This window comes from Cibotium barometz, chromosome 42, assembly GCF_041138505.1.
Source record: "Cibotium barometz isolate CiBa-2024 chromosome 42, ASM4113850v1, whole genome shotgun sequence".
Taxonomy (NCBI): Eukaryota; Viridiplantae; Streptophyta; class Polypodiopsida; order Cyatheales; family Cibotiaceae; genus Cibotium; species Cibotium barometz.
Window position 1 is genome coordinate 43,508,549 of NC_141087.1, and position 144,179 is coordinate 43,652,727.

Sequence of the window (144,179 nt, forward strand, 5' to 3'; positions counted from 1 at the left end):
TGAATTTTCTCCAACCTTGTCCTTGTTTCCTTGACTAGTTTAAATCATCATCATCCTTGCTACATGCTTCTTTAGTCAATACCCATTGAATCTTCTTTGGTGCAAGGTTCCAATAAAATCCTCTACCTCTGATGAGCTATTGTAGAATCTTTTTTGTACTTTGAAAATTGAAAGGACCTTCCCATCTTGTTTGGAGCTTAGTTTGGAAAGGATTATCAAGACCTAGCACTAACAATAGAATCATGATGCAATCACAGCACACAAGGGACCAAATAGGGGATGGTAATTACACAAAGATCTCTTTGAACGACATAATTCAATAGCTTGGAATTCCTTCTTCTAGGAAATGGTTCTGCATTGATTACATAGCCACCTTCAAAATATGTAAGAATCCCTTAATGGGGTGTGAGAGAGATTCTCCCAGTAATAACTTTAGTCTTTGAGTCTGCCCTGCACACCTAGCACCTCTCTTATAAAAGAAATCCGAACTTCAATGGTAAAAAAAAGAGCATCAATAGCTTGTACGTCTCAACACATATGAGAGGATCCTAGCAGCCCTCTTATTCATCTCTTCAATGTACGTGAGAACCTCTCTAAGATGAGAAATAGATTCTCTCAACCACAACCTCAATGTCCTCTATCTCTTTGTCAACGATTCACTACAAAGCATGAAGCAGCCTCACAAACACACGAAACAAGAATTCTATGCCCTACTTACTTTGGCCTTCAAGGTGAGTGAGATTCTCTCAGAGATGCGAGAGAGATTGTCTCAACGATAGTGTGAATTTACCCAGCACACATGATGCCTCATTCAAAAACACACATGAAGAACTTCCTTGTAGCCTTGTGGTTCGTCTCTTGAAGATGTGTGTGAAACTCTTGAATCTGAGACAGATTTACTCAACAACAATGAAAGCTGTGAGGCCGCTAACCTCCCTCGATAGCCGCCGCTATGAATTTTGAGGTGATCTCAACACACACACAACTAGAATCACAATGCATACGGTGCCTCTCAAAAAAACCAGAAAAGAAGATTTATGTAGCACGCCTCTCCTACACAACACGTGTGAGCTCTTCTTATAGCTTTAACGGGCCTGTAATTATTGATCTCCATCTCTTCTTTTTTTAGCAAAGCACGTCCCTTCACGGCCTCACATACTCCAACTTTTACTGCACACCAATGGTTCCCTTTCCTTCATGTGGCTATGGTAAGCATGCCATGCTAATGCCTCTCCTTCACTGCTTTAGTTAACTACAGTCTGTTAAGTGTTCACAAAACCTAATGATCTCCTCCACCCGATGATGCGTGATTTCCTAAGATCTTACATGCGTCAGCTACACCGCCTATCACCCTCTCTTTTTATTAGTTGTTTTTTAAAACTTGGAGCCAAATGATTTTAGCTTTAAAACCTTTTAGGAGATAATACTCACATGGCCCATATACTAGGTGCCTTAGTCCATGTCCTCAATATACGTAGTGAAAAAGTATCAAAATTTTGGCTCCTTGTCTCAATGGTGTAAATGCCTTTATAATAGAGATTCTCAACATATTAGCGACCAGTAGTGTCTAAGCCTTTTACTAATCCTTGGATCTTAATGATGAAGAAAACTTGTGCGAGTGCCAAATTCTCCCCAGAGATGCTAGTCCAAATTCCAACATGTGCTTTGCTTCATATCCCTAATAATGCAATCACACCATGCTATATGTACGAAAATGATGGTAACAGAGTGGGAAAAAAATGCATCCCAACTAAGACCTCACAGCAATTGGCACCTATATTTAAAAATATAACATTAACTATACTGTAAGACTATCCAAATTAAGTCCTAGTATTATTTTATCCATTTTCGGGTTCTCAAAGCCTCTCGAAAAAACCACAAAAGAAGATTTATGTAGCATGCCTCTCCTACACAACACGTGTGATCTCTTCTTATAGCTTTAACGGGCCTATAATTATTGATCTCCATCTCTTCTTTTTTTAGCAAAGCACGTCCCTTCACGGCCTCACATACTCCAACTTTTACTGCACACCAGTGGTTTCCTTTCCTTCATGTGGCTATGGTAACCATGCCATGCTAATGCCTCTCCTTCACTACTTTAGTTAACTGCAGTCTGTTAAGTGTTCACAAAACCTAACGATCTCCTCCACCCGATGATGCGTGATTTCCTAAGATCTTACATGCGTCAGCTACATCGCCTATCACCCTCTCTTTTTATCAGTTGTTTTTTAAAACTTGAAGCCAAATGATTTTAGCTTTTAAAGCTTTTGAATAGTAAATACTCACATGGCCCATATACTAGGTGCCTTAGTCCATGTCCTCAATATACGAAAAAGTATCAAAATTTTGGCTCCTTGTCTCAATGGTGTAAGTGCCTTTATAATAGAGATTCTCAACACATTAGCAACCACTTGTGTCTAAGTCTTTTACTAATCCTTGGATCTTAATGATGAAGAGAACTTGTGCGAGTGCCAAATTCTCCCTAGAGATGCTAGTCCAAATTCCAACATGTGCTTTGCGTCATATCCCTAATAATGCAGTCACACCATGCTATATGTATAAAAATGATGGCAACAGAGTGGGAAAAAAAATGCATCGCAACTAAGACCTCACAGTAATTGGCACCTATATTAAAAAGTATAACATTAACTATACTGTAAGACTATCCAAATGAAGTCCTAGTATTATTTTATCCATTTTTCGGGTTCCCAAAATCCACTTAACATATTTTTGGCCCACCCCTTAGCCTACAGAACTTCATGTCGTGTAGCCTTCTAATAGCTAATGCATTGAATACATGGAATCATCCTCCTCTTGGGTACCTTCACATGAATTTTCTCCACCCTTGTCCTTGTTTCCTTGACTAGTTGTGATCATCATCATCCTTGCTACATGCTTCTTTAGTCAATACCCATTGAATCTTCTCTAGTGCGAGGTTCCATCCGAATCCTCCACCTAGTATGAGCTATTGTAGAATCATTTTTGTACTTTGAAAATTGAAAGGACCCTCCCATCTTGTTTGGAGCTTAGTTTGGAAAGGATTATCCAGCTTGCTATTATATGGAAGCACAGGATCACCCTTCCCTTACCAATGCCTTTGTCTTTGATCTTCTCCTTGGCCCTCCATTGATATTGTTCTTGAGTCTTTCATAGTGTTCCAAAGGATGCATCCTATCCAATTTTGCTACTTGTAGTGCAAGGAGCCTGTTCATGAAATAGTATTGTGACTCCTCACTTTCTTATGATAAGAACTTTAAAACTGGTACTTCCACCTCAATAGGCAACAGTGCCTCAGCTCCATAAAGAAGATGGAAAGGAGAGAAATGAGTACCGTCGCTTTATTGCAATTCTGTAAGCCCAAAGTGCACAAAGGAGCTCCAAGTCCCAAGTCCTTTCATGAGATTGTGTCATTTTTCTTAACATGCGTATCAATTCCTCATTAAATCTTTCATTCATCCTGTTGCATTGAGGATAGTATGGTGTAGCATACCTATGTTGGATTTTTAGCATCTCACAAAAATGGTCTGTCAGTTCACTTCTGAAACCAGTCCCCTATCAGAGAAGATCTCTAGTGGTATTTTGTAATGGCAAAAAATCCCTTCATACCTAAATTTGGATACCCCTTTTGAATTGCTTGCATTTGCAGCTTTGGCTTCTGCCCACCTTGAGAGGTCATCTATGGCTATGAGTATATAACATTTCTCACATGCAGTCATGGGTAATGGTCCAATTCAATCAATCCCCTACTTCTCAAAGATGTTAAAAGCAAGCATGACATTTCTAGGTTCAAACTTTAATACTCTTCTTCCCATCCTTTGGCATTGAAAACATGACTTGCACGAGTGATGTACATTCCTATGAATAGAGGGCCATACATCACCTTCTATTAGTATCTTCTGCAATGTGATCTTGAACATGAAATGTCCTCCACAGCCTCCTTCATGATTCATTTCCAAGTATGATAGATTTCTTCTCTCCATGGAATTCTTCTCAGCACTAAATATGGCCCTTTCATAAACAAAGCATCCATTAGGGGAGAACGGAGCTCATTTTGGGGCCTTTTCCAAAAACAAAAAATTCATCTCCACCAATCGGAGAAAGGCCAACATAACATTGGAGAAAATGCAAAAACATATCTTATTCACGAAAAAAAGAAATAAGAATCATATTTTATTGAATATACAACTATTTACATTCAATGAAGAGATCCTTTTTTATTTTGACAAGATTATTCTATTGTGAGTGCAGTTATATCATCAAAGATACAAAAAGAGATTCCCTCCTAAATCAGTTTTTCCGCTTAAACAATGTCTTTCTCTACCCTCTTTAATTTTCTAGACTCTACCATCTCTTATTGTCTTGTGCTCTCAAGAATGGCAACAAAAAACTATCACCAAGCTTGTGCAAATGTAGACGATCAAAGAAGGGAGGTGAGTTCTTTTCCCCATCGACCCACTTTTTCTATTAACTCTATTGAGATTGCCGACATAATCCTTGCAACTAGGTGTTGGAGAAAGCTTATTTTATGGAAAGGGAGCTGGGTTTTGATGCAACCAAATAGGAGAAAGAAGTAAAGATCAAAGAATCAATTTTTGGCAACATAGAAAGGTACCGTGAGACAGATTTTAGAACTATGGAAGGGAAGAAAAGTGATAGGGAGATCTTAATCCAGCATGTGTACATGCACAAAGAACTTGTGTTGCATGTTTATCCCGACTATCTCCAACAACATAGACCTTAATGCTTTTTTGTAAACCTTAATGCTTTTTTGTAAACCTTAATGTTTTCTGTAAACTTTAAGTGCATTTTGACCATAACATTTTATTGTTGCAGATATTTATCCATCATCCAATCCAAAATGGTAGCTGGTAGAGTTACAATACCAAATAGATCTGCCACCCAGTTAGCCCAATCAGGTATTTTCTTTTATGATCAATTCTACCAATTGTTGGACAAAGAAAACACCTACGGTGCCTTGAGGAGGCTAGATTTTCTAGAATGGCATAGTAGAGCTAATATATGCTTGGAAATGTAGCGCTCTCTATGGCCAGGCAACTTAAGCTTGCTTAATATCAGAGTTTGTCATACATACAATTGAAACAACATCATAATAGGTACTGCATGGAAGGGAGAACAATATACAATGCACAGATAGATCCCAATCCAGGAGAGTGAAAGGCTCAACTCTTGGCACCATATAATTGTTAATACTCTCAAAATTGGAGGTCAAAGGCTCAACTCTTGGCACCATGGGATCCTCTTCTGCAGTAGGCTCCTTCTCTCTTGTCTCCTACTCAAAAATTTCATGTACCATGGGATCTTCTTCTCTAGTAGTGCCAGCAGCACAGCAGGCACTTGTTCTAGTGTGCCCTCTTCTTGGAGTAGCCTGATTTTCTTTGGTCTCATCCGCAAAAAGTTCCTCCATTTTTGTATAACAGATGCCATGTTTTCCTCCTCTTTGATCTACTTGCCTAAGGTCTCCCTTTTTTTGGCACAGGAACCTTTTCTCTTGGCGCTGTGTGAGCATGGTCTAGGAGAAAACTTACTATTTCAACCTTAAAACTATCTACAAACACTCTAGTGTAATTGTGTTCATCAAGCTATAATCAAGATTGATGAAATTTATTTACCTTTTAATCCCATATTGATCATGTACAATGTCATTATTAATGAATGGGTGCCTAAACTTACAATGTCTGGTCATTTAATCCCATATTGATCATGTACAATGTCATTATTAATGAATGGGTGTCTAAACTTACAATGTCTGGTCTTTCAAATTCATAATAAGTGGACAATATGTATTTGGCATGTTTTAAGGTCCTCCATCCATAGGAGTACCCATCTTTCTTCTTTGGAGTCTCGACATGCATTAAAAATCATAAGAAATATGTTACATCATATTGAAAACCAACATGTGTAGAGGGAGGACAGCACTTACAGGCATGGAAAGAGGTTTATCAGAGTCTAGAAAATTGACATTGGGGGGAATGTGATCAAGGGAATTGAACAATCCCTTCAAGCATCTACAAAAAGAGAGATTTACTTATAAACAATTCCGAAATAACCTTACTAGAAAATAATAAAACTTGTAGAAGGGACACATACAGACTAAGCTCTTGATGGGTCCCATATAAGGAGTTGAAGAGAAAGCATTATGATTCTGGACATCAATGCATACAAATCTCTAATGTTGACTATAAGAAAGACAAAAATCAGTCAATCTTCAAGTAGACATGGTGAAAAGATCAAGATGATAAGCAGTAGTCTCACTTGCTTTGAGTGATAAGGAAAAATGATGGTATTGACCCTATGAAAGTTGCCGTGTGTAAACCATTTGTCTAAACTTGTTACCAGCTCTCTCAAATTCCTAACAGCAGTTTTTTTTCTCTCTTTTTTTCCCCTCTCCCCTCCTCTCTTTTTCTCTCCTTTCTCCTCTCTTTTTCTACTCTCCTTTCTCCTCTCTTTTCCTCTCCTTTCTCCTCTCTTTTATTCCCACTTTTTCTCTCTTTTTCTCCTCTCTTCTCCTCTCCTTTCATGGAAATAAGTGATTGCATGAATGAAGAAAGGGATTGCATGAATGATGGAAAGGGATTGCATGATTGAAGAAGGGGATTGCATTAGTGATGGTAAGGAAAAGTATGATTGAAAAAATAGATTGCACTCTATATTTTCCTCTCTTTTTCTCTCTTTTATCCCCCTCTTTTTTTCTCTATTCTCCTCTCTTTGATATAACACCTAACAAAAATCCATCTTCGTAAACCTTATCAACCAATTCATTATCATCACTAAATGAGTTTAGGTCTTCATCCATTGGGATCAATTGATTTTGAATAAGCCTACTACGTTTGTAGTAAAAAGAGAATATGAAATTATGAGTCGCAATCATATATTTGATTGCAATGAGTTTGGTAACACTTCATAATAGACTTTATTGTAGGTTTTTTTGTTTGAGCCATCATCTAGAAAGTCAAAATTATTTGCAATAGCATTGGTTTTATAGCAGAGCATTTTCTATAGACCTCCACAAAAATTGTAATGGGCATGCAAATATTTATTTTGACAATTCTAGTTGCAATGTCTGGCCATAGAGAATGCTGCACTTCCAAGCATAGATTAGCTCTATAAGTCTCTATAATAGTGGCATGAGGCATAGGCCAATCCATACTATGCCATTCTAGAAAATCTAGCCTCCTCAAGGCACGCACCGTAGGTGTTTTCTTTGTCCAACAATTGGTAGAATTGATCATAAAAGAAAATACGTGATTGGGCTAACTAGGTGGCATATCTATTTTGGTATTATAACTCTACTAGCTACCATTTTAGATTAGATGACGGAAAAATATCTGCAACAATAAAATGTTATGGTCAAAAAACTCTTAACATTTACAGAAAACATTAAGGTTTACAAAAAAGCATTAAGGTCTATGTTGTTGGAGATAGTCGACATAAACATGCAACACAAGTTCTTTGTGCATGTACACATGCTGGATTAAAATCTCCCTATCATTTTTCTTCCCTTCCACAGTTCTAAAATCCTTCACCGTACCTTTCTATGTTGCCAAAAATTGATTCTTTGATCTTTGCTTCTTTCTCCTATTTGGTTGCATCAAAACCTAGCTCCCTTTCAATAAAATAAGCTTTTTCCAACACCCAATTGCAGAGATTATGTTGGCAATCTCAATAGAGTTAATAGAAGAAGTGGGTCGATGGGGAAAAGGACTCACCTCCCTTCTTTGATCCTCTACATTTGGCTCTACACAGCATTTTGCACAAGCTTGGTGATAGTTTTCTGTTGCCATTCTTGAGAGCATGAGACAATAAGAGATGGTAGAGTCTAGAAAATTGAAGAGGGTAGAGGAAGACATTATTTAAGCGGGAAAAATGATTTAGGAGGGAATCTTTTTTTGTATCTTTGATGATATAACTACACTCACAATAGAATAATCTTATCAAAATCGAAAAGGATCTCTTCATTGAGTGTAAATAGTTGTATATTCAATAAAATATGATTCTGATTTCTTTTTTTATTGTGAATAAGATATGTTTTTGCAATTTCTCCAACGTTATGTTGGCCTTTCTCCGATTGGTGGAGACGAATTTTTCGTTTTTGGAAAAAGGCCCCAAAATGAGCTCCGTTCTCCCCTAATGGATGCTCTGTTTATGAAAGGGCCATATTTAGTGCTGAGAAGAATTCCATGGATAAAGGAAATCTATTATACTTGGAAATGAATCACGAAGGAGGCTGTGGAGGACATTTCATGTTCAAGATCACATTGCAGAAGATACTGGTAAAAGGTTATGTATGGCCCTCTATTCAGAGGGATGTACATCACTCGTGCAAGTCATGTTTTCGATGCCAAAGGATGGGAAGAAGAGTATTAAAGTTTGAACCTAGAAATGTCATGCTTGCTTTTAATATCTTTGAGAAGTAGGAGAATGATTAAATTGGACCATTACCCATGAGTGCATGTGTGAAATGTTATATACTCATAGCCATAGATGACCTCTCAAGGTGGGCAAAAGACAAAGCTACAAATGCAGACAATTCAAAAGGGGTATCCGAATTTAGGTATGAAGGGATTTTTCGCCGTTACGAAATACCACTAGAGATCTTCTCTGATAGGGGACTAGTTTTCAGAAGTGAACTGATAGACCATTTTTGTGAGAAGCTAAAAATCCAACATAGGTATGCTACACCATACTATCCTCAATGCAACGGGATGAATGAAAGATTTAATGAGGAATTGATACGCATGTTAAGAAAAATGACAGAATCTCATGAAAGGACTTGGGGCTTGGAGCTGCTTTGTGCACTTTGGGCTTACAGAATTGCAATAAAGGATGGTACTCATTTCTCTCCTTTCCATCTTCTTTATGGAGCTGAGGCATTGTTGCCTATTGAGGTGGAAGTTCTAGCTTTAAAGTTCTTATTATAAGAAAGTGAGGAACCACAATATTATTTCATGAACAGGCTCCTTGCACTACAAGTAGCAAAATTGGATAGGATGCATCCTTTGGAACACTATGAAAGATTCAAGAACAATATCAATGGAGGGCCAAGGACAAGATCAAAGACAAAGGCATTGGTAAGGGAAGGGTGATCCTATTCTTCCATATAATAGCAAGCTGGATAATCCTTTCCAAACTAAGCTCCAAACAAGATGGGAAGGTCCTTTTAGTTTTCAAAGTACAAAAAAGATTCTACAATAGCTCATATACTAGGTAGAGGATTTGGATGGAACCTTGCACCAGAGAAGATTCAATGGGTATTGACTAAAGAAGCATGTAGCAAGGATGATGATGATCATAACTAGTCAAGGAAACAAGGACAAGGGTGGAGAAAATTCATGTGAAGGTACCCAAGAGGAGGATGATTCCGTGTATTCAATGCATCAGCTATTAGAAGGCTACACGACATGAAGTTCTGTAGGCTAAGGGGTGGGTAAAAAATATGTTAAGTGGATTTTGAGAACCCCAAAATCGATAAAATAATACTAGGACTTAATTTGGATAGTCTTACACTATAGTTAATGTCATATTTTTTAATATAGGTGGCCAATTGCTGTGAGGTCTTAGTTGTTGGGATGCATTTTTTTCCCACTCTATTACCATCATTTTTGTACATATAGCATGGTGTGACTGCATTATTAGGGATATGAAGCAAAGCACATGTTGGAATTTGGACTAACATCTCTTGGGAGAATTTTGCACTCGCATAAGTTTTCTTCATCATTAAGATCCAAGGATTAATAAAAGGCTTAGACACTACTGGTTGCTAATGTGTTGAGAATCTCTATTATAAAGGCACTTACACCATTGAGACAAGGAACCAAAACTTTGATACTTTTTCACTACATATATTGAGGACATGGACTAAGGCACCTAGTATATGGGCCATGTGAGTATTTACTGTTCAAAAGCTTCAAAAGCTAAAATCATTTGGCTTCAAGTTTTAAAAGACAACTGATAAAAAGAGGGGGTGATAGGCGGTGTAGCCGAAGCATGTAAGATCTTAGGAAATCACGCATCATCGGGGTGGAGGAGATCGTTAGGTTTTGTGATCACTTAACAGACTCCAATTAACCAAAGTAGTGAAGGAGAGGCATTAGCATGGCATGCTTACCATAGCCACACGAAGGAAAGGAAACCACTGGTGTGCATTAAAAGCTAGAGTATGTGAGGCCGTGAAGGGACGTGCTTTGCTGAAAAAAGAAGAGATGGAGATCAATAATTACAGGCCCACTAAAGCTATAAGAAGAGCTCACATGTGTTGTGTAGGAGGCGTGCTACATAAATCTTCTTTTGTGGTTTTTTCGAGAGGCACCGTATGCATTGTGATTCTAGTTGTGTGTGTGTTGAGACCACCTCAAAATTCATAGCAGCAGCTATTGAGGAAGGTTGGCTGCCTCACAGCTTTCATTGTTGTTGAGTGAATATGTCTCATATTCAAAAGTTTCACACACATCTTGAACAGACGAACCACAGTGCTACGAGGAAGTTCTTCATGTGTGTTTGTGAATGAGGCATCATGTGTGCTAGGTAAATTCACACTGTCGCATCATTGAGACAATCTCTCTCGCATCTCTGAGAGAATCTCACTCATCTTGAAGGTCAAAGTAAGAAGGGTGCATAATTCTTGTTTCGTGTGTTTGTGAGGCTACTTCATGCTTTGTAGTGAATCGTTGACAAAGAGATAGAGGAGATTGAGGTTGTGGTTGAGAGAATCTATCTCTCATCTCAGAGAGATTCTCACGTATATTGAAGAGATGAATCAGAGGGCTGCTTAGGATCCTCTATTTGTGTTGTGAAGTACAAGCTATTGATGCTCGTTTTTTTTACCATTTAAATTTTGATTTCTTTTATAAGAAAGGTGCTAGGTGTGCTAGGCCGACTCAAAGACTGCAGTTATTACTGGGAGAATCTCTCTCACACACCATTGAGGGATTCTTACATATTTTGAAGGTGGCTATGTAATCAATGCAGAACCATTTATGAGAAGAAGGAATTCCAAGCTATTGAATTGTGTCATTCAAAGAGATCTTTGTGTAGTTACCATCCCCTATTTGGTCCCTTATGTGCTGTGATTGTATCATGATTCTATTGTTAGTGCTAGGTCTTGAAATCAAACAAATCATATGTCTTGGTTTCCCATTCTTAGTGTGGTGTTGTCATATCACTATGATTATGAGTGGTTTATCTTATTGCCTGTACGTGATATGGTGCAAATCACTCAAATTGATTCCAACTTGCCCGAGGTCATTTACCACATAGAAATCTGTGATGAGGAGGATAATATCTAAATCCATTCCTATTGTATAAATCTAGTCCTATAATCCATCTATGAAACAAAATCGTCCCTCTTAAATCACTCAGTATTGTAGTGTTTTGTGCATGTGTTGTGTCTTCAATACAATTGGGGTCTGGTTGAATCAAGTGATTGGTGTTTTAAATCTTATGAATGCACGATCGAGAGACGAGAGGCGTGCTATAGAGGATATTAGTTTTGTCCCAATTTTTATAACAACGTACATGAGTGTAAATGCATAAATGTGTGAATGGGGGCCCGATGTGCACAGGTAACTATGGGTACATGTGCAAGTGTGTGGGTGTGCATAGATGGTGCAAACACATGAATGAATGTGGGTGGGGTGTACATGAAGTAAATGTTTAAATGTTTGCACATATCTATAAATATGTGTGCACCATGTGCAAATGTGCACGTGTAAATGTGTGCAAATAGAAGTGCGAGTGTTTGTGCAAAAGTGGGTGCTGGTGCAAGTGTAAATGTGTGCTATAATCTTAGCCCATAAAGAGTAATGAAGGAGTATGCACACAGACACGTGTGAGTCACTACCATCCTGCACATGTAGATAAAGATAAGTTCACAAGAAGAATTAACAGTAAGATAATCAATGAAGTCAAAGGAAGGTCTAGCCATGTATACTCCATGTAAAGGTCAAAGGAAGGTCTAGTCAACATATCTAGAGATCCTATCCGTTCAGGAGAAAAAGGCTCCAATTTGATGATCATAAAATTGTCGAATTACACAGAATTAGGACCAACTTATTTGGCTGATTACGCATCAGGACGATTAGGCGTTGTTATATATATATATATATATATATATATATATATATACCGTCGGTCCCCTCGGGCCAACACGATCGTATACTGTTCTGCCCCTATTTATTAACCTCAGTACTATTCGGAGCGTCACGACTAGAAACTGGATCAATATTGTAGCTCGAGCAGCGACATGGTGGAGGAGCCAGCGAAGTCCAGTCAAAGCAGCCTCCAACTTGCTCACTGCAGTTCATCTTCTTCTCATCAACAGTCGAGAGACTTGCTCCATGCAACCACGTGTACGGGTGTGTCAACTCTGACTGGCCATCAGGGCCCCGTGTCGTCCATCCTCGCTGCCGAGCGCTGCATCGACATCCTCTCGTGGGAACAGCGGGAGCTGTTCCCATGCGGGCGATTTGGGTGCGGTCGTGGGCAAGGACGTTCGACCGTGAAAGCCCTGGTGGTAGCGGGAGACAGGATTTTCAGCGCCCATGGTGACCACAAGATCCGCGTGTGGAGACGGTCATCCACGAGTGCCGGCCCCGGCCACAAGCTCGTAGCTACACTACCCACTTTCATGGATCGCTTTATCAGTAGCTTCTATGAGGAGAACTATGTGGAGGTGCGCCGGAACCACAAGCAGCTCTGGATCCAACATGCTGACACAGTGTGCGCTCTGGCGATCGGAAAGCGTCACCAACTGTTGTACTCTGGGTCGTGGGACACGACGGTAAAGGTGTGGAGGCTATCCGACCTCAAGTGCGTGGAGTCCATTGACGCCCACCACGACGCCGTGAGTGCCCTCGTTGTGAGCGAGGAGGGATTCCTGTACACAGGCTGCGCTGATGGCACAATAAAGGTGTGGCGGAAACAGTTGAATGTCAAGAGGCACGATCGAATGGCTACTTTGAAAGCCCACGAGCCGTCTCTGAATGCTCTTGCGTTGACTGCGGACGGAGAGCGACTGTTCAGACTGTGCAATCGCAGTGTGGAGAAAGCGCACAGGAGAACAACACATAAGTGTGCTGTGCTCTAAGGCCCAGTTCACAGTGAAGCGGCGGAAAACACACTCAAAAATGAGCAATTCCAGGTGGAAAAGTTAAAAAATGCACACTTCCGCCACCCGAGTGTTCACACAGAGGGCGGAAGGAAGACTGCACTAATTTTCTTCCGCCGCCCAGTGTGAACCTTTCGGGCGGCGGAAGAAAGAATAAAACAAAAACATGGAAAGTAGAGCCAAGAGTTGATTGGTGCCAACATGGCACTTTTTGCCAAGTTGGAGGGTGGAAGAAGTTTGTTCCAAGGGGGGGTTTGGAACAAAACTCCCTTTTTTCTTCCACGATGTGGCACCTCTCAACCTTCTCTTCCGCCGCTCTATGTGAACACTAATGTCCATATGGCAACTTTTTGTTGGCTTCTACACTTTTTAAATTCCTTCCGCCGCCTTATGTGAACTGGGCAAGGGTGTCATCCGCTACCCATTCTGTGCCTCTGCACGACACGTGGCTTGCTGTTCAGCGGCTCTGGGGACAAGACCGTGCGGGCTTGGCGAATCAGTTACCAACAACAACGAGACGGTGTGATCCCAATGAGCTGTCAGCTGTCGTGCGTGGCCATCCTCAAAGGCCACAATGGACCCGTCCAGGCCATCTCGGTTGCAGCCAGCGTCGTGGATCGTCAGCTCGTGGACTACCTTGTTCACAGTGGAAGCGCCGACAAGAGTGTGAAGACGTGGAGACTATCCTGCCAGGTATAGATCATGATCATCACCAACCTGAGGGTGGCCGGGTTCATGATGCGATAGCCAACGACCGATCATCCTTTTGGGCTTTAGTGGTGGCTGCCAGTATGTGACAGCATACCGTAAGAGCATGCGCCCATGAATGTTTATGTTTGCCACCTTCACTCCTTCCTCGACGTAGTGGCTAAATGGAGCTACCCTAATACACCTACATTACAGAGTAGGGTTCGGGAAAACATAGGCTCCGCTTCACCTAGAACTTGTTCAATTTCTTAAAAATAACTTCTCAAATTGGGGGAAGATCCTTAAAATTTTCAAGATTTTTGAGGCATATACCGAACGAAAGAGTGAGCCTTATACTTTGTGTACGTCGCACATAGTGCTTCTCAACTTGATCACATGATTTTCACAACGATCAACTGTTAGCCATGATAATGATTTGGTACAATTCAACAAGCATGTAAAGTAGTTCTCCCGTTAAATATAGAAGAATTAAAGAAGCACCCAAAATTGAAAGCATGTAAAGTACTTCTTACGTTAAATATAGAAGAATTAAAAAAGCACCCAAAATTGAAACCAGCTTCGGCCCACTTTGGATTTCCAAATAATTACTTTACTATAATTTAAAAAGCATTCAGTAAATGGACTTGTGTGTTACACTTTCTTGATGAAAAACATGCTACCAAGATAGCCATGTCAAAAAAATATGTGGAGAAGGACTTGGCAACAATTGTTTTCTTCGGTTGAGTGATGAGTAGCTAGCATGCCATGTCATGATTTCTACAATCCCCTAACATTTAAACATGTGGTGGATGCAAGAAATGATAGGGACGTGTCTCACACCTTTTGGGGAATTTTGTCTCCTTGCAAATTATCCCTATAGCGACTCTCTTCACATTGTAGACATCGTGTTGCATCTTTATTAGTCCCTCTTGATAGCATGCAATCATTAGAACATGCGTGTACTTTTGTTTAGTCCATACCTAGCATAGAGAGAATTTTATGACACCCATCTTGTGAGTCTAGTAATAGATTTTGAGAGGGAAGAATATTCTTGAGAAGCCTACAACATAACATAAGAAATCATATGTCAAAATATCTACAAGCAGAATATATAAAACATGATAAGGGTTTTTAAAATTTAAAGTTTTAAGGTAAATTGACATAAATAAATTTACAAAAGGGTTTATTTTAATCCTATTTGAAAAAAACTCCTAAGTCTAAAGAAAAGTAGGTCATCTTATTCATGAAAAAATCACAAGGAAGGGGTTTTTTTAATATCCCTTGAACGCACGTGGTACATAGAGTTTCTAAGTAGTACACCCGGCCCCAAGGGAGTGTGACGGACCAAATATGTTCATATTAAGACTTGGGTAGGACAAGTGAACGTTTTGAAGCATAAAGCATCCAACATATAGATAGGAAAGAAAACCATGAAGCACATGAAGCTGCTCAAAATGCAATTGTGTCTATGGTATATGCAACTAAGGTGGATGGACCTTTATATCAAGGAAGAGAATATCTTCAACAAGAGGAAGAATTCCTCATGATGACAAGGAAGGTGCCTTAGAATGTGCCAAAAACAAAGAGGTATCATTTTGTTAAAAGATGTCAAAATTTTTGTGTTATTAATCATTAGAAGATTTCGAAACTCATTTTGGAGCCATATAAGAAATTCTCAATTTCTTTTTTTTTCTCATCACCAAAATGCATAAAATTTAAAAGTCCATTCAACAAAAACAATAAAATATGTGCATTGACTACAAAAGGTGAATTTCTAGAGGAATAAATAAATTGACGTGCATTTAACACAAGGGAGTAACTCACGTCGCATTTCAAACTCTACGTGCTCATTACTACCTTCGGATATGTCATAAAAAATCTTCGTTCTTTAGAACATTTTATATCTTTATCGCCATTGCAAAGCTTTGATTCATGAAGAGGTGCTGCATTGTGGGAGTATACAAAAAAACAATGGCAAACTGCAATCATGTAACCGAAGAATCTAATAAGAAGAGGCTATACCCACTTCACATAGACTTACAAGAAGAGTATGCTCCTATTCAAAAATGAAGAAAATTTCCAAGAATAGATACCATGCATAGGAAAAAAATGAGGAGAGAAGGCTTGCAACATGTCAATTTATGGTGTGATGGAACAATCTACCCCAAATGCCCAATCGTAAACTCCACTCCTCCCTTTTCAATCCAACACAAGCACTGAAGTTTGGAGGTGACGGCGGCCACAAAGGCTTACTTGGATACATATATAGCCAATCTGCTATTGCTGATATGGATAGGTGTCTATACCAAACAAGAGATAGAAAGCAGAGCTCAGAAGGTTACTGAGTGACAACTTAAAAAAGAGATTGATGAACTGGGTGAAAGCAAGGGTTGGTGGTACAAGAAAAGGGCCAATTTTTTTCCACCTTTTTGGTACTTTGGGGGGGGAATTTGAGGGTAAAAGGTTTGTATTTAGGAACTATTTTTAAGATCTTTGAGAATCTTTTGTGCAGTACCACCCCGTGAGAGTAGTGGTGTCATCAGTGGTGGTAGTGGTTTCAATTTTTTATGGTTTCAATTTTTTATTGTTTTTGCTCATTTCTGTTTGAACTAAGCGGGCATCGTCTGGTCGCGCCATCTCTCTCTCTCTCTCTCTCTCTCTCTCTCTCTCTCTCCCCCCCCCCGCATTCGATTGTAGCAGAGCTGCTCTGCTCTAGAGCAGTCGTCTAACCATGAGGACCCCAAAGGCCAAGGGAGATGCTGCCAGCAGAGCGTCACCTTCAACATGCAAACCGAAAGCGAAGGCAAAGGAGGGCATGGTGCCTCTTGGCAGCAGCAACAAGAAGGGTGCTTCCACCACACCCCCTAACAAACAAAGCCGGAGCACATAGCCAGTCCTAACACAAGGGCAAGTGCAAAACAGTGCAAGGTCGACTCCGAACGGACCTCACTCCTCTTCGACGATGATGAATCAAAATCTACCAGCAAGTCAAGACGTGGTACGCTATTCATTGGCATATGCATGTGCTAAGTAAATGGTGCATGTTAACTCCCTGCACTGACATTTGAAGTTAAATGAACAGTACTATATTTGGGAGCGTCACCTTCAACATGCAAACCAAAAGCGAAGGCAAAGGAGGGCATGGTGCCTCCTGGCAGCAGCAACAAGAAGGGTGCTTCCACCACACCCCCCAACAAACAAAGCCGGAGCACATAGCCAGTCCCAACACAAGGGCAAGTGCAAAACAGTGCAAGGTCGACTCCGAACGGACCTCACTCCTCTTCGACGACAACGAATCAAAATCTACCAGCAAGTCAAGACGTGGTACACTATTCATTGGCATATGCATGTGCTAAGTAAATGGTGCATGTTCACTCCCTGCACTGACATTTGAAGTTAAATGAACAGTACTATATTTGGTACTTTGCAGTAGCAAATTTGGTACTTTTTGAGTACCACAAATTGGTTCTGTAGGGCATCACCTCACATTAGACACAATGTTGGGCACCACATTTAATCTATAGGAGTCAGCAATTCTCTGATTTGTTTTGAACACATTTTAGGTAAGAACAAAATGGAGGAGTACCCTCAACAAACCAGGTTCTGTTACACAGCACAGGACCTGCATGAAGAGTACGGTCTCAGTCTTGAGGGCAAACTCTTCAAGGACTTGACTGATGAGGACATGCCACCCGACCAATGGTTAACTGTATTCAAGTTCAAGTACCAAAAGAACAGCAAGATCTATTTAAACCATTTGCACGCTCCACAAACTGGGGTGGAAGACTGCAGACTTCTATTCTCCAAAGTTTATCAGGGGCCCCCTTCATGTGGTGAATTGACCAACAAATTTGCTACGTGCTACGCTTTTGAGAAATGCCATGCAGCGAAAAAAGACCCAGCAGGGCATAAAGTAGCATGGGCCTGGTTTGGGGAAGGAGTGTTGCAGATGATATCATCTAGGAGTGGCGGGCTTGAGCGTAAAATTGAGGCATGGAGGAGGCAAAATGCTTCCTCTCCTGGCAGTGTCCTGCATTCAGATAAGAAGGCCCGGATGACTCAAAGTGGTAGTAATATCTGCACAGAACCAGAGAATGCTGGCAGAGGGGTAATTGCTAACTACCTACCTGATTTAGAGGCATTGCTGCAGAGACTGGCAGACCCAGTGTCACGTCCAAGATGGTCAAACCTCAGAAGCCTGAAGGCCTCTATTCAAGCAAACAAGGACCAGCTACTGGTATATGAAGGTAGAAAGGATGTGGCGAAGAGTTTGATGGAAGACATCGATACCCTGGAAGCACGCATTGTTCAGCTTCAGCAACAAATCCCTGTTCCGGATGAAGAGATCAGAGAGGTGGAGGCTGAGCTGGGAGCAAGTCGGCGCTTTTTGCGATGACACGGGGTTTTCGAAAATATCCAAAAGCTCCAAGCGGAGGTTGAACAACAGGAGGTATTGTATTTCTGGCCTATTGCATTGTGTTTGACTGTTGATAGTGTTTAATTTGCACATGGTTTGGCAATTTGGCATGTTTCACTTCTTGATTGGTTTATCTGCTGACATTTTTGGTGGTTTTGAAACTTCTTGAACTGTTTTGGTACTTTCTTTACTTGTTTTGGTATTTTTTATAACACTCGGTGTTATGCTGCTGCCTTTCTTGGTACTTAATGGTGCTTCTTTATTTCATTTGGTACTCTATTGAACTATTTTTGTGCTGTTTTGGTACTTTCAGGTTACTAAGTTTAGTCTAATAGGGCACCTTTGGTTGTCTTAGATAATTGATTGCACCCATGACTGGTACTTTTCGTGCTTTGCTGTTCATTTGAAACTCTTCTGACCTATTATGATACTTCTTTGGTACTTTCTAGCTACAAGTTTTAGAGTCTTTAAGGTATTGCAGTTACATCTTGGGTTCAATGTTGGCACTAACTTTGGTACTTTTTGTGCTTCTTTGCTTCATGTGGTACTCTTTTGAAGTGTTTTGGTACTGAAGTTGAGCTTTTATTTGGTCTTATATGGTAGTGCTAAATATGTCTTGGGTGCTATCTAGGTATTATCTTTGGTATTTTTTGTTTTCTTTGATTCGTTTGGTACTTTTTGCACTATTTTGGTACTAGTTTGGAATTTCACTGTGACAAGTTTTTGGGTCTTTTGGGTATTTTTGGGAGTCGTGTGTTTTTGGTACTTAATTGTACCAAATTATTGCTGTTTGCAACTGTTTTGGCATAATTTACATGTTTTGGTACTGTTTAGTTACCTTTTGGTACTTTTTTGATACTGATTTGTTAACCTTTTGGTACTGTTTGGGTTTGTCATTGGTTTGTCTTGGTACTATTTTGTTACCTATTTTGGTACTATTTTGCTACTTTTTGGTTTTGTTTTAGTACTGTTTTGTTTCCTATTTGGTGCTATTTTGCTACTGTTCGCTACTATTTTGGTACTGATTTGCTACCTTTTTAGCACTGTCTGTAACCTATTTGGTACTATTTTAGTACTATTTGGTACTATTTTGCTACTATTTGATATTATTTTGGTACTGCTTTGCTACATTTTTGGTATTGTTTTGGTAGTTTTTGGTACTTCATGTACCAATTTTGTGTTGTTTAAAACTATTTTGGTACAATCCATTGAACCTTTTTTAGTACTGTTCTGGTAGTTTTTGGTACTTCATGTACCAATTTAGTGTTGTTTAAAACTATTTTGGTACAATCCGACCCTTTTTAGTACTGTTTTTATTCTGCTTGGGTTTGGCTTGGGAGTTGTTGAAACTTCATTGTACCCATTTAGTGCTGTTTAGAACTGTTATGGTACAATTTACCTGTTTTGGTACCTATTCTGGTTCAGTTTTTGTACTGCTTGTGTACTTCCTTGCTAATTGTTTGTTTTGGTGGATAAGTAGATAGAGTATGTCTGTGCAGATGGAGTATGTGAAGCTCCACAATGAATGCTTGGAGACCCAAGACCATCAAGAATTTGTACATAAGTTGTGTGCTGATGTGAAGAGGGGGATGAAATATACATTGACTCCAAGGCCTCATGTTGTGGACCCTGCCAACACAATTCATGTGTTTGGTACTTGTGTTGCCTGTGGGGAGGCTTTGGAGGCTTCTTACCTGGTTGGTACCTTCATGCTTCCCTGCAGGCATCAGTACCATCCATTGTGTTTTGCAGCTGTGTTGAGAACAAGAGATATGTGCGTGAAGGCACGTTGCAACACCGCAATCCCTTTGGAGGCAAAGGCCTGGGTGTCAGGGAGGTCATTATTGAAGAGTAAGTGGGGTGTTTGTGTTGGACACTGTATGTTTATATTGTTTGAACTGATGATCTAATCTTGTCTTTCATCTTTGTGCATATGTAGGTAGAGAATCTTTCGGTGCGAACACCCATGACACCACCCCAAAGGATAGGAAGGATCTCCCTGGTCACAGTAAGTCAGATGCCACTTACATGTTTAAAGAAGATCCTTACAAGTCAGTGCAGAAAATACTGCAAGACCTTGATGCCAACACAAGGGAAGGGAAAGGGGCTGAGCCTGTAGACTCAAGCATGGGGGAAGATCGACTAAAAGCGGAAGTGCAGGAGAGAGACAAAGACGAAAAGGGACCGGAGGAGAAAGAACAGGGGGGAAGTGATCTGATTGAGGAGGCTGCTGAGCAAGAGACTGACCAAGGCGAGAAGAACAATGAAGAGATGCCGGCTGTTGAGGAGGTGACAGTTGAAGTTCTCTCAGAGGCAGAGGTTTTGGCTACAGCATCAACATCTGCAAAGGACAAGGCAGGTAGAAAGAGGAGGAAGAACGGAAATAGGGCAGCGGAAGCTACTCAAAGTGCACAGGAGGCTGCAGGTGCAGAGGAGCCCAAAGACACTGAGGAGGCTAAAAGCAATGAGGAGGCCAGAGCGGCGGGGGAAGCTACTGAAAGTGCTGAGGAGGCTAAAGGTGCAGAGGGGGCTGAAGGTGTAGAGGAGGCTAAAAGCACGAAGGAGGCCAAAGAGGCGGGGGAAGCTACTCAAAGTGCAGAGCAGGTTAAAGGTGCAGAGGAGGGTGAAGGTGTAGAGTTGCCTAAAGGCACGGAGGATACAAAAGGTGTGGGGAAGGACAGAGCTGCGGAGGAGACACCCGATGCAACGCCCTTAGAAACAGGTGATAGCAATGATTCAGCCACCCTCTTCGAGCTCTTCGCTATGAAATGTAGAAAGCGCCCCGTTGGTGGTGGTCTCAAGCCGCAAGGCTGCAAAAATTAGCTGATGTTACAACATTTTGTACTTGCTTCTGGACTAATTTGAAATACCAGCCCATTTTTCTTTTGTCGATGCGTTTTGTGTCATGCCGCTCTACTCTTGAAAGGTGTCAATGTGTTTGTAAACTGTCATGTCCTACTGTCACTGTTTTGTAACCTTTTATTGGTGCCCAATGTCTAACTTTGCTTTTGCGAAAAGGCTGTGTTCTTCTACTCATATAGTTTAGTGGTACTACAACAGGGGACCATTGGTGGCTACATGAACAACCACCGGATACATCAATGCCGATACATGTAATGGCAAGCAATAGGCGCCTTGTTGTTTTGGATGTCAATGGACTGCTACTGAAGGATTATGTTGAAGCACCCAAGGATTTGTGGCAACTCCCATTCCCAGATGGAGTTAGGCCCCGAGGTGTGCAAGTGTCTCAATACAAATATTGTGTCGTCAGACCTGATGCAGAGGACTTCATCATCAACTTGAGGAAGCGATGCGACGTGATGCTTTGGTCATGTAGCCAAAGGAAGAACTTGATGGCCATAATGAATGCTTGCTTTCCTCGGTTGATGAAGATGAAAGGCCTCTTTTTAGGTATTTATCCCTAAACTTTCACAACTGGTTTTATTGATTTTGATACTATTTGGCTAGCTTTACTACTGTTCTGTACACAATCTGGTACTATTTGGTAGTTTGGTACTTTTGGCACTGCTAACATAATTTGGTACTTTTTGGAACTTTGGTACTCTGGTGCTATGCTGCTTTGGACTATGTTTGTTCATGTGTACACAATTTGGCACTGTTTTGTACATAATTTGATACTCTTTGGTTATCTTTGGTACTTTGGTACTCTGATGCTATGGTAGTTTGAAACTGTGTTTTTTATTTTGTACACAATTTGGTACTGTTTGGTGCTTTGATACTATGGTACTTGGTTCTGTGCTTGGTAACATTTGTGTACACAATTTTATAATGTTTGGTACTTTGGGTATTTGGTACTTTGGTACTGTGTTGTACCAAGTGTGGTACCTTTTCACTGTTATGTACTGTTTGTTAGCTTTGGTACTCTTATTTGTGCTGCATCCGGTCATATGAGCCTAAGAATTATGACCCCGACAAGCCGAAGTATCTTATGGATGTCATTTTCCCGTGGATCTCCGGGTGGCTAGCTGATAAGTTCCCCACTGCTTACAGCCATCGGAATCCCTTGTTTGATGTTGAGGATGACATTTCCTCGTTCGTTGTCAACTACTTTGTATCTATGGAGGGGTATTCGTACCGCTTTGATCCCCCTGATGTGTAAAAGATTCTGTATGCTTGTACATTGCCTTTGGCATTTAATGATAATTATCTTTTTGTACATGTACTTTTTTTGGCTACTGCTTTTGTACTTTTCTGTTACTGCTTGGTGAAAACAAAAAGGAACAGTACCAAAATTTGGTACTGCAAAAACACAGCAAAGCTAAAAACAATAAAGCACAGTACCAGTAACCAAATTGATAACACAGCAATAGCATTAGACAGTACTGATCACAAGTAAGATTCTAATCAAGAGAATTAGACAGTACTGATCACAAGCAAGATTCTATTCAAGAGAATTACAACTGTTGCCAGTGGTTAGAATTGTAGTTGGGGTAAACACTGTATGGCTCCCGTCCTGGTCACTTTCGTCTTCATATGGCATACTGTTGTAGATATTTTCATATATCTCTGAGGATAGTTTAAAGTGGTGATGGAGGCCAGGGATAGCCTCCATGTATGGCTCTAACAAGATGCGAGTAGATCATCACCGGGGTGGTGTCTGATCTAATAGGGTATAGGTATCAACTTTGCCCTCAACCTGGGCATAGTACAAGCCCTCAACTAGCAATCCACCTCTTACGATCTTGTTATGCCAAAGGTCCTTCAGTACTCTTGGTGCTACATAAACGGTTTTTGTGCACTTAAGAAGGTAGAAGTCCTCCTTCTCCTCGGCTGCGTTCACTGCAAAGTTATCCCCAATGGACAATAATTGGCTCAACACCTCAGGGTCTCCTTCATACATAGGCATGCTTAAATCCTCACTCACATGGGAGGAAAACAAATCATTGTAGTTCTCCTCATCATCGTCGTCCTCATCACTATTTGTAGGTTGTACTGACTCTGTCAATGGCTCGATGGAGACATATTTCCATTCTTCAATGTGCTGTTTATTATTGCATCTCCTCCACTGCCCATTCACACATGGATCACAGAAGCATGACAGCGTACGAAAACGCACATCACATGGATTGTGCATTGAGTAGCCGTCAACACAATGGAATGAGCGAGAGCCTGCAATTGGTTTACAGTCCCACAACGGAAAACGTAGCACATCATTCGGTGAAACCAACCAGAACACCCTCCTTGTGCTGGCACTTCCACCTTCCATTGTCGGCTGAAACCTCGCGTTCAAAAAATTGACCACATCAGCCGCACACTTCATGGGCCAGCCACCCATCGAGTTTTAGTTCTTCGTGCGTCAGGGTTCTCTTGATAATAGCACCTGCACCATCATGCTCTCCTTTTCCATGCCCTGAAGCAAAGAAGTTATGCATCATAAGCAATCCTGTCAACTGATAATACCTGGCTACGAAATAGTGTGGTCTTCGTGCCTTGAACTGTGAAGCGGCACCATCTGACCATACCCAATGATAACGCAAACAGTGTCCTTGCTGTTTCATCCAGTTGTCATGCAGCATAACACAATGCTGAACAAAGAGCGTGTCGTGGAGCTTATCATTTGATATGTAAAAATGCACAGTCTTCTCAATAGCTCCTACTGAATTTCTGATATAAGAGATGTGTACCAGTATTGTTACCTGTGTTGACCACCAATGCATGGACTGGATCTCATTTTGCACTTTAAAGCTGTAATTCTCTACAAAATCAACAATAGATACCACAACATCTCTGGGAAACTTAAGCAAGCAGTCTTTGAATTGTTGGGCCTGCCACCTAAACATAAAGTTGTGCTTAACGAAGCTTTTCAGATGATCTGAAAAGAGATGAATGAAAGTTGCACTTTTCATCCTTTCCACGACCAAGTCCTTTCGCTTCTTCTCTTTTCCATCACCATTAACCTGTCCAGTGCCCACATCCTGGAATATCTTAACAGTCACCTCCTTGCTATCTGTTGCAATCTCGGCTGGGCAGAATGACAACTTTCGTACACCGCATTTGGGGCACTCTCCAAGCAAGCATCTCTTTGCATGATATTCACCCTCCTTTGGGCGAGGGCACAATATAAAATCCAGCAAGTTATGTGTTGAAAAACAGCCTGGTTTGCAGAACATTGGCCTGCCTCACTACGTGTACCACAAATGGAGCATGTACATGGATGTTCTTTGCCGTGGTGCCCAAACTTGTTCTGGCACATTTGATTGAAAGCATCCTTGAAGTATACCATCTAGATATGGTAAATACAGCAGCAAGTATAGCGCTCTTTCAATCTTCGGACAAAAAAAGTCTTGAGTGTCTCAAAGGACCTAAGTGACAACTTCACCGCAGGATACATGCTCTTGAATCTTTTGTAGAGCTTCACCTTTAAGTGAAAAATGAACCACGTTAGAGCTCAGAATACTATCAAACAAGAGTAAAGCACCAAAGCTATTTACAGTACAAAATTTGGTACTGTAAACCACCAACTCATTCTAAAGTACCAAATTTGGAACTGTAGTGCCAGATAACAGACTATAGTGCCAAATTTGATGCAGAAAAGCACCATATTAGGCTCTATTTATTACCAAGCGGACCATAGTACCCAATTGGATACTTTTCTACATTAAGCATGGTACCAAATTGGATCATAGTAACAAATTGGGTGCTTTTGTGAATACAAAAAAGCACCAAATTTAGTTCTATGTACCAAGCTGGAACCATAGTACCCAATTTGGTACTGTTTTACATACTGCATATTACCAAAATGGATCCATAGTGGCAAATTGGGTACTTTTTTGGATACAGAAAAGCTTTAAAATTGGTACTATGCATCCAGTTTGGTACTTTTCTGTATTCACTAAAAGCACCCAATCTGTTTCCAAAACACAATTTGGTATAATACTACCAAGTGTGAGTGGTGCCCAAAAACACCAAATTGGATTTGTGGAACCCCTTAGGTACTATGCAGGCACACTTAAAGCACCCTACATAGTACCAAAATTGATCCATAGTACCAAATTGGCTATTTCTCTGTATACTTCACAGTACCATAATTGGAAGCTTAGTACAAAATTGGATACTTTTTTGGATACAAAGAGCGCCATAATTGGTACTATGCATCTAGTTTGGTACTTTTCAGTATCCTCTAAAAGCACCAAATCTGTTTCGAAAACCCATTTTGGTATTATACTACCAAGTGTAAGTGGTGCCCAAAAAAACCAAATTGGAGCTGTGAAACCTTAGGTACTAACCAGGCACACTTAAAGCACCCTGCATACTACCGAACTTGATCCATAGTACCAAATTGGCTATTTCTCTGTATACTTTACAGTACCATAATTGGATGCTTAGTACAAAATTGGATACTTTTCTGAATATAAAACGCTCCAAAATTGGTACTATGCATCCATTTGGTACTTTGCAAGATACATTGAAAGCACCAAATCTGTCTCCAAAACCTAATTTGGTATTACACTACCAAGTGTGAGTGCTTCTCAAAAGTGCCAAATTGAGACTGTGCTTCCTTACTCTTGGACATTGCAACCAAAAGTTGTACCGTGAATCCTGTTGGGTACAATGCAAAATTTAGAGAAGTGCCAAATTTAATCCTATGGAGGTGGAATTGGTACCTACAATGATACTATTATGGAGCTGGGAATTCAAACAATGGTAAGTACTTGGATATGGGAATTGGTACCTACAATGATTGCAGTACCAAATTGGTACTTATGGCCTAGAGTGATTGCTGGTAAAAAACTACCAGTTTGGTACTAAACAGCCAAGCTTTTAGTGTTGCCCAAAGACTACAAATTTTGAACCATTCCAACAGAAATCAAGGCCATCATGGATTGCATTGTAGCAAAAACATATTACCTGAGAGTCATCTAGAAGATGAATTGGATGTTTGATGACACATTTTGCCTCGATCCTCTACTTACAAATATCCTTTTTGTTTGGTGAAACTCTCATCTCAGATTTCCAAAAAGCGGTCACCAAATCTCTAGTTTCACTTGTGATACTTGTATACAAAGGCAATTGTCTGTGACAAGCACTAAGTGGCAACACTTCATTCTCATCTTTCATTTCTAGTCGACTGCTTGCTGCCGCTATATTCCATCGATGAACACCCAAGACAGTAGCAATTTTGGACTGGTTCACTGACATTGTTCTCTGATCACCATTGTTCAGTATCATCATCAAAGAGGCTCTCTTTACAAACAGCTCATTTGCAGAGTGAGGTACTTTCAATTGAGTCAATGTGTTGCGAACGTTGGAAAGAAGACTCGATTGCACATCCGAACTCCTCAACTTGGAAAACGGCTGATGATGCATGAGCTGCTCTAGAATTTCCTGTTGTTCTACTGTTGTTAGTCCTTGGGTCTCGATGCCAATATCTAGCCATGGCTTTGCATATATTGTTCCTTGACCTGGTTCTTGAAAGGCAGGCTACCTTCCCTAGCAGGGTTGCGCTCCTTGCATCGTTGCTCACGCTTCTTTTGCGCCCAATAGCCCCGGAGAAATTCTTGGTTGCCGACAGGTTCGTGAGCAGCTTGGGTTTCATTGATAGTATCCTCTGTAAATGCAGGTATCCCTGACTCAAGGTTAGTGAAGGAATCACACTCAACCTCCAGCATCGTCTCTGTAAATATGGTGATGGCCTGAGCTGCCATGTTTATACAGAGAGAGAGAGGGCTATGGTGTTCCGCAGGGGATAGAGGATGTGCAGGAGAGAGGTCTGAGAGAGAGAGAGAGAGAGAGACAGAGAGGGGAGGTCTGAGAGAGAGAGAGAGGGAGAGAGAGAAATCTGCTTCCTTGCATTCCACCCGCGTCTGCACCCACGTCTCCACCCACGTCTATCTGTTATGGGACGTTTCAAAAAAAAGACTAAAGTATAACACCTCAGGGAATTTTCATAGCTTAATATTTCTCCTTTATTTCCTTTTTGCCCTCTTTTTCTTTACTCTTGTTCTACCAAGCCTAGGTGGTGTCAAGGACAACCAATTTTGTACCACCATCCCTTGCTTTCATCCAACTCAGGATTACCTAGAAGAAGCTGAAGAAAGCAAGAAAAAAAGCTACCCCATTGGGAGACAAACAGAGAATTAAAAAAGTTTACAATATTGCTAAGCTGAAACCTGGTAGTGGAGGGTGCAAGCGCAAGGTCAAGCAAGCAAGGTAAGATTTCTTATGCCTTTACTACTTTGAATGCAATGATAATAAAGATTTAAACTAGAAATTAAGAAAACCACTCTTATTTCAGAAACATTTTAGAGCCTGACAAAGAGAATGTTAATCCTAATATCCTTCCAATCAAACAAATGAAAGGTTTTCTATCAAGCAGCATTGCAAAAAACATGATTGAAGAGAAGAAGTGAAAGATAGTCAAAAGGAATGTCGTGTTGGGTTTTCAAGTCTAGCGAGCCTCGTATGGCTGTCGGCCAGTTTTGGTGTGGCTGCTTTTTCTTAAAAGAGGAGTTACATAGAGTTATTGAATTAATGAAAAGCATGAGTCTTAATATCGTTAGTGGTGCAGGTAGAGAACAAGGAAGGGGACCATTTGGTGCCAAAGGAGTTGTAGCTCCATCCAATCAAAATGGGAAATCTCCATGGTAAGGATGAAGGGGTCATGGAATATATCCAATGACTGTAAAGTAATTTAATTGTGGTGAATAGGGCCATTATAGTATATACTGCGGCAATCCTCACCGCCTGGGTGGAGACATGTTTCCCTTACCTCAGTATATGAACAACAGAGCAAATGATTTTGGTCTAGAGATTAAAGATCCTCTAAACCCAACAGTAGTGGTGGTGCTATTGATGAGAAGAAGAAGGGTAAAGTAGTGAGCCTTATCGGTTTTTGGAAGAAGAACTAGAAGTGATGCCGATGGCAAAGAGAAGGAGAGGTTCTGGCAAAGGAGAGCGTGGACCTAGCCCAAATAAAGGAAAGCGAGAACTGGCAGAACTTTCAAAGAAGAAAGCAAGAAAACCAAGGAGACGCTTCAAGGTGATAGTCCTGCATTTAGGGAAGAAAGAGGAGGAATATAACTTGGTGAAAGATCTAGCTCAATGAAAAGCTGATATCAATTTTGATCAGGTGATGGGTGCGTGCCGAAAATTGAAGAGGGAGTGGATTCTCCCAACAAAAAAGCTACTTCATAACCACTCAAGGGAGTAATGTGGGTGCTATTCAAAATTGGGGAAGGGGGGGTAATAACTGTGCATATTGGTACTAGAAAAAGGACGAGCTTCGACATGGTAAGTCACATGGAGCTGAACAAAGACGAGGAAGGGAGTGCTGAAGGGGGAAGAGACAAAAAGTTAAAGTGAAGAAGAGGCGAGTCATGCTTCTGAGGTAGAAAATGGATAGGTATTCTTCATACTAGGAGAGGAAGGTCCACAAGGACATTCAACTCACGGAGAGGTATGAAGTTGAAGAGAAAGGAAGATTTTGAACCATGGAGAAACTAATGCAGCCAAAAACTTCTATACCTCAACTACTGCAAGAGCTAGTAGAGAGGATATTGAGTGCCAGTCTTACACGTAAAAGGAGAGACAAGGGTATTTTGCTATGTTTGCCAAATTTCCTAAATTTTTTATCATTTTTGATGAAGATATAAGGGGATTTGTAGGTGATCCGTTCAATATTGAAATAAAGGAAGGTGTAAAACTAGTGTTGCAAACTTGTTGAGAAGCTTGGGACAAGAACATGTTCAAGTACTTAAGGACAAGGGAGTAATCTCTGTAGAGGAATTACCTGATATATGTCCATCTATTGAAGCTTGGCAGCATCAAGGTGTGGGCTGAGCTACATAAACTTTTGAAAGCTGGTTTTATCTATCAAGTTAAAAACTCAAATTGGGGTAACCCGGTTCTGATAAGACCAAAAAAGGCTAGAAGGTGGTGAGTGTATGTGGATTACAAACCATTGAATACAACTACAAAAAGGAATCATTACTCTTTGCCTTTTCTTAATAATATTTTGGATAAAGTTGTAGTGTATGAAAAACATAACATTTGTGATGGGAGTGTGATGGATATTCTAGATACTTCCTAATAGTCATTGCACCTGAAGATCAAGAGAAGACAACCTTCATCACACCCTCGGGTTGTTTTTGTTACATGGTTATGCCAATTATATTGACAAATGCTCCTTCCCAATACAAAAAAAGATCAGATGAAGTACTTGCACCATTTTTAGATCACTTTGTTCAAGTTCTCTTAGATGAAATTTGTATTTTGAGTTCAAGGTATATACATTGCAGTTAATTGGAGCAAGTATTGTATAGTTTGGATTCAAGGGTGGGTAGTTGAATCTCAAAAAGTGCTTTATTGGATAGGCAAGGATCAAACTACTCAAACATGTGGTGTCCCAAAACGGGATAGAACCAGATCTAGATAAGGTCAAGTCTCTCATTCTGTTATCTTCTCTTACTTCTACAAAGGAATTACACACTTTCATTCAAAAAGTAAAATATATGTCAAGGTACATTCTTTTTTTATCTCAACTACTATATCCACTTTAACAAGCGGTAAAAAAGGATCCTCTTAAGTGGGATGAGGAATGTGAAAGAAGTATTGGGGGAAATTTCAAATGTCAAAGCTCCCGAGTTCGATAAGCCATTTTATGTGAATCTTTCTATTAGGCCAGATCCACTGGGGACTATTCTTTTTTAAGAAGGGAATGAGACCGGGTATAGGAGACCGGCTTATTTGCAAGTAGAGTAAAGAACGAAGTGGAGAGGAGGTATAAAGAGCCAGATCTTGTGTTGTCAAGCTTAGTTTAAGCTTGAAGGAGGTTCTGAACATACTTGCTACCCAAACCCTTTATATCAACAATACTAATTTGTTATCAAGTATGATGAAGTGAATAGTTGTGTTGGAAGAATTTTAGTTCACATTCTTGGTCAAGGTGTCTAGACAAGCCTCTTTAGCCAATCTACTCACATACAAAGAGTTGCCAATCTTGTTAAAAGACCTGGTAGAGAAGCAAAGCAAAAGAAAGGAAGACCAACAGCTTAATTATGCACATGTATTTTTCTTTTTTGGCTCTGTCAAGAAGAGTTCAAATCAAGCTACTATTAAACAAAAAATTCTTAAGTCTATAAAGAAAGGGAGGTCATTTTATTCATGAAGAAATCACAAGGTTTTTTTTTAATACCCCTTGAACACACATGGTACATAAGGTTCCTTAATAGTGCACCCCCTGAGGGAGTGTGGAGGACCAAACATGTTCATATGAAGACTTGGGTAGGACAAGTGAAGAGATTACTTGGACATTTTGAAGCATAGAGCATCCAACATATAGATAGGGAACAAAATCATGAAGCACATGAAGTTGCTCAAAATGCAATTGTGTCTATGGTATTTGCAACTAAGGTGGATGGACCTTTATATCAAGAAAGAGAACATCTTCAACAACAAGAGGAAGGATTCCTCATGACACGGAAGGTGCCTCAGGATGTGCCAAAAACAAAGAGGTATCATTTTGTTAAAAGATGTCAAAATTTTTGTGTTATTAATCATTAGAATATTTCAAAACTCATTTTGGAGCGGTGTAAAAAATTATCAATTTCTTTAGTTTTCTCATCACCAAAATGCACAAAATTGAAAAGTGCATCCGACAAAAACAAAAAAAGATGTGCATTGACTGCAAAAGGTGAATCTGTAAGAGGAATAAAGAACTGACATGCATTTAACACAAGGGAGTAACTCATGTCGCATTTAAGACTCTATGTGTTCATAACTATCTTCAGATAAATCTTTGTTCTTTTGAACATTTTATACCTTTACTGCCATCGCAAAGTTTTGATTCATGAAGAGGTGCTGCATTGTGAGAACATAAAAAAACAATGATAAATTGCAATCAAGCAATTGAAGAATCTAATAAGAAGAGGCTATACCATCTTCACATAGACTTACAAGAAGAGTATGCTCCTCTTCAAAAATGAAGAAAAAGGTCCAAGAATAGATCCCATGCACAGGGAAAAAATGAGGAGAGAAGTCTTGCCAAGATATCGACTTATGGTGTGATGGAACAATCTACCCCAAATCCCCAATCATGAACTCCACTCCTCCTTTTTGCAGTCCAACACAAGCACTGAAGTTTGGAGGTGACGGTGGCCACAAAGGCTTGCTTGGATACAGATATAGCCAATCTACTATTGCTGATATGTATAGGTGTCTATACCAACAAGAGGGAGAAGACAAAGCTCAGAGGGTTGTTGAGTGCTCACAACTAAAAGAACAACTTAAAAAAGAGATTAACGAACTCAATATTACCCAGTAGAAGCTGAAGAAAGCAAGGAAGAAAGCTACCCCATTGGGAGATGGACATAGAAGTTAGAAAAATTGCAATATTGCTGAACTGAAACCTGGTAGTGGAGGGTGCAAGTGCAGGGTCAAGCAAGAAAGGTAAGACTATGCTGCGCTTTCAGGTCTAGCCAACTTGTTGTTAGCTTCTGGCCAATTTTGGTGGCTGCTTTTTCTTGTACAAAGGCAAGGCGACCAGTTTACTTGGCTGCATTTTCTTCTACAGAGGCAAAGGGTGGAGTTGTGGTTGTGTTTTCTGCAATAGCATCTGTTTTTAGTGAGTTCTTTGCATTTGGTGCTTCTAGACAAGTGGCCCTACATTGTCTTCTTCCTCCACGAGTCATTGCCCTTCTAGTAGGAGGTTCCCGGTGGATCTTGGAATGTTTTGCTACTGTCCCGCCTCCTTCTCTCTATGGTTTGAGAGGGGGCTAATTGTTCCTGGTGCCTCGTTTCATTGGAAAACACTTGAGAGAAGTGTTTAAGAGCTGAGTTTGTTCTTTGCTGCTGTGGATATGGCTCCCCTTGTATGAACAAGGATGACAAGTTGAAGGGACCCAACTATGCTCATTGGAAGCTTCAGATGTGGATCTGGTTCATCCACAAGGGTTTGTGGGACATTGTTTAGGGCACTAAAAGGAAGTCCGAGGGTCCTCAAAACTCTACGCGGTGGACTCAAGATCAGGAGGATGAATTTGCTATGGAATCATAAGAGTGGGAGAATTGGGACTCGAAGGTGCATTTTGTGTTTGTGTGGACCATCATAGAGGAGGTCTCACCGATAGTGCAAACTCTCACCAGTGCTCATCAGGTGTGGTCAAAATTGGAGGATCTCTTTGCACGAGATTCATCGATGAAGGCAGTTACCTTGCAAGGGTAGCTCTATGGCTTGTTATTTCATGAAAACAATTCCATGTAGTCTTTTCTCATGAAGGCCAAGGTTATCCATGACCAGTTACTAGCTATGGGTGCTGCTTTGTCCTCTTCTCAACTGGTTGCTCTTATCCTCACCAAGCTTCCTTCAGACTATGATGTTATTTCTCAATCTTTGTGGTGCTAGGTCACATCCATTCAATTGGATTTTGTTGATCTTAGCTCCCTACTTTTGGAGGAGGAGTCCATTCTCATCTCATAAGGTAAATTGAAGGTGTCAGTCTCAACAATTTTGACCAACAAGCACTTTCCTCAGTTCAGAAGAAAGGTTAGAATCGATGTTTCTCTTGCGGAAAAAGAGGCCATTTGTCTAAAGATTGCTTGTCCAAGAAGAAGGACAAGACCAATGGCAAGGCTTCATCTCTAAGAAAAGGCAAATACACAACACAAGATAGTGATACAGATTCTAGTACCACTTCTAGGTCTCCCAGGGCGCTTATGTCTCTCAGGAGACCCCAGATGGTGGGCTTTGCTAGTACACATGTAGTTTCCCCCCATGTGCTTCCAACAAGTAGAGGCTTGTGGCGGGGGAGGTGGCTAATTACAGCTCCACCTATTGGTGCATGGGGACCGTGATTCAGAGTTCCAAGCATTAGACATTTGGCAGGACATGGTTATCTTTGGTACAACAGAGATTATGGGCTAGACCTCTTCCAAGTTCATTGTTCCAGGCTTTTGGAATGTGATGTGTTCCTTCCACTATTGGGGATTCTGGGTGCAGTATGTTCAACATCTCATCATCTATTCTTGGAGTTCACTCCACAATTGTGTAGGAATTCGTGGCCAAGAAAAGTCCCTTGCTGTTTGTGATGGCATCTTGTTTTGAGGAAATAGGTTGGTGGATGTTCTCTCTGAGGTGATTACAGTATTTGCAATGTTGGAGGGTCCATGGTTGCATCTTCATCGACTTATCTTCTTCCGACTCTTGCACACTATGAGTTGCAGAGGGGGTGTTAGAATTGTGCATCTCAGTGTTTTGGGGATTTACTATTTACCTAGAATTTTACTGGATTTCCTCCTAATTATTTGTCCAAGCCAATCGGGCAACCCTAGAGGCAATCGGCCAAGTCTCTACTCCACTATATAAGGAGTTCCCCATTATTCACTCCTTCATCCACTTCCCTTGCACATAGTTCAACATTCAGTTTGCTAACCATTTCGATTGTAAAGCTTTACTGCTATTATAAAAGGTGATCTTGTCCAAGTCTCTCGATTTCCTTTGCACTCTCTCATATGTTTACTATGTATGCTTCTGCATGTGATTTCTCCTTTATACACCTCTATCTTCAAGGTTGTGTCACCGACTTTGAAAGATCAAAGCATCAAACATGTGCTTTTGCCTACACCTACAGAAGTATGGAAGCTGAGACATCTACTAAATCAGTAAGTGGATGACTACATTGGCCAGACCCCAATTGTATTAAAGATAGCACATGCACAAAACACTACAATAATAAAGTGATTAAAGAGGGAAATTTTTATTACATAGGTGGATTATGAGACTAGATTATTACATATGGGAAGGGATTCACATAGTATCCTCCTCATCACATATTTCTATGTGGTAAATGACCTCGGGCAAGTTGGAATCAATTTGGGCGATTTGCATCATATCAAGTACATGCAATAAGATAAACCACTCATAATCAGTGTGATATGATACCACCACCAAGAACAAGAAACCAAGATATATGATTTGTGTGATTTTAAGACCCAGCACTAAGGATAGAATCATGATGTAATCACAACACACAAGGGAGCAAAGAGGGGATGGAGCTATTAAACTTGTAAACAACTTATAGATGGAGTAATGCAAGTGTCACAAGTCTTCTTAGGTAAGATCGTCTTATTCTATTCTCTTAAATAGAAAAGGTCTCATGTTTTATATCCTCTGCTTGTAGATATTTTGACATATGATTTCTTATGTTATGTTGTAGGCTTCTCAAGAATATTCTTCCCCCTAAAAATCTATTACCGGACTCACGAGATGGGTGTCATAAATTTCTCTCTATGCTAGGTATGGATTACACAAAAATACATGCATGTTCTAATGATTTCATGCTAACAAGAGGGGTTAATACAGATGCAACACAATGTCTACAATGTGAAGAGAGTCGCTATATCTAAATCAAGTGATTGGTGTCTTAAATCTTGTGAATGCATGGTTCACAGAGAAGAGGCATTATAGAGGATATTAGTGTTATCCCAATTTTGATAACATCTGTTTTGGGGACCCCACTAAGGATCCTTCTTGGGAATTGAGGTGACTAGTAAAAGGACTCAAGTCAAGTGTGTGTTGTAAGTTTTCCAAAGAAATGGCTCAATATTTTTCAAAATTTCTTGGGTTTCCAAATGAAGTTGTGTCCCGATTTGTTGAGGAGTTCAAGTTTACTGCTCTAATGAAGGAGAGAGACACTCCAGAAGTTTTTGCGAATTTTGGCCTATTGTCTCAAAGGAGAGGCTAAGACATGGATGCAGGTTCAAAATTCTTGAAGTACTCATATTCATCCTTGTGAGTCTGGATACAAGGTGTTGAAGACTGACTTTATCTCACTATGCAGGAAAAGAGACCCCAATGGAATTAGAAGCAAGCTTTGTAACTATCAGCACAAGTACCTAATAAAGACGTAGATCAGTATATGATTCATTTTGCTAAATTGTGGAACAACTCGAGAGGTTCTTTACATCCTGAAGTTCCACCAAAGATGATAAAGGAGTGATTTGTGGAACAACTCGAGAGGTTCTTTACATCCGGAAGTTCCACCAAAGATGATAAAGGAGTGATTTGTGGCCGACCCAAAGTGGAGCTGAAGAATCCTCTCCCCTTTGATAAAGCTATTCGGTTATCTCAAGAAAAAGAGTGGAAAATGAAGAGACTAGGGCAGCTGGGGTTCCAAGAGGATCCAAAAAAGAAGCCTATCATTAATGAAGTTAATCCTATTCCCAAACAACTCCTCCTTAGTAAAAGGGAAAGGATGATTTCTTGAAAGAGGAGTTACATGGAGTTGTTGAATTAATGAAAAGAATGAGTCTTAATATGGTTGGTGGTGCAGGTAGAGGAGAAGGAAGGGGACCATTTGGTGGCAAAGGAGTTGTAGCTCCATCCAATCAAAATGGGAAATCTCCATGGTAAGGATGAAGGGGTCATGAAGTATATCCAATGACTCTAAAGTACTTTAATTGTGGTGAATGGGACCATTAGAGTACATAATGAGGAAAGGATCATCGCATGGGTGGAGACATGAAGGGTGAAGGGGTCATGAAGTATATCCAATGACTCTAAAGTACTTTAATTGTGGTGAATGGGGCCATTAGAGTACATAATGAGGAAAGCCTCACCGCATGGGTGGAGACATGTTTCCCTTACCAATATTCTAGATACTTCTAGATAGTCATTGCACCTGAAGATCAAGAGAAGACAACCTTCATCACATCGTGGGGTTGTTTTTGTTATAAGGTTATGCCATTTATATTAACAAATGTTCCTTCTTGGTACCAACAAAGATAACACATTGAAGTACTTGGACCATTCTTAGCTCACTTTGTTCAAGTTATCTTAGATGAAATTTGTATTTTCAGTTCAAGGCATAAACATTGCAGTCAGTTGGAGCAAGTATTCTATAGGTTGGATTCAAGGGGTGGGTAGTTGAACCCCAAAAAGTGCTATATTGGACAACCAAGAATCAAATTACTCAGGCATGTGGGATAGAACTAGATCCAAAAAAGGTCAAGTCTCTCATTCTGTTATCTTCTCCTACTTCTACAAAGGAATTGCACACTTTCATTCAAAAAGTAAAATATATGTCAAACTACATTTCTTTGTTATCTCAACTGCTATATCCACTTTAACAAGAGGTAAAAAAAGGATCCTGTTAAGTGGGATGAGGAATGTGAAGAAATTTTTGGCAAGGTCAAAGAAGTATTGGGGGAAATTTCAAATGTAAAAGCTCCTGAGTTTGATAAGCTATTTTATGTGAATCTATCTATTAGACGAGATGCACTAGGGACTATTCTTTTTCAACAAGGGAATGAGTTCGCGTATATGAGATCGGTTTATTATGCAAGTAGAGTAAAGAATGAAGTGGAGAGGAGGTTTAAAGAGCCAAATCTTGTGTTGTTAAGCTTAGTTTAAGCTTACAAGAGGTTGAGAAAATACTTGCTACCCAAACCCTTTATATCAACAATACTAACTTGCAGGAGGTTGAGAATATACTTGCTACTACCCAAACCCTTTATATCAACAATACTAACTTGTTAAAAAGTATGATGAAGTGAATAGTTGCATCCTTATTTTAGAAACATTTTAGAGCCTGGCAAAGAGAATGTGAATCCTAATATTCTTCCAATCAAACAAATGAAAGGTTTTCTATCAAGCAGCATTGCAAAAAATATGATTGATGAAGAGAAGAAGTGCAAGACAGTCAAATGGAATGTTGTGTAACAATTTGTGGACACCAACAAAATTGATGTAAATGCTATTTAAGAGGCACTAGATGAAAGTGGCGTTAGCAGAAAAGGCTACGTGCTGTAATAATTGTGCATCTTAGTGTTTTGGCGATTTACTATTTATATGGGATTTTACAAGCTTTTCTCCGAATTATTTTTCCAGGGCCAGACGACTAGCCCTAGAGTTAGTCGGCTTAGAGGTCTGTACTACGAAAACCACTGTTATTTTTGAAACATTTTAGAGCCTAACAAAGAGAATGTCAGTCTCTAAAACGAAAGGTTTTCTATCAAGAAACATTGCAAAAAACATGATTGAAGAGAAGTAAAAGATAGTGAAACGAAATGTTGTGCAATAATTTATGGACACCAACAAAATTGATGTAAATGCTATTTAAGAGGCACTAGACGAAAGTGGAGTTAGCAAAAAAGGCTACGCTGTGAGATTTGTGCATCTCAGTGTTTTGGGGATTTACTATTTATCTAGGATTTTATTGGATTTTCTCCTAATTATTTATCTAGGGCCAGTCGACTAGCCCTAGAGGCAGTCGGCTAGGTCTCTACTCCACTATATAAGGAGTTGCCCATTATTCATTCCTTCATCCACTTCCCTTGCACATAGTCCAACATTCAAGTGCTGGCCATTGCCTTTGTAAAGCTTTACTACTGTTATGAAAGGTGATCTTGTCCAACTCTCTCAATCTCCTTTGCACTCTCTCATATGTTTAGTATTTATGCTTCTGCCTGTGCTTTATCCTTCATGGTATCCATTAGGAAGTGAATGGGGTCTTCTTGGGCCCTTTAATTTGCCCAAGCCTAATCAAGGTGATTAAGGAATAGCCAAATGGGGGGTTGCCATGTGGACTGAAATGTTGGGTTTGTAAGAGAGGTGTAAGAGTGGTCAAAGGGTGCACTTTTTCCCCAAAAAAGGAGGGGAGGCAATTTTACAATTTTCGGACCTCCATAACTTCTACATACAAGCTCCGATTTGAGCGGAGATTATAGATCCGTGATCTACGCATCAAGAGCTTTCCATAGATATGTTACATGATATGGTTTTGTTGGCTAGATTTTAAATTCTATTTTCCCCCCAAAATTCAAATTCGAATAAAGTAGCCGTTTTGAAGCTTCTAATTAGAAAACGTTTCTTCTTAAGAGAAAAGGTTTGACTCCTTAAACTGCCAAATAAAAGGGCCCAAGAAGCCTTCCATTGAGGTCCTAATGATACGCTTAGGTCCACGCTCCTCCACACTCTGTAAATTTTCCCACGTTTCCCTCCTTTTATTGTGCGTTTTTCTCCATATCTCTCCTAAGTGCTGATCTGTGAGACAACAAGTGGTTGCCTTTTTCAATTATGCTGCGTTTTAAGGTCTAGCAAGGCTACTGTTTGCTGCCAGCCAGTTTTAATATCTTTAATACGATAATGGTCCATTAGACCGAAAAATTTCCTTCTGAACATTCCTCCACGGGAATTTTAGTTAAGCAAGTTCTCAATTCGTCATCCCTTAACTTGATCTACCGTCTCAAGTATTAACAGTAGCAATTTGACAGCACAATCCACTAATCTCATAGTGATTTACTGAATCATTTTCATCATTTATCATTACAGGGACTCATCCCAATCATCCACATTGTGGTTTCGCTCAGCTTATTACATTTCAACCCATTTTCAGGGATCATCATTTTTCAATCAGAATCGAAATCAATTCATCAGTTCCCAAACAGAATTAAAAATCATATCAACCACATTCGAAATCATCATCTGGATAGCATTAACGCTTATAATTTCAAGTCTTAGATTTACTCGTATATACTGTCAGTAAAGAGCTGCAATTATACTCTTGGTATATACGGGTAGTCATGATACTTGGAACTATAAGATAGATACCATCATGTCTAGGCCTCAAGCAAGTCAGGGTTCCATACAATTGCGGTACTTACATCTGAAAACCCAATTACTAAATTACGAATTTTTCAGTTTGAATATCAAATTGTATGAATTATATCACACAATTACAACCTTTTTGTGTTTCTTGATAAATTTTTGACATATTTGGCTTCTCAGTTGATCTTTATTAGCCAATTGCTTTGATGATTGTATCCTGTGACGTCAAAATACTCTTCTAAGGCTTCCACCCATTTCTCCACAGCCTCGCCCAGGTTCTCCCCTTCTCCTTTGAAGGGTCTTGATTGAGTCTGCGAACATCAAGGTCAAGCTCGTCATCTTGAGAGACAGGGTCTGGCTGACGACCACGGTTTCCTCGTTTCATGATTCTGCCAAAATTTATATATTATTAAATTTTTATTTTGATATTATTCATGAGATCCTAAGACTTAAGAGTTTGGAAAACAATTTCTTATACAAGACAAGATCTTAATGGAGATCTATGACATATGTCCGATAACAAAAAAAAAATTTCAGCAGAGCAGATCGTCCGCCATAAACAATCATTTATCCAACAGGAATTTTGTCACCGGAAAATGTTTCTTTATTTATATAAAAGTTGCAATATGTACATAGAGCAACTCGGCTCTGAGTTCAAAATCTCCTCGGAAGACATATAAGAGGACCGTACTAGGCCATAGTCATGCCCTGTTATATAAGTTCTCTAACTGCGAAGGGGGCTATTATTTTCTCCTTAGGGATAAATCGACTAAGGAATCTATAAATTCGACATGAAAGTCTGAAATTTCGAGGCGTCGAATGATATAGAATGACACCACGCACCATTTTCAGCTTTAACAGGATCATAGTCAATGAGAGATTCTGCCACAGCATTGTACGGCGGTCGCAAGGGGCATGGACATATTGCCCTGCAAACCACTTATGTTGTATTCTCTCCGCTGGGATAGAAAAATATAAATCCGCGAAATGGCGTGCGAGTCTTGCTCGGCTTGTTTGAGTTGAAGCGGAAGAGATGAGATGCTCGAAGGCAAATGCAATCATATCTTGAGACTGGGTGAGGTCGGGAATACCAGATAAATGGGAAACTTCCATCTATAAAAACAATTTCTTTGATTAAAATTTCTTCATTAAAGAAGCTTACGGAATGAAAATACATTATGAAAATGCTGTTTCTGAATTCTTATTACCAATTTCAGATAAGAATTAAATTATCTTTATTAGCTTTCAATTTCGCTCTGATACCAACTGTAAGATCCCAGTCTCCACCGCGCAACGGATTCGGGGTACTAGCAACGGAAGTAGCACATCGTGCGCGGGTAGGGGTCTCACACTCGGGGCCTCGCCCACGGATATCCGGACAAGAGACTAATCTGTCGGTTTGTCCAAAATCGAAACCAGAAAAACTTTCTTTACCCGGAAAGCACAGGCAATTCCACCAAGATAACTCTTTACTCTAACGTAGTCAAGATCATTACTGATCAAACTGATCTGACTGCACCTTTAACGGTACTTGATCAAATCAAGGAAGAAACTTGCACTTGGATCATTGGGATCAACACTTTTTTCCCCATCAAGAGGCACAACCGTTGATTCTTATCCATAGAACAATTTCTATCCGGGATTTACTTCATCTATCAACACCATATTGGGGAATATGGGAATTTTTCACAAGTTTGGGACACGTGGTCAAAAGTTTGGATTAACCATAACTTGAACACCACTAATCCAAAATGAGCGCTTTATAGCGCTTTAGATTCCAATCCCATGGGTTAGCCAACCGCCCAATCACTGTAGTGATGGGATCCAATTAAGAATTTGGTTAGGTTTTGTCCCGGGTACCAAGGAAAAGAGTTCCAAGGCCCCCTAGCCGGAAGTTCATGCAAACATAAAACTAGTCACACCACTTACACACCCAATATGAAATTGCCTTTTTCTTAGCATCAACTAGCTTTAAAACAATCCTTTAATAAAACCATTATGTCACTGATGACAATCCTCAAAGTCTCTGGTTGAATCCTTATTTTTAGTCATTCTTTCATCGGTATACTTATGGCATCATTGGCAACCAGAACGCTCACCACCTGTTCTCTCAAGGGCCTTTTCCATAGTTCCTAGCTCATAGTAATCGGTAATATATTCATATAATAGAATGGAATCTCCATGGAAGATCAGCAAGATCAACCCACAAATCCATATAAAAGAGCCATGGACTCATCCGTTGAGGACCAGCAAGGTCAATCAACCAGATCCATGCCCGGTTTCAGAAAATAACTCTTACTCCTTGTTCCAATATCTTCCACGACGCACGTGTGGGTATCTTCGGCGACCCAGAGCCCGAGCACCGTATGGTCAGCACCCTCGAGGATCCTTCGCAGGTGACCTTCACTCATAGGCGGCTTCCTTGGTCCCTCATCCACCGTACCAGAAGCTCACCATTTAAATCGAACCGAGGCTGGTCAAGACCTCGATCGACCTTGCTACGCGAGACGTCCTCCATTGACTCTCCGTCAGCAGTTGCAACTTTAACAGTTCGGTCTTCATGATCTTAATCCTCAAGACGGTCAAAATGCTTCTCCAGCATTCTTGACATAAAACAGTCATTTACAAACAGTCACAAAATACAGTTTCTATAACGAACTCTTGTCTTTCCATATTATCCACTCTCGGACCACATTACTTATTCCACATTCCATTCAATGTGTACTCGTTCTCATCCATTCACTCATATAGACTACACATTATCTTACATACACCTTCATATTCATTATTCTACATACATATCCATGTTCGTACGTCCACATCATACATCCAATTTCACATTCATACATACGCATCTACATGCATACATCCACATCCACATTCATACATCCATACCTCCATTTCCACATCCACACATCCACATTCATATTCATACATCCACATTCACATGCATACATCCATTTTCACATCCTCATTCATACATCCACATTCACATACATACATCCACATCCGTATCTACATCCATACATCCACATCCACCTCTTCATTCACATTCACATTCACTTCCATACATCCACATCTACTTACATACATCCATTTTCACATCCTCATTCATACATACATATCCACATACATACATACACATCCGTATCTACATCCATACATCCACATCCACATCCACATTCACATTCATACATATACATCTACATGTATACATCCACATCACATTCATACAACCATATTACATCCATTCTCGTCCTAACACATCTCATATACATCTTAACACATCCTAACTCATCTTAACACATTCTATCACATCTCATACACATCTTATCACATCTTTTCACATCTCATACACCTCTTATCACGTCCTATCACTTCCCATACGCATCTTATCAAATCTTATTACATCTCATATACCTCTTATCACATCTTATCACATTTCATATCTTTTTTAAGAGAATTCTTATATTTGATATAAGATTTCTTTACACATTTATTTATGCATACATTTTATTTAAGGAGACTAACACTTTCAAAATAAAAATCAATCTTTTATGCATCTTCTTATGCATAAATTCAATTTGGTAGGAATTACACTTTTAGAATAAAAGAATTTCTCTTATGCATCTAAGTTATGCATAAAATCCATTTATGATGAAAATCACACTTTTAGTATAAAAAAGAATATCTTTTATGCATACCTCTATGCATGAAATCCAAATATAATAAAAGTAACACTTTTATAATAAAATAATCAACTTTTATGCATGCCTCTATGCATGAAATCCAAATATGATAAAAGTAACACTTTTATAATAAAATAATCAACTTTTATGCATGCCTCTATGCATGAAATCCAAATATGATAAAAGTAACACTTTTATAATAAAATAATCAACTTTTATGCATGCCTCTATGCATGAAATCCAAATATGATAAAAGTAACACTTTTATAATAAAATAATCAACTTTTATGCATGCCTCTATGCATGAAATCCAAATATGATAAAAGTAACACTTTTATAATAAAATAATCATCTTTTATGCATACATCTATGCATGAAATTCAATTATGCTAAAAGTAACACTTTTGTAATAAAATAATCATCTTTTATGCATACCTCTATGCATGAAATTCAAATATGATAAAAGTAACACTTTTACATTAAAATAATAATCTTTTATGCATACCTCTATGCATGAAATTCAAATATGATAAAAGTAACACTTTTATATTAAAATAATAATCTTTTATGCATACCTCTATGCATGAAATCTAATTATGATAAAAGTAACACTTTTATGTTAAAATAATAATCTTTTATGCATACCTCTATGCATGAAAATCAATTATGCATAATATAAAAATCAATTTCTCTATGATTACAATGAATATCTTCAATTAATCTAGGATGATAATTCCTAGAATATGGTAGGAAGTCCTCTTTTCATGCTTTGAATGAAATTATTTTATGCGTAATTTTTATTAAAATTTTGCCATAGCTCCGCTACTATGACTGATAAATCTCAATTTTTCTAAGGGATAAAGCTTAACATTAAGAAATAATTAGAATGATCCCTAATTGGATCAATATTCCATAATGGATTGAATCATCAATATTTATGAAATACATAAACTAAAAGCATAGAAAAAAACCATTAATTTGGTCTCAAGCATAGATTAATCTTGGATTAAGGAAAAGCTTTATGAAAAGCTTCATTTGGATTGAGAATGGGTCATGAGTATGACCATTTCTTGAGTGAGAGAGAAATTACATAAAAACCATTAGAATTTAAACATAAATAAAAATTTATGTAATTCTTTACTATCATTAATCAATTAACTTCAATAGCATTCATCAAATTATGTAACTCTTCACTACTATTCCTCAATTAACTTCAATAGCATTTAAAAACCATACCAATTAAGCTTCTCAAGCTTGAGAGGGGTTGAGAAGAGAGAAACATTGTGAAATTATAGAAAAGATCAATATTCACTATTTACCTTACAAATAAATTGCTTGATTCTTTGTTCACGGTAGAGGCCCCCAACCAATCAATTGGTTAAGTATATTGATGGAGCCACCAATGGGGATTGAAGAAAGAGAGAAGCTCCAAAAACTAGTGAATTATTAATGAATTCATAGTTCTTGGCTTAGGTGGAGTAGAGTAACGATGCATAAACACTATATATTTTTCAACAAGGGGGAGGCTTCTATTTATAGGAAAAATTGAGCTCCTAACCAAACAAACTGATTCTAAAATTTTCTAAATCAGTTTGGTCAATATTTGACCATTTTTAGGTCAGTTAAGCTAACTTTTTGGAACTAGACTTGAATGAGGAGAGAGGAGAGATGAAATATCTCAATTTTTATGAGTTTAAAACTCATTCAAGCATGTGAAATATGCACCTCCTTTAAAGAACTTCCCTTCCTTACATATGTGTCAAAATGGAATCATTATACCCAAAATATCTCATATTTTTAATATTGCTCATAGTTTTTACTAATAAACCTTGTACATTTTCAACTCTTCATCTTATGTGAGATATGCACCTCCTTTAAAGGACTCCCCTTCCTTACATATGTGTCAAAATGGAATCATTATACCCAAAATGTCTCATATTTTTAATATTGCCCATAGTTTTTTACTAATAAGCCTTGTACATTTTCAACTCTTCATCTTATGTGAGCATTTACTCATTTTTGGGTATCTTCTTTTACAAATTGGATTTATCTCCTCCCTACACATGGATTGATGCTATTGGCCCATAGGAACCTTAATTGGACCATAATCCAAAAATTTCTGAAAATCTAGACCCTTAGGCTAAGGTCCTTTATACCCATTTCCAATTAATTCCAATTGCACATTGAAAAGTTCTTTTTGAATTTCTGTTTCAGGGGAACTTATTTTAATAAGATGAGATAATTTTCTATCCAAAAATATTAAAAAATCTGAATATTCTCTCTAGAATATTTTCTCTCTCTAGGTTAAAACAGTTATAAACAAGTCTTTTATATTTCTGAAGGGGATTGATTACAGGGGAAGATGCTAGACATTTTGAGAGGCTGGGGAGGAATCTTACAATGGGGACACGACGTGCACAGGTAACTATGGATACATGTGCGAGTGTGTGCGTGTGCATAGAAGGTGCAATTAAATGAATGAATGTGGGTGGGGTGTACATGCAGTAAATGTTTAAATGTTTGCACATATGTGTAAATATGTGTGCACCATGTGCAAATGTGCACGTGTAAATGTGTGTGCAAATAGAAGTGTGAGTGTGTGTGCAAAAGTGGGTGCGGGTGCAAGTGTAAATGTGTGCTATAATCTTAGCCCACAAAGAGTAATGAAGGAGTATGCACACAGACACGTGTGAGTCACTACCATCCTACACATGTAGATTAAGATAAGTTTACCAGAAGAAATAACAGTAAGATAATCAATGAAGTCAAAAGAAGGTCTACCCATGTATACTCCATGAAGTCAAAGGAAGGTGTAGTCAACATATCTAGATATCCTATCCGTTCAGGAGAAAAAGGCTCCAATTTGATGATCATAAAATTGTCGAATTACACAGAATTAGGACCAACTTATTTGGCTGATTACGCATCAGGACGATTAGGCGTTGTTATATATATATATATATATATATACCGTCGGTCCCCTCGGGCCAACACGATCGTATACTGTTCTGCCCCTATTTATTAACCTCAGTACTCAATGATTCGGAGCGTCACGACTAGAAACTGGATCAATATTGTAGCTCGAGCAGCGACATGGTGGAGGAGCCAGCGAAGTCCAGTCAAAGCAGCCTCCAACTTGCTCACTGCAGTTCATCTTCTTCTCATCAACAGTCGAGAGACTTGCTCCATGCAACCACGTGTACGGGTGTGTCAACTCTGACTGGCCATCAGGGCCCCGTGTCGTCCATCCTCGCTGCCGAGCGCTGCATCGACATCCTCTCGTGGGAACAGCGGGAGCTGTTCCCATGCGGGCGATTTGGGTGCGGTCGTGGGCAAGGACGTTCGACCGTGAAAGCCCTGGTGGTAGCGGGAGACAGGATTTTCAGCGCCCATGGTGACCACAAGATCCGCGTGTGGAGACGGTCATCCACGAGTGCCGGCCCCGGCCACAAGCTCGTAGCTACACTACCCACTTTCATGGATCGCTTTATCAGTAGCTTCTATGAGGAGAACTATGTGGAGGTGCGCCGGAACCACAAGAAGCTCTGGATCCAACATGCTGACACAGTGTGCGCTCTGGCGATCGGAAAGCGTCACCAACTGTTGTACTCTGGGTCGTGGGACACGACGGTAAAGGTGTGGAGGCTATCCGACCTCAAGTGCGTGGAGTCCATTGACGCCCACCACGACGTCGTGAGTGCCCTCGTTGTGAGCGAGGAGGGATTCCTGTACACAGGCTGCGCTGATGGCACAATAAAGGTGTGGCGGAAACAGTTGAATGTCAAGAGGCACGATCGAATGGCTACTTTGAAAGCCCACGAGCCGTCTCTGAATGCTCTTGCGTTGACTGCGGACGGAGAGCTACTGTTCTCTGCGGGTTCAGACTGTGCAATCGCAGTGTGGAGAAAGCGCACAGGAGAACAACACATAAGTGTGCTGTGCTCTAAGTTGCAAGGATGTCATCCGCTACCCATTCTGTGCCTCCACAAGGAGCTTTTGTTCATTCTCTATATAGGAAAAAAAAAGCATTCACTACATAATTCCCTAGATATAAATAAACATATCTAGGAAAAGTGCAAACTAGAGAAAATGAAACACTTTCCTAGGTAGGCTAACTAGGAAATATGTGCATGGATTTCTCTATATAGGAAAATTTACCTACATAGGAAATTTTTTCCCTATGTAAGTAAATTTTCCTATATGATTTCTCTATATAGGAAAATTTACCTACATACGAATTTTTTCCCTATATAGGCAAGTTTGCCTACATAGGAATTTTTTTCCTATGTAAGCAATTTTTCCTGTATATCTCAAAAATTCCTATGTAGGCAAATTTGCCTATATAGAGAAATCCATGCACACATTTTTCTAGTTAGCATATCTAGAGAAATGTTTTCCCTAGTTTGCATTTTTTCTAGATATCCTTATATCTACCTACGAAATTATATAGATTGTATCTCTAAATAGTGAATACATTGTATCTGTATAAAGGGAATACATAGAAGCTTACCTTTTTCTATCTATGAATCACGTTAATATACTATTCACCAGACATTTTATAAACATTTCAAGATTATCTATCAAATATTAAGATATACAATAGGTGTCCCATGTTAGATCTACATATAGGACTACGTTCATTAGAGAGGTTTGGCTTATCGTTTCACCACCTGTACATACATGCAAACACATCTTAACTTTGAAACTTCAGCAAATAACAAAGACAAACTTCAGCAAATAACAAAGACACAGGGGAAGGATCACAGCCCTCATAACTCAATCTTGATGTCAATGGAGCATAGCCTATAATTAGTTGGATGTTTCTATGAAGAGGAGTCCCATGTTAGAGCGGCAACCCTATTGCTACAGCTCTCTACAACTCTCAGCTTTCTACCATGCCCCATGGGACAATACACATCTCAGCCTTATGAGGGCAAACCTCCTGATGCAATGCAACCTTGCAGGAAATCAACTCAGCTCCCACAGGTTGGACATAGCTCTTATAGTAGAGATTATATCAACTAGTATCTATAGAGAAACTGCATCTAACACCACAGTCAAGTCATTGTAGTCAAGCATCCTAGACAAGATGAAACGGCCTTAAGCACTACAAGCATTCAACCAATCTCATTAGCTAAACTTAGCCAAAATGCATAGAATGTTTGCATAGGCTTACTTTATTGATGGCTAGATTAAACCCATGTGTTTGCATAGGCTTACTTTATTGATGGCTAGATTAAACCCATGTGTTGTGCTGCTTTGTTTAGGCTCCCTCTATACACTTGGATCTCTGCTACATTGGGTGATAGGGTGTAATCATTGATGAATGGCCTCTCATAATCAAATACAGTATTTGTAACACAAGTTGATAAAAGAATCAACAAAGAAGGGATAACATTAAAGAATCAAGATATACATAACCCATGCTTCTGTCAAGCCCTATGCCATTGTTGCTTTCTTCATGAAAATGAGGTTGTTGAGTGTATCTCCATACTCAACTCAATCAGCATCTGTGACATTACCGATTTGAAATAAGTACCAACTTCAAGCTACCCAAAAATCCTCTTAATAATAGAAACAAATTCATATAAAACACTTGCTTAGAACATCACATGTAATCACGAGCCAATGTTACCTCAGATTATTTGCCTGGATGAATCACAAAACCGAATGAATATTAAACCCTTAGATATCTCATCTTTTGTTGATCTATCACATAGCATCTAAGAAAGTCTTCTATAGTCCTAATACCATTCTGTTGGAGCCTCTTATGAAAAGCTCCATCTTTATCGATCTTGTCGAATCGCCACACCTCGTCAACAAAAGCTACGGAGTCCTTTTTGTAAAAAGAAAAGCACAAAAATTAAGAATATCATGCAAATAACCAAACTCTAAATAAGAGGGGGTGGTTTTGTAAACTGAAAAGCACAAAAATAAAGCATATCATGCAAATAAACAAACTCTAAAGATACACAAATAACCAGATAGCTTACATATTATGTATCCTCCCTACAAGCGGAGTACGCATGCAGCTTGCCAAACACCAGCTCCATTAGAACCACCCAAAATTGGTAGCTTACTAGATACTAAATCCATGAAAACCACCCCAAAACTCATAGCTTTCTAGACACCAACTCCATCAAAACCACCCCAAAATTGGCATCTTGCTAAACACAAGCTCCATCAGACCCACCCCTTATGTCTGGCAACTTGCTCCATCAGAACCACCCCTTGTGTCTAGCAGTTTTCTATGGCCTTCATGCTCAAGAAGGGGGCAAGAGATTGAGCCCAGACACCTATAAAATATGCAGTACATAATTGGCAACAACAAAAGAGCATGGATAGTGCAAGCAAGAATCCTTTATAACCAACCAAAGCCAACATATTTTACATGCTTCTCTATTGCCTCTACTTCTTTCTTTACCTGAAGTCCTTTAAAAAGAATCACTAACCTGCGAATGCTTTTGATAATAAATAGAGATGCCATATTGTATACCTTGTCAAAGAAAGCATTGACTTTCTCAAGCTGCTCTGACATGGGAGGTTCAACAGTCCAATTTTCAATCTGTTGTACCAAGGAGCTCGGTCTAAGGTATAGAGATGCTGCTTCCCTTACAGTTTCAAGCTTTTTAAAACTCGAAACCCGTGACAGCGTGCCAGTACCTGCATAAAGCATAAGCCATGGGATTTTTAAAACTCGAAACCCGTGACAGCGTGCCAGTATCTCTAAGGTATAGAGATGCTGCTTCCCTTACAGTTTCAAGCTTTTTAAAACTCAAAACCCGTGACAGCGTGCCAGTACCTGCATAAAGCATAAGCCATGGGATTTCTTGTCATGATGTTTTGTGGAATTGGTTGTATTTTAAAATTCGTGCAATTCAATGAAAATGTTCTTAACATGCATCATCACCATTAAATATCATGTATCCATCATCACCTGAGACTCATCAGTTAGTTGCTCTAGATGAGCCTCCATAATTTCATGAAACTTCAAGAGCTTATGCATATCATCAGTTTCAAATGCCTCCAATCTAGATTTCACCTCAAGTATAGAATTTGAATTTTTTTGTACGTCATCTTTGATTTTTCTAAAGTATGCAGATCTGAAAGGACACATTGAAAGAGAAGACAAGAAGGTGACCCATGCTCTTCAAACTTGAACATCCATTGCATCTCAACTGTCCAAAAATTAGCAACTAATGCATGGAAGGATGTACATGATAATATTTCCTTCTGGTGACCTCAGCAAGAGCTTCAGCCATTCCGTCACGTGTACCAGCTCCCACCATTGTCCAACGTTGTACCACTACATCAGCTGATATTGAGTGGATGGATGTTGCTCCTTCCACCTTTTTGAGTGCCCCATTGTAAGCTGTAGAGATGAGAGATGCAACTACTGAGATTTTGTATGTGGTGGACAAAGTCTTTCACTCGAGCGAGGACCCATGTCTCTTTATGTTCTCACATTGGGCTCCAATTTCTGTTTTGCACTCAGTCCTTTATCCGTGGAGCAAATCTTGCCTCTCTCTCTCTCCACACACACACACACAAATCTTGCCTCTCTCTCTCCACACACACACACACACTCACACACACAGACACAAAGTCCTCGCATTCCAATGTGGTCAATCTCAATGAAAACACTAAATGTGAACTAGAGTTTTGGGGTGAGCATTGTGAAGCAGCCACACAGAGGAATAATCACAAAACAGACCATCTCAAAATAGGTAGGTCTTTGGCAGTGGCTCTTCCCATGTCAAATTTCACTAACCCATATTTTTCTGATAGATATTCTGCATGAGTAGTACAATGAGACACACAGTTTTCGCCTAAAGACTTCAAATTTCGTAGCAGGAACCGCAGCAGCGTTTCCAAATCGTCAGGATTGTTGCGGGCCCAGCTGGACAAGGCATTCGCCTCGTCAGTGAACAAGGTACAGAAGCCAGCCGCTATACGAACTAGAAATCTTCCAGTAAATGGGGTTATGCATCATGATCTGCTTGCTGTTCATGGTCTGAATCATCAGCTTTGGCTTCCTCACGCTTGACTATTATGAGATGAAGCAGTTTGTGCATGGCCATCTTGATAGATGGGAAGTAAGACACATAGATTTGAAGGATGCCCATGCACATCAAAATGATTATGAACGCACTCACCAGGATGAAAGATTTTGATGATGAGGCACGATCGTAGAGATGTCTTCTTCTTGACCCTTGGATAGGGTCTAGGCAATTGCTGGCAGGAGATATCGAAAAGAATTGAGTCTTAAGGTATCGGGATTGAATGCCACAGAGACATCATGTCCTCTTCTTAACCTGGCCTTGATTTACATGTCTACTCCTTTGCCTCAAATCTGAATTTCTTGCTTCATTCTGCAAACAACCCAAAAAGCGAGTTAAGTGTAAATTCAAGCCCAAAATGTAGGCATACAGGATCCCCCATGATGCTACTCTTTTTGCGATGATGACACTAGCCAAAGACTTTCAAGAATGGCCACCCAAGCCAATGGACCCGGAGAAACAGAACCTAGCATATGAAAGAGCAAACTCTAGCATCTAGGAGATGTACAAAATCCACGGAGAACTTACCATAGAGACGGTTGTAGAAGACCTAGGACAGAAAGTAACTTAGGCTTTTTTGGATGCATCCTTGAGACTTCACCACCTTGCACATAATTGCCACACTAATAGTCAGCTTACAAAAAATGATACCATGTTACAGGGTAGCATCTTCCTCTCTTCTCCATCCCCTGGCAGCTTGAGATGACTTTCATCGGCAAGTTACAACAGCACAGCAGTTACAACAGCACAGCAGCTCGAAGCCGGGGAAGGCTGAGCGAAGGCGGAGGCTCTGTTCGTTCAGCTTTCGTAGGTCTGTGCTTCTAATCTTTGCACACAGAGCTAGGGTTAAGGTCGACCTTCACACATAGGTTTTGCTTCTTTTCTGTAGCAGGTAGGTGGTGCACGTCATAAAGATATACTGTTCTTTAGAGCACAAAACCCCGAATTCTGCTTCTTCCAGAATCATGTACATGTAAATCTGAGCAACACTAAACCTGACTTTGTCACGCTGTGCAGGATCAAGGGATTGGAGAAGGTCCACTACATGTCCATCACCAGCTGACAATTTGAATTGCCAAGGTGGCTTTACCTCTACTGGTAAAGCTACTCTAACAAACATGTCATCCTGATTTCGTTCAATCAGAAACCCTCCCCAGTCAACATTTGATTTGACACAGGCAATTGATTCAGTTTCATTTAGCAGAAAATAAAAGAGTAGCCCTCGAGATAGAGCCTCGTTAACAGGTTCAAAGACACAGAGCTGAAGAGCTGCTCTGACACCGTCCTCCTTGCTGATGACACCGTGCAGAGGAAAAACTTAGGGGTAGGTTTGGGATGCATCTACCTGTGTCAACTGTCTGCTTGCCCTCGATCTCTGTCCACCAAGCACGAACTTCTTCGTCGAAGCTTTGCCATCTTCCGACCATCAAGGGTGTCCTTCCACCTCCCATAGGCCTGGTTTTGCCTGTGCTGTTTCGCAGATAATTCGGTTGATATCTTCCAGGAAGTGCACGAGCCGGCTTTGAGAATGGCCAGTTTGGAGGTTTGCCAATGGATCAAAGCTGGGAATTGCCGTGAATTTGATCCGGCAGCAGAGCAGCAAGCAACGTTGGACCTCCGCCATCGAGCTCCAACGGCAACAGGCTTCACACGTCGGTCGCAAGGCTGAGCAGGGGACGGCCATGGCCAGACGCGGGAGACAGCTGGTCGTTGAAGAAGATGTACTGGCTAGGGTTTATTTTTTGGTTCTTTGGTCTGAAAGGGTCCTTTTTTTGGTTCTTTCGTCTGAAAGGGTCTTTTTTTGTTGTTGTGTGTTGTTTATATGGAAGATGAGTGAATTCGATGATGGCCTTACCTCTAGCCTATGCTAAGAGTGATATTGATACACCACCATATATGTTAGTGGAGGTGTAAAACAAAATAAAGGAGTAAAAAGTGTTGTAATTAAAGATACTAAAATTTAAATATAGCTCATATTATATAATTCATATAGCTCACAAGATAGATTATCAAATTGATATTGGAGCATACTATTGATCTTTTTAAAAGCTATAAGTATGATAGCTCATAAGAGCTCTATATATAACTAGTCTTATGTGAAATCTTCCAATCCCTAAATATTAGATCAAAAGAGGTAATGTTTTAGGTATGATCATACAATATCTTAATATTAATCATCTTAGGCCTTAAATCATGAGCCTGATAGATAATCTTACATTGATATGATTAGAATTCTAGAATATGAATATGTTGATTGTTTGAACCACTCAAATCAAACGACAAATTCAACTTGTGACCATGGCCATCAAAACACTTGGTGATATTTCATTCATGTGGAGTCTATTTAACATTTGCATCAACAGACTCTGCAAACTCAGCCCATGCAACCCTATACTTTCCTATGTCAACAGTAGTAAAGGGGGCTGTTGTGCTATTCTCATAAACAAAACCACGAGCGAAGGCAATCAAAAGCTCATGATTGATGGGCTCTCGGTGGTACACCTTATAATGCAAGGTCACCATTTTTGAATAGAGGTGAGGATTTGACTAGTATGTTTGCATCCATCAATTGCCTCAGGTTGGCCCCTTCAAAGCTAAGCCCATGATCGGTATGAAAATCGTGCTTTGTGTGACAATATCGCCTTAGCATGGGAAGCCCAAGAAATGGAGGTACCCAAAATGAGACGAGCCTGTTTTAGATGCCATTGTTGTGATCACCCTCTCTGAGATGACAACCTGAAAGCGCATGAGGGCTCATGTTGCTGAAACAAGGAGAGCATGAATGGATATAAAACATGTAGTGAATCAAACCCTTAGTTAGACCACTAGAAAGTGCCAAAGCCATAGAGAAATATTCACAAGTTCTATCCATATTTGGCAACCCTGTCCTGAGTCTTGATTTAAATCAAATAAGGGAGATCCCAAGGAATCATAAGAACAAAGGTTTTAGAAAAAACAATGGAGTGTTTCCAATAGATTAGAAATCGTGAAAGACTATGATAGCAAGATATTAAAGAAGAAACCTAGTCATTTCTAGTGACCTTAGCTTTTATCATCTCAAGATTCTATAAGTGAAAGGACCAAGATAAGTTCTATGAGCTCTTCTCAACCCTTATGTGATCTTATGTGCTCGTAGGAAGTCTTATGGGTCCTTATGATCTCATTCAATCTCTAACAAGATTTTTTGAAATTATATTAGCTCTTACATGAATTATATGAGCTCTTACATAAATTATGAGATCTTACATTAATTATGAGATCTTAAGAAATATTATGAGCTCGTGTATGGTCTTATGAGATCTTGAGAGCTTCTACCATACACTATGTGGTCATAAAAGCTAATCTAGACATTAAAGGATGATCACATTGATCTAGGAAATTTCATGACCTCATATATGGTCTTATGAGATCTTAAGAGCTTCTACCATACACTATGTGGTCATAAAATCCAAGCTTAGACATTATAAGGTGATCACATTAATCTAAATTGTATACATGCAAGAAAAATCATGGTAAAGATTACCACCTCAACATGGAAAGGGAGAAGCATAGTGGCAAATGTATATTAAGTTCAAAGAACTCTTATGAGCATAAAGTAACTCTTTTGTTCACTTTTACTTCTCAAATGATTCCTAGTCATGCAAGAAAAATCATGTTTATGACTACCGCCTTAATATGGAAAGGAAGAAGCACAATGGCAAATGTATATTAAGTTTAAAGAACTCTTATGAGCATAAAGCAACTCTTGTGTCCACTTTTACTTCTCTTATGAGCATAAAGCAACTATTGTGTCCACTTTTATTTTAAACTATTATAATTATTTATGGGCCAAGCACTCATGGCATGATATCTTTACTTTAAGACTCAAGTCTTTAAATATAATTCTATTTCCTAGCAAGTTCCTTGCTTCTTTAACTTGTCACTTGCATATGTGTTTTTGTAAGGTTTGACTTGGGTAGCATAATAACGTTTTTTTGAATGCTAAAAACTTATTCTCATCTAAGTGACACGGAGTCATTGACAATCGGGGGCAAAAAAATATCACTATTAGAGCTATAGCTGCACTGGTTTTGGCGGATTAATTTATCATGGCTATAGTTACGCTAGTGTAGCGCTAGTGTCTATCTCTTGCTCTCCTATCTTGGCATCTCCTATGTTAGTGCCAAAGATTCCTAGTTTTGAGATTGGGTTGGTGATTGGTTTAGATGACACAAGAAACATTGTATCTCCACAAAGTAGCAATCTAATGAGTGGGACACTAGCATCACTCTCTTAATGTTTCTCTCACAGCTAGTATACCTAAGACTAGGAGAAAATTTGTTGTCTGGGTACATTCCTAGGAAACTTAGCTTTGATCATCTTAAAATATTATAAACAGTAGGACCAGGCTAAGTTTGATGAGCCCTTCTCACCCTTATGTGATCCTATGGGCTCATAGAGGAAGTCTTATGGATCTTATGATCTCATTAGATCTCTAACAAGATTTTATGAAATTGTATGAGATCTTACATAAATTATGAGATCTTAAGAAAGATCATGAACTCATGGATATGGTATTATGAGATCTTAAGAGGTTCTATAGCTACACTTTGAAAGCTATGTACGTAGCTTCTAACAAAACACTCACTCTTTCTCACCATTCCCATGCAAAATGTTCTTTCCCATTGTTTCGCAATATCAATACAATTCTTTTGTCCTATTTGTATATATTTTAACTTAGTGCAACTAGCTTAGTATGGTTTCCCAATTTATTTTTTGATTAATCAATTTGAAGTGGTGAGAGGTAACCTTAGAGATCCTTAGAGATGAAATCTTGACGTGTGGAAGACTGGAGGTTCGGAGCTCTAGAGGTTTTCATATTCTGGAGAGTTCGGAGAGAGGCTTTAAATACATTGTGTGTAGTATTTTCTTGTCGGGCAATGACCTAGTGAAAGAGAGATAAAGGCTATTGTATATGTTTTTTTAATTTCAATTTACATTCTAAGAGACGTTTGACACAAAGTGAGAAAAAGAGATAGATATGAACACACTAAGAGGGGGAGAGAGGGAGACATTTTCGGTAAGGTGTAAAACCTTACTATAATCATTAATTACTGTTGCGACACATTAGAGAGAGATAATGATCTAAGGTTTTGGATTACGTATGAGAGGGAGAGAGAGAGAATATCTATCTGTTTGATGAGGAGAGAGAAAACCTTAGTTTTTAAGATAGGTGGTCGTTTAGCTTGAATATGGGCATGCTAGTATTGGTAAAATAATTCTCTTGCTTTTTGATATAAGATGAGAGGACATACCTACATTTTAACGTATGTTACATTGAGTTTTTTTTTTGTGTGTGTGTGTGTGTGTGTGTGTGTGTGTGTGTGTGTGTGTGTGTGAGAGAGAGAGAGAGAGAGAGAGAGAAAGAAAGAAGAAGAAGAAGAAGAAGCTCTTTTAACATCGTAGGAACAATCCCAAGAGACGAAATATAATCTATCCGACGGGAGTGAGATTCGAACATAAGACGTGTTAAATAACAACTCCATATATGAGCTAACCAATCTACCACACATTGGGTGATAGAAAGGTGAGAGAGAGAGAGAGAGAGAGAAGAAGAAGAAGAAGAAGAATTTAAGTATTTCAATTTGTAATAATATTGATGTTTGAATAATTAAGTATAAAAGTTTTAAAGTAATCAATTTTTAAAAATAACTAATTTTTTAAATAACCATTTACTCATTTGTGGTTCAATTCTCCACATATGCAATTCATTCTCTATATAGGAAATTGTATTATCTAGATAATAGCCTATATTTCTTATTCATTCTCTATATAGGAAATTGAATTACCTAGATATTGGCCATATTGTGTATATAGTAAATTGAATTATCTAGATATTGGCTCATACTCTCTATATAGGAAATTTAATTACCTAGATACTAGTCTATATTTCCTATATATGAAATTGAATTACCTAGATATTGGCTCATACTCTCTATATAGGAAATTTAATTACCTAGATACTAGTCCATATTTCCTATATATGAAATTGAATTACCTAGATATAAGCCCATATTTCCTACATATAGAGGATTGAGTAAATGGGGAATACGATTGTCTAGATATATATAGGAAATTTCCATCAACATAACCAGGAAATCTCTCAAAATTTCCTATATATGGTAAAGTTCACTATATAGGGAATGAACAAAAGTGCCTTGTGCTCTGCACGACACGTGGCTTGCTGTTCAGCGGCTCTGGGGACAAGACCGTGCGGGCTTGGCGAATCAGTTACCAACAACAACGAGACGGTGTGATCCCAATGAGCTGTCAGCTGTCGTGCGTGGCCATCCTCAAAGGCCACAATGGACCCGTCCAGGCCATCTCGGTTGCAGCCAGCGTCGTGGATCGTCAGCTCGTGGACTACCTTGTTCACAGTGGAAGCGCCGACAAGAGTGTGAAGACGTGGAGACTATCCTGCCAGGTATAGATCATGATCATCACCAACCTGAGGGTGGCCGGGTTCATGATGCGATAGCCAACGACCGATCATCCTTTTGGGCTTTAGTGGTGGCTGCCAGTATGTGACAGCATACCATAAGAGCATGCGCCCATGAATGTTTATGTTTGCCACCTTCACTCCTTCCTCGACGTAGTGGCTAAATGGAGCTACCCTAATACACCTACATTACAGAGTAGGGTTCGGGAAAACATAGGCTCCGCTTCACCTAGAACTTGTTCAATTTCTTAAAAATAACTTCTCAAATTGGGGAAGAAGGAAAAACACCTCCTTAAAATTTTCAAGATTTTTGAGGCATATACCGAGCGAAAGAGGGAGCCTTATACTTTGTGTACGTCATGTACCGGCGACGTGGTGCTTCTCAACTTGATCACATGATTTTCACAAAGATCAACTCTTAGCCATGATAATGATTTGGTACAATTCAACAAGCATGTAAAGTACTTCTCCCGTTAAATATAGAAGAATTAAAGAAGCACCCAAAATTGAAAGCATGTGAAGTACTTCTCACGTTAAATATAGAAGAATTTAAAAAGCGCCCAAAATTGAAACCAGCTTCGGCCCACTTTTGATTTCCAAATAATTACTTTACTATAATTTAAAAAGCATTCAATAAATGGACTTGTGTGTTACACTTTCTTGCAAGAGTTGCAGATGAAAAACATGCTACCAAGATAGCCATGTCAAAAAATATGTGGAGAAGGACTTGGCAACAAATGTAGAATCATGTACAAACACATACTAATGTGGTTCGACATGTACAATCATGCACAAAACATTGAGGTGATTTCTAACTCGTAGATGTGTTTTACAATAAAAAGCCATGCATTTGTCTTACAAGGGAAAGGGAAAGGGAAAGGAACTTATAACACATTATGAGATCCTGAGACATGCTTTTTTCTCTTATCTATAAAACTTAACATCCTAAATACCTTACCTAGAAAAATGGCAATATTTATATATAGCAAACTCACCACTTATCTAGTAAATAAGTGCTTTCTGGAAACAATAGCAAGTGATGATACCTATATAGACACTTGAATTTTTATCCAAGGGGAAGCAAAAAATCGATCCATGGGGGGGGAGATAAAAAATCCCTATATAAGGGAATAACGTAGCAAAAAAAAAATTATATATAGAAAAAAGGTTCACTATAATCCAAATGGATGAAATCCAGGTGACTGTCACGCCCGACTATCTGTTGGGCTATAGCTGCACCTGGTTATAGAGAGGACATAAGCCAAGTCATTAGCTAGTCCAGTAGTTGGGCCTCACTCTTAACAAAAAACAAAGGGCATAAATAAAGGCTTTTTTATGCTTTTATGTTTTTATCACACACTTTCTTATTCCATATGGGACAAGGTTGATCCTGATGATCTAATTCCGATGAGTGAAGGGAGTTAGGTGGAGTTGAGAAGAATGGGGACAAGGAGTACTTTACTATAATTTAAAAAGCATTCATTAAATGGACTTATGTTACATGCATGTTACACTTTCTTGCAAGAGTTGCAGATGTAAAGCATGCTGCCAAGAGAGCCATGTCAAAAAAATATGTGGAGAAGAACTTGGGGACAATTGTAGAGTCATGTACAAACACATACTAATGTGGTTCTACATGTAAAATCATGCACAAAGCATTGAGGTGATCTCCAACTCGTAGATGTGTTTTACAATTAAAAGCCAAGCATTTTTCTTACAAGGAAAAGGGAAAGGGAAAGGGAAAGGAACTTATAACACATGATGGGATCTTGAGACGTGTTTTCTTATCTTATCTCTAAAACTTAACATCCTAAATACCTTACGTAGAAGAATGGCAATATCAGTATAGCAAACTCACCACTTATCTAGTAAATAAGTTCTTTTTGGGAACAATAGCAAGTGATGATATTTATAGAGACTTTAATTTTTCTCCATAGGGGAAACAAAAAATCAGTCTATAGGGGAAAAAACAATCCCTATACAAGGGAAATAAAAACCATAACATACCAAATAATAAGTCTCTATATAGGAAAAAGATTCACTATGACCCAAATGGATGATAGTAGCGAGGTGAGTGTCATGCCCGGCTATCTGTTGGGCTATAGTCGCACACCTTGCTGGCAATAGATGGGACATAAGCCAGGTCATTAGGTAGTCCACTAGCTGGGCCTCACTCTTCACAAAAAGCAGAGAGCAGAAATACGAGAAAGGAACTTATAACACATTAAGAGATCTTGAGACGTGTTTCCTTCTCTTATCTATACAACTTAACATCCTAAATACCTTACCTAGAAAAATGGCAATATTTGTATAGTAGGCTCACCACTTATCTAGTAAATAAGTGCTTTCTGGAAACAATAGCAAGTGATGATATCTATATAGAGACTTTAATCTTTCTCCATAGGGGAAACAAAAAATCGATCCATAGGGAAAATAAAAAATCCTTATATACAAGGGAAATAAAAAACATAACATAGGAAATAAAAAGTCTCTATATAGGAAAAAGATTCACCATAACCCAAATGGATTATCGCGAGGTGAGTGTCATGCCCGGCTATCTGTTGGGCTATATCTGCACACCTCGCAATAGATGGGACATAAGCCAAGTCATTAGGTAGTCCAGTAGCTCGGCCTCGCTCTTAACAAAAAACATAGAGCAAAAATAAGGGTTTTTTATGCTTTAATGTTTTTATCAGACACTTCCTTATTCCCGATAGGACAAGGTTGATCCTGATGGGAACAAAGGAGTAAGTTGAGTTAAGTACACAATAGTTAAAAATAAAGAAAGACGGGCCATATATTTTCAAAGAGGGGATAATGACATCATTAAACAAATCCATTAATGCACTATTATAAGCGGGCCTATTTGCAACATCTTTTTGACGGAAATGAACATGTTAAAAACCTTGAAGGCGTTGAAATTCACATTAATAAAAGAATCGATATCATACCGTCTGAATAACCGCCTAAACAATATTTTGTTTATGACGTCGTTTTTTATGCTTTTATCAATGAAAATATCGACGACTATTGTGAGTGCTATTCGATGATTACTTCAATTGATATACGTTTTAAAGTTTGTTAGCATAATGGTACATCCAGGTGCAGTCCTATAGGCTGAATGCATCACTATGCCAGCATTGAAGGGTACTAACAACAACTATACTCAAATTTCACAAAACATGGATTTTTATTACTTTGAAGAAGTTTCATAATGTCTTTTATTTATGTTTACAATATGTGCTCAAACACATGGAGTCGACAAAAAAAACACTTAAAGGCATTGCTACTGTACATAGTGCCTCTTGTGAGCAAGGCCAAACCTAGTCATCGGTTGATTCAAGTTTTCGCATTTGTCCCTGCAAAAAATATTCATAATGAAAAAACATAGAAATGGCAAGTGATGCAAAACTTTAGCATGGGTGCAAAGTCTAGAGGCTTACCATATTGACCACATTTGTCTAGTTGACGTTGATTCCCTCTCGCTCAAGTTGCTTGAGGAGGGCATATGTGCCGTGCTTTAAGGCATACCTTTCCTCCGTATCATTCAGTGCATGACCAACCACTCTTTGTTGGAAGCATAAAAGCCAACCATAAATACTTAAAGAAATGCAATGCACAATATGCCAACAAAAGTGAGTGAGTGTACTATTAATAATTATAAATTACGCGTGGAGAATATCCCATCCCATCTCCAACAAGACCAGTCGCAAACCTTAGAAGCAATCAATTGACCTATTGTGTTAGACCGCTGCCTTAGACACATTGTAAAACAATAAGACTTTTGTGTGATGTTCTTAGACAGATCGAGAACTATCACCTAATACACATAATCCCTTATCCCATAACTAATACTAGTTAGCACAACATCTGTATACGATATACTGATCATTTTTATACCTGGATGACTAAGAATCAACCCTTACTCAGGCTAGCTATCCCCAAACCAAACTTAACCAAAGTTAACTCTCACCAGTAGTCTGTTAACTAAGAGAACTCCTTCCCTTCAACATAAAATTGAACTAAAACACATAAGAAAACCTTAATATCCCATAATTTGATCCTTTAGATACTCAAAGAAGTTTATATAGCACATAATAAAGCTTCAATCTTGAGTATATGAAAGAAACAAACAACAAAGCAAAATAAACACTCTCAAATGACCACAAGGAAATCCAAACATGTATTCTCAAATGTGTACAAGCTGAGCATCAACAAAAATAATCAGCAAAAATTATTTGCAACTTTTATGTCTAGTACAACGAGGGAATGCTTGAGAAATCCTTGGTTCTTCCAAGTATCTAACAATGGTGCACATTGGGAGGTTATGGGACACCAACTCCAAAAAATAGAACTCTCTTCCTCAATTGCAACCCTCTACGCTAGACAGAACCCAAGTCTTCTCCATGCAAAATCCCTCGTTGCCCTCCTCACAAGATTTGCAGATACTTCAATAGACAAGCAAAACCCTCCAGCTCCTCCAACTCTCAAGAACTCTCTTCTTTTCCCACAAAATAAGATCCTTCATGTAGTCGCTTTATCTTCTCCCCCTCTAAAAATAATCCCCGTAGCCTCTTTATTTTTGTGGAGCTAACCTCTATCTTTATACATCCCCTACTTTACACAAAATCCCTTACTTGCTTTTTACACAGCTACCTTGTATCTTTATACATCCCCTACTTTACACAAAATCCATTACTTGCTTTTTACATAGCTACCTTGTATCTTTATACATCCCCTACTTTACACAAAATCCCTTACTTGCTTTTTACACAGCTACCTTGTATCTTTATACATCCCCTACACAATATTTTTAGTTTTTCATGCAATGGAGGCTAATAACAGCTTATTACAGCCTGCATAAATATTCATGCAAAAACCCTACATTTGCTAAGGTCCCTAACCATATTTTATTGATTTATGTTCCTCCTGGGATTGGGGTGAGCATCTTAAGAGCCTATTTATTGGCCTTGAGACATCACGCACTTTGATACCTCGCCATAGGATCCTCAATAAAAGGCTCAAGGTCTCTGTTGAAAGAAGATCTAGTTCTCTTTGCCATCGGCATCACTTCTAGTTCTTCTTCCAAACCGATAAGGCTCGCTGCTTTACCCTTCTTCTTCTCATCAACAGCACCACCACTACTGTTGGGTTTTGAGGATTTTAATCTCTACACCAAAAGCATTTCTTTATTGTGCAGATACTGAGGTAAGGGAAACATGTCTCCACCCATGCGAGGCTTTCCTCAGTATGTATTGTAATGGTCCCATTCACCACAGTTAAAGTACCTTACAGTCATTGGATATATTTCATGACCCCTTCATCCTTACCATGGAGATTTCCCATTTTGATTCGATGGAGCTACAACTCCTTTACCACCAAATGCTCCCCTTCCTTCTCCTCTACCTACACCACCAACCATATTAAGACTCATGATTTTCATTAGTTCAACAACTCCATGTAACTCCTCTTTCAAAAAATCATCCTTTCCCTTTAACTAAGGAGGAGCTGGTTCTTATTTGGGAAAAGCGTCAACTTCATTAATGATAGGTCTCTTTTTTAGATCCTCTTGGAACCCCAATTGCCCTAGCCTCTTCATTTTCCACTCTTTTTCTTGAACAAACCGAACAGCTTCATCAAAGTGGAGAGGATTCTTCAGCTCCACTTTTAGTTTGAGATCTATCTTAAGATCGGCCACAAATCACTCCTTTATCGTCTTTGGTGAAAGAGACGAGACAAGAGACACATCATGTACGCTCCCAAAGACTGATTCATATTGAGGACAAGATACATATATATAGGTGAGACCAAGTTAGGTAGAGTGAGCCATATATAGAGCTCCAACACCCCCACTCAAACAAGGGTCTCTAGCTATGGATGAAAAAACCCTTGGGGAGTACAAGGGAAAAACCCAAGCCCCTCTACAAATGTGAAAATATGAACCAGAAGTAATGATGTGAAAGTGCATTGTGCATATATGTACAAATATACAAAAGGACCAAGAGGTCATAGTGTGCAATTGTGAAATGTGCAAAGTGCATGGTGTCTAGAAGATTACAACGATATATATACAAAGCTACCATAAGAGTAAAGCACCTAATCTAGAAAGAGTGAGCCCGAGGCAACTCCAAGCTCTGAGCGTAAGAGAATGAAGCGTGACTCATTGAGACCTTTGGTAAGAATATCTGCAATCATCTGGTCACTTGGACAATGTTCAATCATGATAGTGCCTTTGCGTACTTCGTATCGAACATAATGGTAATGCACATCAATATGTTTTGACTTGGTATGTTGGACATAGTCTTTTGCAAGACTAATAGCACTCTGATTATCACACCGCAAGGGTGTACTAGAAAGAGGAGAATGGCCAATATCTGTCAACACTTGTCAAAGCCAAATGAGTTCACGAGCTGCAAGTGATGCCGCAACATATTCAGATTCGGTTGTAGAAACTGCAACACAACGTTGTTTCTTGCTGGTCCAAGAAATAAGACAACCATTAATGAAGAAACAATTGCCACTAGTAGATCGCATAGATAAATGTGAGCTGGCCTAATCTACATCTGTGTAACCCAAAAGAGAAAGAGATGAAATGGAGTCAGATGTGAATTGTCGTTGATAAACCAAACCATAATCTACAGTGCCTTTCAAGTATTTCAACACGAGCTTTGCTGAAGACCAATGCTTAAGAGAAGGACATGCAAGGTGTAATTACCCGAGATAGTTAGCAATAAACAAAATGTCAGGACGAGTGTTCAAACCAACAACTTGAAGACATCCGACCAAATTAGCATATGGTTGATTTGTAACAAGCTGGCCACCACCATCAGAAGTGTTTTTCATGGAACTCGCAAGACAAGGAGTAGTTGCTGAATGTGCAGATTCCAAACCAAACTTCTTAATAGTATCTTCAATAAACTTTGACTGTCAAAGTAATAAAATACCTTTGCTGCGATCCCTTTGAATTTGAATGCCAAGACACGAGTGAAGCTCTCCAAGATCCACCATATCAAATGCCGAAGATAACAACTGCTTACTTTGGTGTAGAAATCCCAAATCATTGGAAACAAAGATTGTATCATCCACATAAAGGGCAAGGATTACAAAACTACCATTTTGGTGTTTAGTAAATAAGTTGGGATCAGAAGAGCAAGAGAGAAAGCCATGGGAGATAAGAAAAAGATCAAACTTGATGTACCAGGCCCAGGAAGCTTGTTTAAGACCATATAAAGCCCTATGAAGACGAGCAACAAGATCTTCCTTACCTGCAATAACAAATCCTTCTGGCTGTTCCATGTAAATTTTTTCATTCAAAACTCCATTCAAGAAAGCTATGCGCACGTCCATCTGATGAATTTCTAAGTCAAATTGAACAGCAAATGCCAATAAAACCCGAATACTAGTAATGCAAACAACTGGTGAAAAGGTTTCATGGTAATCAACGCCAGCAACTTGAGAATAACCTTTGGCAACTAAACGTGCCTTGAATTTGTCAAAGGATCCATCTGCTTTAAATTTTGTCTTATATACCCACTTACACTTAATGGCAGTACGACCAGGAGGCAGCTCAGTGAGTATCCATGTACCTTTAGAGATAAGAGAATCGTACTCTGCTTCCATAGCCTCTTGCCATTGATCCTTTTGTGGAGAACATATAGCATCATTATACGTGGCCAGATCTTCAGAAGTAGAGAAAACATTAGCCTCAAAATCTTCATCATAAACATGACAAGAACCATGCTCAAAATCAATAGGCAGATCAATAAAAATGTCAACATCATCAATGACAGCATTCGGAACCAATGGTTGTGAAGAGGAAAGTTACTCTTTAGATGGTTGTGAAGAGGAAAGTTGCTCTATAGAAGAAGATTCATCATCACACAAGAATGGAAAAGCTTGAAGCAAAGATTTAGTATCATCAGAATCATCCATGGACCATGTACCACCCATAAATTGTTCATTGAAAATAGCATCACGATTCACAAGCACTTTCTTGGAAGACGGGTCATAGAATTTGTAGCCTTTGGAAGTGTCAGAATACCCAATAAAAATAACTTTAAGCTCAGGAGCATCAAGCTTTGCTCGTGTTTCTTTAGGAACATGAATATAAGCAATACATCCAGAGGTTCGAAAATGAGATACAGAAGGAATTTCACCTGTCCATGCTGTGATGGGTATCTTACCAGAAGGAGCAGTAGTAGGAAGATGATTCTGAACAAAGACTACTGTCAAGAGAGCTTCACTCCAGAAAACACGAGATAACCCAGAATGAATCAGCATACATCGTATAGCATTGATAATAGTGCGATTCTTACGTTCAGCAACACCGTTCTGTTGAGGTGAATATGGAATAGTATGTTCATGATGAATACCATGGTTCGTACAATAACTCTCAAACTCACGAGACACATATTCTCCACCATTATCGCTGCGAAGTTTCTTGAGGCGACGACCAGTTTGAAGTTCGGCAGCCTTGTGAAATTGCTTAAAAACAGATAACGCCTCAGATTTTTGTCGAAGCAAGAAAACAACTGTATACCGTGAGTAATCATCAATAAACGTAATGAAATAACGATGTTGTGTTCTCGATGGAGGCAAAGGTCCGATGGAGGCAAAGGTCCACAAATATCGGTATGAACAAGATCCAACAAATCATGAGAATGAACTGAATTCGAGAGAGGCGCTTCCACTGTAAACAAGGTAGTCCACGACGCTGGCAACCGAGATGGCCTGGACGGGTCCATTGTGGCCTTTGAGGATGGCCACGCACGACACCTGACTGCTCATTGGGATCACACCGTCTCGTTGTTGTTGGTAACTGATTCGCCAAGCCCGCACGGTCTTGTCCCCAGAGCCGCTGAACAGCAAGCCACGTGTCGTGCAGAGGCACAGAATGGGTAGCGGATGACACCCTTGCAACTTAGAGCACAGCACACTTATGTGTTGTTCTCCTGTGCGCTTTCTCCACACTGCGATTGCACAGTCTGAACAGTCGCTCTCCGTCCGCAGTCAACGCAAGAGCATTCAGAGACGGCTCGTGGGCTTTCAAAGTAGCCATTCGATCGTGCCTCTTGACATTCAACTGTTTCCGCCACACCTTTATTGTGCCATCAGCGCAGCCTGTGTACAGGAATCCCTCCTCGCTCACAACGAGGGCACTCACGGCGTCGTGGTGGGCGTCAATGGACTCCACGCACTTGAGGTCGGATAGCCTCCGCACCTTTACCGTCGTGTCCCACGACCCAGAGTACAACAGTTGGTGACGCTTTCCGATCGCCAGAGCGCACACTGTGTCAGCATGTTGGATCCAGAGCTTCTTGTGGTTCCGGCGCACCTCCACATAGTTCTCCGTGAAAGTGGGTAGTGTAGCTACGAGCTTGTGGCTGAAAATCCTGTCTCCCGCTACCACCAGGGCTTTCACGGTCGAACGTCCTTGCCCACGACCGCACCCAAATCGCCCGCATGGAAACAGCTCCCGCTGTTCCCGCGAGAGGATGTCGATGCCGTCCGAAGCCGTGTAGAGGTAGCACTCGGCAGCGAGGATGGACGACACGGGGCCCTGATGGCCAGTCAGAGTTGACACACCCGTACACGTGGTTGCATGGAGCAAGTCTCTCGACTGTTGATGAGAAGAAGATGAACTGCAGTGAGCAAGTTGGAGGCTGCTTTGACTGGACTTCGCTGCCACCATGTCGCTGCTCGAGCTACAATATTGATCCAGTTTCTAGTCGTGACTGAGGTTAATAAATAGGGGCAGAACTGTATATGATCGTGTTGGCCTGAGGGGACCGACGGTATATATATATATATATATATATATATATAACGACGCCTAATCGTCCTAATTATCCTGATGAGTAATACAGCCAAATAAGTTGGTCCTAATTCTGTGTAATTCGACAATTTTATGATCATCAAATTGGAGCCTTTTTCTCCTGAACGGATAGGATCTCTATATATGTTGACTAGACCTTCCTTTGACTTCTACATGGAGTATACATGGCTAGACCTTCCTTTGCCTTCATTGATTATCTTACTGTTAATTCTTCTTGTGAACTTATCTTAATCTACATGTTAATTCTTCTTGTGAACTTATCTTAATCTACATGTGCAGGATGGTAGTGATTCACACGTGTCTGTGTGCATACTCCTTCATTACTCTTTGTGGGCTAAGATTATAGTGTCTGTGTGCATACTCCTTCATTACTCTTTGTGGGCTAAGATTATAGCACACATTTACACTTGCACCAGCACCCACTTTTGCACACACACTCACACTTCTATTTGCGCACACATTTGCACATGGTGCACACATATTTACAGATATGTGCAAACATTTAAACATTTACTGCATGTACACCCCACCCACATTCATTCATGCATTTGCACCTTCTATGCACACGCACACACTTGCACATGTACCCATAGTTACCTGTGCACATCGTGCCCGCATTCACACATTTATGCATTTACACTCATGTACGTTGTTATAAAAATTGGGACAAAACTAATATCCTCTATAGCATGCCTCTCGTCTCTCAATCGTGCATTCACAAGATTTAAAACACCAATCACTTGATTCAACCAGACCCCAATTGTATTGAAGACACAACACATGCACAAAACACTACAATATTGAGTGATTTAAGAGGGATGATTTTATTACATAGATGGATTATAGGACTAGATTAATACAATAGGAATGGATTCAGATATATTATCCTCCTCATCACAGATTTCTATGTGTGGTAAATGACCTCGGGCAAGTTGGAATCAATTTGAGTGATTTGCACCATATCATGTACATGCAATAAGATAAACCACTCATAATCAGTGTGATATGACAACACCACTAAGAATGGGAAACCAAGACATATGATTTGTGTGATTTCAAGACCTAGCACTAACAATAGATTCATGATGCAATCACAGCACACAAGGGACCAAATAGGGGATGGTAACTACACAAAGATCTCTTTGAATGACACAATTCAATAGCTTGGAATTCCTTCTTCTCGGAAATGGTTGTGCATTGATTACATAGCCACCTTCAAAATATGTAAGAATCCCTCAATGGTGTGTGAGAGAGATTCTCCCAGTAATAACTGCAGTCTTTGAGTCAGCCGCCCGACACACCCAGTGTTGGAGCTATATATAGCTAGCCCTAACTCACTCTAGGTCTTGCCTATATAAATGTGACTTGTGACTAATATGATTCATTCTTGTGGAGCGTATGCAGAGTGAAAGAATCCTACAATTTTGAATGCAATCAGATGCATGCTTATTCATTCTCTAGATTATCTTGCTCTTTTTTAGCAGAAGCAGTATTGGCAGCGGTTTTTGTTCAAAATCATCTTCCAACTACTGCACCTTCTGGTAAGATTCCAATCATAGCTTGGACAGGCCAAACTCCTTCTGTTGCACATTTCAAAGTCTTTTGGTGTATTGCTTATATTCATGTCCCAAAAGATACACGACACAAGCTAGAACCTTCAAGTTTGAAGGTTATTAATTTCATTGGTTATTCTGACAACTCAAAGGGTTACAAGTTTTACGATCCAAGTTCTCAAAAGGCAATTGTTAGTCGAGATGCTATATTCAATGAGCAATTGATGGGAGGTGCGTGGTCCACAGATGATGCTGATGATACAAAAACATTACTCAGCTTCTTTTCCTTTTCTACTTTTGGACAATGATTTGCATGATGACAACACTCTTTTGATGAATATTGGAGATAAGTCTATTGATGTTCATCGTACGGTTTCAAAGGAGACTGCTACAGATCTTGACATCTATGTTGATCTTCCTATTGAGAACTTGAGCACGGTGCAAATCATGTATATGATGATGATCTTGAAACCTTTAATCACGTATTGGCTATTTGTGAAGATCCTTCAACTTATGCAGAAGGCATGTCCTCTCCACAAAAGGAACAATGGAAGGAAGCCATGGAAGCTGAATATGAGTCTTTGATCTCGAAAAGTACATGGGTTCTACCTTCTGATCGTACTCCTATCAAATGTAAGTGGGTTTCAAGACTAAAACAAAGGCAGATGGATCTTTTGATAAATTCAAAGCTCGTTTAGTTGCAAAGGGATACTCACAAATTGCAAGGATTGACTATCATGACACTTTTTCACCCGTAGTTCGTAGTACAAGTATTCGAGTACTACTAGCTTTTGCAACTCAGTTTGATTTGGAAATACATCAAATGGATGTTAAGATGGCTTTTCTTAATGGAGACTTAAAGGAGGAAATATATATGGAGAAACCTAAAGGATTTAGAATTCTCGGAAAGAAACATCTTGTATGCCAACTCCATCGTGCTTTGTATGGACTAAAACAAGCTTCATGATCATGGTACATCAAGATCGATCAATTTGTCCCATCTTAGGGGGTTTGTTTCTTGCTTCTCTGATCCAAATCTTTATATCAAGCATAATGTGGATAACCATTTTGTGATATTGGCCCTTTTATGTTGATGACACTATACTTGTGTCTAATAATCTATCTTTCATGCAACAAGTAAAAAAGGTTTTATCCTCAGCCTTTGATATGGTGGATCTTGGCGACATCCATTCATACCTTGTATTCAAGTTCAAAGGTATCGTCACAATAGTATTTTACTTCTTCGTCAAACAAATTTTATCCAAGATATTGTTCAAAAGTTCGGAATGGCTACTGCACATTCGGCAAACACTCCTTGTCTTGCAAGATCTACTAGGAGTACTTCTGCAAATATTGAGGCTAAATCATTAGCTTTAAATCAACCCTATGCTAATCTTGTTGGTTGTCTTCAATTTGTGGGCATGAGCACTTGTCCTGATATTCTGTTTGCAGTAAATCTGTTAGGACAATACTTGTCCTCTCCATCTACAAGACATTGGTCTCAAGAGCTAAACGTGTTTTGAAGTACTTGAAGGGCACTGCAGATTTCGGACTTGTATATCGCCATCAAGAAGACATATCTTCATCAACTTCTCTTAATCTTTTGGGTTATTCAGATGCTGATTGAGCAAGCTCTAACTTGTCCATGCAATCCAACAGTGGTAATTGCTTCTTTTATCAATGGTGGCTGTTTGGTATCTTGGGCTAGCAAGAAACAACGCTGCATTGCAGTTTCTACTACAGAGTCTGAATATGTAGCTGCATCTTTAGCAGCTTGTGAATTGGTTTGGCTTCGATAATTGCAGTACTCCTCTTAGATGTGACAACCAAAGTGCTATTAGTCTAGCCAAGGACTACGTGCAACATAGCATGTCCAAGCATATTGCAGTTCATTATCACTATGTTCGACATGAAGTAAAGAAAGGAGCAATAATGGTAGAACATTATCCAACTGATCAAATGATTGCAGACATTCTCACCAAAGGACTCCATGAAGCTCGGTTTACACTTTTGCGATTAGAACTTGGAGTTGCAGCGGCCTCTCTTTTTGGAGATTAGCACATCTCACGTCATGTCAATTTTGTCTAGACTTGTGCATAGCCTACAGACTTTAAGGACACTTCACACATTACTTCACATCATGCACATTTTTTTTTTGTACTTTGTATATAGAAGCACATTGCACATGGACTTTAAGGTGGCATTGTACATTTATATGTAGGAGCTCAGGTTTTTCCCTTGTGCTCCTTGTGCTCCCAAGGGTTTTTTTACTCACAGCTAGAGACCTTTATTTGAGTGGGGTGGTTGGAGCTATATATAGCTAGCCCTAACTCACTCTAGGTCTTGCCTATATATATGTGACTTGTGAATATGATTCATTATTGTGGAGTGTATGTGGTGTCTCTTGTCTCGTCTCTCTTCCTCTCTCAACAAGCGTATGTGGTGTCTCTTGTCTAGTCTCTCTCCCTCTCTCTACACCTAGCACCTTTCTTATAAAAGAAATTAGAATTTCAATGGTAAAAAAAATGAGCATCAATAACTTGTACTTCACAACACATATGAGATGATCCTAGCAGCCCTCTAATTCATCTCTTCAATATACGTGAGAATATCTATGAGATGAGAGATAGATTCTCTCAACCACAACCTCAATCTCCTCTATCTCTTTATCAACAATTCACAACAAAGCATGAAGCAGCCTCAAAAACACACGAAACAAGAATTCTACGCCCTTCTTACTTTGGCCTTCAAGGTGAGTGAGATTCTCTCAGAGATGCAAGAGAGATTGTCTCAATGACAGTGTGAATTTACCCAGCACACATGATGCCTCATTCACAAACACACATGAAGAACTTCCTCATAGCCCTGTGGTTCGTCTCTTGAGGATGTGTGTGAAACTCTTGAATATGAGATAGATTCACTCAACAACAATGAAAGCTATGAGGCAACCAACCTCCCTCAATAGTTACCGCTATGAATTTTGAGGTGGTCTCAACACACACACAACTAGAATCACAATGCATACGATGCCTCTCGAAAAAACCACAAAAGAAGATTTATGTAGCAAGCCTCCCACACAACACATGTGAGCTCTTGTTATAGCTTTTGCGGGCCTATAATTATTGATCTCCATCTCTTATTTTTTCAGCAAAGCACGTCCCTTCACGGCCTCACATACTCCAACTTTTACTGCACACCAGTGGTTTCCTTTCCTTCGTGTGGCTATTGTTAGCATGCCATGCTAATGCCTCTCCTTCACTGCTTTGGTTAACTGCAGTCTGTTAAGTGATCACAAAACCTAACGATCTCCTTCACCTGATGATGCATGATTTCCTAAGATCTTACATGCGTCCGCTACACTGCCTATCACCCTCTTTTTATCAATTGTTTTTTAAAACTTGAAGCCAAATGATTTTAGCTTTTAAAGCTTTTGAATAGTAAATACTCACATGGCCCATATACTAGGTGCCTTAGTCCATGTCCTCAATATACGTAGTGAAAAAGTATCAAAATTTTGGCTCCTTGTCTCAATGGTGTAAATGCCTTTATAACAGAGATTCTCAACACATTAGCAACCAGTAGTGTCTAATCCTTTTACTAATCCTTGGATCTTAATGATGAAGAAAACTTGTGCGAGTGCCAAATTCTCCCCAGATATGCTAGTCCAAATTCCAACATGTGCTTTGCTTCATATCCCTAATAATGCAATCACACCATGCTATATGTACGAAAATGATGGTAACAGAGTTGGAAAAAAATGCATCCCAACTAAGACCTCACATCAATTGGCACCTATATTAAAAAATATAACATTAACTATACGGTAAGACTATCCAAATTAAGTCCTAGTATTATTTTATCCATTTTCAGGTTCTCAAAATCCACTTAACATATTTTTTTGCCCACCCCTTAGCCTACAGAGCTTCATGTCGTGTAGCCTTATAATAGCTGATGCATTGAATACATGGAATCATCCTTGTCTTGGGTACCTTCACATGAATTTTCTCCAACCTTGTCCTTGTTTCCTTGACTAGTTGTGATCATCATCATCCTTGCTACATGCTTCTTTAGTCAATACCCATTGAATCTTCTTTGGTGCAAGGTTCCAATAAAATCCTCTACCTATGATGAGCTATTGTAGAATCTTTTTTGTACTTTGAAAATTGAAAGGACCCTCCCATCTTGTTTGGATCTTAGTTTGGAAAGGATTATCAAGACCTAGCACTAACAATAGAATCATGATGCAATCACAGCACACAAGGGACCAAATAGGGGATGGTAATTACACAAAGATCTCTTTGAATGACACAATTCAATAGCTTGGAATTCCTTCTTCTAGGAAATGGTTCTGCATTGATTACATAGCCACCTTCAAAATATGTAAGAATCCCTCAATGGTGTGTGAGAGAGATTCTCCCAGTAATAACTTTAGTCTTTGAGTCCGCCCGACACACCTAGCACCTCTCTTATAAAAGAAATCCGAATTTCAATGGTAAAAAAAACGAGCATCAATAGCTTGTGCTTCTCAACACATATGAGAGGATCCTAGCAGCCCTCTGATTCATCTCTTCAATGTACCTGAGAACCTCTCTAAGATGAGAAATAGATTCTCCCAACCACAACCTCAATGTCCTCTATCTCTTTGTCAACGATTCACTACAAAGCATGAAGCAGCCTCACAAACACATGAAACAAGAATTCTGCGCCCTTCTTACTTTGGCCTTCAAGGTGAGTGAGATTCTCTCAGAGATGCGAGAGAGATTGTCTCAACGATAGTGTTAATTTACCCAGCACACATGATGCCTCATTCAAAAACACACATGAAGAACTTCCTCGTAGCTTTGTGGTTCATCTCTTGAAGATGTGTGTGAAACTCTTGAATCTTAGACAGATTTACTCAACAACAATGAAAGCTGTGAGGCTGCCAACCTCCCTCGATAACCACCGCTATGAATTTTGAGGTGATCTCAGGACACACACGACTAGAATCACAATGCATACGGTGCCTCTCAAAAAAACCACAAAAGAAGATTTATGTAGCACGCCTCTCCTACACAACACGTGTGAGCTCTTCTTATAGCTTTAACGGGCCTGTAATTATTGATCTCCATCTCTTCTTTTTTTAGCAAATCACGTCCCTTCACGGCCTCACATACTCCAACTTTTACTGCACACAAGTGGTTTCCTTTCCTTCATGTGGCTATGGTAAGCATGCCATGCTAATTCCTCTCCTTCACTGCTTTAGTTAACTGCCGTCTCTTAAGTGTTCACAAAACCTAACAATCTCCTCCACTTGATGATGCGTGATTTCCTAAGATCTTACATGCGTCAGCTACACCGCCTATCACCCTCTCTTTTTATCAGTTGTTTTTTAAAACTTGAAGCCAAATGATTTTAGCTTTTAAAGCTTTTGAACAATAAATACTCACATGGCCCATATACTAGGTGCCTTAGTCCATGTCCTCAATATACATAGTGAAAAAGTATCAAAATTTTGGCTCCTTGTCTCAATGGTGTAAATGCCTTTATAATAGAGATTCTCAACACATTAGCAACCAGTAGTGTCTAAGCCTTTTACTAATCCTTGGATCTTAATGATGAAGAAAACTTGTGCGAGTGCCAAATTCTCCCCAGAGATGCTAGTCCAAATTCCAACATGTGCTTTGCTTCATATCCCTAATAATGCAATCACACCATGCTATATGTACGAAAATGATGGTAACAAAGTGGGGAAAAAATGCATCCCAACTAAGACCTCACAGCAATTGGCACTTATATTAAAAAATATAACATTAACTATACTGTAAGACTATCCAAATTAAGTCCTAGTATTATTTTATCCATTTTTGGGTTCTCAAAATCCACTTAAAATATTTTTTTGCCCACCCCTTAGCTTACAGAACTTCATGTCATGTAGCCTTCTAATAGCTGATGCATTGAATACATGGAATCATCCTCCTCTTGGGTACCTTCACATGAATTTTCTCCAACCTTGTCCTTGTTTCCTTGACTAGTTGTGATCATCATCATCCTTGCTACATGCTTCTTTAGTGAATACCCATTGAATCTTCTTTGGTGCAAGGTTCCAATAAAATCCTCTACCTATGATGATGAGCTATTGTAGAATCTTTTTTGTACTTTGAAAATTGAAAGGACCTTCCCATCTTGTTTGGAGCTTAGTTTGGAAAGGATTATCAAGACCTAGCACTAACAATAGAATCATGATGCAATCACAGCACACAAGGGACCAAATAGGGGATGGTAATTACACAAAGATCTCTTTGAATGACACAATTCAATAGCTTGGATTTCCTTCTTCTAGGAAATGGTTCTGCATTGATTACATAGCCACCTTCAAAATATGTAAGAATCCCTCAATGGTGTGTGAGAGAGATTCTCCCAATAATAACTTTAGTCTTTGAGTCCGCCCGGCACACCTAGCACCTCTCTTATAAAGGAAATCAGAATTTCAATGGTAAAAAAAACGAGCATCAATAGCTTGTACTTCTCAACACATATGAGAGGATCCTAGCAGCCCTCTGATTCATCTCTTCAATGTACCTGAGAACCTCTCTGAGATGAGAAATACATTCTCTCAACCACAACCTCAATGTCCTCTATCTCTTTGTCAACGATTCACTACAAAGCATGAAGCAGCCTCACAAACACACGAAACAAGAATTCTGTGCCCTTCTTACTTTGGCCTTCAAGGTGAGTGAGATTCTCTCAGAGATGCAAGAGAGATTGTCTCAACGATAGTGTGAATTTACCCAACACACATGATGCCTCATTCAAAAACACACATGAAGAACTTCCTCGTAGCCTTGTGGTTCATCTCTTGAAGGTGTGTGTGAAACTCTTGAATCTGAGACAGATTTACTCAACAACAATGAAAGCTGCCAACCTCCCTCGATAGCCGCCGCTATGAATTTTGAGGTGATCTCAACACACACACAACTAGAATCACAATGCATACGGTGCCTCTCGAAAAAACCACAAAAGAAGATTTATGTAGCACGCCTCTCCTACACAACACGTGTGAGCTCTTCTTATAGCTTTAACGGGCCTGTAATTATTGATCTCCATCTCTTCTTTTTTTAGCAAAGCACTTCCCTTCACGGCCTCACATACTCCAACTTTTACTCCACACCAGTGGTTCCCTTTCCTTCATGTGGCTATGGTAAGCATGCCATGCTAATGCCTCTCCTTCACTGCTTTAGTTAACTACAGTCTGTTAACTGTTCACAAAACCTAACGATCTCCTCCACCCGCGATAATGCGTGATTTCCTGTGAGATCCCAATCTCCACCGCGCAACGGATTCGGGGTACTAGCAGCGGAAGTAGCACTTCATGCGCGGGGCAGGGACCCACACTCGGGGCCTCGCCCAAACGGATATCCGGACAAGAGACTAATCCGTCGGTTTGTCCAAAACCGAAACCGAAAAAACTTCTTTTACCCGGAAAGCACGGGCGATTCCACCAGGATAACTCTTTACTCTAACGTAGTCAAGATCATTACTGATCAAACTGATCTGACTGCACCTTTAACGGTACTTGGTCAAATCAAGGAAGAAACTTGCACTTGGATCATTGGGATCAACGCTTTTTTCCCCATCAAGAGGCACAGCCGTTGATTCCTATCCATAGAACAATTTCTATCTGGGATTTACTTCATCTATTGTAATAATAGAAATTAAATCTCGATTTACGGATCCATCAGTCCAGCCTAACCCCATCCGATCCCATGGGTTAGCCAACCGCCCAACCACTGTAGTGATGGGATCCAATTTGGAATTTGGTTAGGTTTTGTCCCGGGTACCAAGGAAAAGAGTTCCAAGGCCCCCTAGCCGGAAGTTCATGCAAACATAAAACTAGTCACACCACTTACACACCCAATATGAAATTGCCTTTTTCTTATCATCAGCTAACTTTAAAACAATCCTTTAATGAAACCATAGTACCACTGATCACAATCTCCCAATTTATCCAGTTGATTCAATATTTCCCATCATTCCTTCATCAGAGTATCTATGGCATCATTGGCAACTAGAACGCTCACCACCTGTCCACACAGGGGCCGTTTCAATAGTTCCTAGCCCATAATACTCAACAATATAATCACTTATCAAGATGGACTCTCGTTGAAGATCAGCAAGATCAACCAACAGATCCATATAAAAGAGCCATGGACTCATCCGTTGAGGACCAGCAAGGTCAGTCAACCAGATCCATGCCCGGTTCCAGAAAACAACTCTTACTCCTTGTTCCAATATCTTCCTCGACGCACGCGTGGGTATCCTGGGCGACCCAGAGCCCGAGCACCGTATGGTCAGCACCCTCTAGGATCCTTCGCAGGTGACCTAGCGCTTCACTCATAGGCCGCTTCCTTGGTCCCTCATCCACCGTACCGGAAGCTCACCATTTTAATCGAACCGAGGCTGGTCAAGACCTCGGCCGACCTTGCTACGCGAGACGTCCTTCATTGACTCTCCGTCAGCAGTTGCAACTTTATCAGTTAGGTCTCCACGACCTTAATCACAAGACGGTCAAAATGCTTTCCCAGCATTCTTGACATAAAACAGCCATTTACAAACAGTTTACAAATACAATTTCTATATTAACTCTCATTTTTCCACATTATCCCTCATGCAATCCACATTACTTATTCCACATTTCATTTATATGTGTACTCATCCAATCATATCATTTTCCATCTCTTCACTTCAGATTCCTTCACATCACATATCATATATTCACATCCATATCCACATCCATACATCCACATCCACATCCACATTCACATCCATACATCCACATCTACATGCTTATCTCCATTTTCACATCCTCATTTATACATCCACATCCCATATCCACATTCATACATACACATCCATATCCACATCCATATCCGCATTCATACATACACATCCATATCCACATCCACATGCATACATTCATTATCACGTCCTCATTCATACATCCACATCCACATACATACATACATACATCCACATCCACATACACATTCTCATTCACATCTATACATCCATATCTACATGCACATTCACATCCATACATCCACATCTATATCCTCATTCACATCCATACATCCACATTCATGCATCCACATCTACATGCCTACATCCATACATACACATCCACATTTACATCCATGCATCCACATCTACATGCTTATCTCCATTTTCACATCCTCATTTATACATCCACATCCCATATCCACATCCATACATACACATCCATATCCACATCCACATGCATACATACATCCACATCCACATTCCCATTCACATATATACATCCATATCTACATGCACATTCACATCCATACATCCACATCTATATCCTCATTCACATCCATACATCCACATTCATGCATCCACATCTACATGCTTATCTCCATTTTCACATCCTCATTTATACATCCACATCCCATATCCACATTCATACATACACATCCATATCCACATCCACATGCATACATACATCCACATCCACATTCCCATTCACATATATACATCTTTATCTACATGTACATTCACATCCATACATCCACATCTATATCCTCATTCACATCCATACATCCACATCTACATGCATACATCCATACATCCACATCCACATTTACATCCATGCATCCACATCTACATCCTCATTCACATCCATACATCCACATTCATACATCCATACATCCACATTCATACATCCACATCCACATCCACATTCACATCCATACATCCACATTCATACATCCACATCCACATCCATACATCCACATTCATACATCCACATCCACATCCACATTCACATCCATACATCCACATTCATACATCCACATCCACATCCACATGCATCTTATCATATCTTATCACTTCCCATATCTTTTATGCATACCTCTATGCATGAAATTCAATTATGCTAAAAGTAACACTTTTATAATAAAATATTCAACTTTTATGCATACCTCTATGCATGAAATCCAATATGATAAAAGTAACACTTTTGATATAAAAAAATTATCCTTTATGCATACTTCTATGCATGAAAATTAAAAATGATAAAAGTAACACTTTTGATATAAAATTTTTTCCTTTATGCATCCTTCTATGCATGAAAATTAAAAATGATAAAAATAACACTTTTAATATAAAAAATTATCCTTTATGCATACTTCTATGCATGAAAATTAAAAATGATAAAAGTATCACTTTTGATATAAAAAATTTTCCTTTATGCATACTTCTATGCATGAAAAATTAAAAAATGATAAAAGTAACACTTTTGATATAAAATTTTTTCCTTTATGCATACTTCTATGCATGAAAATTAAAAATGATAAAAGTAACACTTTTGATATAAAAAAATTATCCTTTATGCATGATATTAAAATTCAATTTCTCCATGATTATAATGAAATTCTTTCAATTAATCTAGGATGATAATTCCTAGAATATGGTAGGAAGTCCTCTTTTTATGCTTTGAATGAAATTATTTTATGCATAATTTTTATAAAAATTTTGCCATAGCTCCGCTGCTATGACTGATAAATCTCAATTTTTTCTAAGGGATAAAGCTTAACATTAAGGAAATAATTAAAATGATCTCTAATTGGATCATTAATCTATAGTGGATTGAATCATCAATATGCATAAACTAAAAGCATAGAAAAAAAAAGCCATTAAATTGGCCTCAAGCATAGCTTAATCTTGGGTTAAGGAAAAGCTTTATGAAAAGCTTGATTTGGATTGAGAACGGGTCATGAGTATGACCATTTCTTGAGTGAGTGAGAGAATTTACATAAAAATCATTAGAATTTAAACATAAATGAAAATTAACTTCAATAGCATTTATTAACTTATGTAACTCTTCACTACTATTCAAACTTCAATAGTATTTTTAAAAAAAACCATACCAATTAAACTTCTCAAGCTTGAGAGGGGTTGAGAAGAGAGAAACATTGAGAAATTATAGAAAGATCAAAATTCACTAATTACCTTACAACTTGCTTGATTCTTTGTTCACGGTAGAGGCCCCCAACCAATCAATTGGTTAAGTATGTTGATGGAGCCACTAATGGGGATTGAAGAAAGAGGGAAGCTCCAAAAACTAGTGAATTATTAAATGAATTCACAGTTCTTGGCTTAGGTGGAGTAGAGTAACGATGCATAAACACTATATATTTTTCAACAAGGGGGAGGCTTCTATTTATAGGAAAAATTGAGCTCCTAACCAAACAAACTGATTCTAGAATTTTCTAAATCAGTTTGGTCAATATTTGACCATTTTTAGGTCAGTTAAGCTAACTTTTTGGAACTAGACTTGAATGAGGAGAGAGGAGAGATGAAATATCTCAATTTTTATGAGTTTAAAACTCATTCAAGCATGTGAAATATGCACCTCCTTTAAAGAACTCCCCTTCCTTACATATGTGTCATAATGGAATCATTTTAATATTGCTCATAGTTTTTTTACTAATAAACCTTGTACATTTTCAACTCTTCATCTTATGTGAAATATGCACCTCCTTTAAAGAACTCCCCTTCCTTACATATGTGTCATAATGGAATCATTTTAATATTCCTCATAGTTTTTTACTAATAAACCTTGTACATTTTCAACTCTTCATCTTATGTGAGCATTTACTCATTTTTGGATACCCAAAATATCTCATATTTTTAATATTGCACATAGTTTTTTACTAATAAACCTTGTACATTTTCAACTCTTCACCTCATGTGAGCATTTACTCATTTTTGGGTATTTTCTTTTTACAAGTTGGATTTATCTCCTCCCTACACATGGATTGATGCTATTGGTCCATAGGAACCTTAATTGGACCATAGTCTAAAGATTTCTGAAAATCTAGACCCTTAGGCTAAGGTTCTTTATACCTATTTTCAATTAATTCCAATTGCACATTGGAAAATTCTTTTTGAATTTCTGTTTCAGGGGAACTCATCTGAATTAGAAGAAATATTTTTCTATCCAAAAATATTCAAAATCTGAATATTCTCTCTCTAGAATATTTTTCTCTCTCTAGGCTAAAATAGATAGAAACAAGGTCTTTATATTTCTGAAGAGGGATTGATTACAGGGAAAGATACTAGACATCAAAAAGGGGGTGGGGGAGGAATCTCACTTAAAAAAATGCGAGATGTCCTCATCTCGCAAACTGGGATAATTTCGCAAGATGCACGAATATGAGACTTAGAGAAAAATTTTAATCAAGATTAACCACCAAGAAACGTCTTAAAGAGAGCAAGATTCAAAATAAGAACAAGATTTAAACTTTATTCATTCTCGGAACTTATACAGTAAAGATAGAAGAACTCTTTACACTTCCATAAGCCCGTCCATCATATGATCACAAAAGCAGTCCTCACAAGCTACACAAGTATAAGGTAGCTCATCTATGGGAATAATTCTGTTGGTTATTGCTGCACCTATCTCAGTGGTATGAGGTGATCTAACAAAAGGACCTCTGAGAGGCAAGCCAAAAACGGGATAAAGGCATATCTTCTCATGAGGAAGAAAACATGCCAGTAAGAAGACCCGCTCAGAAAACCCAGGATGCCTTGATCTCATGACGCAGTAGTATCGGGGACCCAAACCCAAAGCTTCAATAACCATGGCCAAGCGGACATTGTTACGAAAGTGCTGCTGACCCCAGGGTGTTACCCTAGTTATGTCTTGATAGGTCCGCCATTTTGTCTGCGCTACAGAAGTTCCCAAGTGAGGGAAAAGTGAGCGCTCATACTACTCTATAAAATCTTTCTTCACAGACTCCCTTGCGTCTTGAAGGTGAGAAATCATTAGGGATAAAACTAGTTCTTGTTGCCAAGCCATGAAGGAGATTAAGAAAGAAAGGAGATCGATGGAAGTAAGATTACTGTGAGAGACAAGTAAAAGTTACGACTTATATAAAGGAAGGAGCTAGCGTAACTTAGAAGCCAACGGTAACTTGCCACTGAAGTTTTACCGTCTTTCCATGATTTGGGTTTGACACATTTTTCTATAGAAGGCATTAAGAATTTTGAGATGAAGAGATAAAAGAAGCTTGTAGGCTAAGTCACCTACTTTCATTGAATTCGGATATAAGGCTCACAATATCTGGGGGATAACTTCATATACTCCCCAAGAGATAAAGAACTTCTTTTGGGCCGTACTCGAATGAAGACCAAAACCTTTATATCCAAAACATCGATTCTCACTTCTGAACTCATTGTTCTGAATCCTTAAAACAGGTGGGACTCTTGAGAAGTATTCTAGGAAAAGGGTCTTCCTTTGTTAAACAGAACTTTCTTTTATTTTAGAGAGGGAATAATTATAAGATCAGAAAGGGAGATTCTTACTCCTGTATACCTCGAAGGCTGGGGAGGAATCTTACATTCTACCCCACTTAAAAAGTGCGAGATGTCCTCATCTCGCAAGGTAGAGGACAACTCTTTTTCTTAACATCCAATTTTATTTTGGGGTTCCTTATATTCTGGTCAACCCAACAGAACACTGGGATAAATATCCCTTATATAGAACTCATCATTAATATTCAGATCATATCATTCATATCTTTAATATGATAATGGTCCATTAGACCGAAAAATTTCCTTCTGAACATTCCTCCACGGGAATTTCAGTCAAGCAAGTTCTCAATTTTTCATCCCTTAACTTGATCTACTGATCAAGTGTTAACAGTAACAATTTGACAGCACAACCCACTAATCTCATAGTGATTTGCTGAATTCATTATCATCATTCCAGTTATGAATATCATCACTGGGACTCGTCCCATTCATCCTCATTGTGGTTTTGTTCAGATTTTTATATTTCAACTAATTTCAGAAATCATCATTTTTCAATCAGAATTTTCAATCAGAATCCAATTCAATTCATCAATTCTCAAACAGAATTAAAAATCATATCAACCACATTCGAATTCATCATCTGGATAGCATTAACGCTTATAATTTCAAGTCTTAGATTTACTCGTATATACTGTCAGTAAAGAGCTGCAGTATACTCTCGGTATATACGGGTAGTCGTGGCTCTTGGAATTATAAGGTAAATACCATCATGTCTAGGCCTCAAGCAAGTCAGGGATTCTATATAATTGCGGTACTTCCATCTGAAGACCCAATTACCAAATTACGAATTTTAGTTTGAATATCAAATTGTATGAATTATATCACACAATTACAACCTTTTTGTGCTTCTTGATAAATTTTTGACATATTTGTCTTCTCAAGTGATCTTTATTAACCAAATGCTCTGATACCAACTGTGAGATCCCAATCTCCACCGCGCAACGGATTCGGGGTACTAGCAGCGGAAGTAGCACTTCATGCGCGGGGCAGGGACCCACACTCGGGGCCTCGCCCAAACGGATATCCGGACAAGAGACTAATCCGTCGGTTTGTCCAAAACCGAAACCAAAAAAACTTCTTTTACCCGGAAAGCACGGGCGATTCCACCAGGATAACTCTTTACTCTAACGTAGTCAAGATCATTACTGATCAAACTGATCTGACTGCACCTTTAACGGTACTTGGTCAAATCAAGGAAGAAACTTGCACTTGGATCATTGGGATCAACGCTTTTTTCCCCATCAAGAGGCACAGCCGTTGATTCCTATCCATAGAACAATTTCTATCTGGGATTTACTTCATCTATTGTAATAATAGAAATTAAATCTCGATTTACGGATCCATCAGTCCAACCTAACCCCATCCGATCCCATGGGTTAGCCAACCGCCCAACCACTGTAGTGATGGGATCCAATTTGGAATTTGGTTAGGTTTTGTCCCGGGTACCAAGGAAAAGAGTTCCAAGGCCCCCTAGCCGGAAGTTCATGCAAACATAAAACTAGTCACACCACTTACACACCCAATATGAAATTGCCTTTTTCTTATCATCAGCTAACTTTAAAACAATCCTTTAATGAAACCATAGTACCACTGATCACAATCTCCCAATTTATCCAGTTGATTCAATATTTCCCATCATTCCTTCATCAGAGTATCTATGGCATCATTGGCAACTAGAACGCTCACCACCTGTCCACACAGGGGCCGTTTCAATAGTTCCTAGCCCATAATACTCAACAATATAATCACTTATCAAGATGGACTCTCGTTGAAGATCAGCAAGATCAACCAACAGATCCATATAAAAGAGCCATGGACTCATCCGTTGAGGACCAGCAAGGTCAGTCAACCAGATCCATGCCCGGTTCCAGAAAACAACTCTTACTCCTTGTTCCAATATCTTCCTCGACGCACGCGTGGGTATCCTGGGCGACCCAGAGCCCGAGCACCGTATGGTCAGCACCCTCTAGGATCCTTCGCAGGTGACCTAGCGCTTCACTCATAGGCCGCTTCCTTGGTCCCTCATCCACCGTACCGGAAGCTCACCATTTTAATCGAACCGAGGCTGGTCAAGACCTCGGCCGACCTTGCTACGCGAGACGTCCTTCATTGACTCTCCGTCAGCAGTTGCAACTTTATCAGTTAGGTCTCCACGACCTTAATCACAAGACGGTCAAAATGCTTTCCCAGCATTCTTGACATAAAACAGCCATTTACAAACAGTTTACAAATACAATTTCTATATTAACTCTCATTTTTCCACATTATCCCTCATGCAATCCACATTACTTATTCCACATTTCATTTATATGTGTACTCATCCAATCATATCATTTTCCATCTCTTCACTTCAGATTCCTTCACATCACATATCATATATTCACATCCATATCCACATCCATACATCCACATCCACATCCACATTCACATCCATACATCCACATCTACATGCTTATCTCCATTTTCACATCCTCATTTATACATCCACATCCCATATCCACATTCATACATACACATCCATATCCACATCCATATCCGCATTCATACATACACATCCATATCCACATCCACATGCATACATTCATTATCACGTCCTCATTCATACATCCACATCCACATACATACATACATACATCCACATCCACATACACATTCTCATTCACATCTATACATCCATATCTACATGCACATTCACATCCATACATCCACATCTATATCCTCATTCACATCCATACATCCACATTCATGCATCCACATCTACATGCCTACATCCATACATACACATCCACATTTACATCCATGCATCCACATCTACATGCTTATCTCCATTTTCACATCCTCATTTATACATCCACATCCCATATCCACATCCATACATACACATCCATATCCACATCCACATGCATACATACATCCACATCCACATTCCCATTCACATATATACATCCATATCTACATGCACATTCACATCCATACATCCACATCTATATCCTCATTCACATCCATACATCCACATTCATGCATCCACATCTACATGCTTATCTCCATTTTCACATCCTCATTTATACATCCACATCCCATATCCACATTCATACATACACATCCATATCCACATCCACATGCATACATACATCCACATCCACATTCCCATTCACATATATACATCTTTATCTACATGTACATTCACATCCATACATCCACATCTATATCCTCATTCACATCCATACATCCACATCTACATGCATACATCCATACATCCACATCCACATTTACATCCATGCATCCACATCTACATCCTCATTCACATCCATACATCCACATTCATACATCCATACATCCACATTCATACATCCACATCCACATCCACATTCACATCCATACATCCACATTCATACATCCACATCCACATCCATACATCCACATTCATACATCCACATCCACATCCACATTCACATCCATACATCCACATTCATACATCCACATCCACATCCACATGCATCTTATCATATCTTATCACTTCCCATATCTTTTATGCATACCTCTATGCATGAAATTCAATTATGCTAAAAGTAACACTTTTATAATAAAATATTCAACTTTTATGCATACCTCTATGCATGAAATCCAATATGATAAAAGTAACACTTTTGATATAAAAAAATTATCCTTTATGCATACTTCTATGCATGAAAATTAAAAATGATAAAAGTAACACTTTTGATATAAAATTTTTTCCTTTATGCATCCTTCTATGCATGAAAATTAAAAATGATAAAAATAACACTTTTAATATAAAAAATTATCCTTTATGCATACTTCTATGCATGAAAATTAAAAATGATAAAAGTATCACTTTTGATATAAAAAATTTTCCTTTATGCATACTTCTATGCATGAAAAATTAAAAAATGATAAAAGTAACACTTTTGATATAAAATTTTTTCCTTTATGCATACTTCTATGCATGAAAATTAAAAATGATAAAAGTAACACTTTTGATATAAAAAAATTATCCTTTATGCATGATATTAAAATTCAATTTCTCCATGATTATAATGAAATTCTTTCAATTAATCTAGGATGATAATTCCTAGAATATGGTAGGAAGTCCTCTTTTTATGCTTTGAATGAAATTATTTTATGCATAATTTTTATAAAAATTTTGCCATAGCTCCGCTGCTATGACTGATAAATCTCAATTTTTTCTAAGGGATAAAGCTTAACATTAAGGAAATAATTAAAATGATCTCTAATTGGATCATTAATCTATAGTGGATTGAATCATCAATATGCATAAACTAAAAGCATAGAAAAAAAAAGCCATTAAATTGGCCTCAAGCATAGCTTAATCTTGGGTTAAGGAAAAGCTTTATGAAAAGCTTGATTTGGATTGAGAACGGGTCATGAGTATGACCATTTCTTGAGTGAGTGAGAGAATTTACATAAAAATCATTAGAATTTAAACATAAATGAAAATTAACTTCAATAGCATTTATTAACTTATGTAACTCTTCACTACTATTCAAACTTCAATAGTATTTTTAAAAAAAACCATACCAATTAAACTTCTCAAGCTTGAGAGGGGTTGAGAAGAGAGAAACATTGAGAAATTATAGAAAGATCAAAATTCACTAATTACCTTACAACTTGCTTGATTCTTTGTTCACGGTAGAGGCCCCCAACCAATCAATTGGTTAAGTATGTTGATGGAGCCACTAATGGGGATTGAAGAAAGAGGGAAGCTCCAAAAACTAGTGAATTATTAAATGAATTCACAGTTCTTGGCTTAGGTGGAGTAGAGTAACGATGCATAAACACTATATATTTTTCAACAAGGGGGAGGCTTCTATTTATAGGAAAAATTGAGCTCCTAACCAAACAAACTGATTCTAGAATTTTCTAAATCAGTTTGGTCAATATTTGACCATTTTTAGGTCAGTTAAGCTAACTTTTTGGAACTAGACTTGAATGAGGAGAGAGGAGAGATGAAATATCTCAATTTTTATGAGTTTAAAACTCATTCAAGCATGTGAAATATGCACCTCCTTTAAAGAACTCCCCTTCCTTACATATGTGTCATAATGGAATCATTTTAATATTGCTCATAGTTTTTTTACTAATAAACCTTGTACATTTTCAACTCTTCATCTTATGTGAAATATGCACCTCCTTTAAAGAACTCCCCTTCCTTACATATGTGTCATAATGGAATCATTTTAATATTCCTCATAGTTTTTTACTAATAAACCTTGTACATTTTCAACTCTTCATCTTATGTGAGCATTTACTCATTTTTGGATACCCAAAATATCTCATATTTTTAATATTGCACATAGTTTTTTACTAATAAACCTTGTACATTTTCAACTCTTCACCTCATGTGAGCATTTACTCATTTTTGGGTATTTTCTTTTTACAAGTTGGATTTATCTCCTCCCTACACATGGATTGATGCTATTGGTCCATAGGAACCTTAATTGGACCATAGTCTAAAGATTTCTGAAAATCTAGACCCTTAGGCTAAGGTTCTTTATACCTATTTTCAATTAATTCCAATTGCACATTGGAAAATTCTTTTTGAATTTCTGTTTCAGGGGAACTCATCTGAATTAGAAGAAATATTTTTCTATCCAAAAATATTCAAAATCTGAATATTCTCTCTCTAGAATATTTTTCTCTCTCTAGGCTAAAATAGATAGAAACAAGGTCTTTATATTTCTGAAGAGGGATTGATTACAGGGAAAGATACTAGACATCAAAAAGGGGGTGGGGGAGGAATCTCACTTAAAAAAATGCGAGATGTCCTCATCTCGCAAACTGGGATAATTTCGCAAGATGCACGAATATGAGACTTAGAGAAAAATTTTAATCAAGATTAACCACCAAGAAACGTCTTAAAGAGAGCAAGATTCAAAATAAGAACAAGATTTAAACTTTATTCATTCTCGGAACTTATACAGTAAAGATAGAAGAACTCTTTACACTTCCATAAGCCCGTCCATCATATGATCACAAAAGCAGTCCTCACAAGCTACACAAGTATAAGGTAGCTCATCTATGGGAATAATTCTGTTGGTTATTGCTGCACCTATCTCAGTGGTATGAGGTGATCTAACAAAAGGACCTCTGAGAGGCAAGCCAAAAACGGGATAAAGGCATATCTTCTCATGAGGAAGAAAACATGCCAGTAAGAAGACCCGCTCAGAAAACCCAGGATGCCTTGATCTCATGACGCAGTAGTATCGGGGACCCAAACCCAAAGCTTCAATAACCATGGCCAAGCGGACATTGTTACGAAAGTGCTGCTGACCCCAGGGTGTTACCCTAGTTATGTCTTGATAGGTCCGCCATTTTGTCTGCGCTACAGAAGTTCCCAAGTGAGGGAAAAGTGAGCGCTCATACTACTCTATAAAATCTTTCTTCACAGACTCCCTTGCGTCTTGAAGGTGAGAAATCATTAGGGATAAAACTAGTTCTTGTTGCCAAGCCATGAAGGAGATTAAGAAAGAAAGGAGATCGATGGAAGTAAGATTACTGTGAGAGACAAGTAAAAGTTACGACTTATATAAAGGAAGGAGCTAGCGTAACTTAGAAGCCAACGGTAACTTGCCACTGAAGTTTTACCGTCTTTCCATGATTTGGGTTTGACACATTTTTCTATAGAAGGCATTAAGAATTTTGAGATGAAGAGATAAAAGAAGCTTGTAGGCTAAGTCACCTACTTTCATTGAATTCGGATATAAGGCTCACAATATCTGGGGGATAACTTCATATACTCCCCAAGAGATAAAGAACTTCTTTTGGGCCGTACTCGAATGAAGACCAAAACCTTTATATCCAAAACATCGATTCTCACTTCTGAACTCATTGTTCTGAATCCTTAAAACAGGTGGGACTCTTGAGAAGTATTCTAGGAAAAGGGTCTTCCTTTGTTAAACAGAACTTTCTTTTATTTTAGAGAGGGAATAATTATAAGATCAGAAAGGGAGATTCTTACTCCTGTATACCTCGAAGGCTGGGGAGGAATCTTACATTCTACCCCACTTAAAAAGTGCGAGATGTCCTCATCTCGCAAGGTAGAGGACAACTCTTTTTCTTAACATCCAATTTTATTTTGGGGTTCCTTATATTCTGGTCAACCCAACAGAACACTGGGATAAATATCCCTTATATAGAACTCATCATTAATATTCAGATCATATCATTCATATCTTTAATATGATAATGGTCCATTAGACCGAAAAATTTCCTTCTGAACATTCCTCCACGGGAATTTCAGTCAAGCAAGTTCTCAATTTTTCATCCCTTAACTTGATCTACTGATCAAGTGTTAACAGTAACAATTTGACAGCACAACCCACTAATCTCATAGTGATTTGCTGAATTCATTATCATCATTCCAGTTATGAATATCATCACTGGGACTCGTCCCATTCATCCTCATTGTGGTTTTGTTCAGATTTTTATATTTCAACTAATTTCAGAAATCATCATTTTTCAATCAGAATTTTCAATCAGAATCCAATTCAATTCATCAATTCTCAAACAGAATTAAAAATCATATCAACCACATTCGAATTCATCATCTGGATAGCATTAACGCTTATAATTTCAAGTCTTAGATTTACTCGTATATACTGTCAGTAAAGAGCTGCAGTATACTCTCGGTATATACGGGTAGTCGTGGCTCTTGGAATTATAAGGTAAATACCATCATGTCTAGGCCTCAAGCAAGTCAGGGATTCTATATAATTGCGGTACTTCCATCTGAAGACCCAATTACCAAATTACGAATTTTAGTTTGAATATCAAATTGTATGAATTATATCACACAATTACAACCTTTTTGTGCTTCTTGATAAATTTTTGACATATTTGTCTTCTCAAGTGATCTTTATTAACCAAATGCTCTGATACCAACTGTGAGATCCCAATCTCCACCGCGCAACGGATTCGGGGTACTAGCAGCGGAAGTAGCACTTCATGCGCGGGGCAGGGACCCACACTCGGGGCCTCGCCCAAACGGATATCCGGACAAGAGACTAATCCGTCGGTTTGTCCAAAACCGAAACCGAAAAAACTTCTTTTACCCGGAAAGCACGGGCGATTCCACCAGGATAACTCTTTACTCTAACGTAGTCAAGATCATTACTGATCAAACTGATCTGACTGCACCTTTAACGGTACTTGGTCAAATCAAGGAAGAAACTTGCACTTGGATCATTGGGATCAACGCTTTTTTTCCCATCAAGAGGCACAGCCGTTGATTCCTATCCATAGAACAATTTCTATCTGGGATTTACTTCATCTATTGTAATAATAGAAATTAAATCTCGATTTACGGATCCATCAGTCCAGCCTAACCCCATCCGATCCCATGGGTTAGCCAACCGCCCAACCACTGTAGTGATGGGATCCAATTTGGAATTTGGTTAGGTTTTGTCCCGGGTACCAAGGAAAAGAGTTCCAAGGCCCCCTAGCCGGAAGTTCATGCAAACATAAAACTAGTCACACCACTTACACACCCAATATGAAATTGCCTTTTTCTTATCATCAGCTAACTTTAAAACAATCCTTTAATGAAACCATAGTACCACTGATCACAATCTCCCAATTTATCCAGTTGATTCAATATTTCCCATCATTCCTTCATCAGAGTATCTATGGCATCATTGGCAACTAGAACGCTCACCACCTGTCCACACAGGGGCCGTTTCAATAGTTCCTAGCCCATAATACTCAACAATATAATCACTTATCAAGATGGACTCTCGTTGAAGATCAGCAAGATCAACCAACAGATCCATATAAAAGAGCCATGGACTCATCCGTTGAGGACCAGCAAGGTCAGTCAACCAGATCCATGCCCGGTTCCAGAAAACAACTCTTACTCCTTGTTCCAATATCTTCCTCGACGCACGCGTGGGTATCCTGGGCGACCCAGAGCCCGAGCACCGTATGGTCAGCACCCTCTAGGATCCTTCGCAGGTGACCTAGCGCTTCACTCATAGGCCGCTTCCTTGGTCCCTCATCCACCGTACCGGAAGCTCACCATTTTAATCGAACCGAGGCTGGTCAAGACCTCGGCCGACCTTGCTACGCGAGACGTCCTTCATTGACTCTCCGTCAGCAGTTGCAACTTTATCAGTTAGGTCTCCACGACCTTAATCACAAGACGGTCAAAATGCTTTCCCAGCATTCTTGACATAAAACAGCCATTTACAAACAGTTTACAAATACAATTTCTATATTAACTCTCATTTTTCCACATTATCCCTCATGCAATCCACATTACTTATTCCACATTTCATTTATATGTGTACTCATCCAATCATATCATTTTCCATCTCTTCACTTCAGATTCCTTCACATCACATATCATATATTCACATCCATATCCACATCCATACATCCACATCCACATCCACATTCACATCCATACATCCACATCTACATGCTTATCTCCATTTTCACATCCTCATTTATACATCCACATCCCATATCCACATTCATACATACACATCCATATCCACATCCATATCCGCATTCATACATACACATCCATATCCACATCCACATGCATACATTCATTATCACGTCCTCATTCATACATCCACATCCACATACATACATACATACATCCACATCCACATACACATTCTCATTCACATCTATACATCCATATCTACATGCACATTCACATCCATACATCCACATCTATATCCTCATTCACATCCATACATCCACATTCATGCATCCACATCTACATGCCTACATCCATACATACACATCCACATTTACATCCATGCATCCACATCTACATGCTTATCTCCATTTTCACATCCTCATTTATACATCCACATCCCATATCCACATCCATACATACACATCCATATCCACATCCACATGCATACATACATCCACATCCACATTCCCATTCACATATATACATCCATATCTACATGCACATTCACATCCATACATCCACATCTATATCCTCATTCACATCCATACATCCACATTCATGCATCCACATCTACATGCTTATCTCCATTTTCACATCCTCATTTATACATCCACATCCCATATCCACATTCATACATACACATCCATATCCACATCCACATGCATACATACATCCACATCCACATTCCCATTCACATATATACATCTTTATCTACATGTACATTCACATCCATACATCCACATCTATATCCTCATTCACATCCATACATCCACATCTACATGCATACATCCATACATCCACATCCACATTTACATCCATGCATCCACATCTACATCCTCATTCACATCCATACATCCACATTCATACATCCATACATCCACATTCATACATCCACATCCACATCCACATTCACATCCATACATCCACATTCATACATCCACATCCACATCCATACATCCACATTCATACATCCACATCCACATCCACATTCACATCCATACATCCACATTCATACATCCACATCCACATCCACATGCATCTTATCATATCTTATCACTTCCCATATCTTTTATGCATACCTCTATGCATGAAATTCAATTATGCTAAAAGTAACACTTTTATAATAAAATATTCAACTTTTATGCATACCTCTATGCATGAAATCCAATATGATAAAAGTAACACTTTTGATATAAAAAAATTATCCTTTATGCATACTTCTATGCATGAAAATTAAAAATGATAAAAGTAACACTTTTGATATAAAATTTTTTCCTTTATGCATCCTTCTATGCATGAAAATTAAAAATGATAAAAATAACACTTTTAATATAAAAAATTATCCTTTATGCATACTTCTATGCATGAAAATTAAAAATGATAAAAGTATCACTTTTGATATAAAAAATTTTCCTTTATGCATACTTCTATGCATGAAAAATTAAAAAATGATAAAAGTAACACTTTTGATATAAAATTTTTTCCTTTATGCATACTTCTATGCATGAAAATTAAAAATGATAAAAGTAACACTTTTGATATAAAAAAATTATCCTTTATGCATGATATTAAAATTCAATTTCTCCATGATTATAATGAAATTCTTTCAATTAATCTAGGATGATAATTCCTAGAATATGGTAGGAAGTCCTCTTTTTATGCTTTGAATGAAATTATTTTATGCATAATTTTTATAAAAATTTTGCCATAGCTCCGCTGCTATGACTGATAAATCTCAATTTTTTCTAAGGGATAAAGCTTAACATTAAGGAAATAATTAAAATGATCTCTAATTGGATCATTAATCTATAGTGGATTGAATCATCAATATGCATAAACTAAAAGCATAGAAAAAAAAAGCCATTAAATTGGCCTCAAGCATAGCTTAATCTTGGGTTAAGGAAAAGCTTTATGAAAAGCTTGATTTGGATTGAGAACGGGTCATGAGTATGACCATTTCTTGAGTGAGTGAGAGAATTTACATAAAAATCATTAGAATTTAAACATAAATGAAAATTAACTTCAATAGCATTTATTAACTTATGTAACTCTTCACTACTATTCAAACTTCAATAGTATTTTTAAAAAAAACCATACCAATTAAACTTCTCAAGCTTGAGAGGGGTTGAGAAGAGAGAAACATTGAGAAATTATAGAAAGATCAAAATTCACTAATTACCTTACAACTTGCTTGATTCTTTGTTCACGGTAGAGGCCCCCAACCAATCAATTGGTTAAGTATGTTGATGGAGCCACTAATGGGGATTGAAGAAAGAGGGAAGCTCCAAAAACTAGTGAATTATTAAATGAATTCACAGTTCTTGGCTTAGGTGGAGTAGAGTAACGATGCATAAACACTATATATTTTTCAACAAGGGGGAGGCTTCTATTTATAGGAAAAATTGAGCTCCTAACCAAACAAACTGATTCTAGAATTTTCTAAATCAGTTTGGTCAATATTTGACCATTTTTAGGTCAGTTAAGCTAACTTTTTGGAACTAGACTTGAATGAGGAGAGAGGAGAGATGAAATATCTCAATTTTTATGAGTTTAAAACTCATTCAAGCATGTGAAATATGCACCTCCTTTAAAGAACTCCCCTTCCTTACATATGTGTCATAATGGAATCATTTTAATATTGCTCATAGTTTTTTTACTAATAAACCTTGTACATTTTCAACTCTTCATCTTATGTGAAATATGCACCTCCTTTAAAGAACTCCCCTTCCTTACATATGTGTCATAATGGAATCATTTTAATATTCCTCATAGTTTTTTACTAATAAACCTTGTACATTTTCAACTCTTCATCTTATGTGAGCATTTACTCATTTTTGGATACCCAAAATATCTCATATTTTTAATATTGCACATAGTTTTTTACTAATAAACCTTGTACATTTTCAACTCTTCACCTCATGTGAGCATTTACTCATTTTTGGGTATTTTCTTTTTACAAGTTGGATTTATCTCCTCCCTACACATGGATTGATGCTATTGGTCCATAGGAACCTTAATTGGACCATAGTCTAAAGATTTCTGAAAATCTAGACCCTTAGGCTAAGGTTCTTTATACCTATTTTCAATTAATTCCAATTGCACATTGGAAAATTCTTTTTGAATTTCTGTTTCAGGGGAACTCATCTGAATTAGAAGAAATATTTTTCTATCCAAAAATATTCAAAATCTGAATATTCTCTCTCTAGAATATTTTTCTCTCTCTAGGCTAAAATAGATAGAAACAAGGTCTTTATATTTCTGAAGAGGGATTGATTACAGGGAAAGATACTAGACATCAAAAAGGGGGTGGGGGAGGAATCTTACATTTCCTAAGATCTTACATGCGTCAGCTACACCACCTATCACCCTCTCTTTTTATCAGTTGTTTTTTAAAACTTGAAGCCAAATGATTTTAGCTTTTGAAGCTTTTGAATAGTAAATACTCACATGGCCCATATACTAGGTGCCTTAGTCCATGTCCTCAATATACGTAGTGAAAAAGTATCAAAATTTTGGCTCCTTGTCTCAATGGTGTAAATGCCTTTATAATAGAGATTCTCAACACATTAGCAACCAGTAGTGTCTGAGCCTTTTACTAATCCTTGGATCTTAATGATGAAGAAAACTTGTGCGAGTGCCAAATTCTCCCCAGAGATGCTAGTCCAAATTCGAACATGTGCTTTGCTTCATATCCCTAATAATGCAATCACACCATGCTATATGTACGAAAATGATGGTAACAGAGTGGGAAAAAAATGCATCCCAACTAAGACCTCACAGCAATTGGCACCTATATTAAAAAATATAACATTAACTATACTGTAAGACTATCCCAATTAAGTCCTAGTATTATTTTATCCATTTTTGGGTTCTCAAAATCCACTTAACATATTTTTTTTCCCACCCCTTAGCCTACAGTTTACAGTCATTGGATATATTCCACGACCCCTTCATCCTTACCATGGAGATTTCCCATTTGAGGTAAGGGAAACATGTCTCCACCCATGCGGTGAGGCTTGCCGCAGTATGTACTATAATGGCCCCATTCACCACAATTAAAGTACTTTACAGTCATTGGATATATTCCACGACCCCTTCATCCTTACCATGGAGATTTCCCATTTGGATTGGATGGAGCTACAACTCCTTTGGCACCAAATGGTCCCCTTCCTTGTTCTCTACTTGCACCACTAACCATATTAAGACTTATGCTTTTCATTAATTTAATAACTCCATGTAACTCCTCTTTCAAGAAAAAGCAGCCACCAAAACTGGCCGACAACCAATAATAGGCGGGCTAGACCTGAAAACCCAACACGACATTCCGTTTGATTGTCTTGCACTTCTTCTCTTCAATCATGTTTTTTGCAATGCTGCTTGATAGAAAACCTTTCATTTGTTTGATTGGAAGGATATTAGGATTGACATTCTCTTTGTCAGGCTCTAAAATGTTTTTGAAATAAGAGTGTTTTCCTTAATTTCTAGTTTAAATCTATATTGTCATTGCATTCAAAGTAATAAAGGCATAAGAAATCTTACCTTGCTTGCTTGACCTTGCGCTTGCACCCTCCACTACCAGGTTTCGGTTCAGCAATATTGTAAACTTTTTTAATTCTCTATTTGTCTCCCAATGGGGTAGCTTTTTTGCTTGCTTTCTTCAGCTTCTTCTAGGTAATCCTGAGTTCGTCAATCTCTTTTTTAAGTTTTCTTTTAGTTGCGAGCACTCAGTAACCTTCTGAGCTCTACTTGTTTGGTATAGACACCTATACATATCAGCAATTGCAGATTGGCTATATATGTATCCAAGTAAGCCTTTGTGGCTGCCGTCACCTCCAAACTTCATTGCTTGTGTTGGATTGAAAAAGGAGGAGTGGAGTTTATGATTGGGCATTTGGGGTAGATTGTTCCATCACACCATAAATTGATATGTTGCAAGCCTTCTCTCCTCATTTTTCCCTATGCATAGTATGTATTCTTGGACATTTTCTTCATTTTTGAATAGGAGCATACTCTTCTTGTAAGTCTATGTGAAGTGGGTATAGCCTCTTCTTATTAGATTCTTCAGTTGCTTGATTACAGTTTGCCATTGTTTTTCTCTATATTCTCATAATGCATCACCTCTTCATGAATCAAAACTTTGCAATGGCGGTAAAGGTATAAAATGTTCTAAAGAAAGAAGATTTTTTATGACACATTCGAAGGTAGTTATGAGCACGTAGCATCTTAAATGCGACGTGAGTTACTCCCTTGTGTTAAATGCATGTCAATTTCTTTATTCCTCTAGAAATTCACCTTTTGTATTCAATGCACATATTTTATTGTTTTTGTTGAATGGACTTTTAAATTTTGTGCATTTTGGTGATGAGAAAAAAAAAAGAAATTGAGAATTCTTATATGGCTCCAAAATGAGTTTCGAAATCTTCTAATGATTAATAACACAAAAATTTTGACATCTTTTAACAAAATGATACCTCTTTGTTTTTGGCACATCCTAAGGCACCTTCCTTGTCATCATGAGGAATTCTTCCTCTTGTTGAAGATATTCTCTTCCTTGATATAAAGGTCCATCCACCTTAGTTGCATATACCATAGACACAATTGTGTGGATAGAAGTGATGTGATATAATGTGGATAGAATGTATGTGATGGGATGGTTATGAGAATGAATGTGGTGGATATGAATGAATGAATGTGGTGTATATGAATGAATGTGATCTGATGGATGCAAATGGATGTGATGTAAATGAATGTGATGGACATGAATAGATGTGATGTGATGTGAATCGGGATGTGAATGAATGAGAGACTTGGCCTTATTTGGATCTTGTTCTATCCCACATGCCTGAGTAGTTTGATTCTTGGTTGTCCAATATAGCACTTTTTTGGCTTCAACTACCCACTTGAATCCAACCTAATACTTGCTCCAACTGACTGCAATGTTTATGCCTTGAACTAAAAATACCCACCACTTGAATCCAACCTATAGAATACTTACTCCAACTGACTGTAATGTTTATGCCTTGAACTGAAAATACAAATTTCATCTAAGAGAACTTGAACAAAGTGAGCTAAGAATGGTGCAAGTACTTCATGTGATCTTTGTTGGTACCAGGAAGGAACATTTGTTAATATAAATGGCATAACCATGTAACAAAAACAACCCCAGGGTGTGATGAAGGTTGTCTTCTCTTAATGTTCAGGTGCAATGACTATTTGGAAGTATCTAGAATATCCATCACACTCCCATCACAAATGTTATATCTTTCATGCACTGCAACTTTATCCAAAATATTATTAAGAAAAGGCAAAGAGTAATGATTCCTTTTTGTAGTTGTATTCAATGGTTTGTAATCCATATACACTCACCGCCTTCTAACCTTTTTTGGTCTTATCACCACCAGGTTACCCCAAATTGAGTTTTTAACTTGATAGTAGATAAAACCAGCTTTCAGAAGTTTATGTACCTCTTCCTTAAGTACTTGAATGTGTTCTTGTCCCAACCTTCTCAACAAGTTTGGAACACTAGTTTTACAGCGTCCTTTATTTCAATTTTGAATGGTTCACCTACAAATCCCCTTATCTCTTCATAAGAAGTGATTAAAAGATTAGGAAATTTGGTAAACATAGCAAGATACTCTTGTCTCTCCTTTTATGTAGTAAGACTGGCACTCAATATCCTCTCTACTAGCTCCTGCACAACAGTTGAGGTGTGGAAGCTTTTGGCTACATTAGTTTCTGATCCATGGTTTAAAATCTTCCTTTCTCTTCAGCTTCATACCTCTCCGTGAGCTGAATGTCTTGTGGACCTTCCTTTCCCAGTATGAAGAATACCTGTCCATTTTCTATCTCAGAAGCATGACTCTCCTCTTCTTCACTTTAACTTTCTTTCTCTTCCCCTTCAGCACTCCATTCCTCTTCTTTGTTCATGTCCATGTGACTTACCATATGTGACTTACCATGTCGAAGCTCATCCTTTTTCTAGTACCAATATATGCACAATTATTATCCCCCTTCCCCAATTTTGAATAGCACCCACTTTTTGCAAAATGAGGCTTCCCTAAAATTAGAGGGTAAGCTCCAAGACTTTTTGGCATAACACAAAAATTGATTTTACAATGCATATTAAAAACCTGCACATCCAAGTTAATCAAAATGCCCAAACATTCACTTTAGCATGATTTGTTGCCAGTTTAATGCTAAAACCAGATTGAGAGGCAATATTCAAGCCAAGGTCTTCCATACAAGCCTGGGTAATTACACAAATTTGAGCTCCCCCATCAATATAGGCTTCTCCTTAGCCCACACACCTTGATGCTAGGCTTCAATAGATGGACATATATCAGGTAATTCCTCTACAGACATTACTCCATTGAGTGGTTATAAAGTAGCATTTTTGTTGGGATTCAATGCTTGTTTCCACTCCCTCTTCAATTTTGGGCACGTACCCAATCTGATCAAAAGTGATATCAGTCTTTCGTTGAGCTAGATCTTTCACCAAGTTATATTCCTCCTCTTGTTTCCCCAAAGGTGGGACTATCACCTTGAAGCGTCTCCTTGGTTTTCTTGCTTTCTTCTTTGAATGTTCTTCCAGTTCTCGCTTCCCTTTATTTGAGCTAGGTCCAGGCTCTCCGTTGACAGAAGCTCTAGTACTCTTTGCCATCGGCATCACTTCTACTTCTTCTTCCAAACTGATAAGGCTCACTTATTTACCCTTCTTCTTCTCATGAACATCACCACCACTACTGTTGGGTTTAGAGGATCTTTAATCTCTACACCAAAATCATTTTCTCTATTGTTCAGATACTGAGGTAAGGGAAACATGTCTCCACCCATGCGGTGAGGCTTTTCGCAGTATGTATTGTAATGGCCCCATTCACCATAATTAAAGTACTTTACAGTCATTGGATATATTCCATGACCCCTTCATTCTTACCATGGAGATTTCCCATTTTGATTGGATGGAGCTACAACTCCTTTGCCAGCAAATGGTCCCCTTCCTTCTCCTCTACCTGTACCACCAACCATATTAAGACTCATGCTTTTCATTAATTCAACAATTCCATGTAACTCCTCTTTCAAGAAATCATCCTTTCCGTTTAACTAAGGAGGAGCTGGTTCTTATTTGGGAATAGGATTAACTTCATTAATGATATGTCTCTTTTTTGGATCCTCTTGGAACCCCAATGGCCCTAGTCTCTTCATTTTCCACTCTTTTTCTTGAGCAAACCGAACAGCTTCATCAAAATGGAGAGGATTCTTTAGCTCCACTTTTATTCTTAGATCTATCTTAAGGTCGGCCACAAATCACTCCTTTATCATCTTTGGTGGAACTCCAGGATGTAAAGCACCTCTCGAGTTGTTTCACAATTTAGCAAAATGAATCATATATTGATCTACTTCTTGATTAGGTACTTGTGCTGATAGTTACAAAGCTCGCTTCTAATTATATTGGGATCTCTTTCCCTGGCATTGTGAGATAAAGTGAGTCTTCACCTCCTTGTATTCAGGCTCACACAAGGAGGAATATGAGCACTTCAAGAATTTTGAACAAATACCTGCATCCATGTCTTAGGCTCACACAAGGAGGAATATGAGCACTTCAAGAATTTTGAACAAATACCTTCATCCATGTCTTAGCCTCTCCTTTGAGAAAATAGGCCAAAATTTGCAAAAAAAAGCTTATGGAGTGTCTCTATCCTTATTAGAGCACTAAACGTGAACTCCTCAACAAACCGGGACACATCTTCATTTGGAAACCCAAGAAATTTTGCAAAATATTGAACCATTTCTTTGGAAAACTTACAACACACACTTGACTTGAGTCCTTTTAACAGTCACCTCAATTCCCAAGAAGGATCCTTAGTGGGGTCCTTAAAACAGATGTTATCAAAACTGGGACAACACTAATATCCTCTATAGATGCCTCTTCTCTTTGAACCGTGCATTCACAAGATTTAAGACATCAATCACTTGATTTAGACAGACCCCAATTGTATTGAAGACAACACATGCACAAAACACTACAATACTAAGTGATTAAAGAGGGAAATATTTATTACATACATGAATTATGAGACTAGATTATTACAATGGGAAGGGATTCATATAGTATCCTCCACATCACATATTTCTATGTGGTAAATGACCTCGAGCAAGTTGGAATCAATTTGGGTGATTTGAACCATATCAACAAGTACATGCAATAAGATAAACCACTCATAGACAGTGTGATATGACAATACCACCAAGAACGAGAAACCAAGACATTTGATTTGTGTGATTTCAAGACCCAACACTAAGGATAGAATCATGATGCAATCACAACACACAAGGGGGCAAAGAGGGGATGGAGCTATTAAACTTGTAAACAACTTATGTGCCTAGTTTGTGGATTGTAACATTTGTATGCCTTACGATCCTGTGCATAACCAACAAATACACACTTCTCGGCCTTAGGATCCAACTTCCTCCTTCTCTCATCAACAAGCACATGTACATAAGCTATGCGACCAAATACTTTGAGGTGTCCAATGTCTGGCCTAAAACCTGTAAGCCATATCTCTGGCGTACTTCCATGTATGGCTATTGTGGGTGTCTTATTAAGTATATATACGGCAGTGGCACATGCTTCTACCCAATAATAATCTGGCATGCTCTTTTCATTGAGCATCGCCCTGGCCACTTCACAAATAACTCTATTCTTTCTCTCAGCAACACCATTTTGCTGAGGTGTATACCTGCAAGTTAATTGCCTTCTTATGCCATGCTTTCTCAAGAAATGCTCAAAAGCATGTGAGGTCTATTCACCACCTCCATCTGTCCTCAAACATTTTATCCAAGAGCCATATTGGTTCTTTGCAAAAGCTTTGAAATCCATAAACTTTTCCAACACTTCACTTTTCTCTCTGAGAAAGTAAATCCATGTCATTCTACTGAAATCATCAATGAATGTCACATAATATAAACTGCCTTTAATGGATGGATTTTGTGCAGGACCCCATACATTGCTATGTACTATCTCAAGTGGCTTGCTACTCATGTTGCCTTCTCTAGGAAATCCCACATTTCGACTTTTAGAGAACATGGCTGATTTCAACTCAGGAATCCCAACATCCAGTTTAAATAACCTGCCTTCTTTCTTGCCTTTGGCAATGACTCTACATCCATTTTTGAAATCCTCAACGAAGCAACCATGCTCGTTGAAACGAACCTGTAATCCCTGTTCCACCATTTGACCAACTGAGGCCAAACTTTTTGTAATAGAAGGCACATACAATACATCTGCCATAGATTTTGTTTCACCATTATGCATAACCAATGGTACACTTCCAACATGTGTAATGGCATGCTGGCTATCATCTCCTGTCTCCACATAGCCTTTCACATCCATAGGCTTCATATACTCAAACCATTCACCATGACAAGTCATATGATTTGATTCTCCAGAGTCCATATACCAAGTGTCATCATTTTCAGCATTTGTCATCATAGATCCCACAACATGTTTCATGGCAAACAAGTGACTTGCGCTTCCATCATTGCTACTTGATGCATAATTTCCACCACCATGTTGTGCATAATGTCCACCATGTTGTGCTCTACCCCCTCTCAAATCAATTTGTTTGTGGAAACAATCATGTGCCATATGACCAAATTTCCCACAGTAATGGCATTCCACATCTTGCATAGATGTTTGTTGACCTTGCCAACGTCCTCTACCACAAGGATTAATATCCGTGGTGGTGGGCAAGGCCCTGAGTGAGAGGCTCTACCTTGTACAAGAAGTGCTACTTCCACTGCTAGCACCCCAAAATTCGTTGTGCGGAGGGGACAGGGATCCTTCACCGTGGTATCAGAGCGAATTGGCTAAAGTGGATCAACCGAGAAGTAAGAAATGTCAAAAATTTATGAAGTACTAGTAAAAGATTGTAATTGCGTGATGAAATTCATATGAATTGATATTCAGAATAAAGATTCATAAATTGGAAAGTGGGTCTTCAGATGGAAGTAGTGCAACTATATGGAATCCCTAACTTTGCTTGAGGCCTAGATATTATGGTATTTACCTTATAACTCCACTGAACGTGATTATCCGTATATACCATGGGTATATCTGCAGCTCTTATATACGAGTAAATTAAAGACCTTGAAGTTATAAAGCAAAAATGCTATCCAGAGGATGAATTCAAATGCTGGTTGATATGATTTTTGCATTCTAGTTGAGAATTGATGAATTGATTTGGATTCTGATTGAAAGATGATGATTTCTAAATTTTGGTTGAAAGAAGATAAGTTGAACAAAGCCACAATGAGGATGAATGGGATGAACCCTAGTGATGATGGTAGTAACTGGAAGATGATGGTAGTAACTGGAAGATGATTATAACTTCCAGTAGATCACTATGAGATTAGTGGATTGTGTTGATAGATTGATTATGTTTGATGTTTGATCCAGTGGATCTAATTAAGGAATGACAAATTGAGAACTTGCATAACTAATTTTTTTTGGGGAATGTTAAGATGGAATTTTCGGTCTGATGGACCATTATTGTATTAAGGATATGAGTGATATGTTCTAAATGAATTGTTCTTTGATAATGAGTTTTGTATATAGAAGGGATCTTTATCCCAAGATTCAGCGTGGATTAACTAGACTATAAGGAGCCCTAGACTCAGTTGGATCTTAAGATGAAAGAGTTTATCCTCCAGCTGTTAGATGAGGACATCTCGTGTTTTTTAAGTGGGGTAGGATGTAAGATTCCTCCCTCCAGCCTTTGAGGTATAAAGGTGTAAGTACCTCCCCTTCTGTTCTTGTAATTATTTTCCTCTAAAACAAAACACATAAAATTAAAAGTTGCTTGAATGTTAAGGGCAAGGTAAGGGCAGTCACTTACTTCTCCCGCTCTCGGTGAAGACTCAAATGCTCCAATGCTGGATTACCAACCAAAGCTTGGGGTAATCATCATCAAAGCATAAAACAAAACAAAGTTGATCAACCTACCGGTGGATTTGCACTCCAACTGAGCTAAATCAAATACTCTAGCTAATGAATCAAGTGAAGGACCCTAAGCCAAGTGCCTTCCGCGGTGGTAGCGGCACCAAAGATTTCAAGGAATAACATACTACCTTACACACACAAGAGAAAGAAGAAGAGAAAGGTGCATGCAAGAGTTGAATCTGATGAATGGCACTTAGCCAACTCGATGAGGGTCGATGCGAAGCCAATAGGGGCTCACTCCACACTCTCCTTGTGTCACCCAAGGAGAGATCCAATGCTAGGTAGAGAGTAAGAGGGAAGGAGCTATGGAGAGCTCAACCTCTACCTCATGCCAATCGTATACAAATAGGACATGGTAGATAGCAATGAGAAGGTAGAAGAGAATAGAAGGGAGAGAACTACCATTCCTACTCACATACACCAACAATCAAGCAAGCAACAACACAAGCAAGCAAGCAACCATAAGCACAAATGAGAGAGAGAGAGAGAGAGAGAGAGAGAGAGAGAGAGAGAGAAGGTAAAAATAAATTGAGACAAATGGGATTGTCCCTTTTCCTATTTCATAAAATTTCTTATACACATGAGCTCATATTTATAATGTCCGGCTGCCCAATTTACAAGTGGGGGCCTAAAAACTAGTCTTCCTAGTTTTACTAGCTCTATGTACATCAAATCCTCATGACCGTCGGTGTTACACATGCCATAATCTCGGTCATCCCATGCCTCATTTACAATTAGCACATTGCACGTTTACAAAAATATGAGTTACAAAAGGGAATAGTAGCCACGCACGAAGGTCATGTTAATCAGAGTGGTTAAGAGAGGTATCTTGGGCGAGTTAAAAATGACCAATCACACACTTCCAAGCTACTACACTGTCAAGTTGCCACACGGTCACATATCTCGATCGAGAGCTGTGGCGGCCATGTAGGTTTGAGAAGATTTTCCATGCTATATCTTGGGCGAGATACATGGCATCATGACGGGGGATTTTTTTTTGCAAGCTTTTTTTGCCGAGCTTTTTGGAGCAATGAACCAGTAGTCTGAGCTTTGCAAAGGACCAAGAACTTACTATGAGCTTTGTAAAGGACCAAGAACGAACTTACATATAAATAACAAGCTTTAAAAGATCAACAATATAAATTTCAATCTTTTAAAGATCTAGTCCATAAAAATATTAATTACAAAGTCTTTTGATCCACATCATACTTATTGATATAATTACATATATACATATACCTATCTAAATTCATGCACCTCATACATATACACATATAAAATATACATATACATACATACATGCAAGAGCTACCTACATACTAACATATATACATACATACATACATACATACTTTCTTACTTACTTACTTAAATATAAAAAACAATCATTTAAAGATAAAAAAATGTATAAACCGATCTTTTAAGTTCCAAACCATGAAAATCTCGATTACAAAGTCTTTTGATCCACATCATACTTATTGATATAATTATATATATACATATATCTACCTAAATTCATACACCTTGTACATATACATATACATACATACATACAAGAGCTACCTAGGCACTAACATATATACATACATACATACTTTCTTACTTACTTAAATATAAAACACAATCTTTTAAAGATAAAAAATGTATATATCGATCTTTAAAGTTCAAAACCATGACAATCTCGATTACAAAGTCTTTTGATCCACAAATTATAGCATTCTTCTACGTGTCATCCCGACCTATCCTCTAATGAGAAATCTCCCAGACATGCTCTGGCTACTTCCATGTCATTCTCTATTCCTATATAGTTCCTTTTTAACTCTTGGCATGCACGTCCCAAGCCTCCACATCCTGCAAAATTGTCCAAGACACCATCTCCTTCACTTGAGAAGGTCTCCACTAGCCACCTAAAATGAAATGCAATCATAAACGTGCATCTAAGTATTTTGAAAAAGTAGCTATGAAAATGAACAGAATGAAAATTGTCTCACCTAAAGAACATAGGAGATCTTTCTACACCACCTCGAATGTAGCGCTCCAAGACCATCGTGCGTTGGAATGGATGCTTCTTATTCTTCTCAAAAATGAAATTTCATTGAGCGTTGAATAACTTCTTTGAAACATTTTGCCCAGCCTCGCGATCAATAATAGGGACATGGCAATTTACTCGATAGAACATACTAAGCGCCAATGTACATAAAGGGAAACATTTGAGAGATTATGACTTACCCGTTCTCCATTCTCATACAAATAATTGCTTTGATTGGAATGAACTATTAAGTTACAAAGTTGGATGTTACCTTTAGGTGAGACCTTCTATGATTGGAATGAACTCCTGAGTTTCAAAGTTGGATGTTACCTTTAGGTGAGAAGTGCTATGATTAGAATGAATGTGACTAAAAAAGCATAGTTTTCCTAATATAGTTTCAAGCAATATAAAGAGGCCTCTTGCATTTCTTAGGCAAGAGATAACATTGATGTTAAATGATCCTCTAACCAATATTTTAATCCAGATGGTAAAAAGCTTAGGAGGAGATTTGAATACTATGTAACATGTAAGCAATGTATTACCCCCCCCACATCCTTGAGATTGTGGGGTCGTTATGTACTAATCACCATCTTTAATTAATAAAAATACTTTTTAACTTTAATAAAATTTATGATTATATTTTAATTTTTAGATTCTTTGAAAATAGATCTGTGTTTGATGTGTAGATTCTATGAGAATTATAATTATAAGTATATCTCCAAGTCACTTTATTTGTAAGTATAAATATAAATATGAATGGTAGTAAATATAAGTATAGTTATGAGTAAAAATATTATAGACATAAGTATAGTTATGAGTATATCTATTAAGTATATTAGTATAAATATAGTACTAGTATGGTTTATTAATTTGCTCTACACTCCCTAGCTTCTACCCTCCTCTCATGTTATCACACTCATCATGCTATGATCGAGATGCCTTTTGATGAGTGGATTAGTAGAACTCCTTACCCTCACCTCTCTCACAGACCAGATTTACCATAGATTCTGCAAGACCATAGAGCTAGAGTGCTTGGTATCCAACCTAGAGACAGACAACTTTGTCTTGGCTACATTATTCTCAGGATGTGATGAATTTACCTTCTCCATCCCTAATTCTATGTCTAGGTGTGTCCTTGTAGATGGTCATTACCTTGGGTTTGGTAATACCCAAATGATGTATGGTTTCCCCCACCAGTGGGCTTGGTAATGCCCTTAAATCAAATCTTAAATGACTAGGCTGACGAGATGAGTTATAAGGATAGCCTAAATGCATTATTCCAATATGCTTAGCATATAGTTTACTTATGTGTGATGAGTCATGCAGGAAATGGTTCTCTGTGGTGGATAGCATAGAAGACGATAGATTACAAGTTTATTTTATGCATGCATAAAGACATTTTTTGTGTAGCAAAGTGCTACGAAACCATATATACACATGGTTTCAGAGCAAAGTGCTACAAAACCATGTATACACATGGTTTTGTAGCACTTTCATGGTTTCATAGCAAAGTGCTACAAAACCATATATATACATGGTAGCTTCGTATATTAGTTTATGCCTTGAGAGAGGCCAAGGAAATATCTTACTTTTGCAAACTCATGGGTCTAGACATGCCAAGTTGTGGGATAGCCTCCATTAAACTCAACCCCCACTTTTGCATGTAAATAAACACTAGTTATCTAATTTCAAATTACCAGTTTGATGTCAAGTTGGTCTCTTTCCAATTTCAACCACTCATTTTTTTCTATTTAGCATCCAGTCCCATATATTATTCAAATATTCAATCTATCTAACGCACTTAACCATTACACCACAATTCCCTAAGGTAGAATTCTTCTTTATCTTTAAAAAAAGAGGAATGCATGTGTACAGCTATACATAGTCTAATTGTAGTATTCTTCTAGATAGACCGAAATGATCACATCATGTGACTAGGATAATAACAGACTAAACAAGAGACCATAGGCTTTAGCATAGCTTCTAAGTCCATCCTAGGTTATCTAGGTGCTCACTTGGGCTCCACTTGAGGGTCCACAATCCAAAGATAAGGTTTCTTGGGAGGATCTCCTTCTACCCATGTGTGTGGTCTTATCGACGCACACTTACATGCATACTACTTGTCAAAATATCAATTCTATCCCACAAAATTTTTTTGGGTGCTTGGGCATATAAAGTAGCATACTACCTAGCATCGAAACTAGTCATTTTTGGGTGCTTGGGCATATAAAGTAGAGCAATATGTCACATGCATAGTCACAATGCTGAGGATAGAGCATTGATATCCAACATAAGCAACCTTTGATTTAATATAAAAGTAACAATGGGGATGGGGACACATCAAAGGAGGTAAGCAATGAGATGAAGTTAGCTCCAAGTAGAGCATGAAGATAATGAATCCCACCAAAGGTGAATAAGACTTATTGAGTTCTATCCCCAAGGGCGTCACTCTTAAGAATACCTCCATATAACTTGCATGCACAGAGCGTGAAGATAATGAAACCCACCAAAGGTGAACAAGACTTATTAAGTTCTATCCCCAAGGGCATCACTCTTAAGAAAACCTCCATATAACTTGCATGTAGAGAGTACTTGGTCTTGTGAATACACATCATGGTTTTTGTGAATACACATCATCATATGTATACATGGTTTTTGTGAATACACATCATGGTTTTTGTGAATACACATCATGGTATGTATACATGGTTTTTGTGAATACACATCATTTCTTGTATGTATACATTCTTATAAATGCACTGGCGAGACTAATAAATAGGCCACATCCTATAAATATAAAAAGTAAATAGGACAATGGCAAACTAATAAATAGGATACCTCCTATAAATGGCCTAATTAAAAATAAATTTTTATACCTTAATATGACATGTACTCTTAATGAGTATGCATCACTGCCACCTCCACCATCGTTGCCACCTCCACCATGGCGTTGCTTGGGCTAGTCTCTCAGCTCTCAGCCGCATGCCTTCCAGGAGATTGATGAGCTTGCTGATCCCTTTCTTCATGAAATCCCATCCTTGCTCTAGCTCTATGACCTTCCGTTCCGCCATCGTCATGCCACTGCACCTCCTCACCATCGCTGCCATCTCCACAAGCGCGTTGCTCTAGCTAGTCTCTCAGCTCTCAGAAGCCGCCTCCTCACCATCCCTTGGCTCTGCCGGGTGCCTGGACTGGCCGGAGCAATGGGGGGCACACCTGCCTAGATTGCCTCCACCTCCACCTCCACCTCCATCTCCACCTCGCCCTCCACCTCCACCTCCACCTCCACCTCCACCTCCACCTCCACCTCCACCTCCACCGCTGACGCCGCTGCCTCCTCACCACCATCGCCGCCGCTGGCCCTCTGAGCTCTCAGCCGCCTCCTCACCATCGCTGCCACCTCCACCACTGCGTTTCTCCGGCCAGTCTCTCAGCTCTCAGCCGCACGCCTTCCAGGAGATTGATGAGCTTGCTGATCCCTTTCTTCATGAAATCCCATCCTTGCTCTAGCTCTATGACCTTCTGTTCCGCCCATCGTCATGCCACTGTGCCTCCTCACCATCGCTGCCACCTCCACCCCCTGTTGCTCCGGCCAGTCTAGGCACCCGGCAGAGCCGGGTGCCTGGACTGGCCGGAGCAATGGGGGCACACTTACTTGGACCGCCTCCACCTCCACCTCCACCTCCACCTCCACCTCCACCTCCACCTCCACCTCCACCTCTCCCTCCACCTCCACCTCCATCTCCACCTCCACCCCACCTGCCTGGAGGTAGTTCCTGGCCGGAGCAACGGGGGGCAAGGGGGGAGATCACACCTGGAGGTAGTTCCTGGCCGCCTCCACCTCCACCTCCATCTCCACCTCCACCTCCACCTCGCCCTTCACCTCCACCTCCACCGTCGCTGCCTCCTCCCCCTCATCCGGCTTCAAATTGGTGTTTCCATGTATTCTATGCATTTAGTGTTATTTTTATATATTTTATACAGTATATATTTAAAATTTTGTACATGCAAAAACCTGTAGGTAGGAAACTTTGGGCTGATTTTACGAAACCCGTTTGATACGTGTTTGAAACTTTTAGGAAACCCGTTTCAAACAACCCCCTAACTACTATGCTGCCTCCACAGTAGCCACCGCAACAGCTATAGCAACACTCCCACATCGACCGCCAATGCAATCCAACTCTTGCCCGCCTTAAATGCCTTGGCTGCATAAGCAGCCAAGGCCTCTGCCTCCACAATAGCCACTGCAACAACTACAGTAACACCTCTTGCATCAACCACCAATGCAATCCAACTATTGCCAACCTTAAACGTTGTACCCATAGTGGTATTTGATGATAAGCAGGAGGGCCAGGTTGAGGAGCAAAAGAAAGTCCTCATTCGTGCTTATTATGGCACAGCAAAGGGACAATAGTTCATTGTTCTCTTTGATATGGGTAGCTCTAAGGATGCCATTTCTCCTCAGTTGGCTAAAAAGATGAGTTGTACTCTCATACCCCATCAATTAGATGTAGACGGGTTCACACCTGGTAAGCTCATCTACATCTTCATCTATGGGAGTACATCATGAGCTTGAGAGGGGTTGGTGAGATTTAGGCTCGATGTCAGCGTGTGCCAGCTGTGCTATGTGCTGGCATGTTAGGTAGCAGCATGTGTGAGACATAAATGACTGCGTCCAGCTGGTCATAGTGTGTGGACATTAGCTAGGGTTAGTTGAGTGCGGACACAACTCATAGTGTATCTTGTGTATTATGGATTATGGCTTTATGCATTTTGTGAGAAGGGAGATGGCTTCCCTCTATGGTTAGGGTTTGTAATTAGGGTTTGCTCCCATGTGTGTGTCTCCTCTCCCTCTACCTATTTTTCAACACTCCGTTGACTCTCCGTCAGCTGTTGCAACTTTATCACTCCATGGATTCATTCGTGAAGACCAGCAAGGCTAATCAACCAGATCCATGCCCGAGTTCAGAAAACAACTCTAACTCCTTATTCCATTTTCTTCCCCGATGCACGCGTGGGTATCTTCGGTGACCCAGAGCCCGAGCACCGTATGGTGAGCACCCTCTAGGCTCCTTCGCAGGTCACCTAGCGCTTCACTCATAGGCCGCTTCCTTGGTCCCTCATCCACCATACCGGAAGCTCACCATTTAAATTGAACCGAGGCTAGTCAAGACCTCGACCAGACCTTGCTATATGCGAGACATCCTCCGTTGACTCTCCATCAGCTATTGCAACTTTATTACTTAGGTCTCCACGACCTCATTCACAAGATGGTCAAAATGTGTCCCCACCATTCTTGACATAAAATAGTCATTTAAAAACAGGTCATAAATATAGTTTCTAACGAACTCTCATCTTTCCACATTGTTCCACATCATTTCTCGTTATTCCACATTCTTCTAAATCAATTCACTTTGCTTATTTCTCATCCAGTCATATCTATTCCCATCATCCTTCATCCATTCTCATCCAATCACATCATATTATATCTCATCACATCTATCCACATCACATCACATTTATCCACATCACATCCATTTACATCTATTTAGATCCTCATCACATCACGTCACATCCATTTACATCTATTCAGATCCTCATCACATCACGTCACATCCATTTACATCTATTCAGATCCTCATCAAATCTCATCACATCCATTTACATCTATTCAGATCCTCATCACATCACGTCACATCCATCCTCATCACATCTCATCCATTCACATCTACCCATATCGACATCACATCACGTCACATCCATTTACATCTATTTAGATCCACATCACATCTCATCACATCCATTTACATCTATTCAGATCCTCATCACATCCATTTACATCTATTCAGATTCTCATCACATCACGTCACATCCATCCTCATCACATCTCATCCATTCACATCTACCCATATCGACATCACATCCATTCACATCACATCTCATCCATTCACATCTACCCCGATCCACATCCATTCACATCACATCCATTCACATCACATCTCATCCATTCACATCTACCCCGATCCACATCACATCTCATCCATTCACATCTACCTAGATCCACATCACATCACATTCATCCACCTTACATCTCATCCATCCATTCGCATTACATCACATCCATTTATATTCATATCCATCCACATCTCATCACATCACATCCATCCACATCTCATCACATCACATCCATCCACATGAGATCTCATCCATTTACATCTCATCACATCCATTCACATCTACCTAGATCCACATCACGTCCATTCACATCACATCACATCCATTCTCATCTCATTATGTCACATTCACATCTCACCACATCTCACCACATTCATTCAGATATCATCACATCACATTCACATCCATTCATATCTCATCACACCCATTCACATCTCATCACACCCATTCGCCAAGGACTACGTGCAACATAGCAAGTCCAAGCATATTGTAGTTCATTATTACTATGTTTGACATGAAGTAAGAAAAGGAGCAATAATGGTAGAACATTGTCCAACTTATCAAATGATTACAGACATTCTCACCAAAAGACTCCATGAAGCTCGGTTTACACTTTTGCGATCAAAACTTGGAGTTGCGGTGGCCTCTCTTTTAGGAGATTAGCACATCTCACGTCATGTCAATTTTGTCTAGACTTGTACATAGCCTATAGACTTTAGGACACTTCACACATTACTTCACATCATGAACATTTATTCTTTGTACTTTGTATATAGAAGCACATTGCACATGGACTTTAATGTGGCATTGTACATTTATACGTAGGAGCTCGGGTTTTTCCCTTGTGCTCCCAAAGCACATTGCACATGGACTTTAATGTGGCATTGTACATTTATATGTAGGAGCTCGGGTTTTTTACTCGTAGCTGGAGACCTTTATTTGAGTGGGGGTGTTGGAGCTATATATAGCTAGCCCTAACTCACTCTAGGTCTTGCCTATATATATGTGACTTGTGACTAATATGATTCATTCTTTGTATTTCTAGGTATAAGGTAAAATTACACTAGCATAAAGTTACTCCAATATGAAAATACAAAGGATGCATAAACTAACTTCTATATTAAAAGTGGAATTTTTAGCATTATCATTTCATAGTAAATGCGGGGAAACTATAGAAAAAATTTATTAATAGAAAATGAAGGTTTTTGCATAAATTAAATTTTATGCTAAAAGTGAACTTTTGAGTATTCTCAATTCATAGTAAATGTGGGGAAGCTATGGCAAAATTTTATCATTAGAAAATGGAGGATTTACATAAACTAATTTTTATATTAAAAGAGGAACGTTGAGCATTCTCATTTCATAGTAACGGCGGGGAAACTATGGCATAATTTTTATTATTAAAAAAATAATTTTTTTGCATAATTAAATTTTATGCTAAAAGTGGAGTTTGAAGCATTCTTAATTTATAGAAAATGTGCGGAAGCTAAGGTAAAATTTATAGCATTAGAAAATAAATTTATGCATAGTATTTTTTATGCTAAAAGTGGAATTTTAATCATCATCATTTCACAGAAAATGCAAAAAAGTTGTGAAAAAAATTATATCATTAGAGAATGAATTTAATTATTAGAAAAATAAAGAAGGTTATGCACAAATTTTCTAGATTCATTCAATTTATGAGAATTATGGGAATTGATTCATTTAGATAAAAATGAATTAGTTTGGGTGCATAAATGTTTTATGTTGAAAGAGGAAATATGGGTGTAATTGATTTTGTAAATCCCATGAAGTCGTCTCTTATTCAAAAACAAAAATATTAAGCATATTTTATTTTAGAAAAATTAGGAAAAGAATGTGAAAAATATTCATAGGAATGCATCGAGAAAACATGGATAAATTTTAATCAGAAAAAGAGAAATTATGAACACATTAACTTTTGGAAGTATGGGGTATGGGTCTAGATTCTCAAAAAATAGAATCTTGGGTACATTCTGAACAGGAAAAGAAACTCCTTGAAAAAGAACAGAAACATGCATGGTTGAATGAACATAAATAATTGTGACTGATTTATTCCTAGATTTCCTGGGAAAGGAATCTGGAATACTTTTGAAAGGATCGAGGATCTTAAAGTGAATGAAAATTTAGATTTAATTGAATTAAGTTGAGCAAAAGTTACCTTTAACTGAGCTAAGTAATGGCCGAGACTTAGAAAGTCCTGTCAGTATAAAAAGTAGAGAAACTATACTTTTAATCCGGTTGATGTGTGGGATGTGTGGAAAGATGTGGAGTGATGAGAAGTGATGTGTGGGATGTGTGGAATGATGTGGACAGATGTGATGAGAAGTGATGTGTGGGATGTGTGGAATGATATGGAGTGATGATAAGTGATGTGAGGATGATGTTGATTGATGAGTGGATTGATGTGGTTAATGTGCATTGATGTGGATGATGTGGATTGATGTGTGGATGATGTGGGATGATGTGAGTGAATGTGGGAGAAATGTGGGATGATATGAGTGAATGTGGATTGATGTGTGGTTGATGTGAATGATGTGGGATAATGTGAATGAATGTGGGAATGATGTGAAATGATGTGAATGGATGTGAATGGATGTGAATAGATGTGGATTGATGTGGGAATGATGTGATTAGATATGGATTGATGTGGGAAGATGTGAATAGATGTGGATTGATGTGGGAATGATGTGATTAGATGTGGATTGATGTGGGAAGATGTGAATATATGTGGATTGATTTGGGAAGATGTGAATAGATGTGGATTGATATGGGAATGATGTGATTAGATGTGGATGATGTGGGAATGATGTGATTAGATGTGGATTGATGTGTAAAGATGTGAATAGATGTGGATTGATGTGGGAAGATGTGAATAGATGTGGACTGATGTGGGATGATGTGATTGGATGTGAATTGATGTGAGATAATGTGATTGGATGTGAGTTGATGTGGGAATGATGTGATTGGATATGAATTGATGTGAGATGATGTGATTGGATGTGAGTTGATGTGGGAATGATGTGATTGGATGTGAGTTGATGTGGGAATGATGTGATTGGATGTGAATTGATGTGAGATGATGTGATTGGATGTGAGTTGATCTGGGAGTGATGTGATTGGATGTAAATTGATGTGGGATAATGAGAAATGATATGGAATGATGAGAAATGATATGGGACGATGAGAAATGATGTGAAAGAATGTGTAATGAGGAAAGATGGAAATTTTGTTGGAACTCTAATTGTAAGTGAAACCTATTTTTTAAAGATTGTTTTATGTCAATAATGTTGGGGAAGCATTTGGACTATCTTGTGGAATGAATTCGTGGGGAATGGTGACCTAAGTGAAATAGTTACAAACAACAGGTGACGGAGAGTCAAAGAAGGACATCTCACGTGGCAAGATCGGCCGAGGTCTTGACCAGCCTCGGTTTAGAGAACACACAAGGTGAGAGGCTGAAAATCTTCTTCTTCTTCACTCAACACTCAACACACCATAATACAAAGATAAGAGTACACACATATGAAAAGGTACTCAACCAAATACATAATAGGGTTCTCTATAGTGTGAACCCAACTAAATGAGCTGGCGCTATAAGTATGCCAGTCTCTAGAATGGCTCTCACACAGTCTGTCATCCCACTGGCTGCATATCACCCATGATCTCACCAACCATGCCAGGGTGTAAGTGTGGGGCCTATCCCCCAAGCGGGTCACCAGTGTCCACCACCTCACTAGATGAGCTCGATATCTCAACACTCCCCCTCGAGCTCAACTCCATCTCATGTACACCAACAAGGGAAGCCCTGAATCTGCGGAGCTTCTCTGTACCCAATGCTTTGGTGAAGATGTCAGCGACCTGATCCTGTGTGCTGACATAAACAAGGTCAACATCTCCTGCCAAAACCTTCTCTCTGACAAAATGGTAGTGGACCTCTATATGCTTCGTGCGAGCATGAAAAACTAGGTTCCTGGCCAACTGTATATTGCTAATGTTGTCACACAAAATGACAACTTGTCTATCCACTGATAGACAAGTCAATATTAGGTAATTTGGGAAAAATCTCACATTTTGGGAATCAATTCCTCCATATAGTTTTGGACATATCTTAAACATACTAACTCCAAATTTGTCGGAGATCATAGATTTAGATTCTACTCTTCAAGATCTTTTCGATGATATGTCACATGAGGGGGTTTTGATAAACTTTTGGACAAGTTCACCATGCTCCCATTTTTCAAATGGGAATGGGATTTTTCCCAAATTATCTAATATGGTGTTAGACCCAAATCTGCAAGTAGCTTTCTCAACCAAGCTACCTCACATGCTGCCACCATAGCAGCACCTCTGTACTACTCGGCCTCTGTACTGGATAGAGCAACCGTAGGCTGCTTCTTGTTGCTCCAAGTCACAGTAGCACTCCCCAAAGAAAACATGAAGCCACTAGTAGATCTTCTATATGAGATACTACCAGCCCAATCAGCATCTGTGTACCCATGTACACATATCTCTGTCCCAGTTTCATAAAATAGTCCACAATGCAAAGTAGACCTCACATACCTCAGTATGTGTCTCAATGCATCCAAATGTGGCTTCCGAGGAACCTGTATAAACTGACTCACCAACCCAACATCATAGTTCAAATCTGGCCTCCTGATCGTCATGTAGATTAAGCGCTTCCTACTATGTACCTATATATAGTAGGATCCTCCAAAATCTCTCCTGAATCTGCACTAACCTTGCCATTCTGATCCAATGGCACTACGATAGGCTTACAGCATGTCATACCATACTTGGACAACATGTCCAAGCCATACTGTCTCTGCAGTAATCCAATACCATGTGGTGACCTGATAGCCTCAATGCCCAAGAAATATATGAGCTCCCCCAGATCCTTCATCTCAAACTTCTGTCTAAGCAATATATTTACAACAAATATCTTTGCATCATGGTCCCCCATAATGATCAGGTCATTTACATAATGATCAGGTCATTTACATAGATGACAACAAGCACAACCCCTCTATCACTATGTCTCACATACAATGAGAAATATGCATTAGCTATATGAAAGCCAATAGTGACAAGATATTCAAAAATCTTGTCAGACCATGCTCTTGGTGCTTGTGTTAAGCCATACAAGGCTTTCTTCAACCCGCAAACATGCTTGGGGTGACTCACATCCTCATAACCAGGTGGTTGTAACATATACACCTCTTTCTGCAAATCCCCATGCAAGAATGCATTCTTTACATCCATCTGATGTAAAGAATGTTAAAAATATGGCAAACACCTTCACTAAAATGATGTGTAGGGCACATACCTTGTAACTAGCACTATGCACTAAAGTCATAGATTATGGAAAAATGGATACAAAGGTTATTATACAACCTTACCATGATGTAAAAGAGTCATTTAGGAGCTCAACATCAGCCAAAGGGGTCGTGATCTCTTGATTAGGTAGCATTGGTGTGATTAGCAAGATTCTAGGGTTGGTGGTCACTTTTAGGTGCTTGAATCTAGGAGGGAAGGTGGAGATGATTTAGATGATGATTAACACCTAATCTTGAGCTTAATCCTCATGTACTTCAGCCTATATAAAGAGGCTCTCATCTATTGAAATCAACACATTTTATTTTCCCTCACTTATGTTGTCATTATGCTCATCATTATGCTAATTACTTCTTGATTAGTAGCTTAACTTCATCTTCTTCATTTCTATTCAACTATGCAATGGAGCTAGTGTTTGATCCTCCTTAGAATGGTTTTTTTAACATGGTATCAGAGCTAGTACTAGCCCATTTATCTAGAATCAAGCCCCATCTTATTTGCTTAGCAAGAGATTAGTGAAAATTAGGGTTTCATTAGCTTTTATGGGTTTCCTAGAAAATAGGATCTAGAATAGCAGCTGAGTGGAGGCCTTGGTGCTCACAAACCACATAACCATTGCCAAAATCCTTTTGTGGGCACTTCACCAGCAATATTGCTAAGGGGCATGGCACCTCAATTGCACCATTCATAGCTCCACGTCGCCGGCAACTTCGTTTTCCCCAAAACAGGCACGTTTTTGATAGGCGACCACCAAAAGTATTGTTGCAGCTCACACACATCAAATTGGTCTAATTCCTCTGAGGTGTGGCTTCATTGGAACCTAAAATTACTCCTCCTAAGAGGGTTTTGCAAATGATTGAGTGTGCTTCACACATCAAGCAAAAAACCAGGGTGCTGTCCAGAACTGCCATAGCCAGAAAAGGTACTTTGGTAAATTTGAGATTACTCATTGATTAAGTTGCTTAAGCAAGTGTTTGTGGGCTCTAAAATCATCTAGACATACTGCTATTCAATGCCCTTGAAGCTTTTTAGCTTATTATTTGTGCAACTCCTTCAAATATTGACTCCAAGTGAGCTCATTTCTCTGCATAGTGAGCAGAATATTCAACTCCACTAATCAATGATTAATCTATCCTAATCCTTATCATTTGGTGCAATAAGTGGTTCATACATGTCATTAGGGACTTGCTACATCCCCTTATTACTTCACACTTAATTTGCCCCTTGATTAGGTGTCTCCCTTGCTTCCCACAAATCAATATATTTTCTGGTTTTATCTTTTGGAAAGCATATGCTAAATAACTTGATTTAGCACTATTCTTTGGTCTTAATCTCTCTTGTAAAAGGGTAGACACTGCCTCAATCATCAGAGGTAAGACCCCCTTCATTCCATATCATAATGGCTACCAAGGATTCTCCATCAATGCGCTTTAAAGGTCATGGTTTTCACACATGGCAAACCCGCATCAAGTTAATGCTCATGAAGAAGGGGCTCTTCAACATAGTAAATGGGAATGAGAAGAAGCCAAGGACTCTTGCTGATGTTCCTTGTTGGGAAGTAAGAGATGACAAAGCTCGTGCCATCATCACATTGGAGCTTGATGACACTTACATTCATCATGTGGATGGATGCGAAACTTCCAAGGAAGTTTGGGACCAACTCACAACTCTATTTGGGGCTCGATCTAAAAGTTCAAAGTTTGGTTTGCTCATTGAATTTTTTAAGCTAGAAATGAAGTCTGGCACATCCCTAGCCTCACATTTGAACTACATGGAAGGCCTATTAACACAACTTGCAGGAATAGGTCTTAAGATGGATGAAGATGTCTCCATTGGTGTATTACTTAAATCTTTACCTGAAGAATATGACCATGTGGTCACAACCTTGACCAATATGCCAATATCAAAGCTTGTGGACATTGAAGCATCTCTTCTTGAGGAGGAGAGAAAACTAAAGACCAAGCAAATGGAGTCTCCATCGTCATCAACCTTGTCTACTGAAAATGCTTATTATGCAGGATCTAGTAGGTATGGCAAGAACAAAGGCAACTACAACAAGGGCTACAACAAAGGCAACTACAACAAGGGCTACAACAACAACAATCTCATTTGTGACTTTTGTCACAAACCTGGTCATGTAGAGAAGAATTGTTTTGCCAAGAAGAAGATGCAACGAGTCTACATCATGGAAGAAGTGCAGCAGGAAGAAGACCAAGAAGAAGAAAAAGATGAAGACAAGGGCCACCATCATGAGGCCCTATCTATGATTAGATCAAATCATTTATTCTAAAGTGCTAAAAGCAAGGGCATGCCCTATACACATCGGTGTCCTCTTCACTCATACATGTAGCCACGTCTTGTCACACTCTTCTAAAGTCGTCCCATACCTCTTTTGTACGCATGACTAAAGCCTCTGAGTTCACATTGGCATAACCTATGTATGGCATTGCTAGTCAGACCACGCTCATGCATGCTATCACTGAGCATTGGGTGGTTAATTAGGCTCATGAGAGTCAGCATGACCAACTGCATCATTGAGTGGATTCAGTGTTTGAGGAGGGGTGTTAAAAATATGGCAAACACCTTCACTAAAATGATGTGTAGGGCACATACCTTGTAACTAGCACTATGCACTAAAGTCATAGATTATGGGAAAATGGATACAAAGGTTATTATACAACCTTACCATGATGTAAAAGAGTCATTTAGGAGCTCAACATCAGCCAAAGGGGTCGTGATCTCTTGATTAGGTAGCATTGGTGTGATTAGCAAGATTCTAGGGTTGGTGGTCACTTTTAGGTGCTTGAATCTAGGAGGGAAGGTGGAGATGATTTAGATGATGATTAACACCTAATCTTGAGCTTAATACTCATGTACTTTAGCCTATATAAAGAGGCTCTCATCTATTGAAATCAACACGTTTTATTGCCCCTCACTTATGTTGTCATTATGCTCATCATTATGCTAATTACTTCTTGATTAGTAGCTTAACTTCATCTTCTTCATTTCTATTCAACTATGCAATGGAGCTAGTGTTTGATCCTCCTTAGAATGGTTTTTTTAACAAAGAATGCATTCTTTACATCCATCTGATGTAAAGACCATTGCTTTGATGCAGCCACTGCTATTACAACTCTCACTGTTGCCATCTTGGCAACTGGGCTGAAAGTTTCCTCATAATCAATGCCATATGTCTACGCATATCCTTTGGCTACCAATCTAGCCTTGTACCTGCTTATTAAAAAGATGCAGGGGAGAAGAGAGATTGAGCTCTTGCAAGCACACACACACTCACAAAACCCTAATAGAGAACACACAAGGTGAGAGGTTGAAGATTTTCTTCTTCTTCACTCAACACTCAACACACCATATACAAAGATAAGAGTACACACAATGAAAAGGTACTCAACCAAATACATAATAGGGTTCTCTATAGTGTGAACCCAACTAAATGAGCTGGCGCTATAACTATGCCAGTCTCTAGAATGGCTGTCACACAGCCTGTCATCCCACTGGCCGCATATCACCCATGATCTCACCAACCATGCCAGTGGTGTAAGTGTGGGGCCTAACCCCCAGGCGGGTCATCAGTGTCCACCGCCTCACTAGATGAGCTCGATATCTCAACACTCCCCCTCGAGCTCAACTCCATCTCATGTACACTAAGCGAAGCCCTGAATCTACGAAGCTTCTCCGTACCCAATGCTTTGGTGAATATGTCAGCTACCTGATCCTGTGTGGTGCTAACATAAACAAGGTCAACATCTCCTGCCAAGACCTTCTCTCTGACAAAATGGTAGTGGACCTCTATATGCTTCGTGTGAGCATGAAAAACTGGGTTCCTGGCCAACTGTATACTGCTGATGTTGTCACACAAAATGACAACTTGTCTATCCACTGATAGACCCAGATCTACAAGTAGCTTTCTCAACCAAGCTACCTCACATGCTGCCATAGCAGCACCTCTGTACTCGGCCTCTATACTTTGGATAGAGCAACTGTAGGCTGCTTTTTGCTGCTCCAAGTCACAGCAGCACTCCCCAAAGAAAACATCAAGCCACTAGTAGATCTTCTATTTGAGATACTACCAGCCCAATCAGCATCTGTGTACCCATGTACACATATCTCTATCCTAGTTTCATAGAATAGTCCACAATGCAAAGTAGACCTCACATACCTCACTATGCATCTCAATGCATCCAAGTACGGCTTCCGTGGAACCTGCATAAACTGACTCACCAACCCAACAACATAGCTCAAATCTGGCCTGGTGATCGTCATGTAGATCAAGCTTCCGACTATGTGCCTATACATAGTAGGATCCTCCAAAATCTCTCCTGAGTCTGCACTCAACGTGCCATTCTGATCCAATGGCACTGAGATAGGCTTACAGCCTGTCATACCATACTTGGACAACATGTCCAAGCCATACTATCTCTACAGTAATCCAATACCATGTGGTGACCTAATCACCTCAATGCCCAAGAAACATCTGAGCTCCCCCAGATCCTTCATCTCAGACTTCTGTCTAAGCAAGATCTCTGCATCATGGTCCCCCATAATGATCACGTCATCTACATAGATGACAACAAGCACAAACCCTCTTTCACCGTGTCTCACATATAGCAAGAAATCTGCATGGCTACATGAAAGCCAATAGTGACAAGATATTCAAAAATCTTGTCAGACCATGCTCTTGGTGCTTGTTTTAAGCCATACAAGGCTTTCTTCAACCTGCAAACATGCTCGGGGTGACTTACATCCTCATAACCAGGTGGCTGCAACATATACACTTCTTCCTGCAAATCCCCATGCAAGAATGCATTCTTTACATTCATTTGATGTATAGACCATTGCTTTGACGTAGCCACTGTTATCACAACTCTCATTGTTACCATCCACTGCTATCACAACTCTCATTGTTACCATCTTGGCAACTGGGCTGAAAGTTTCCTCATAATCAAGGCCATATGTCTGCGCATATCCTTTGGCTACCAATCTAGCCTTGTACCTGCTTATGCTTCCATTACTGTTATGTTTTACTTTGTACACCTACTTGCATCCAATGGCTTTCTTGCCTTCAGGCAATTGCACTAAATCCCAAGTCTCATTTCCATATAGTGCATCCATCTCCTCATCCATAACTTTCTCCCAACACACATTTCCAATAGCCTGATCAATGCATGTGGTCTCTACAACCTGCACAACCTTTGCCATGTATGCATAGTGATGTGCCACATAACCATCATAGGTAACCCTCTGCACAAGGTTCTTCACTCTCCCAGATCTTCACAGCTTTGCATTCATGGCTTCCATAGCCTTAGTTACACCAGGTGTTCTCATAGCTGGGATCCCAAGCTCCTCATCAAGGCTCATCTCTGACTGAACTAACTCTCTATTATGTCATGTGATGATGATTGACTCACTTCTGACTCAGCTATAGACTCTCCATTCACATGAGAATGCCCTGCAAAAATGTTAGGCATACGAAGGGGCTTAACCACTTTCTCTTTGCCTTTATGTGATGTACTAATCACATTTGCAGGACTGGTATTATGATGTAGCCTGCCACTCCATGGTCTATCACAACTGAACCACTCGATGAGGACTCTCATGGTCCACTCAAAGACTGTGATTGCTGACTTGCATTCTGTGCAACCACATTTCCACTCACATCAGCCCCAACAGCTTCTTTTTCAGCAGCATACCAGTTGCTCATCTCATCAAAAATAACATCCCTGCTTACCCTCAACTCACGTGTAGCAGGGTTATAACACCTGTATCCCTTTTGCTCAAGGGTGTTCCATGGGAACACTCACGGGAACACGGATTATGGAAGGAGGCCGGAAGCAATTAACGCGAGAGAGCGGGATTGTAGCCATGGGAACATAAAGACGCACATAATTTTTTCATATTTTTGTGCCGAAGTGCAATGTAAATCGTTTTAGGCCAATGTGGGTTCTAAATGAGATTTCTAAGTGTATTAAGCAAGGCTCACTTATGGGGTTGTCCGTCCATGTGTGAAAGAGGCCTAGGGTTAGGGTTAGTGACATCTCTACAAAAGAGATGTTAGCTAAAGAAAGTGGACGTTTTTGGCCATTCTCATAAGCTCTTGAGTGAAGCTCTTGAGCTCTCAAGCTATGGCAGCTCTCTAACTCTCTCTCTATTGTACTCTAATGAGCATCAAGCTCCAATGAGTATAGCTCCACTTCTTTCTCTTAATCTGTTTTTGCATCATTAAAGTAGATTAATCTATGATTAGGTGAATGCTTCTTTCTTTCTCTTGTGTATGCTGCATGCTTGTAGTGTGTGTGTGTAGTCTCCATTGATGCAAGCTCTTGCCCACTTCATTAGCAATGAGTTATTTATGGATAGACTCTCTCTATGAGCTTGTGGGTTTGTGAATGTTACATTCTTTGCTTGCTTAAGCTTGTTAGATGCACGCTTATGGGTTTGCAGGCATTAGGGAAAGCTAAGATTTAATCAATGTTTAAATGGGATTAAGAGATTGCTATGCATTTCTTGTTCTCTTGATTAGTGTAGTGGATTTAAGGGATTGAGAGATTGATTGAGGTGTTGAATGGTTGAATCGTCAAGTGGTGGTTTGTGTATATGAACTCTCCCTCATGGGATAAGCCTTCATGCACTAATTGGGTCGAGTCCTCGGATTGACATTATGTTTCTTAACACATTTTTTGATCGGTAGTACTCTATGAGCACTATATTGCACGGTAGAGAGAACCGCTCAACAATGGCGCCGCTGCCGGGGAGCGAGTGCCTACATTAGTTGAGCACCATACACACACTACCACTCTTTGTTAAGGTCCAATTGGTTGCAAAACTGTTGGATAGGAGAGCAGACTTTGGGACTAATTTTGGTACTTATTTAAGACTAATCTGTTGTTAGATTCTCTTTATTTGTCTTGCAATTTGAGGGCGATTGGTTGGCTACGCTTCTCCTTTTGAGGTCAGGACAAGGATTCAACACATGGGAAGGATTGGAGGTAGGCGCTAAACCTGTAAATTTCAATTTGTGTGCAAAAGAGAGAGGCCTGTTTTTGCATTTTTGTCATTTTGTTTGAGGAAAATTTTTACAGTTTCAATTTTCTGCATGTTCGTTTTATTTTTTGTTCTTAGCTTAGTTTAGTTTTCTGCATCTTTAATTTTGTGCATTTTAGTTCTCTGTTAAACCTGCACCTGTAAAGAAACTGAAATCCGTACACACACATGAAGATTGAACATTTCGAATTTGCTGCAAATCTCACACAACTGCACATGCATTGAGTTCCCTGCACATGTATTGAATTCGCTTGTAAATCTCACAACTGCACACGCATTGAATTCACTGCATACGCACTTCAAAAAAGAAAAAAATAATAATAAAAAAAGGAAGGCGGTTGTGCGTGAACAGCGCACCGCGCAGAGAGACCCACACACCGCACCATAAAGACCGCCACCGCACCGGATAAGGGGGTGCAAAAAAAAATCATTTTCTACCGCAAAAATTTGGGAGGTTATTTAACTTTTCAAGAGAAGTTAGAAAACACCCATCGTCGAAATTTCGGTCCCGAAACCATTTTCCCATAGTGAGTCAGTATGGGAAACTAGTAAATTTTAGGTGATTTTTGATCCAGAAAAATACGCTATTTTTTGGCCTAATGTGTTTGAGGGGGTTCAAAATGGGTTTTGGCAAAGTTTGAGCCAACTTGAAAATTTTTGGATTTTTTGAAAAAAAAAATAATTAAAAAAAACCTTAAAATTTGACCTTATGCACTTGCGGTCGGGACGTCATATAGACACTGCCATAGGGTCTAGGGCACATTCTAGAGTATCTACGCAGGAAAGTGGGACCCAATCGGTAGGTAATTTGGCAGATATTGTTGAAACCTCTTCCGAATCCCAATCTGATACCCTTTCCAGGACAACTAGCTCATTGTCTATGGACAATCTAGGGCCATCAAATAGTCATCCCTTAGCCCCAAATAGGACACCCACAAGATCTTTTAATCCATTTGAAGCCGACACCATGGGGTTACCACTCAATGTGAGACTTCAATATGTCTACACGAATGCTCAAGGAGCTGAGATCTTTAGGGATCCACAACAACGGTATCTCGTTAAGGTCGCAGACTTTTTCTCAGAGCTTGATAGAGCACCTCTAGTCAATGACCAAGGTAACATGTACATGGGTGGAGATGGTGTTCGCTATACGAAGTCACCTATCATCCAGAGAATGTAGATAAATTAGGAGAGCTCTCTAAGAGTGAGTTCCTAGATTTATTAAAGCCTTCTGGAGAGCAAGGGAGTCTAGAAATGATTGGCTCATTGAGCCGGACATGCCTGGACCATCCAATGCCCAGTCCTCAAAGCCATCCATAGATGATTTACTTTTTGTATATCTAAATTTGGAAAGGGACAGGAAAGGCAAGAGCAAAATGGATCAGGGGGCTGAGAACCAATGGGAGTTTGTACGACAAATTCTAGTGACAAATGTCTTTCAGGATGACCCACTTCAAGAGGTCTATAAGGACTCTTTAGAAGGATATTATGCCACAACTAGATTGCCAGAGCTAGATCTTCCTTTAGCACTTGTGGTGGTAGTTGAGAAGCTTGCAGGACACAAGAACCGAATCATTGATAAATGGGCCAATGAATACCGAACCTTAGATTGGAAGGAAATTCGTGAGCTCACGTGGAGAGGACAACCATTATTCATGGAAGTGTTCTCAACTAATACAGCTAAACCAAGAAAGACAGCCTTTCTTGGAGAAACTGTTGCTCCTCCCCTAAGAGAGTTCACTAGAGAGGGACCCTCAACATCAAAGTGGACCACTGCAAGTAGCCCAACTCTAGCACCAAGATATTATCCTACACCAAAAGTGCAACCACAGATCACACCACAACAACGTTTCTCTCACTGACAATCAGAGGGTAGGGGAGCCAACTCGGCCTCCCATAAATGCACCTCCTGAAATGTGGGTAACAAGATCTTTGGAGGGGGTTGGTGAGGCAGGTAATAGGGGACCCACACCAATTTGGGATGCATGTGGACCATCTTACCAATAAGAACAGTTCCCACTGAGAGTGAGAGGCCGTAGGCCCTATGATGAGTATTCAAGACAAGTAAGGCCATCAACTCTTCAGAAACTAGTAAAGAAGTACGAAGGGTCGGGAGATCCATATGACCATGTAGCAGCATTTAGGCAAGCAGTTCGAGCTGAGCAAGTGACTGAGAAGCATACGCAAATTGTAAGATTCCTCCCCCAAACCCCTTTTTGATGTCTAGTATCTTCTTCTATAATCAATCCCTCTTCAGAAATATAAAAGACTTGTTTCTAACTGTTTTAACTTAGAGAGAGAAAATATTCTAGAGAGAGAATATTCAGATTTTTAATATTTTTGGATAGAAAATTATCTCATCTTATTAAAATAAGTTTCCCTGAAACAGAAATTCAAAAAGAACTTTCCAATGTGCAATTGGAATTAATTGGAAATGTGTATAAAGGACCTTAGTCTAAGGGTCTAGATTTTCAGAAATTTTTGGATTATGGTCCAATTAAGGTTCCTATGGACCAATAGCATCAATCCATGTGTAGGGAGGAGATAAATCCAATTTGAAAAAGAAGATACCCAAAAATGAGTAAATACTCACATAAGATGAAGAGTTGAAAATGTACAAGGTTTATGAGCAATATTAAAAGTATGACATATGTAAGGAAGAGGAGTTCTTTAAAGGAGGTGCATATTTCACATAAGATGAAGAGTTGAAAATGTACAAGGTTTATTAGTAAAAAAATTATGAGCAATATTAAAAGTATGACATATGTAAGGAAGGGGAGTTCTTTAAAGGAGGTGCATATTTCACATAAGATGAAGAGTTGAAAATGTACAAGGTTTATTAGTAAAAAACTATGAGCAATATTAAAAATATGACATATGTAAGGAAGGGGAGTTCTTTAAAGGAGGTGCATATTTCACATGCTTGAATGAGTTTTAATTTTTATATCAAAAGTGTTACTTTTATCATTTTTAATTTTCATGCATAGAAGTATGCATAAAGGAAAATTTTTATATAAAAGTGTGACTTTTATCATAATTGGATTTCATGCATGGAGGTATACATAAAAGATATTCTTTTTATACTAAAAGTGTGATTTTCATCATAAATGGATTTTATGCATAACTTAGATGCATAAGAGAAATTCTTTTATTCTAAAAGTGTAATTCCTACCAAATTGACTTTATGCATAAGAAGATGCATAAAAAAAAAATTTAATTTTTAATTCAAAAGTGTCATTCTCATCTAAATTGAATTTATGCATAGGAAGATGCATAAAAGATTGAATTTTAATTCAAAAGTGTCATTTTCATGAATTTATGCATAGGAAGATGCATAAAAGATTGATTTTTCTTCGGAAGTATTAATCTCCTTAAATGGAATTTATGCATAAGTAAATGTGTAAAGAAATCTTATATCAAATATAAGAATTCTCTTGTATTCTATAAATAAGATATGAGATGTGATAGGATGTGATAAGAGGTGTATAAGAGGTGATAAGAGGTGATAAGATGAATTAAGATGTGATAAGATGTGTATGGGATGAGGTAAGAAGTGTATGTGATAGAATAGGATGTATATGGGTTGTGATAGGGCGAGAATGGATGTGATGTAAAAGATTAGATGTGAAGACATATGGGGTTACATGAATGGGAATGTGGAAATGGATGTATGTATGTGGATGTGTGGATGTGGAGATGGGAGTATGGATGTATGAATGTGAAAGTGGATGTATGAATGTGAAAATGGATGTATGCATGAAGATGTATATGCATAGATGTGAATGTGGATGTAGATGTGGATGTATAGATGTGAATGGGAATGTGGATGTGGATGTATGTATGTATGTGGATGTAGATGTGAATGTATAGATGTGAATGTATAGATGTGAATGGGAATGTGGATGTGGATGTATATGAATGTGGATGTAGATGTGGATGTATAGATGTGAATGGGAATGTGGATGTGGATGTATGTATGTATGTGGATGTAGATGTGGATGTATAGATGTGAATGGGAATGTGGATGTGGATGTATGTATGTATGTGGATGTGGATGTATGTATGTATGTGGATGTGGATGTATGAATGAGGACGTGATAATGGATGTATGCATGTAGATGTGGATATATGGATGTGAATATGAATGTGGATGTGGATGTGGATGTGGATGTGGATGTATGGATGTGGATATGGATGTGTATGTATGAATGTAGATAAGGGATGAGGATGTATAAATGAGGATGTGAAAATGGAGGTATGCATGTAGATGTGGATGTATGGATGTGGATGTGGATGTATAAATGAGGATGTGAATATGGATGTGAATGTGAATGTGGATGTGAATGTGGATGTATGGATGTGGATATGGATGTGTATGTATGAATGTGGATATGGGATGTGGATGTATAAATGAGGATGTGAAAATGGATGTATCCATGTAAATGTGGATGTATGAATGTGAATGTGAATTAATGTGTCGTCGATATGAGGAAATGGATGAGAATGAGTACACATTGAATGGAATGTGGAATAAGTAATGTGGACTAAGGAGGGATAATGTGGAAAGACAAGAGTTTGATTTAGAAACTGTATTTTGTGACTGTTTGTAAATGACTGTTTTATGTTAAGAATGCTGGGGAAGCATTTTGACCATCTTGTGGATTAAGGTCATGAAGACCTAACTGTTAAAGTTGCAACTGCTGACGGAGAGTCAATGGAGGACGTCTCGCGTAGCAAGGTCGACCGAGGTCTTGACCAGCCTCGGTTCGATTTAAATGGTGAGCTTCCGGTACGGTGGATGAGGGACCAAGGAAGCGGCCTATGAGTGAAGCGCTAGGTCACCTGCGAAGGATCCTAGAGGGTGCTGACCATACGGTGCTCGGGCTCTGGGTCGCCTAGGATACCCACGCGTGCGTCGAGGAAGATATTGGAACAAGGAGTAAGAGTTGTTTTGTGAAACCGGGCATGGATCTGGTTGACTGACCTTGCTGGTCCTCAACGGATGAGTCCATGGCCCTTTTATATGGATCTGTTGGTTGATCTTGCTGATCTTCAACGAGAGTCCATCTTGATAAGTGATTATATTGCCGAGTATTATGGGCTAGGAACTATGGAAACGGCCTCTGTGTGGACAGGTGGTGAGCGTTCTAGTTGCCAATGATGCCATAGATACTCTGATGAAGGAATGATGGGAAATTATGAATCAACTGGATAAATTGGGAGATTGTGATCAGTGGTACTATGGTTTCATTAAAGGATTGTTTTAAAGTTAGCTGATGCTAAGAAAAAGGCAATTTTCATATTGGGTGTGTAAGTGGTGTGGCTAGTTTTATGTTTGCATGAAATTCCGGCTAGGGGGCCAGTGGAACTCTTTTCCTTGGTACCCGGGACAAAACCTAACCAAAATCCAAATTGGATCCCATCACTACAGTGGTTGGGCGGTTGGCTAACCCATGGGATCGGATGGGGTTAGGCTGGACTGATGGATCCGTAAACCGAGACTCAATTTCTGTTATTACGATAGATGAAGTAAGTCCCGGATAGTAATTGTTCTATGGATAGGAATCAACGGCTGTGCCTCTTGATGGGGAAAAAAGCGTTAATCCCAATGATCCAAGTGTAAGTTTCTTCCTTGATCCGACCGAGTATCTTTATAGGTGCAGTTGGATCAGCGTGATCAGTAATGATCTTGACTACGTTAGAGTAAAAAATTATCCTGGTGGAATCGCCCGTGCTTTCCGGGTAAGGGAAGTTTTTTCCGGGTTCGGTTTTGGAAAAACCGACGGATTAGTCTCTTGTCCGGATATCCGTGGACGAGGCCCCGAATGTGGGACCCCTGTCCCGTGCGAGAAGTGCTACTTCCGCTGCTAGTACCCGAATCCGTTACTCGGTGGGAACAGGGAGATCTCACAGTTGGTATCAGAGCCAATGTAAGATTCCTCCCCCAAACCCCTTTTTGATGTCTAGTATCTTCTTCTATAATCAATCCCTCTTCAGAAATATAAAAGACTTGTTTCTAACTGTTTTAACCTAGAGAGAGAAAATATTCTAGAGAGAGAATATTCAAATTTTTAATATTTTTGGATAGAAAATTATCTCATCTTATTAAAATAAGTTTCCCTGAAATAGAAATTCAAAAAGAACTTTCCAATGTGCAATTGGAATTAATTGGAAATGTGTATAAAGGACCTTAGTCTAAGGGTCTAGATTTTCAGAAATTTTTAGATTATGGTCCAATTAAGGTTCCTATGGACCAATAGCATCAATCCATGTGTAGGGAGGAGATAAATCCAATTTGAAAAAGAAGATACCCAAAAATGAGTAAATACTCACATAAGATGAAGAGTTGAAAATGTACAAGGTTTATGAGCAATATTAAAAGTATGACATATGTAAGGAAGAGGAGTTCTTTAAAGGAGGTGCATATTTCACATAAGATGAAGAGTTGAAAATGTACAAGGTTTATTAGTAAAAAAATTATGAGCAATATTAAAAGTATGACATATGTAAGGAAGGGGAGTTCTTTAAAGGAGGTGCATATTTCACATAAGATGAAGAGTTGAAAATGTACAAGGTTTATTAGTAAAAAACTATGAGCAATATTAAAAATATGACATATGTAAGGAAGGGGAGTTCTTTAAAGGAGGTGCATATTTCACATGCTTGAATGAGTTTTAAACTCATAAAAATTGAGATATTTCATCTCTCCTCTCTCCTCATTCAAGTCTAGTTCCAAAAAGTTAGCTTAACTGACCTAAAAATGGTCAAATATTGACCAAACTGATTTAGAAAATTCTAGAATCAGTTTGTTTGGTTAGGAGCTCAATTTTTCCTATAAATAGAAGCCTCCCCCTTGTTGAAAGATAGATAGTGTTTATGCATCGTTACTCTACTCCACCTAAGCCAAGAACTGTGAATTCATTTAATAATTCACTAGTTTTTGGAGCTTCCCTCTTTCTTCAATCCCCATTAGTGGCTCCATCAACATACTTAACCAATTGATTGGTTGGGGGCCTCTACCGTGAACAAAGAATCAAGCAACTTGTAAGGTAATTAGTGAATATTGCTCTTTTCTATAATTTCTCAATGTTTCTCTCTTCTCAACCCCTCTCAAGCTTGAGAAGTTTAATTGGTATGGTTTTTTTTAAATGCTATTGAAGTTTGAATAGTAGTGAAGAGTTACATAATTTAATAAATGCTATTGAAGTTAATTTTCATTTATGTTTAAATTCTAATGATTCTTATGTAAATTCTCTCTCTCACTCAAGAAATGGTCATACTCATGGTCCATTCTCAATCCAAATCAAGCTTTTCATAAAGCTTTTCCTTAACCCAAGATTAAGCTATGCTTGAGGCCAAATTAATGGCTTTTTCTTATGCTTTTAATTTATGTATATTGATGATTCAATCCATTATGGATTAAGGATCCAATTAGAGAATCATTTTAATTATTTTCTTAATGATAAGCTTTATCCCTTAGAAAAATTGAGATTTATCAGTCATAGCAGCGGAGCTATGGCAAAATTTTTATAAAAATTATGCATAAAAAATTTTCATTCAAAGCATAAAAAGAGGACTTCCTACCATATTCTAGGAATCATCATCCTAGATTAATTGAAAGAATTTCATTATAATCATGGAGAAATTGAATTTTAATATTATGCATCAAGGATAAATTTTTATATCAAAAGTGTTATTTTTACCATTTTTATTTTCATGCATAGAAGTATGCATAATGGATAAATTTTTATATCAAAAGTGTTACTTTTATCATTTTTACTTTCATGCATAGAAGTATGCATAAAGGATAAATTTTTATATCAAAAGTGTTATTTTTACCATTTTTATTTTCATGCATAGAAGTATGCATAATGGATAAATTTTTATATCAAAAGTGTTACTTTTATCATTTTTATTTCATACATAAAAGTTATGCATAAAATCCATTTATGATGAAAATCACACTTTTAGTATAAAAAGAATATCTTTTATGTATACCTCCATGCATGAAATCCAATTATGATAAAAGTCACACTTTTATATAAAAATTTTCCTTTATGCATACTTCTATGCATGAAAATTAAAAATGATAAAAGTAACACTTTTGATATAAAAATTTTCCTTTATGCATACTTCTATGCATGAAAATTAAAAATGATAAAAGTAACACTTTTGATATAAAAATTTTTCTTTTATGCATACTTTTATGTATGAAATAAAAATGATAAAAGTAACACTTTTGATATAAAAATTTATCCATTATGCATACTTCTATGCATGAAAATAAAAATGGTAAAAATAACACTTTTGATATAAAAATTTATCCTTTATGCATACTTCTATGCATGAAAGTAAAAATGATAAAAGTAACACTTTTGATATAAAAATTTATCCATTATGCATACTTCTATGCATGAAAATAAAAATGGTAAAAATAACACTTTTGATATAAAAATTTATCCTTTATGCATAATATTAAAATTCAATTTCTCCATGATTATAATGAAATTCTTTCAATTAATCTAGGATGATGATTCCTAGAATATGGTAGGAAGTCCTCTTTTTATGCTTTGAATGAAAATTTTTTATGCATAATTTTTATAAAAATTTTGCCATAGCTCCGCTGCTATGACTGATAAATCTCAATTTTTCTAAGGGATAAAGCTTATCATTAAGAAAATAATTAAAATGATTCTCTAATTGGATCCTTAATCCATAATGGATTGAATCATCAATATACATAAATTAAAAGTATAAGAAAAGGCCATTAATTTGGCCTCAAGCATAGCTTAATCTTGGGTTAAGGAAAAGCTTTATGAAAAGCTTGATTTGGATTGAGAATGGGCCATGAGTATGACCATTTCTTGAGTGAGAGAGAGAATTTACATAAGAATCATTAGAATTTAAACATAAATAAAAATTAACTTCAATAGCATTTATTAAATTATGTAACTCTTCACTACTATTCAAACTTCAATAGCATTTAAAAAAAACCATACCAATTAAACTTCTCAAGCTTGAGAGGGGTTGAGAAGAGAGAAACATTGAGAAATTATAGAAAAGAGCAATATTCGCTAATTACCTTACAAGTTGCTTGATTCTTTGTTCACGGTAGATGCCCCCAACCAATCAATTGATTAAGTATGTTGATGGAGCCACTAATGGGGATTGAAGAAAGAGGGAAGCTCCAAAAACTAGTGAATTATTAAATGAATTCACAGTTCTTGGCTTAGGTGGAGTAGAGTAACGATGCATAAACACTATCTATCTTTCAACAAGGGGGAGGCTTCTATTTATAGGAAAAATTGAGCTCCTAACCAAACAAACTGATTCTAGAATTTTCTAAATCAGTTTGGTCAATATTTGACCATTTTTAGGTCAGTTAAGCTAACTTTTTGGAACTAGACTTGAATGAGGAGAGAGGAGAGATGAAATATCTCAATTTTTATGAGTTTAAAACTCATTCAAGCATGTGAAATATGCACCTCCTTTAAAGAACTCCCCTTCCTTACATATGTCATATTTTTAATATTGCTCATAGTTTTTTACTAATAAACCTTGTACATTTTCAACTCTTCATCTTATGTGAAATATGCACCTCCTTTAAAGAACTCCCCTTCCTTACATATGTCATACTTTTAATATTGCTCATAATTTTTTTACTAATAAACCTTGTACATTTTCAACTCTTCATCTTATGTGAAATATGCACCTCCTTTAAAGAACTCCTCTTCCTTACATATGTCATACTTTTAATATTGCTCATAAACCTTGTACATTTTCAACTCTTCATCTTATGTGAGTATTTACTCATTTTTGGGTATCTTCTTTTTCAAATTGGATTTATCTCCTCCCTACACATGGATTGATGCTATTGGTCCATAGGAACCTTAATTGGACCATAATCCAAAAATTTCTGAAAATCTAGACCCTTAGACTAAGGTCCTTTATACACATTTCCAATTAATTCCAATTGCACATTGGAAAGTTCTTTTTGAATTTCTGTTTCAGGGAAACTTATTTTAATAAGATGAGATAATTTTCTATCCAAAAATATTAAAAATCTGAATATTCTCTCTCTAGAATATTTTCTCTCTCTAGGTTAAAATAGTTAGAAACAAGTCTTTTATATTTCTGAAGAGGGATTGATTATAGAAGAAGATACTAGACATCAAAAAGGGGTTTGGGGGAGGAATCTTACATTCTACCCCACTTAAAAAACGCGAGATGTCCTCATCTCGCAACTTGTGATAATTTCGCAAGATTCATGAATATGAGACTTAGAGAAAAATTTTAATCAAGATTAACCACCAAGATAAGTCTTAAAGAGAGCAAGATTCAAAATACGAACAAGATTTAAACTTTATTCATTCTCGGAACTTATACAGTAAAGATAGAGGAACTCTTTACACTTCCATAAGCCCGTCCATCATATGGTCACAAAAGCAGTTCTCACAAGCTGCACAAGTATAAGGTAACTCATCTATGGGAATGATTCTGTGGGTTATTGCTGCGCCTATCTCAGTGGTATGAGGTGTTCTAACAAAAGGACCTCTGAGAGGCAAGCCAAAAACGGGGTAAATGCATATCTTCTCATGAGGAAAAAAACACGCCAGTAAGAAGACCCGCTCAGAAAACCCAGGATGTCTTGATCTCAACCCAAAGCTTCAATAACCATGGCCAAGCGGACATTGTTACGGAAGTGCTGCTGACCCCAGGGTGTTACCCTAGTTATGTCTTGATAGGTCCGCCATTTGGTCTGCGCTACAGAAGTTCCCAAGTGAGGGAAAAGTGAGCGCTCATACTGTTCTAAACACTATCTATCTTTCAACAAGGGGGAGGCTTCTATTTATAGGAAAAATTGAGCTCCTAACCAAACAAACTGATTCTAGAATTTTCTAAATCAGTTTGGTCAATATTTGACCATTTTTAGGTCAGTTAAGCTAACTTTTTGGAACTAGACTTGAATGAGGAGAGAGGAGAGATAAAATATCTCAATTTTTATGAGTTTAAAACTCATTCAAGCATGTGAAATATGCACCTCCTTTAAAGAACTCCCCTTCCTTACATATGTCATATTTTTAATATTGCTCATAGTTTTTTACTAATAAACCTTGTACATTTTCAACTCTTCATCTTATGTGAAATATGCACCTCCTTTAAAGAACTCCCCTTCCTTACATATGTCATACTTTTAATATTGCTCATAATTTTTTTACTAATAAACCTTGTACATTTTCAACTCTTCATCTTATGTGAAATATGCACCTCCTTTAAAGAACTCCTCTTCCTTACATATGTCATACTTTTAATATTGCTCATAAACCTTGTACATTTTCAACTCTTCATCTTATGTGAGTATTTACTCATTTTTGGGTATCTTCTTTTTCAAATTGGATTTATCTCCTCCCTACACATGGATTGATGCTATTGGTCCATAGGAACCTTAATTGGACCATAATCCAAATTTTTTTGAAAATCTAGACCCTTAGACTAAGGTCCTTTATACACGTTTCCAATTAATTCCAATTGCACATTGGAAAGTTCTTTTTGAATTTCTGTTTCAGGGAAACTTATTTTAATAAGATGAGATAATTTTCTATCCAAAAATATTAAAAATCTGAATATTCTCTCTCTAGAATATTTTCTCTCTCTAGGTTAAAACAGTTAGAAACAAGTCTTTTATATTTCTGAAGAGGGATTGATTATAGAAGAAGATACTAGACATCAAAAAGGGGTTTGGGGGAGGAATCTTACACAAATTGAAAGATTTGGGCTCACTCTTGAGGGAAAGGCCCTTGCTTGGTTTCAAGCACTAGAGGCTTCAGACAAATCTTCTTTACGAGTTTTGGAAGAGAGATTCCTTGCTACTTTTTCCTTGATGGGGATTCAGCATGACACAGTAGCAAACATCTACTCTTTCAAGCAAGGCGAGACTGAGAGTGTTAGAGACTGTGTAAATAGGATGAAGTAGTACATTGATCATTGCCCAGAAGATGAGAAGCCCACCCAGAGTCGATTAATTTCTCTCTTCTTAAAAGGACTTAAAAATTCAACACTGCATACACATCTCTGTGCAAAGAAGCATACAAATTTCAATGAGTGTTGCCATGATGCTATGGATTTCACAGATAACTTCAAATTCCAAGATGGTTCTGGCCCTGAGGTGCAACCTAGGAATCAGTGGGGTGATGAACAAAGTTCAGGGTCTAGCGCACTAGTAAATCCAGACCAGATAGCTAACCTAGTACTAAGGAGATTGGAACAAACCTATCGCCCACCCATGCAGCCACAACAATAGCAACAACAACAGCGAATGAGGAGTGTACTACCTACAGGTCCTCATCTTTGTGGAGCATGTGGCGGTAACCATAAAATCGAAGAATGTAATACCTTTTCTCCTCTAGTCACAAACCAACCCACAAAGAAGTGGTGCCAGGCCTATGCTTGGAATTATACCCACACCACACAGGAATGTACTTGCATTGCAAGAATGAGACAGGAGCGTGAGCAGCAAAGGGGTGCAGTGGCTCCACAAATGCATCAACAATATACTAATTTTGAACGTAAGCCACCGATGGCACAAGAGCAAGCACGACCTGTACTTGGAGCTCAACCTCCTGCTCCTGGGACTGCTCCTGTGAGGTTTGTTGACTACGACAATTCAAATATGTGTAGAGACTTGGTAAACCCAAGCTATGTGGAGGAGGAATATGCATCATATTCATCCAAGGAAAATCTCTTTGAAAGTACTGCATATCCAAGACAAGCACTGGAGCCAGGGGAACAAAATTCTTTGATGTTGCTAGGCGGCTACCAACCTACGACTCCAGGCCCCTCAGGTCAATGGCAGCAAAGGAAAGTAGAAGCCAAACTAATGGGCCCCTGTTATGAGTGCGGAGAACCCCATTGGGCTTGTGATTGTCCACATCGCCCGAGGCAAGCAGCTCGATCCAATACAATAGTACCACAATTTCCACCAATTGAAAGATATTGTCTAGGGTGTTGTGTAGAACACTTTCCAAAGGATTGTTTGCTGAAACCAGTGAGACGAGGAAGGCACCTCTCAACCAAAGGTCTCACTCAACTTTGTAGGGGCAGTTCCATCGCCACCTTCATTAGAGAATGAGGATGTGGTGCCACTTAGAGTCATGACTAGATCACAGACACGAAATGCCAAAATGCAGACTGATGAGACACCTCTAACTAGGGATGCAAAGGCAAATCTAGTGGACAAGACCCTACGTTCCAGTAGAAAAAGAACCACAACAAGCAAACTAAGAGTGCATCCAGTAGTTCTCAAGAAGTCTCTAAACAAAACATGAGGGATCAAGCTTTTACATCCCAAGAAGTGCATGAGGAGCATCAACCTCAACCTGGGCCTAGTGCTAAACAAGATGAGGCTAGTACAACCGAGGATAGTTCTGGGGGTTCTGTTTTTGTGGATAAGGTGAGCGAGACTCTAGATGCCATCATTGATGCTCATAGAAGTCGCATTGCAGCTTTATCTGGGCTACCCAAGAAGCTTCAAGAATACCCAAACCCTCGTGAGGAGAAGATCAATCTAGCTGTACATCAGCAACTCATTAGGGAAGCTCAATCAATACTTGAGGGCCCACCTCCACCCATCCCTCAGGGCCCAACCTCTCTTAAGCCAACATTAGAAACCATACCAGAAGTGTTATCAAGTTGGGAAATGAAAAGTGAGCTGATCTCACAAGCTCATAGCGAAAAGTCTGCACCAATTGACACCCCATTGAAAGAAGGCATTCTGCCGCCACACCTAGTCTTGCCTTCCCATGCAATGATGAAGTTATTGATGCTAATGAGGACATGGCAAATGAGATGTGGGCAGCAGTTCATGAGAAAGTTAATGAAAATATGTCCTCTATTATCTCACCTCCATTCTCTGGGGTGGATTTTACCAGGGGCACAGAAAACAACTTTAGATGCCCAAGCATCCAGGAAGAAGTTCAAACAATTGTTTCTCCTAGAAGTAAGCATACAATGAAAACCTTACCATCTTATTTGGGAGAATATGAGAACTGTTCTAAAACCTTGAGGATACCCTCCATACATAGAAGGTTGACAAAGGAGATGGATATGGGAATCGTGCAAGCTATTTTGTCAGCACCAATGGCTTGTACCATACCTTTGCTTGATTTGATAAAGCTTCGTCCAAAGTTGTGGAATGATATTGCCACATGTTTGTCAGAGCAGGTATTGCTACAAAAGGGTCACCATCATTGTACTATACACCCTGAGACAAAGCATGTTATGCCGGTTTCTATCAACAAAGTAGGAAAATTTTGTGAGGACGATCAGGGAAATGCTACCCTCCCATTAGAAGTGCGAAAAGTAGCTTCAACTGCAATACTATAGTGGTGTAGGAGTGGGCATTGTGACAAGGTCCATTTGAGAAAAGTGGGGCAAACCAGCTATTAGGAGTACCAGGATGCGCTTGCAGGTAGCAGATGGAAGCTTAGAACATCCCATTGGGCTGCTAGAGAACATATTGGTCCACATGTGGGATTGAATATGAGCACACATTTGCAGTAGTGGATTTTGGAAAGCATCCAAACTATGAAGTGATATTGGGTAGACCATTCATGCGACAATTTCAAATGATTCAAGATTGGGGATACAATTATTTGTACCTCCGACATGATTCTGTCATCACAAGGGTCAACCTAAATAATCACTCATATTGTGATGTAATAAGGTCTCCAATAGATGAGTTTGATTCTGCTTCATCTGAGGGCTCAAGAGTTACGTTGTCAGATGGGCGAGAAGATCTGTGGATGTGTGGAGTCTCATGTAGGGATTTCAACACTGAGAGACTTAAGGGTAATCGAAGTGTATCAGATGAGGCATACATTCCACAACCCTTCCCTGAGCACTTAATTGATCCACTAGAATGGAGTCATGTCCTTGCAACATTATCGACATGTGCTTTACCTAAGCCAATTCAATTTTGTGACTCAGATGGATATGACATTATTCCTATACGAATGGTACAACCACGTGACCTTCTAGATGATTTGTACTATGGGGATGCATCCACAACAGCACTGCATGTTAAGGAAGTCTCAGTGGAGGATTTAACACTCAAATCTGCTAATGATGCTGATAAGGAAGATGGATGGGACTCTGATTTGGATGGTGATGTGATAATCCCCGAGGAAGAGCTAGGAAAGGCATGCCTACTCTTGAGAGGAAGGGAGGTTCAAGTAGAGATCCCTCGAAGCCGACCTAAACGTAAATGCTGTAAGAGCCATAAGGGAATCCGTAAACAAGATGAGAGGGAATGATGTGAGAGAATACAAAAATAAGACGAGGAGTTTAAGAATGAACACTCTCGACCACCACCTCACTTCTCAGGAAAGAATGGATATCTATACTATGTCCAAGCACAAGATAGTATCAAAGACCAAGTAAAACGATCAGATGGATTCCAACCACCAGGAGAAAAGCTAAAAATTGTTAGCAAAAATCGCAAAAAATGAAGAAACCAAAACCAAAACTCAAGTCTCAAACCGATTCAAAAGAGAGTTTCGGAAGTGCAAAGATAACGGGGTTGAACAAAAAAATCTGATGCAAGATTGCAAAAGAGAGCTCAAAACCGCATGGTCTTCAATTAGTGATGACTCAAGTGGACAAGAACAAGGTCTCAATGTTCCCCCCAACTTCACACAGTACACTCTTCAAGATCGGAAGATTTTTCTTCAACAGCCCATGCGACAAAAGCCAAGCGTGCCAGGGGTTTCATATGATGGTCCAGAAGATGCAAAAAAAATTGATATCGCTAAGCTAGGAGAAGAGCCTCGCTATGTGTGGATTGCCACAGACTTGTCCTTAGATGAGAAGAAGTTATTAATTCAAACAATAAAGGAGTATCCCGATGTTTTTGCTTGGAGTTATAAAGACCTCAAAGAAGTTGATCCAAGCATATGTCAGCATACAATTCCATTGCGAGAGGATGCAAAGCCTTCCAAGCAATGTCCTTATACTTACAATGAGAATTTTGCATGAAAGATAAAAGAAGAAATAGACAAGCTCTTAGAGGCAGAATTTATCTATGAGATTGAACACACTGAATGGGTCTCCCCTATTGTAGTGGTGCCCAAGAAAAATGGAAAACTTCGAGTATGTGTAAACCTCAAGAAGGTAAATGCAACTACTGTATGTGATCATTACCCACTTCCAATCACGGATCATGTTCTGGAACGAGTTGCAGGGAAAAAGGCATATAGTTTCTTGGATGGATTCTTTGGTTACAATCAAGTGTCAATTGATCCAAAGGATCAACACAAGATAGCCTTTGCTACTGAAGATAGCATCTTTGCCTATCGTGTTATGCCATTTGGTCTAACAAATGCACAGCAACCTTTCAGCGGTTAATGAGTCATGTATTCAAGGAGTACCTTATGTAATTTCTTGAGATCTTCATGGATGATTTATGTGTTCACTCACAAGAGCATGATGATCATATAGAACACCTCAGACTTATGTTTCAAAAGTGTCAAGTTTATCATATATGCTTGAATCCTGATGTGAGGTGAAAAGAAGAAAAAAGAACACTGCCTCTATAGCCCTTCACCTCCCAAACTTGGAAACACATACACGAACGGGGGCACCACCAGCCACTTGCTGGAACACTCTCTCACGGTTCACCACCCACCCACACCATAAGGACAGCTCAAAACCCCAATAAACAGATGATTATCCAGCAAAAAACATACAAACCCACTTTCAACATCTGCTCTTCAAGCTCCATGATAAATGATGTGGATAATCGATGAGTCCTCAAATGAGGGCCATGGCTGGCATGTTCCAACTACTCTAGTCACTACTCAAAGAAGGCCAGGCAAGAAGGAATTGTTAATTTGGCTACCCAAAGATGCGTACAAACTTGTACCATCTAGCCTAGTTGCTAAACCTCCTAAAAAGCATATTTTTTCCAAGCCTAAACCTCAGATTGTTACTCATTGGATCCCAAAGCATGTTCTTAAAGCACAAGGCTATTATGAGGGTGCAACAGCACTTTGGCTTCCCAAATGCCATGGTTTGCTAGAGCCAGAAGAGTGTATCAATAAGATTCCAAAAGCCACTCTCGGTTTTTCATATCAGTGGGTGCAAAGGAAATCAACACAACCTCTTCAAGATAGGATAGGTGGTTGTGATAGCACCTACAAATCTCCTTGTGTTGAGCTTCCCCAAACATGTATTGAATCACCAGTTGTCCCAACTTCTCCTTGTTACACACTTCCACTATCAACTTGTGTACCTAAGACAAATCCAACTTTACATGAGTCTCCTTAGAGGCAATCTTCAAGCCAAGGTTTTCCATTCAAGTCTCAGTAATTACACAAATTTGAGCTCCCCCATCAATATAGGCTTCTCCTCCCAAGCCCACAACTTGATGCCAACCTTCAATAGATGGACATATATCAGGTAATTCCTCTACATACATTACTCCCTTGAGTGGTTATGAAGTAGCTTTTTTGTTGGGATTCACTGCTTGTTTCCACTATCTCTTTAAATTTGGGCACCCATCATCTGATCAAAAGTGATATCAGCTTTTCGTTGAGCTAGATCTTTCACCAAATAATATTCCTCCTCTTGCTTCCCCAAAGGAAGGAATATCACCTTGAAGTGTCTCCTTGGTTTTCTTGCTTTCTTCTTTGAATGTTCTACTAGTTCTCGCTTCCCTTTATTTGAGCTAGGTCCAGGCTCTCCATTGACAAAAGCTCTGGTTCTCTTTGCCATCGACATCACTTCTAGTTCTTCTTCAAATCCGAAAAGGCAAACTATTTTACCCTTCTTCTTCCTATCCACAGCAGCACCACCACTACTGTTGGGTTTAGAGGATCTTTAATCTCTATACCAAAATAATTTGCTCTGTTGTTCAGATACTGAGGTAAGGGAAACATGTCTCCACCCATGCAGTGACGCTTGCCATAGTATGTACTGTAATGGCCTCATTCACCACAATTATAGTACTTTACAGTCATTGGATATATGCCACGATGCCTTCATCCTTACCATGAAGATTTCCTAGTTTGATTGGGTGGAGCTACAACTCCTTTGCCACCAAATGCTCCCCTTGCTTGTCCTCTACCTGCACCACCAACCATATTAAGGCTCACACTTTTCATTAATTCAACAACTCCATGTAACTCCTCTTTTAAGAAAAAGAAGCCACCAAAACTGGCCGGTAGCAAACAGCGTCCTGCTGGCTAGACCAGAAAAGGCAGCTTTTTGTTTAGCTAGATCTTACACCAAATTATATTCTTCCTCTTGCTTCCCCCAAGGAAGGAATATCACCTTGAAGTGTCTCCTTGGTTTTCTTGCTTTCTTCTTTGAATGTTCTACTAGTTCTCGCTTCCCTTTATTTGAGTTAGGTCCAGGCTCTTCTCATTGACAAAAGCTTTGGTTATGGCGAGGACGATGCCCGTGCAGCTCCTGCGGCGGCTGACACTGAAGGGAAGATCAAGGTAGGAATCAAAAATCGTTACCGGTGGCATCGATTTTGATGCAAGGGCCCAAGAACCTCTGTAGGTCGAACACCTCCCGGTTTGTCCCACATGGTGGGGTTTTGGCCAAGTACCAAGAGTTCACGATGATTCTTCTCTCGACCGGTATGTTGTAGCCACCAAGCTTGGCCGGCTTGAGTTTCATGTGCGGTACCATCACTGGTATCGCCATGCGAAGCCTCATTATCTCCTTCACCATTGCATGCAGGTAGGGTTGCTTGGGGATGTCTAGTTCTGTCAATGCGATGCCCTTGCCTAGCACCCTCTCCATCTCTTCCCTCACCTTCTGCTGTATGTCTTGGTGGTTCATGAGCTCTGCTATGCCCCATTCAACGGACCATTCTTCTTTCAAACCGATAAGACAAACTACTTTACCCTTCTTCCTATCCACAGCACCACCACTACTGTTGGGTTTAGAGGATCTTTAATCTCTACACCAAAATAATTTCTCTGTTGTTCAGATACTGAGGTAAGGGAAACATGTCTCCACCCATGCAGTGACGCTTGCCATAGTATGTACTGTATTGGCCTCATTCACCACAATTAAAGTACTTTATAGTCATTGGATATATTCCACGACCCCTTCATCGTTACCATGGAGATTTCCGAGTTTGATTGGGTGGAGCTACAACTCCTTTGCCACCAAATGCTCCCCTTGCTTGTCCTCTACCTGCACCACCAACCATATTAAGACTCACGCTTTTCATTAGTTCAACAACTCCATGTAACTCCTCTTTTAAGAAAAAGAAGCCACCAAAACTGGCTGGCAGCAAACAGCAGCCTTGCTAGACCTTAAAACGCAGCATAATTGGGAAAGGCAACCACTTGTTGTCTCACAGATCAGCACTTAGGAGAGATATGGAGAAAAACGCACAATAAAAGGAGGGAAAGGTGGGAAAATTTGCAGAGTGTGGAGGAGCGTGGACCTAAGCGTATGATACCATGAAGGATAAAGCACAGGCAGAAGCATAAATACTAAACATATGAGAGAGTGCAAAGGAGATTGAGAGAGTTGGACAAGATCACCTTTCATAACAGTAGTAAAGTTTTACAAAGGCAATGGCCAGCACTTGAATGTTGGACTATGTGCAAGGGAAGTGGATGAAGGAATGAATAATGGGCAACTCCTTATATAGTGGAGTAGAGACCTAGCCGACTGCCTCTAGGGCTAGTCGACTGGCCCTAGATAAATAATTAGGAGAAAATCCAATAAAATCCTAGATAAATAGTAAATCCCCAAAACACTGAGATGCACAAATCTCACAGCGTAGCCTTTTTTGCTAACTCCACTTTCGTCTAGTGCCTCTTAAATAGCATTTACATCAATTTTGTTGGTGTCCATAAATTATTGCACAACATTTCGTTTCACTATCTTTTACTTCTCTTCAATCATGTTTTTTGCAATGTTTCTTGATAGAAAACCTTTCGTTTTAGAGACTGACATTGTCTTTGTTAGGCTCTAAAATGTTTCAAAAATAACAGTGGTTTTCGTAGTACAGACCTCTAAGCCGACTGACTCTAGGGCTAGTCGTTTGGCCCTGGAAAAATAATTAGGAGAAAATCTTGTAAAATCCCATATAAATAGTAAATCACCAAAACACTAAGATGCACAATTGTTACAGCGCGTAGCCTTTTCTGCTAACGCCACTTTCATCTACTTAAATAGCATTTACATCAATTTTGTTGGTGTCCACAAATTGTTACACAACATTCCATTTGACTGTCTTGCACTTCTTCTCTTCATCAATCATATTTTTTGCAATGCTGCTTGATAGAAAACCTTTCATTTGTTTGATTGGAAGAATATTAGGATTCACATTCTCTTTGCCAGGCTCTAAAATGTTTCTAGAATAAGGATGCAACTATTCACTTCATCATACTTTTTAACAAGTTAGTATTGTTGATATAAAGGGTTTGGGTAGTAGCAAGTACATTCTCAACCTCCTGCAAGTTAGTATTGTTGATATAAAGGGTTTGGGTAGCAAGTATTTTCTCAACC

At 38.9% G+C, this 144,179-nt stretch overlaps 2 protein-coding genes and 2 long non-coding RNA genes across 10 annotated transcripts; 1 reads left to right on the forward strand and 3 right to left on the reverse strand.

Annotated features, from left to right (window-relative positions):
- Positions 1-45,572: 45,572 nt before the first annotated feature.
- On the forward strand, positions 45,573-46,981 carry LOC147614511 (protein JINGUBANG-like). Its single transcript, XM_086780552.1, has 2 exons — positions 45,573-46,410; positions 46,971-46,981. Exons 1-2 carry the CDS (start codon positions 45,573-45,575, stop codon positions 46,979-46,981), a joined length of 849 nt encoding a protein of 282 aa, XP_086636678.1.
- A 52-nt stretch (positions 46,982-47,033) lies between these two features.
- On the reverse strand, positions 47,034-47,795 carry LOC147614512 (uncharacterized). The gene is made up of 2 exons (XR_015263142.1): positions 47,700-47,795; positions 47,034-47,586 (listed from the first exon to the last, which is right to left on the reverse strand). It is a non-coding gene; the product is annotated as an uncharacterized LOC147614512 (long non-coding RNA).
- A 21-nt stretch (positions 47,796-47,816) lies between these two features.
- Positions 47,817-52,315, reverse strand: LOC147614513 (uncharacterized). 7 transcript variants are annotated; one of them, XR_015263135.1, is made up of 7 exons: positions 51,885-52,315; positions 51,068-51,143; positions 50,636-50,851; positions 49,235-49,851; positions 48,976-49,142; positions 48,115-48,775; positions 47,817-47,989 (listed from the first exon to the last, which is right to left on the reverse strand). It is a non-coding gene; the product is annotated as an uncharacterized LOC147614513 (long non-coding RNA). The 7 variants fall into 7 exon arrangements; XR_015263141.1 differs by lacking the exon at positions 51,885-52,315 and having other exon boundaries at positions 49,235-49,281; positions 49,697-49,851; positions 51,068-51,309; XR_015263137.1 differs by lacking the exon at positions 51,885-52,315 and having other exon boundaries at positions 49,235-49,582; positions 49,697-49,851; positions 51,068-51,309.
- Positions 52,316-65,937: 13,622 nt separating this feature from the next.
- Positions 65,938-66,708, reverse strand: LOC147614514 (protein JINGUBANG-like). The gene has a single exon (XM_086780553.1). The coding sequence runs from the start codon at positions 66,706-66,708 to the stop codon at positions 65,938-65,940; it is 771 nt and encodes a 256-aa protein (XP_086636679.1).
- Positions 66,709-144,179: the final 77,471 nt, after the last annotated feature.

Excerpts from the sequence above, each read along its gene's own strand:
- LOC147614511 (XM_086780552.1), top strand. The coding sequence starts at position 45,573 with ATGGTGGAGGAGCCAGCGAAGTCCAGTCAAAGCAGCCTCCAACTTGCT.
- LOC147614514 (XM_086780553.1), bottom strand. The coding sequence starts at position 66,708 with ATGGTGGCAGCGAAGTCCAGTCAAAGCAGCCTCCAACTTGCTCACTGC.